Source organism: Pyxicephalus adspersus, chromosome 6 (assembly GCF_032062135.1).
Source record: "Pyxicephalus adspersus chromosome 6, UCB_Pads_2.0, whole genome shotgun sequence".
Taxonomy (NCBI): Eukaryota; Metazoa; Chordata; class Amphibia; order Anura; family Pyxicephalidae; genus Pyxicephalus; species Pyxicephalus adspersus.
In genome coordinates, this window is record NC_092863.1 from 44,019,553 (window position 1) to 44,159,586 (window position 140,034).

Genomic DNA, 140,034 nt, shown 5'->3' on the forward strand with positions numbered 1-140,034 from the left:
ACCGGCTGGAAAAATACCAAGAGATTTGGTCCATATGGGACCAACATCACCCGTTATAAAATAGAGCATAGAGGTTAGACTTTTTTTCAACACATCATACATTCTTTACCTCTATGTTATGTTTCTATGCAACCCTTCACCTCTTCACTACCAGGCTTCTTTTCTTTCTCTTTCTAGGTCTTCTGTATATCTTTGTTATACTTCTGTTGTTAAGATACTTGGACCTTCTACTTAAAGGCCTTGAATCCATACAGTATATCTCCTCTAAAAGTTGGTGGGGCTGGAGTAATATTGGGAGCACTTACATTACTGATGTTTGAATCCAAAAAAGTTCTTTGAATATGGGTTTGGTTGTTTATCCTGACATAGGAGTTTACATACTGCATCTTATAGTACATTCATATATATGATATAGGGGTTCATTGGACCAGTGCCAATGGGTAACCTGCTAGACTTATGGTCTAAATGCTAAAAACTATGTGATGTAGGTGATATAATATACAACATCCCAACAATCACTCGAAAATTTGGTGGACCTCGGAACATTTTCAGCCATGCTCCTAATTGGTGTACATAATGAGTGGTTGGATGTCTATTGTTTTTTATGTTTCTTATTTCCTTCTTTGTAACTATCTTCTGTTTTACATTTGTATTTTGTAAAATAATTGACAAATCTTCAATAAAAAATTACATTCAAAAATCATAATCAATTGAAGACCAGCCTGCAGAGATGCTTTGGCAGACTGATCACCTCAAACTCAACCAACAACCAGAAAGATCTCAATAGTTTGATGTAGGGTGAGGATTTCTAGTGTTAGCCCATCCACCCAAAAAGCTAGGCAACTTTAGCATTTTCAAAAGAAAAGCTCGGGAATAATTTATCAGAAGACATTTTCTTTAAGGGTGACATCATCTGGATGTTTTTAAATCCATGTTTAACATTAAAAAATACATACAGGGAAAAGTTTTCACAAACATCAGAAATACCTTAAACAAACATTTTCAGGGACAGATTTCATAGCCTTGCAATGTCACGGGAGATCAGTGAAAGATAACTATTATTTTGTTGTCTTTGTGTTTACTTATTAATAATATTAATATTAATAATATTATTATTATTGTTAATAATAATAATATACAGGATTTATATAGCGCCAACATATTACACAGCGCTGTACAATAAATTGGGGCTGCAAAAAGTGTTGGTGTTTGAATTAGGATTCTCCTTATATTCGACCCGAATATGGCTGTTCGAATTCAGATAGATCCGACCCGTAATTTATTGAATGTGTGTGATTTGTGTAACTAACTTTTATTTTTTTTACAGGTTATCCCACGATGACAGGATGATTCCCACGGCTGCACAGTGTGGGATTCCCGGGCACTTGAGGTTAAATGGGGACAAGTCTCCCCATTCATCACTTCTAGTGCTCTGTGATTGGCTGAGGAAAGGTAAACCCTGATGACAGCTCAAGCGTCAGAGGACTAGAAGTAAATGAATGGGGAGACTTGTCCCCATTTAGCCTATAGTGCCCGGGAATCTTCTAAATGAATGCGGCCACGGTTAATTAACCTCTAGTACCAGGGATCTTTCAATGAATGCGGCCGCGGTCGCATTCAATGAGAACAGTGTGCAATCTCGGCACTAGAGGTTAAAGCTTTCCTCAGCCAATCAGGGTGCACTATCCCTCCTGTGTTCTTGGATAGAGACATTCTATCCAAGAACACATACAACTAGTAAAGGGCTGCAAGAGCAATCAGTGGAGTGGAGTTGTCAGCTCTGCTCCCCTGATTGCTCTTGCAGTTCTTAACAGTCCCAAAAAAAACCTGAATTTTCCCACCCTTGACTTTAATAGTGTTTGAATTCAGCATTCGATTATCCGAACAATATCTCAATAGCTGTCAAATCAAATAGTGAGATATTCGACCAACACTAGTTGCAAATGACAAACAAATACAGATAGTGACACAGGAGGAGGAAGGGACCCTGCCCAGAAGAGCTTACTTAGAATAAATAAATGTCTAGGGCACAAATATAGAAATGTATTAGGACATTTTATTGGATAAGTATATTATCCATACTACATTATGTGATATTTACACATAATACCAAACTGCTGCAGATATTCCAACGTGACTTGCTGCTAAAGAGGAATGCGGGAATATATTTGTGTAATACATGCTGAAATAAATCTGTCACCACAAGATGTCAGTAAATTACTATTTGCTTGAAGGGAATCTGACACTAAGACAGTAAACACTTTAAGGCCATGTATTTGCAGAACAGCGTCATGTATTAATGTAGATGTTTTTGTTTTTTTTTACAACACACTAAGGGCCATGTCAGACAGGAGATTTATTCACACCAAATCTGTTTTTTTTTATCATAGTTAGTTCTGTGGAATCATTAGCCCACTAACTTGTCAGCGATTTGTATTTCAGTCGTTCAGTGATTGACTTTGTGCAGCTTTTTATGTCAGTGACAAGCTCACAAGCGACAATCACTCTGCGTTCACCTCTGTAGTTTGGCCACAAATCACTTTGTAACCTAAGGGTATAACACTAGTTTAGCTTTCTTATTGACAAATCACTAGCAACTGCAGTGATTAACTTGCTAGCTACAAATTGCTGTTAATCACTGGCATTAGGGATTTGTGGCAGCAATTAATTGCTGCTTCAAAATCACCCATCTAACATGGCCCTAAGTGAACCTAGATTTTCTTAACTACAACACTAGGGCTCTCTCAGAAGAGCTGAGCAAAGTCCGTACTTTCAAAATAGTAGCCCGTTTCTCTCCCTCTGACCATACAATGCCTAAGGTAAACTATAGGTTCCATACACTGCAGATATTGCAATAGGGGATAGCAAGGAATGTCATAGTTTATGCTGACAACCCCATGCCACTGTTTTTGGTAATTGTGTCTTTTTATTTGCTTACTAACTTGATTTAGAAGTAAAAAAAAAAAAATCTTTATTGCTGGAAACTTGGATATTTCCCTGGCAGCGAAGTCCATGCCAACAACCAAACTTCAAGGTCACCCCTGGCCTGTGCATTGATTCCTAACCTAGGCAGATAAATCTGATCTAAGTTCGAGATCAGGAAATGTGAAGATACCATCAGCTGGGCTCCCACTGCCAAAAACCCCAGGAGGGTGGAACAAACTCCCTTCCACTTTCTGGGCTGCACATTGTAATATACCTATGGAACTCAATGGTGTAAAAGTAGCCATAGTAGCCCAAGCAGCTGTTAAGTGGCCTGGGGGTGAAAGCAGCCCCATAAGGAAGGCTGTTGAGGCTTTTTAAACATACAAAATCAGTGCATGTGAAGATGACACAGATCTCCATGTTGTTAGTCATGTATGTATTAAGTGCCTTCAGAGCTTCTGGTTATCTTGGCCTCCACTGAAATAAACCTTGTATGCCTAAAATAATCTTTCTTAGGCTGTAAATACTAGTGTTCCCTCTGACAGCTTTATATTGTTCAAGTAAAATCAGAATTTAAGGAGGTGTGTAATAAATTTATATAGTAAATGTGTGCATCAGTTCTAACAAATATGTTATATAAAATATTGTGATGGTCATTTTTAATTTTACTACAACTCTTGCTATTTGCCTACTACATCCCGTCTTTCAGTAATTGCTATCTCAGTGAGAGGAATGTGAGGACTTGGAATAAGAGCCTGGGATCTGAGATGTTGAAAAACACTGGTGAGTTACTTAGGTCGTTGTGGTTGGCTAGAAAGTTCTCCTTCCACATATCCTTGATTCAGACCAGAATTCCAGAATAAAATTTATGTAGAATATGCACATTCAGTATGGCTGGACATTGGAGAGTACTGTAAAGGAAGTATTAGGAAAGACTCATATCTGTCCTGCACAGCAAAAATTAAATGTTGTTTTAGTCTAAGGGAAGCTTAAAGACTATTTATTCCTCTCTCCTCTTGCACGAGGCACGACTGTCTAAATGTGTGCAGACCCCCAACTCTCAGGTACACAAAAGGACTGGTACCCCCACATTGTACATGATGATATTGGAGAGGCCATGACCACCAAAACTATGTGTGAATATATGTTTATTAAATTGCAAGGAACTAGGGTCACAGCGTGTGCAGTCATACATTGGTACATTTTCTAAACACTGAACTGAGCAGCTAAAATTCTCAAAAAAAACTCTGACCCAGAAGCAATAAATAATGATGAAGCTTGGTTTACTTTTGAAGTTAAAGCACACAAACCACCAAGGTGTTTAAAAGGGAACTATGATAGTCAGAGACAGTATTACAGATAGAAGCCCCTACAACTATCTAAGATGGAAGGTAAGGTAGGAGTTCAGCTTTAATAGTTCAACAACCAAAGCAAGTTTACAATTTGCCCATGGTTCCACCTAGCATTTGGTGACGTTTGATTCTCTAGTTGTTTTTTGGAACCGTACGTACAAACATGCAATCCATCACCTGCTTGCAAATGGACCACTGTGTTAAATATTAAAGTGCTGCAGTATCAGATATCCACAAATGTTACTATGACTTCACTAGTTTTATTTATAATTGCAGTATTAAAAAAGTATTTCCAGATCACCAGGGAAGTACCCCATATTGAAGCTAGATAAACAGCAGTAGCTCTGTCCTGGATGGGACTGGCCTGCACCAGGCATCAAATAGCAATACCAGCTTTTAAGACACAACACTCCACTTAGGAGATCTGCATTTCATATTAGAGGACTATATGCAATTCTTTGTGTCTGCCTTCCACTAGCACCCTGGCTGCTGATCCTTTGCTGATCAGGCATCAGCCGAGATGAGATCACTTCTTCCCTGAATCCCAACTTGGGTTTCATAGCCGCCCCTCAGCCTCAAAGAAGACAGCTGAACTTTTCTGGATAGACCCCTTTCTGTGCACTGAATTTTCCATGTCTCAAACTCCATCCAGTCCAGAAATCAAAAGGGCTTTAGAAGAGAGCCCAGAGACAAACATTGACAATGAATCTGAGCAACCTCCCATGCCCAGCAATTACTTGATCTTATCGATATTTGCCTGTTTCTGCCCAGCATATCCTGTAAATATTGTTGCATTTGTTTTCTCCATAATGGTAAGTACTAAACATTTCATTTTCTGATAATAGATGCAGTAGCAAATAATTGTGTAGGCCTATTTCATTAAGCATAGAGAAGTGATAATGTGCCAAGTACAACAACTCCTACCAACAGTAGATTTAACCTATAAGCTTAGGGCTATCGTTAAAAAATTCCATCTGGTAATATGAGTCCTGTACTATGTATATAAATTTAAATAAATATATATATATATATATATATATATATATTTATAACATTATAGGGTGTATGTATATGGTTTTATTTGGACAGTTGTATAACCTATAAGTCAAACAGATAAAAAAAAAGTTTAGATTTTATTTTTTTTCAAAGGTAATCTGTTTATTTATTGTCAGTTGACTCATTTTACAAATATAGAAGGTCCGGTGTGTTACAAGTCCTTGTCAAACTTGCAATACCACAGTGGAGAAATCAGCATGCAGAAATCCTTGACTGTTATCCCTGTTTATTACCTGCTGTACATTTTGTAGCTGCAAAATTTATGTATATGTGATAACGGCTTTCATGTAGCCTTAATATAGTGAAATAATGCTAATATGATAATGCTTCGCTAATGACTTTCATATCCAATTTATGTGAATGGGAGTTAAAGCGATTCTCAGTATGCTTTATACTGATTGTAAAAATATTAAGTAGCGGCCATAAAATAAAAGCAAAGTGTCCTTGATATTAAAGTTATTAAGGCCATAAATCTCCAGAAGGACGTTTGTCCATTAGACAGGACATGAGTCTTGGTTGTAAAATAATGGGCAATCTTGAAGCAATTTACAATTCCACAAATGGTCGTATATTATCTCTTCTCTGAAATAGCAATTATACGTTAGAAGTACATCATCATGTGAGCAGCGGCTGTCATTAAGAAAACGGCTGACCTGCAGCGACAACTGCTGGGTTCATTTATGAAAACTGAAGCGAAGGAAACTTAAGATGATCACTGATGTCAACTAGACTTACCATTAATTTATCTTGCTACTTGCAACACTTTCAGTTTCTTTTGCACTACTTTTTATTACTTTTCTATCTGTTGTACTATCACTAAAACATTTGTTGAAGATGTGCACAAATATGTTCATGTAGGACACTTTATTAGGTTACTAGGATTCACTTTCTTATTGTTGTATGCATTGAAGGTTGTGCATATCAATGTAGAAACATGACAGACATAGAAAAGGAAGCTGTTGAAATTTAATGGCCATTATTATAAACCAGTCAAAGTTTATAAATTGAGTGATATTTGTATCAGTTTGACTATAAGATGTCATGTATTTACCAGTGCAGAGGTGTGGGTAAGAATGCAGTTCCACTAGTACTGGGATATTGTTTTTGTATGTTTAGGTGTTCATCTATATCACTACATGTCCAGATGTACAGTTCTTGAATGTAAACTTGGAAACACTCATCTACATTTATGAACTTGACCACAAGACCGTCAAAAAGGAAATATTTATAAAATGCAATATAAAAATATATTTTAGGCTGGGTCCACATGGACGTTTTTAAAAAACGTGTGTAAATGTTCCTATTGCGTTTATATGCGTTTTTTTAGGCAGAGTTTAACCTATGTATACACTTTAACTAGTGATACTGTGAAAACAGTTCAAGCTGTTTTTCATCCTAGGATCAGTCCAGGCTTGTAACCAGCAAATATAAAAAAAACTAAAACAATGCAGATGTAATTTCATAAACATGAAATTTATCCTTTTTATATATACAAGCAGTGCATGTACCTGAATTTGACCTCATGTCAGTCTACTGCATTTCCTGTTCAGCAAAGCCCAGACCGGAAGGTGGTGGGGGTACAAGAAGACAATCATTTGTGTTGTATGTTGTTGGAGGTGAGAGCAGAATGACAACAAGATGGTCAGAATGGTGTAAACCATCACCTCTAACTCAGAATGAACAATGTTTGATTGTGGCTAGCACTGAGAAGTTTATACACTATAGTCAATGTAAAGAACCACTAAGTAAGATCATTAGGCTACTGGGTAATTAAAAAGTAGCTGCATGGTAGGTCAGTAAGTTTTCTTTTAGAAGAATAATCTCCTAATAAACTGCAATTAAAACTCATCCTTATTACCTATCTATTGGTGGTTATGTACTGACATTCTATTAATATTGTAACAAATGATCCATCCATCAAATTAATAATAATTTAGCCAATGGACAAAAGCTATTTTGTTCAGAGGATAGTTCCTTGTGCTGGAAGAAATGTACTGTACACACATTTATTACTTAGTTTACCTTGTTACATAACATTGTGTACTTGGATGTCCCGTTTAACCAGAAAACAAGCTCCATTATCACTAATATCCATTTAGCCAGGATCCTCTCTTACAACGTTTTATTGAACCACTTACTGTTCAGTTTACTAGAGAGCTTGTTTCTGAAATGCATTTTACTAAATTACCTTATTATTGCAAGACTCAATAGAAATGATACCTTGTTAAACAGTCCTTGTTGGTATTATTATTATTTTTATTATTGATAATAATAACATGAAATATAGTGGCCTGAGTCACCTGCTGAAATATTGTATCTTTTGAGGCCTTTAGCATGTCTGTTAATTTATTTTTCCTCCAGTAATTCATTATAATTTAAAATGTTTTTATGCAGAGTTCACATAGATTTAACTAAGAATTAGCTTATTTATTTATGTATTAAATCTGTGATACTGGTATGTAATTATTTAGAAGCAGACCTTTAAGCATTCCTACTTCTGCTACTGTATAATTCATTATATAGAATCCAACAGGAAAGGTCCCCTATTCAATGGCATGTATGCAGGCTTTTGTACTCAGCTTAGATATAACAACATTCACTCTGATAGACATTGGTTGGGGATTTAAAACTCTAGAGTGCACCAAAGCCGAAGTTTCAATTTAGGTTGGACTTGGGAATTAGTGTAAATGATGGGGATGTTAGAGGACCAGAGTTAATAATTTAGTACAGGTTACAATGGCAGGCATAGGGTTTTGTAGACCATGCAGAAGAGAGCCCTTGCACTTTTTGGGGGTCATTGTCAGTGGATGAGCTACATTGCAGCACTGCATACATACCAAGTTCTGGGAAAAGGAAGACTTTTTTAGCTCATGGTATATAGGTATATGACACACAGCAGCCATGTCTCCATTTTGCAGAAAATAAAAAAACAAAGGGCAAAAAAGCTGTTTTCACAATACTTGTATTTCATAGCTATAAACCAATGCAGACTAAGCCAGACTAAAAATTAATGTAAATGGCATGTAAGTGCTGGAAGAATCCTAAGAGAACTGCCTTACTGTTTCGTGTACTGTTACCCATATGCTACCTTTATATTAGCTTTTCAAAATAATAGACTGAATAATTTGAAGGCTGGGTGAAACATGTTTAAACCAAGGATTTGCTAATTTAATTTACATTAAAAAAATGTGTGATACTTGTATGAATTTGCTTAGAATTAGACCCTAAAGTATTCCCATTTCTGCTACATGAATTATTAGGCTTGCTTAGACCACATTAGTTTATGTGTATGCCACACAAAGGTTATCTTATACAAGTCCCACAGCTAACTGTGCCCATTGGGCTACATTTATCTTAGCAAAATAGGACTCAGAGACAAGAAGAAGAGTCGATGGAAGTGTTAGGAAGAAGAAAGTGGCAAATGGGGGTTAGATTATTTGGTGAAAAACAATGCAAAATATACTTTTGTTTTGAGATCTTTAAGGTTCTCTTTAAACCTTTTTTTGGATTTAACCTGTGCCCCATAACAACTACAAGGACTGTTGAAGCTATTGTTACACTTTAGTGCTTCCACTGTGAAATTTAAGGATTTATTGCTCCATGGTGTCTGTAGCTACAGACTTCAATCTGGCTTGTTTTAAAGCCCATTTACTGAACATTAAGAATAAATAAATAGAATGGAGAGGGCCAATATCTAAAGTGGTTTAAAGCATCCTGTACTCTATGTAAACGTTATACATTTTTAGATGAGGTGCCTGATTTGTTTTCCTTTTTCCAGATTTTACCTTCTATTTTTACCTTGTTTTTACCTTACATTCTGCAAATAAAAAACTTCTACATGCCTTGAATTCCACCTAGGCTGGGCTTCACACACATCCATCACATGGGGGGAGGGATGAGGACATTAGTGGTTTAAAAAAAGAAGACAACACTTCCAGGTCAGATAACAGAAAGTAACAAAGATATTGTATTTCTGTCCAGAGGAACAGGTACTTCCCGTATTGGTAAAAAATGTACTAATGCAGCCACCACATCTGAGCACTTGCAAAATTCAATATATTACATTTTGGTTTTGGGATTAGTTATCTGTTAATGCTTTAAAGATGTGTATGTAAGGGCCACTCCTATTTTCTATTATACTTTTTTAAATAATATTCTCAAATATAAACTAATCTAATCTTGTAAGGTTTATTTCATTCTATCAACTTGGAACAATCATTCTACTAGGCATTTTCCTCTACTGCACATCTATCTCTGCCACTAGCTCTGATTTTTTTCATCTGGTATATCAGCTTCTCATTATCGGTCAGTATGAATACCTCCCATGCCTGTGTTCTAGGTTTCATGCTTCACTTTGACCTCTTCTTCCAGCTTCATATTCAATTGCTATCTGTAGCTTGTAGCCTTTACTCTACTAAAACATAATCTTTTTTCCTAAACATCCAATCGGGGCCATATTAAGACCCTTAGAGGCCCTAAGCACTTTAAAGATTTTAGTGCCCCCATATACCGGTATATATATATATATATATATATATATATATATAATTTAAAATATAAACAATATTAAACCATAAAATAATATTTTATTTATCAAAATTAAACAAAACTTATAGTAAGATGGAAAATAATGTTCATTTTTGTATACTTCCACTTTATTTACATTTAAAAAGTTTTCTCCTACTTTTTTTAATTGTAAAGTCTTTGATCAGATCCTCAAAACTAATCTTATGTAACACATTTGTTTCTATACTTATTAGACATAAGACATCCAACCTGCCTTGTTGCATAGTTGCTCTGATAGGATTTTTAATTCACTTCATCTGAGAAAATAAACACTCAGCTGAGCAATTTGTGACCATTACAGTTAAAAATATACGAAAGCCAATGTCTACATTTGGAAAGGCACACTTAATATTGTTTTCGATGATTATTTTTCTTCATTCCCTGAGTGCTCTTTTTTTTTTTTTCATGTGGGGGCCCCTTTTGCAGTATTGCACCATATGGCCCATGGTCTATGGTAAATTCGCCTATGGAAAATTTCTGTGGTGCCCCCTTCCCTTGATGCCTTAAGAACGTGCTTATTTTGCTTAATGGGTAATCCGCCCCTGCATCCAATTCCTTAACTATGCACACTATTCTTACTAAAGCTGGCAGGATGAATGCAACTTTGTCACAAGTATAAAACCTGCAAAATAAGGTCTGCCTGTAAAGAAAAGCCTTAATGCTCACATGTCCCATCACTGATCTTCAGTCTCTTGATGGTCCACTACTGCAGAAGGATCTTAAGCACCTTAAGAAGACAAGATGTCAGCTATTAGCGTCCTAGACTGTAAGCTCCTCTGGGCAGGGTCCTCTTCTCCTCCTGTGTGACTCTCTGTATCTGTCTGTCATTTGCAACCCCTATTTAATGTACAGCACTGCCTAATATGTTGGGGCTATATAAATCGTGGTTAATATTGATATTAGCGTTACTAGAAAGAAAAATATTTTCTGTGCACTTTTAGGTTTAGATTTTTCTGGATCCTGGCTTTTTCTGACGAAAGCCAATGGAAAGTGATCTATGGGTGCATTGTAACTTATAAATATTGTTTTTTTTGGCACACATGTTTAAACACAAGCAAATGATTTTATTGCACCTAGCTCCATAGTTTTTTTAAATATTTTCCTGCAGCTTAAGCAGCTCAAAATAAACCCAAGAACAAAAATGATCTATGTTTAGATATACCAGTAACACATTTCCTGTCCTCACTACTGTAAAGCCCTGGTCCAGCACCACTGCTCACCAGGCACCAATCCCCCAATCTAACGCCACACTCTTCACCTATATTAAGTTAGTTATGCTGCCCCAGCACCCAGTTGCCCCTAAGACTTCAGTGTGCAAAGAATGGCATTTGGGGTCTGCTTAGAGAGGATCAGGATCCCACAAAGCATGTCAGAGAACACAATGTTAGGTCAGTCCAGGTTGTCACAGATATGCAGTAGAGGGGAGCCATCAGAGGAAAGTCCAGAAACAGAGCCAAGGGCCATACTCAAGTAACAGTCACCCAAACAAGCACATAACAAGGAACTAATACACTCATTGGCAGCAGCACATCCCGTACAGCTGCACAAAATCCCCTACAGCTGCACACAGTCTCAGAGCAGGGGATGCTAAGTGAACATTCACAGCTAAAGGGAAACTGGGGATGCTGCAGAGCAGAGGATGGACAGCTAATTGCTTGATCTCCTTGCTACTGTAAGCAAAATTGCCGGAGGGGATAAACAGGGTGCACTGAACTAAGGTGGCTTACTGCACAGGATCGCCAGCCAGAAAATTATTTCTCAAGAACTACATAACACCCCCTTTACTTTTCTCTTTACCATAAGCGGGTGTTTTGTAATAAACAAGCCAAAGACTAAATGCTAGCCTTGGGCATAAAAGATAAGCCAGACATACAAATGCTAAAATCTCTCTAGTACTGAACAGAGATTAAAACAATGACCACAAGAAGTAAGGGATTTTCAAGCACTCAGGGTGCTACATTGATTAAGACCACTCAAATAGGTAAAGTGTTCACTTCAAAACAGAATCACAGTTGGAATTATCCCACTTCTCTTACAGATGTACACAACTATTACAAATAGATTCCTTTCCAAAAATAAATGCCTAAAATGGTTAATTTAGTGAAAAATAGAGAAAATTAGGAAAATAAGATGAACTAATTCTGTATATTTTACTACTACAGGCTTTAAACAGCTATAATGATGGGGATATCGAAGGATCCAGAAGGTTGGGACGTAACGCTATGTATGTCGCAATTGCGTCAATTATCATTGGTCTAGCGGTTATTGCAACATATTGTGTTGTTCATTTTACAACGGTATGTAATTTTTTTTATAGGTGTATAAAATAACATGCATTTTTCTTACTTATATGTTAATATGTGAAAATTGAATAAATTAGTTTGTGGATACTGCGTGTGTGGGAACCCTAGAATGCAGAATGCACTGTATGTGCACCGGTAGGCAGAACATAAATGAAATTACTGATGAAAACACCATTGGTATGTTTGATTAAGGATTTATTAACATTTATTGAACATTTCTAACTTGACCTTTCTTTTGGGAAACAGTTAAATTGGTTTAGTTCCACTTAACAAGGCCATGCTAAATGAGTTATATCCTTAGGGTCAGTTTTCTCAAAAATTAGTTGTTCTTGGTTGATTACTGCACCAGATTATAGCACACTATGAGCAAAGTATACATTTATAAAAGTTATTGGTAAATGTGTTATGTAAATTGTCACTAGTAATATTTTCTGGTCTGTTAAATATTTTTAGTATATGTTTGTATTTTATGTATAATCAGTTAGATTTTTAGCCTTGAGTTACAAAATACAATTTCTATGAGCACACTGATGCCAGAAGTGTGTAGTCAAGCACAAGAGCTATCACAAACCTTGATGGGTTGTTCTCTTGCTACAATACAGACATTAGAGAAGAACATATACAGTAATTACTAAAAAGCCATTAGAAGATTAAGCAAATAAAAAAAATACATCTGTAGCTATTAGAAAAGTTAACTAGAATCCAACTGGCTGCCGTTGGAAAACAGAATTAAAACAGAATTTAATGTATATTATTTAAATCAGTGGGTAGATTAACCCTGTATATTTGACCTAGTGAAAACTGACAATCTGATAATAAAACATTTCCTGGTAAAGAATCATTTTCTGGTAAAGAATCATCCGGGTCCCTGTGTTTCAGTGGCAGTAATTAATTCTCCACCAGAAAATGTTTCGGTAAATGTCAGATTCACTGCTTTATTAATGGACCCCTTTGAGTTGTTCCCTTGGAAATATCTGTGAAGACTTATGTTTTGGTGACAGCTTTTTAAAAGTATAATTTCCCTGTCCCTGTTGTGTCTATAGGACATGAAGTAAGAAAGGCACAGATGGCAAAAAAAAGAGATTTTACCCCTTCCCTGCTTTATCCATATTGATTAAAAATTGCTTTGGATATACTGATATGTGTACTTAAGGTTCAATTCTAGACAAAAGGCCACCATTTAAAGAAAAAACAATACCAAAAGTGATAGTTAAATACTTCCTAAGTCACATACCTAAAACAAGTGTAAAAAGTGAGCAGGTAGTTGACCAGGCTATGGTACTTTTTAATAACTTTGGCTAGTGGTTGAAAAAATGTACCATTTTTTTATAATTTTACCAACTCACATATACATATTTCAGCTCTGGGTCCAGCCCTATTTTGGCTGACAGCTGTGACCTACCACTGGTGCTGCATGACTTGTGCACTAATGTCCATAAGACTTAATTACAAATAGCCCAGTACAAGATTTTACCAGTCAATGGGTGAGGTTAGTACAGACTTGTGAATGCTGGTGGAGAGACGCATAGGGTGAGATTCAATTTTATTGGTGAACATGTATTTTACTAGATTCTTATGAATGCAAGTGGCTTTGTTGGTGAGATATTACATTTGAGTTGCAGGTCTGCTTACCTGTCTCATATTTTATGACGGGATCTTATTCATTTTTTATTTATTTGCAGGCATTTTATATTATAAACAATGGAGCTGGTAACACTCAAAAATGTGGGCTAGGAAATACAAAACAAAGATCTCACTGCTGGAGTCCCCAGGAAATAATAACATAGACGAACAATATTTGAGTGTTGACTGACTACAACTTTATATCAATTTTATTATATAATATCAGATGTAAATCCTAAGGCAACCAGTGAATTATGAGCCACATATTGATATCAGTTCCCATGGATGTTGTATTTGACAGCTACTCATTAAATGTATAGAATACTATTTCCCTGTGGGAAGAAATTTGTTTTATTAAATACTTTCTATTAGCATTTACTGGGAGAATTGTATTTTCCATTCAACATGTTTGAAAAGCTGTTTTCAAACATGATTAAAATTAGGCTAATGAAGAGCCTTATCAGCACCATTATAGGCATCAATTCAAAATTTCTGTCCACTTAGATCTACTGAATGGATCTTACACTTTTGGAAGAATACAAATCCCTCTTAGCTTCCTGGGTGCTATTATTAACTGCAGCTAAGTGGACAGCTATGTCTTGATCTTCATTTTGATTTTTTTTCTGTTTCTTCTTCTCACCACTCTTTTTCTTTAATATTTGACTATCTTAAGTGGGTATTCCTCATGGCGACCCATCTTCCGCCCCACCTTCCCCTTTTTCATTTTTATAATTTCCCTGTTTCTCTGCTACTTTCTTTACTTCTACTACACATCTATAAAATAGATCTCACTAGTGCACAAAAAAATAGTATTATTAAGAGTATTATTGTCTGATAGAAGCATCTAGTCCCCTTTGTTTAAGGGCCTTGTTGTGGGGTCCGTTTTCAATATGGTAAATATTATCTTGTTTGTTAGCGTTACAGATAAAGCTCCCAAAATAGGTGACATTCTTTTTTTTTCTCTGCGACATCAGGGTCCTTTTAGATTTAAAAGTATTTTTAACCAGTTTTTTCCTTTTTTTCAAATACTTTTTTCATACAGCAAACAAATTCTATATAAAAAGAAGGAATGATTGTACAATTTTCTCTCTCAATATTCTTCCTGGCTGATACTTTATGAGTCTTGAATTTTGCTAGTGTCCTTGTTAGTGTTAGAACTGCATGATATCTGCAGCCCACTCATATTACACCGGTAGTTAAGATCCTACAGGAAGTAAAATCCATATATTTGCTTCATCTACCAGCACAGTTTTAGTAGTATGGACAAGATACCAGGAGCCTTTACACAAGGAGAACTGGACAGGACCATAGAAGGGCAACAACCCAACAGAAGGACTAGTACCTGCATCTTTGTGCATGAAGGGAAAGGAAGGGCACTGCCAGAGCCCTACAAGATGAACACTGGTGTACTGGCTACTCTTGTCCAGATTTCTGACCTGTTAAACCAATTTCCATAAGGGTAGCATGTTGACTCAACATATTCTAGTTTTATATGCTTTCACCACCCCAAACCATGCAGCTCAATATACATTTGCAAGAGGACACCAGAATTGTCAGGTTCACCACTGGCACCTTGTTTCCATCTGGAGATCTGGAGATAATGTAATGAACATTGTGCTGCCTACAAAATCATCCAGGATGACTGGTTTGGCAGTGGCTCAGTGATTGTCTGGGGGAGGCATATTTCTGGAGGGCCACATGGACATTTCATTTGTTCAGTTGGGCCTGGGTACCTCCCAGTGCAGTGAGTGCTTTGTGGTCAAAGCATGTAGGCAATTCCTGGATTGCATTGCATTGATGCAAATTCAAATTTGATGCAAGTTCAGTCATTCTCTGATTTAAGTTTTTTACATTGATTTTGTTCTCAATGAAATACACAATGTTTATCAAAAAAGATTTTTTTTGGGCATAAATAGGTTGACTATAATATATGTAATCGTATTTACTATTTTTGGCTACTCAGAAATTAGGTTAAAAAGTAAATTATATAATAACAACACGATAGCAGTAATAAGGAAGTGTTTCTGTTCAAAAGTCTTTTTTTCAACCTGTGTGTGCGCAGCTAATTAATACAAGAACATATACAGAACATGACATCACAACTGTTACCATGTTCTGTTAAAAGTTATGGGACTCAAAATAGATGTTCCACATCTAGACACAGGCTCATTGGATTACACTGCTTGCTTAAACAGGAACAGAGCCATAAATAAAAACCATTATATGACTGCTCAATATGCCAGATTGTGTATCTTAGTTGGAAAATATGTGAGAATGGTGAAAATAATAATATGAACGATATATTGTGGTAGAGGTCATGAAGTGTTGAATTTTCTATGTTAACTGTAACTTATTTTGGGATTATATATATTGTATATTAAGTTATATAATATGTATATCAGATGCTTGGTTACTTTTAAACATTTTCTGATTTGTTGCAAGCTTTGCAACTTGCCTAACTGATCAGACAAAAAGACAATTACATTTAGGAACTAAGTTAACAATGTTTGTGGCTTTGTAGTCCAAGCCTAATACATGTCTGTTACCCATCCCCAAATAAATAACAATGGGTAATTATTTTCTTACTTCAATGCACCTAGTACACAATAGCAAGATGATTTCTTTTACATTTTAATCAATACTATTCAGCTGTAATAAAGACTTTTAAAATGTATTCTTCCTGCAATGTTTAAAATAATGAAAGGTCTCATAACAGGGCATCCAATGGACATACATATACATGTTTCAAATGCTTGTTAGAAAAAGCATGAGCTTGTATTTCAGATATGTTTATGAATATTCTCATTTATTTAGGTCATGTCATAGCTAATATTAGTTAGTCCCTTTTAACTGGACTTCGGTAATGTTGAAGATCTGTCATCACTCATCCAAGCAAGTTCCTTGGTTCTAATGAGTGTGCAAACGTACCATAGCATTCATAACCACACAAGTATTTCAGTCACCTTATTCCAATCACCATGATGTTATCAAATGTGTCAAGGCAGATGTTAATTGTTTAGGAACATATCACGTGTGTGATAGCACTTAGTTCTTATATAATTGAATAAACTCTGTGCCATATAGTCTGGAATCATGTGGTAATACTTTACATGTCACATGAGCCACATGAGTAGTGGTATAAATTGTTTTAAATAATCAACTAGGTATAGAAGCTAAAATAGCATTATATGTGGTGGTGTTGAATTCCTCTTTAATGCCCGTTTTGTCCTTTCTGTTTAAAATGTACACCTTGTTGTTTTTAAATGACCCTCTTCCTTAAGGTGGACCTTAACCATGAATTGAAAATGTTGTATGAAAACTTTAGAAATGTTAACTGTGCCCAATCAGTACCTTAAAAGATTAAATTTTTCCACCTGAAACTGCACTTTCTGTATGTAAGGGTGCCTAAAGCCATATACCTGCAGTGTGAGATTTAAGGCATTGCTGCCACTGACTGCTAGTCCTTAGGAAATTTAGCATGGGACAATGCTATGCTGCTCACTGGTATTGTTGAAGGTATGCAAACCCTTCATTCCCGACATGAACTGAAAGGTTATAAATGTGAGGAAATTGTGGATTTTAAACTAATATTGGCCTCATTTTTCATTATTTTAAATTTACTTTTCCCATTTGTTTGTTTAAGTTTTTGGTATTTTTGTGTTGTTTAGATTATATTGTGTGTAGTTATATAGCATTTTTTTAAACATCATTAAAGATTTTCCAGCAAATAATACAACCAGATTCAGTTTACAATTCTAAAAGAACAAAACAATTAAACAAACAAGGTCTCAAATAACAAACAAAAGAAAAAAACAAAAAACAAGAAAAAAACTATAGCTTTTATTAGAGACATGTATTTAAAAATGTTAATGTCATCAGATTGGTGGCTTTTTCTAAAATGTTTCTATTTATGTTGAATGCCTTAATGATGTTGCTACTAAAACATTCTATCCCAGGAGGTGGCTTTAAAGAATAGAAGTAACCTAGTATATTGGCAAGAATGTATTTTGTTCCTCCTTTGCCTCTTCAACAATCAGTTTATGATGGTTCAGACTATTTAGGAGCACTGACCTGGGGCCCAGACTCTTGTACCCATGCTTCTTGTGACCCTAGCCGCCCTGTGAAGTTTAAAACTTGAGTCTATGGAGCAGTATCAAAGTAAAAGCTTACTTTGGGCACAACCCAAAGAATTGGTGTGTGGTGCCACTCATGATAGTGGTTATGTAAGCATAGGGGAAGGACTTATTGGTAGGTTTGATGGGGGCATTCAGGAGATCAGATTTGATTGTTATGATCTTTGGTTTAATATTTACATTGTGTAGCTATCAATACATTCATGCTGTTACATCTTGTAATTTTTTTTATTTTTTTTTATGTTTTGTTTCAGCATACAGTCTGAAGGCCAAACAAGAGATCATATTTGTATTAGTCGTGTATTAGGCTGTTCAGATCTGCACATGGAAAGAAGCAAGTTCTTACATTTGAGAGTCTTCAAAGCAGCCACAATGGATGCAGATAAATTGTATACATCTATAAATGTGTGTGCACGCATATATACTATACATATATGTGGCCTTAGACATAACAGTTGACATTTTCCACAACCAAAATGTTTTCCTTTTTCTATCAGTGCTCCCCTTACAAGCGTAGCCATGCAAGTTCAGAAAACACAAGTGCTAAACAATGTCAGATCAAGTTATATTAACATATCTTCTGATTTCCGCCAATGGAAATATGACACTCGCAGTAATCCATGGCCAGATTTGCAAAGTGTTCTCTGAACTTCCTGTACTATAAAAATATTTGTTGCATTGTTACCTACTGGCTTCCTGAAACCTAGACTGGTGCTATAATTAAAGCCAAGCAAATAATATGTTTTTGTTTTGTATAACAAAAACATTTACTGGTCTATTATTATTTTAGATGATTTGTTCAACCAAAAGAGCTTTTTTTTCATTAGGTGCAAAATTTAGATGGGGGAAAGTTTTTTTATAAAAAATAGAGACAAACAAATATAATTTAATAAACTTGAATAGTGTTAAGTAGACATGGGTAAATGTATTCATAAATTACAATGACAGACATTCGCCATTTCTACATAATATCATTCAAGTTTATTAAAGAGCATTCATCCATCTTTAGTTTTTTCTTTTAGATTTGAGGTACATTCACCTTTGTTAATTTACACAAAACAAGTTAATTTGCACTTTTCATTAAACCAGTGGCTAATGTTTTTATTGTTTAAAAACGAACTCCCTTACGTTTACCTGTGACATCGATCTAGAATATCGAACTATATCATTTCTTTTTCATATTATTATTCTTCATTATATGAAAAAAATCTCTGTAGACAAAACAACAGCTTGTTTATTATTTTTCCTGCTAACAAGAATATTATTATTATTACAAGAATCTAATATTCATGTACCATAAATGAAATATGTCATGAAAGCAAATTTTCTGTGTATATGTGTTACCCTGAACATTGTATTCATTTTGATAAATATGCTATATTTATAATTGTTGGTTTGTAGATTTTCTTAACTTTGTACTTGAGTAAATTAAAGGTTTATTCTTTACTTTGTGACATTTGAGCTATGCATTATTTAATAGAAAGTAGGGACTATAGTATCCTTTATGGATATGAATGAATTTAGTCATTTATTAAATGTACATTTTTCCAAAATTAAAACATTCTCAGTATATACTGTGCAGATGTCTGGTAATATAAAATATGTGCCACAGCTTCAGCCAGACCTATTTTAAATGTAATATTTATTCAAAGTAACATCACTTTTATAGCTGAACTCTGGGGAAACACCTGTATACACAGGCAAAATACAGGTGTGATAGCTCTTTTACCTGCCAAGCTGTTTATTTCTTTTAGATTTTCATAGGTCTGTCACACCATATAGCCCTTTCTAGCTGAGTAGGGGACATGATTCCCTCTGTTGCAGTTTTATTTTCCTTTTTTCCCGACCTTGTGCCTAGAGTTACAGAACAAGCAGCAAACCAATGTTCTTGTCTCTGTGTCAATCTACTCTCTCTTTCTATCACCAGGATCCATGTTGTGTAGCACATCTAATTGGCTTCTTGTGCTACTTCTTCCTCTCTCAGTTTCCATTCTGCTGTGTAAAGACTGGCTATTATCTGGCTGTTATCAAGTCGGATTCAGTACTTTTAGTGCTTGTATTTAAAGCAAATACATTTATTCATGGTTAATGATTACAGAACTGTATTAGCATGTGTTTTATCTACCTGTTGTTCAGCTTTAGGAATCATACCAACCCTATAAAGAGGATAGATCAGTGTTTTTAACATGGGGGAAACCTTGATATAACTTTCAGGTCTAAAGGAACCCTTACTATAGTTACAAAATCCACAGCTCACTGTATAATAGTGTATTGGTCAGTTTTACATTACTGGCCAGTGAGCAGAATGTCTCCCTTTAGATAGCCAAAGAAATCGTTGTTTGTTACACTGACCTGGGAGGCACAAATTGCTCACTGCTCAAGGAACCCCTAGGAACCTCTGGAGGAACCCTGGTTGAGAAACACCGATCTCGACAAATCTTAGACCCATCTGTAAATGCAGTATGGTGTGTTCACTGTAGTTGCCATTGGCAATAGAATATATAAATACAGTGATGCCTCGGCTAACAAGTTGCCCTGCTAACAAATTTTCCGGCTAACAATATTTTTTCGCTGTTTAAAAGACTAAGTTAACAAATACGGAGTTGGCTAACAAATATATAAAAAAACAGGAAGTAAGACACCTGATAACATACTGCATGACAAATGTACAGTACTCCCTGTATATTGGCACTGATTTTTTAAAGCTCTCCAAGGCTGGAGAGAATACACTTTGATCAGTGAAGCTGGGTGATCCATCAAACCTGTAATGGATCTGGTCCAGAATTTTAAACAATTGCTAGCAAATAGTAAATGATTTTAGGAAATCCATTCCAGGTTTTCTGGATTACCCAGCTTCACTAAAGAAAGTGTATTCTCTCCAGCCTTGGAGAGCTTTAGTAGATCAGGGCCACTGTATCAGAGTGTGAGAGAGAGAGACATCGCTTTACATACAAACGGGGCTTCCCTGCTGCTTGTGTGCAGGATGGGTGCTTGATGGGGGGAGGGGGCAGTTTGCATAACTTCTGCAACCTCTTGTAACTCCTTAATGACCAAGACAAATTCTGCAGTTGTTTCTTTTTGCATATCAAAGAACAGTTTGCTCCAGAAGTTAATGAATGTCTAGACTCCATAAAGTCTTTTTTTTGCTTTGCTTTTCTGGCTTTGTTTGTGATTAACTCACAGTGAGGATTTTATACAGTAACTGACACCACACTGCCTAATAGTATGTTGAGACTGTTTCAATTGGGAAGCTGTTCTCCTCAGCCTTTGGTGAGTTTATGACCATTTATAATGTGGTTATTACTATTTTTCATAAAACTTATCTTTAAATTGTGGGCAGCATCCAGAACTAATTAAATGATTTTCAATAAAAACCTCGGAAAATCGGAAATCATGTTTCAGCTAACAAAGATTTGGGCTAACAAATCTGATTCTGGAACAAATTATCTTTGGTAGTCAAGGTTTCACTGTATACATTTATCCATTTGTATATACACAAATTTACATATATATTTATATACATTTATTAGTGTATTTACCATGCAGCTGGTTATGAGGTGCCACAATAGTCCACAGTTCTGTGCAGTGATTAATGTAGGAATCATTTAACCAAGCTCCTATCAATTTTATTATTAATGAAATTTCATCATCAGTCTCTGACCATGGATGAAACTGGGGCCCACAACTAACAATGGGCCATGCACCTATCATAAATCTCTCAGGACACAGATCATATGATCTATGCTGACCCCCTGGTCAGCTATATCAACTATACAAAATGTCAAAAGTCCTTAAAACATGAGGATCAACATTACAGCCAAAAAGCTAGTCTTATCCAAAAGAGAGTTCAACAACAGCTGACTCCATATTTCTCTTCTTACATGTATTACTGATCCTCATATCAGTAAAAAAAGATGTGATTTTTGTAGGAATTCTAAATTTGTATGTCAGTGCTCTGTCTGGTTAACCCAAAGCTCATTGCTCTATTGTGCCTATGGACAAAAGTAAAGTCAAATATTACAAAGAACATTGAGTTTCTTATTTAGAGCTAATGGGTTCTAATTTCTCATAGTAGTTGAATATTGACATATAATAGTAAAATGCAATATCTTGTTGTAAGATTATATCATTGGCCACACAAAGGGGACTCTCCAGAACCAGATCTGCAACTGCTACTTGGCAAGAATCCCTGTGGATGGCTTTAATAAATACCACAATTTAATTGTAGCAGAATCAGCAGACATATTCTTTGCTCCTACAAAAAAAGTAATATGACAAAATTTAATAAGGAGCTATTGGCTATTATTAAAAATACACTTTATTCCAATTGTGTATTTTAACTAATGCCTAAACAAATTTTTTCCATATTTTCTAATATTAAATCACTATAATCCCCTGAAATCAGTGCTATTTCCTGGGATATTTAGCACCTGGCAAAGAGAGTGAAGGCTCCACATGCTTTCCAGATTATGTCGATGTCCCTTTACAAACTGTGGGCAGTAAAAGGACCTGTGTATGAGGGCATTTGTTTTCTTCCAAATTATTTTTCTTCTTCCTAAAAATCAAATGTAAATCAAAGCATTTCACAAACAGCCACTGACAGACAATAAGATAAACCATTAGCACCCCAGAATTTAAAATCAAGTAGTAATAAAATCAGATAGTATTAACGTCAAGTAAAGTGTTAAAGTATCTTATCCCCTTGATAGACCTAGATTACTTTTGTAAACCCACATGAAAAATCCCTCTTGCCAGAAGAACAATAATTATTCCTGCAGAAAAGAACTAGGAAAGAACAAATATGTATATTCTTAGATCCCAGTCCCCATATCACACATAAATGTGTCATTGATTGATCATCAAGTTAACTGATACATATTGATGAAGCAAAAATTGGTCTGGACATCTAAGCTTCAAACAAAACTTTGGCCAGGAAAGGGCTAAATTATTGTTTAACTGCCTGACTGCAGTCCTGCTTTAAAACAATAAAAAAATAATATTGGTGAATCCCTGAGTATCATATCTCTGGTCTCAGGGTAAATTATGACATCTACATACTATTGCTCATGCATTTTAATGACCAGGCTAAATCTAGACGGTTTACCATTTTTGCATGTATAGTAAACTGAAATTATTTTGTGTTGATTTTAAGTAAGTTATATTTTCCACAGGCTTTATTTGCATTTGGAAACATCCTTAATAATTAATGCATTTTTTATAATTCTTTCTATGGGCATTTTGAGGTTTTAGTGAGGATGAGTTGTATGCTTTATTTTTATTGCAAATGGAAACCCCAGCAATATAACTTAATGATGGCAGATAACAAAAACCCTTATGTGTATTACTGCAGACTACAAATGAATGTTACAAAGGTACTGCTAATATGCAGTTTTCAGACAGTTAGGCCACTGATGTTGCACAGCAAAATCAATAAGCCATACAAGCACTAGTGAATTTATTATTGATTTGTAATATTTTATATCAGTTTATGTAAAATGGTAATGGAGTAAAACATACGTAAACCATTAGTCATAGGATGTGCCAAATCAGACTTCTTCACTTGTATCCTATGCAATGGTCAGTCTCTGAGAAATTGGGCCAATGCATTGTTTTTTGGGGTAAAGCTCTGAGTTTTAGAAATTATAATTTTAATATGTATTTTAAAGTGGCTACAGATAAAAATTTGCTATGTACTTCAGATGGCTCCAAGGAATTTTTGATGGACCAACAATAAAAGGTGAGATGACAAGGTGCTTCACAGATTTTACTCATTTACTTTTTTCCATACAGGCACACTTGCCTTATTTCAGCTTCCATACATGTCCAATCAGGCTGAGAAGGAATTAACATTCTTGGTCTACAAACAATGGTGGTCTCACAAATAGATACAATGCTTTAATTCATCATCTACACAAACCATCGCTCCTTTTTAAGTAAATTATCGGAAAAGCTGCTGCCATCAAGTATGACTTGACTTTATCAGCTTTCTCAAGTTCTAGATAAGATGAGTAGTAGCTACCAGTAGTAGCTGGAAGCTAACTGACCCACTTGCACACTTGAGAACACTGGAGTCTCACTTAAGGTTGGAGTTACATGAAGTTTGAGAATGTCATATTGATCCCTTTAAAAAATGTAATCGACATCTTTCCTGTCTCAAAAGGAACTTCAGCTGTGGATGTGCTGTTGATGACCACATGGCAGTTCACAGTTTAAGAACATCAAATTCTTCACAGCAGGAAATATCCTAGTGACAAAAACCCCCCACCAAGGTAGAACACGTATTCCCAAGAATATTTATCAGTTTTTCATTCTCTAAATATGTTTTAAACATTTTTGTGTTGTTTTGTTATTGTTTTGTGGGTGTTCATCAGAGACCTGCTAAACCTAAATTCATATCAGTATAAATTGTAATGAATATATTAATAAAGTATAGCTGCAGTTTCACTAAACTTTAGACATTTTACATGTAAAAGAAAACTCTGAAAAATACCAATGTAATGTTTACTTAAGTCGTGTTTCCAGTAATACTGTTGGCAGATTCATGCAGCTGAGAACTTCCTATTCTGCACTGAATCACAAAACATAGATTGCTATGGTATATATGTTGATATGTAGGACTCCTGAGTCCAGTACTAGCTTTTATCAGTGACCAGGAATTACATGTTTACATCAAGGTGAAAGCAAACACTGGACATGACTATGGTATAGAAACAAGATTAATGCCTATTAAATGTTCCCCATCGTACTGGCATTTTTAATTGGCGGCAATTGCGAATACTAAAGAATAATGCTTAATAAAACTGCACCTAGCCCAACCCTAGAGATTTCACAATGTAGTCTTTTCTGACTGTGAAGCAGTAAATTATTGTTAAAGGTGAGGCTGCCTGCAATGCCCTTTGATTGGATTACTCAACACCAGGAATTCTGCTATATGTAGCACATTGTCACCTATGATGATAACATAACCTTTACTTCTGTTATTGACACACATTTTTACATATGTTTTATAGCTAGCCAACATGCATCTTCTGTTTACTGGTCATTTAAACTGTAGATCATCATACACTAAACAGAAAGGAACAGATTTGTGCTAATAAAAGAGCCAGTAATGTTAGATTCTTAATTGATTATATAAAAGATTAAATCATTAAACATACTTTGCTGAAAATGTATAAAATAACTAAAGACAATTAGATAACAATGATTTTATGGAATTATAAGTCTAAAGGCACTGCCATGTTGCTCAGGTATATTTACAGTTTGTGCACATAGACAAACACCCACCCTATTCATGCATACCTACTCACCTATGTGAGGGTAGTTTCTGACCATTTTGGAGCTCTAAATAAGATACTTTTGGTGGTGCCCCCACATGAGCCATTAATACTAAAGGCTTGTTTGAAAATGACTTTGTTGTTTTTTTGTTTAGAATGTATATAAAACAACTACTGTCTAAAATACATTTGTGTGCATATTCTGGGAACAGGTTCACTGCATCATGCATGTGCTCCAACTAAAAAAAGAAAAAATAGAACAAAAAGCCTCTGCACGGCTGGAGAACTTAGGGTATGTTCAGACTAGCAGCATTTTATCATGGCATTTAACTCTCCTAGATGCCTACTGTCAAACACTAGATGCCAAGGAGCAGCAACTCCTGGGCTTTTTCAATTGTTTGCAAATGAGTAAAGCTGCGTACACACTTCCAATTTTTGTCGTTGGAAAGGATCTTTCACGATCCTTTCCAACGACAAGGGAGTGCACGATGCATGAACGGTGCTGTACATACAGCACTGTTCATGCTCTATGGAGAGGGGAGGGGGAGAGCGACGGAGCGGCACCCTGCTGCGCGCTCTCCCCTTCCCTTTCATTAGGATCAGCTGTCATCCATCGTCCGTGGATCCGGCAGGTCGGTCGTCCGGACGATGGACGACACCGACTGTACACACGGCAGATTTTCGCCCGATAATTGGCCGATGCCGATTATCGGGCGATAAAAATCTGACGTGTGTACGTAGCTTAAGTGGCTCAAAAGACTAGCAGAGCAGCATTCTTTTTTTTTCTTTTTTTTTTTGCACATGGAAACACTTCCACTATTCACCACCTGTCAAATAAAATTTGCTTTATTGGTTTTTTTTTATGCAAATATTTTTGTTGTCTAAATGGCTTAAAACCATTTGCAAATACTGCTAGTCTGAATGTATCCAAAGAATCTTAAGTTCTCAATTGAAGTTTGTTGGCTGCAGCTTATTGTTCAAAATTTTGTTATTTTGGTGAAAGTACATTTAGTGAACCTGTGCCCAGAATATACCTCCAAAAGATTTTACACATCCATTTTTTGTGCTTATCTTGCATACCTGTTTTACGTCCACCAAGGGTCGAACAAGGTCATGTAGCATGGACCATCATTTTCTCCCATTAGACAACCTCCAACACCAATCACCACTCGATCATAGACATGCTGCAGTAGGAAGGCAATGACGGAGAGTGTTCTTGTGACAGTGACTCCTTTCATTTCACCCACAAAACTTAGGTTAACTGTTCATTTAAGAAATAATTACACACTATAGAGATATGTGCATTTGTAAAACAAATTAAGTAGAAAAGTGATTACAAAAAAAACAAAGCGTAGGGGTGACTAATCACTCTTGGTGAATTGAGACTATTGTCGAATATTTCCTTTTCCATATTTGTGTAGTAATTTTACATAAACCGGACTTCAGCATAATTTAGGGTTGCAAACCTCTAATTAAAGAGAAGTATGGTAATCGCTAGGGTATAAATTACACCCATTTACCATGAAAAGATTTTATCCATCGAATGGTTCAGATTTTAGTTTTCATACAAGGTACTAGTAAAGGCTTTAGAGAAACAAGCTCTTGTCTGCTCTTCTGCTTGTTATAAACGTGGACAGATGGTCAGGTTAAAGTGCTGGCCTCAGCTCCTGTACTTAGATTAGCACCTGCCACTTGGTGTAGGACAGCTGCATTTTGCAAGACTGCAGTGTATCTGTATTCTGATATGTAACTCTAGAGCGCTGACTTCTAAATATATTTTTTTCAATTTTCAGTTGTAAAAATGTTTTCATATGAATATGTATATAGTTCATGGAGAACTCTTCAATATGTGCAAGCAGAGACCACCTTATATTTCCCATTGGAGGTAATTAGCAATGGGTTGTTAGCAGCGGAGTGTGGAATACTTTACAATAGGAGGAGATACTGGTACAGATCTGACTATACTCTCCTACACAGCCTAGATTTGCATTGCCAATGTTTGTAATTATCATATAAATATTTGTGCAAATAAATATAAAGGTGGTAAAAAGCTAGGTAAAAATAATCAGTATAAAAAACACTGCTCTATCGTCTGCACTAACAGCCTGATGGTTTAATCTCTATCAATAACCAAAACTTATTCTATGTTTTGGATACAATTGTAAGGAGATAGTACTCAATTTAGATTTATTACCTATTTATCACCTATGTTTCTGTCGGGGGAAATATTTTTACTTGTTTGTCATAGCAATCACCATATATGTGATTGAAAGCAAGGTGAAATCCTACCATGAAGACATTTGTTCCAGATACAGCTATCTATATAATTATCTACAGAATTTACCTCATCCATCACCTTTAGAAAGAAAGCGACAAGTCTGCAAGCAAGCATGGTACTCACTTTAAAAATCAATTGGTGAACCCTTTAATGACAATTGCTAATTGTAAAACCCTTAAACTTTTGACTTTCCCCCTATGTGATAGTGCTTTGGCAATTTGCTATTTAGTTGCCAAGTGCTGCTGTGGAAGGGAAGAAGGTAACATTGCCCTATCCTCTAAATACCTGTTTTTTATTAGGGCTCCAGATGGAGAACTTTGTTACTTAGCCCTGAATGGGCTTCTTGATAAGTTGTAGGGCTAAATCTAAACGTGTTAGGTTACAGGTTAGCAACAAAAGCTGCAATTAGTGGAACAGAATGCAAGTAAGCTATATTTTACATATCTTTGTTTCTGGATGACCGTAAATTCTAAGGGAGGGCGAGAAGGAAGTGAAAAAGATGGAATATAGAAGACAGGGATATTCATATACATGTTAATATGCCCCACCTGCTCACTGTCAGCCAGACACATATACATATATATACAGTTCTGCTCATACATACCCTGGCAACATATGTAAGATGTGTACTATTACTTTTAAAAAGCATGAGCAATCAAGCAAACCAACATTAAATTTACTTTTAATTGGTTTCATATAAATGATAAGGCATTACGGAACAGAACAACCATTAAACAAAATCAAACAATAAGGATAATAATTGGATGGTCTCTGTTCAAAAGAATGCATACCCACAGTTCCTAATACTGTGTATTGTCCATTTTAACAATATTGAGGACATGTTTTGTTTTGTGATACTTGTAGATGGGTCCCTTGGATTTCTCAGCTGCTAAAGTTTTTTTTTTGGGGGGGGGGGTCATTTAAATTCTTGGGTTGCCCTGTATGAACTGCACATTTAAGTTCTGCACAAAGTGATTTATTAACATTAGGGTCAGGAGACTGTGGAAGGGTCAACTTGGTTTTGGACCATTGTCATGTTGGATGATTCAAGTGCACCCTGCCTTCAGCTTCCCAACTTATGGATGCAAGTTATTCTCCAAATTCTCTGGAAGCCATATTCTCTTCTTGCCATACATTTTCACCACATTTCCTGTGCCCCTGTAGCCCACACATCCATGCTTCACAGTAGGCACGGTGTACTTTCATCATAGACCTTGTTCCTCTCCAAAGGTGGTTTTTTGTTCATCCATTCTAGGAAGTGCAGTGCAGTAATGGGCACACCTGCCCACATAAGGAAAACTACTTTTTAAAAAGGCATGAGGAGCTATGTACTGCCATTGGGAATGTGTACCAATGCAATGAAAATACTGCCCAACAGGGGGAGGATCTTTTGAGGGACAACACTAAAAACAGATACATTCTTGAAATAACAGGCTTGCAGTTTGTTTTGTTTTTTTGTGGGATTCACCCAAGACCACCCCAATGGCAAGCAAAAGTTCATCTTCTGAGTTATAATTAGGATTGAACAAACAGGAAAACACAGAACACATGGTGGGCAAATTCTAGATTACAATATTTTTGCATGGGTAAACTTTGGGGCCATAAAAACTGGAAATCACTTTTTGGGGAGGGAATGTTGAAAATATAATCTAGGTCAAAGACAGACAAATGGTCGGTAAAAGATTTATAAACATCCCACAAACTTTGCTAAAGCATAAACAACTGCTGTTTTTGTTTTTTTGTTGTTTTTTTTTTTTACATTTTAGTGCTGCTGAACCGTTTCCAGCTACTTCCGAGTCTACACATACTTGTTCTAGCATCAGCTACCTATCATTACTCTGAACCAGCTAACAGTTGAACATGGTTGCCCAAAGCAGCTTTATATCTACTTTACATTCCATCTTTTGCTCAGAATAAATTACCTAAATTACCAAATAAAAAAAAAAGTAAATGAAAAAAAGAAAACCTGGGTCTGATTTGCATTATTCATAATGACTAAATCATACTGACAGCATAACTAAACGCTCTTAGGAACTAATATAATATCATTAAAGCAAAAAGAACATTTTACTTTTATTTTATTTGGATAATTACCTCCAAACCCAAATCTTTTTAATAGTTGCATATGTTTTACATTAATAATATAAGCCTAAATATATATAATTTATACGCACTATATAATTTACTGCTGTTGTGCTACTCTAGGATAATGACCAGAGGTTACAAATAAACTATGTGTAGTATGACAAGACCGCCGCTCTTGATTAGAGATGCCAAGTCTGCACTTCAGGGGAAGTGACATAGTGTCATTCACATGCTACACTGACTTAAATCACCACTACAGCAAAGCAGTGCCAGTATAATTTGATACTGATCTGATTATTTGTAATGCAATGTAATGACAAATTGGTGGTGTAATATGGATTTTACACAATAATGATTTTTCCCATTTGGATTGTATACCTCATACCAACACAACATCATTACTTTATTCATTGTAATTTAACATAAAGTGGATCTATAACTAAAAGTTTTAAACAATAAAAAAAAAATGTTTTGAGGTATTTTTTTTTTCTTTTTAATACTTTTCTTTAATTTTTTTAGGGAGGACCCCTCCCTCTGCTTTCATTTTTACCACTCCGTTACGTATCCCAGGAGGCTGCGGGCTGCCTTTTCTGTGCAGAAAGGACTTTATTGGAATGTCAAAAAAATGTAACTCCCAAACAATGGGGAATTTATCTTTATTTGCAGCCCTAACGTCATCTGTTCTTCTTAAATACAAAAGTGAGAATATACACTCTTCTTCATCTATATCAACATGACAAAGGACACCATCAACTTTAGAGATCAATTCTGACACCTTGTTCATTCCTTACTACACAGCTACTATCAACTCACAATAAGTCTCCATAGAGAGAAGTCCCCTGAAGAAGCTGTTGGGTGAAACGCGTCAGGATATTGAGACAAATTGTTCTGTGTTTTTTGTTTTGGGTTTACTCCTGCTTTAAATGTATAGAGCAGGGCTGAGCAGGCACCTTATTCTGCTAAAACCTGGTAACTGGGGATTACTGGGAATTACTCTCATCCACTAGGAGGGCAAAATGCAATAAAAAAGCTAATGCATTTCTGCTGGTGGTACACAAAAACTATCTAAGAGTGCCAAATTATACTTTAATAAATATGTTTGTTCCATTTTGTTATTAATAGATACTATACCCATACACTTTCAGTCACCAGCTCACCCGGTAATCAGTATAAAGAATAACTAGCATGGGTGCCAGCAGCCAATTTATAGGGAGGCGATGTGGGCGGGGCGTCACACGCCCGGTCAAAATCGATATCGAGGCGTGGGACGCACCGTGCGCCTCACCGCTACCGGAAACAGGAGGCGGAAGTAGAGGAGTGATAAATAAAGTCCTTTAGGTTCTACGCTAGTCGGTTGTCCGGATCCGAAGATGGGGAATACTAGCAGTGAGAGGCCCGGGCCCCTAAAGGGGCGAAGGGATAGCGGCGGTAGCGCCTCTAAAGGGGAAGACAGAGCTAAGATATTGATGGACAGCCCGGAGGACGCCGATATGTACCCTGCTGAGGAGAGCAAGGTGAGGCGGGCTGCGGGTCAGTGGACCTCCCTGTCATGCTGGCGGAGGAGGAGGAGGCCGCACTGACATTTGTGACTTGTGGGGTGATGACAGCTTGGTGGTGGCTGCAGTGACAGACATGCCATGGGGTGTGCAGGGACAAGCTCTGAATCTTCGTGTTTACAGCTGCAGCCTGAGCCCTCCATGGCCCCGCAACCTCCGTGGCCCCGCGCACTATGGGCCCTGCAACCTCCGTGGCCCCGCGCACTATGGGCCCTGCAACCTCCGTGGCCCCGCGCACTATGGGCCCACCTCCGTGGCCCCGCGCACTATGGGCCCTGCAACCTCCGTGGCCCCGCGCACTATGGGCCCTGCAACCTCCGTGGCCCCGCGCACTATGGGCCCCGCAACCTCCGTGGCCCCCGCACTATGAGCTCCGTGGCCCCCGCACTATGGGCCCCATGCCCCTTGTTTACAGCAGCAGCCTGAGCCCTCCATGGGCCCGCACCCTCCATGGCACCGCACGATGGGTCCCGCACTCTCCGTGGCCCCGCAACCTCTGTGGCCCCACACTATGGGCCCCGTGGCCCCGCACTGTGGGGCCCCTGCGCCCGGCTCGGTGTACTCTGTTGGGAGAGGTATAACCTGGTCTGGGCAGCCTTAGGATACAATGATATCTAATATTACCTTTCCTAACAGGTGGGCAGAACAAGATCCAACCATGCTGCCACATAACCTGTTGCAGCTCTCTGGGGTTAAGGGGAACTAGGAAGGGTAAAGGATTTATCTGCAGGGTCCTGGTAAGAAAACTAAAGAAGACATTAGAAACAAATGCTTTTTCTTTTTAAGTTTTAAGATGATTGGTCTGCTTCTAAACACAAATAAACAAATTGCAAAGCAACTACTGGATTCACCTGGTCTAGGCCTCTTTTAGGCCTTCATGCCAATGTGCTGACATTGAACATGCCAATAGGAAGGAAAAAACAATTACTTCATCAGTTTCCTGCTGCTTCTTCACTGATCAATCACCAGGCTGGGGACGAAGAGGGGTCACCAATATATTCCTTCTACACATGCATGGCCGTAATTATTATTGCACAGTATTTACCGTATTTTTCGGACTATAAGACGCTCCGGCCTATAAGACGCACCCAATTTTAAAGGAGAAAAACCTAGAAAAAAAAGATTCTGAACAAAATACTAAAAAATCACTCTGTGTCAATGTATCGCCTTCTAATCACTCTGTGTCAATGTATGAAGCACGCAGCATCGCGGTATCGGATGAGTATGATTTTTTTTAATTATATTTAACATGTATTCGGTGTATAAGACGCACCCACTTTTCCCCCCCAGTTTTGGGGAAGAAAAAGTGCGTCTTATAGTCCGAAAAATACGGTATATAGCGCCATCATATTACGCAGCGCTGTACAAAGTCCATAGTGTTCTCACAAGCTGTTCTTCCAAGGGGCTCACAATCTAATGTCCCTACCATTGTCATATGTCATTACTACAGTCTAAGGTCAATTTTGGGGGGAAGCCAATTACTCTCACTGCATGTTTTTGGGATGCAGGGGGGAGAAACTGCAAACTCCATGCAGATAGTGTCCTGGCTGAGATTCAAACCTGGAGCCCAGTGCTGCAAAGGCCGGAGTGCTAACCTCTGAGCTACTGTGCTGTAATGTAGAAAGAAGTGTCAAACAACTTTGGTTGTGAACTGTGGCATGACTTTGTGAATCTCAGAACTAGATAAACTTAAAAATGAATCTCAAAACACTTCCTTAATATGTACTTGAACTTTGTTTTTGAATTGTTTTCTGGAGTTCAAAAAGTGTAAGTTTGTTTGATGGGGGAAAAATAATGACCTCAGATTGAAACTATTTTTTTCTGCAAAGATGTAGTTTTCCATGTAGTAGTTAATAATAATAATACACAGTATTTAAATGGCGCCAACATATTACGCAGCGCTGTACATTAAGGTTGCAAATGTCAGACGAGGACTGGCAGTGACACAGGAGGAGGAGAGGACCCTGCACAGAAGAGCTTACAATCTAAGTGACAGGGGTATAGACTAAAACAAAAATGCTTCATAACCTTTTTTGACATCCTGTGAAGAAAATTAAAACTTCTTGGAGGTAAAATGAAAAACATTTAATGGGTTCCCTGCATGTTTTAGTCAGGAATCCAGAGGCCGTTTAGATTATTCTTCCAATGTATGGCGTCTCTTCTCTGTATATCACATATGAATAAGCTGGAAGTTGGTGATCAAGTTTATACCTGTAGGGAATGGTGCAAATTGAAAGTAAAGATCAATGTAATGTAACTGAATGAGTAAGCATTCTATTTCCTAATTGTTGCTTTGGGTGATATTGGCTATTTTGTCTCTTTAGGCTTCGATGGAAAAAGATGAATTCTTGGCATGGCAGCACGACTTAGAAGTAAATGATAAAGCTCCCACTCAGGCTCGACCAACAGTGTTTAGGTGGACTGGAGGAGGGAAAGAAATTTACCTAGCCGGGTCATTTAACAACTGGGGGAAAATCCCCCTTATAAGAAGGTACGCCTCATTTTCTTTATGTGTATTCATATATGTGAATGTGAAACCCCTCCCCATGTTCTTTATGAAATAAAATCTCGTGTCATCATTCGTTCTATACAATGAATACATTTTCTTTGTGTTACAGCCACAACAACTTTGTAGCAATACTAGATCTTCCGGAGGGGGAACACCAGTATAAGTTTTTTGTTGATGGCCAGTGGACTCATGATCCTTCTGAGGTAATCTCACTGTGTGTAAACAATGGTTGCTTTTTTCCTGTTTAATGTGCTTCTTAAAGGCAGGAAACTTTTACATTGTTCACGATAACCACCAGGCTAATGACTGCTTTATCATTTTATGTCTTTGTACAGCCAGTAGTAACCAGCCAACTTGGGACAATAAACAATGTAATCAATGTGAAGAAAACAGATTTTGAAGTCTTTGATGCCCTAATGGTTGACTCGCAGAAAGGCTCTGACGTTTCAGGTATGAACAGTACATCCATAAATGCTTTAAATTGCAGCACAGAGTGAGACATTGATAACTAATTCTTAACAATTAACACTGTAAATGAGTGGATTTTAAATAGTGCAGTGTGTTGGTGCTGTATTATTGGTGTAATATTTAGTTCACCTTTAAACAAAGAAGACATTGCCGGCATACCTAGGAATGTTTTTTTTATTTACCACTGCATTTGTTGTTTGTACATAAATTACAGATTTATGTAAAAGAGATATGTTAAATAAAACTAAAAAAAAAAAACACCTTACAAGTGTAGGCAAAGGCAGAACTTTTCTTCCCCTCTAATCATTCAACGTGTCATTTAGTTTCTTGATTCTCGTTTAATGGGTTCATAACCAAAATCTTTTTGAATGCTTGCTTGTGAACATTTATTGAAACCTCAGTCATTGAGGTGACACAATATATTTTTTGATGTTTGGTTATTGCCTTTTTCTGCGCAGTCTGATCACTGTCTCATGGGGTGTCCTACAGGGTTGGAGGATCGTCTCCAAAAACAATGCTGCAAGTATCACAAGTTCAGTGCACTTCACATTTACTCCCACAAAAATTTGATCAGCTTACTGTGCTATTTTTAAATGGTGATGTAAGAGAGATTTTGATGACTTTGCGGCAACTGTAATGCAAAGCAATATTGTTTCTCACCTCTGCGTAGGACTCGTATAAGCCAGCTTGGAAGGTTTTGACCTAAACTAATATATTTGTCTTTTTATAGAATAGTTTTGTTTGGTTCAGAATTTTTTCTCTAAACTGTAGATCACAGTTAATGGTGATTGAATCTATTATATTTGAAATAACTACACCTGGACTGGAACATGAAACACACTGTCTGTTTTGTGTAAACAGAACTTTCCAGCTCACCTCCTGGTCCTTACCAGCAAGAACCTTATAACTGTAAGCAGGAAGAACGATACAAATCTCCTCCTATCCTCCCGCCACATCTGCTTCAAGTCATCCTTAATAAAGACACAGGAATTTCAGTAAGTATACAGTATTTATTCAGCTGATGCTATCAAATCCATCTAGTTCAGACTGCAGTCATTCTGACTGTGTGACCTTCATGAATACTGGTAATGTATTAATCTCTTTCTAAAGCAAACACCAGCTTCCAACATATTTGTAAACATGGCAGAAAAAATGGGAAGTAATAAGTAAGCATGGCAAAGGTAGTGTTCACACTGCACTTCACATGGTGATTGATACACATCAGACATTGCTGAAAAAGTAATATCTGACATTCCTAATAAAAATGATGCAGTTTCTTGCTACAATGCACTTTCTGATTCAGTGTAGTGAATGGGGCCTGCATCACAAAAGACTGCAACAAATGTCAATATACTTCACTTTTAGGACATGGTTTTTGCCAAATGCTCCTAGCAATAGTTCAGTACTAATAAACTAAAAATTCCTATTTTTTTTTCAGTGTGATCCAGCTTTGCTCCCAGAGCCCAATCATGTCATGCTAAATCACCTCTATGCACTCTCCATCAAGGTATGTATACTTATACTGTTTGTCTTCTTGTTATTCAATCTGTAGCTTCAACACTTATTACATCTTTGTATTCTTCTTTTAGGATGGTGTGATGGTGTTAAGTGCTACTCATCGTTACAAGAAGAAGTATGTCACTACACTGCTGTACAAACCCATATGAGCTGCCTCCATAGACTCTTCTCATTAAAATTTATGCCTTTTTCACTTTTTTATATATTAAATGCATTAAATATTTGCGAAATAAGCTATAGCTGTCAGTAATGCGTTCAGCATTATGTTGGTTCACGAATCACCGTTGGCTATATTGACAGTGCTGACATCTGTCTGAATTGCACATTTTTTTGGCTAAAGTAGGGATAGTAACTATTTAAATTATATTTGCATTTTCCCAGCCTATAGGAGTGCCCTGCTGGGTTGGGCAAGGGACAGCATTAACAAATAGAACAGATTCTTCTGCAGCTACTTTTTCAGCAATATTAAATTGTTAGATGACTGGAGCCAGAGAACATTCATAGGCTGTAACACAGACCCCCTGCTTTTGTGTTCTGCAGTGAGCTGAGTGTGGACATCACAGCTGTACTGTTAGTTTATTACTTTGGGTTTAAGGCAACCCTACCAGACTATTTATTCTGTTTCTTGGTAACATCTTTTCTCTCAACTGAAATAAATGAGTTCTATAAGGTATATCTAGGAGAATGTTAAGTCATTGGCATGTGTTTCTTGACCAAAAAGCCACTCCTGCATAGGATAAACTATTGTAACATATTTAAGTAGTGTGCAAATGAAAGCCTGTGTAACCATATTTATGAATATTGGGGGCTGAAAGGATAGAATGTAATCCTTTGAGGTTTCACAAGCTCTCTACATCATACATGTGTATCTTAATGTACATTGAGTTCTGGGTGTGCTAAGCTTTCTGCTTTGTTGAGGTTTACTGGGGTGATGGAATTATATCTGAAGGAAAAAAATATTCCACCTCTTTTGATATCCAAGTCAGAACATAAAAGCAAAGTAAAATCTGGTATGCTGGTTTAAAAATGCTCTATCTGTGAATGCCGCTTTTCTGTAGTTCCTATAGCGTTCTTGTAAGTAAAAAAAAAAATTTCAGGGCCCTCAATCCTGAGCAAAAGTTCTGAACAGGTGAAATATTGCATGATAGGAATGCTTTCACGAACATAAATTATAGTTCGTTATTCTTATAAACTTGCAAAATCCAAAGTGAGATACTGGAAGAAAAATCTAAATGAAATTAGTATTTGGTGTGACCATCTTTTTGCCTTCAAACCAGCATCGGCTCTTATACATACATTTGCACACAGTTTTTGAAGGAACTCGACAGGTATGTTTTTCCATATATTTTAGAGAACTAACCACAGATCTTGTGTAGATGTATCCCAGAGTGGCTCTATGCAGGCCATACCAAACTTCCAAGACTCCCAGTTCTTTACGCTGAAACTGGTTCTTATACATTACATTGACTGTATGTTTGGAATTGTTGTCCTTCTGCAGAATAAGTTTTGGGCCAGTCAGATGCCACTCTGGTGGTATTGCATGATGGATAAGTTTCTACTTGTATTACACAGCATTGAGAACACCATTAATTCTAATCAAATCACCAATGTCAATTTCAGAAATGTAGCCCCAAACGTGCAAAGAACCCCCACCATGCTTCACTGTTACCTGCAGAGACAGTTATTATTGTATCGCTTTGACTTACTTGATTGTAGACCTGGCCATACTTCTCCAGAAGTATCCACAGGTTTCTGCAAGTTCTGAGCTGATGGCTCTTCTGGACATCTTCTGATGTGGAAGGGAGTGTTAAAGCATGATGTATTTTTTATCTGCACAAAGTTTCCGTGGCTGACCACTGTGTCCACATTGCCCTTCAAAGAACTTTATGGCACATCTTGAAACTCAGTCTGCTTTGAAATCTGTGATGTGCTGCTGTTGTATATCTCCTTGTGTCCTGTGCTCTCTCACTTCCGCCATGATGTATTACCCATGACCTGAATCTCTTTCACAGCCTCACCTTGGTTGCAGAGCGAGGGTGTCCTCACCCACTGTTCAGGGCTTCTACACAACTGTTTCAGTTAATGGCTGCATGACAACCTAAATCTGACTGTAATCCTACAAAAGCCCTGATTTTATAAGAAATGATGCCAGTTTTAAGGCAAAGGGACCTCACACCAAACTTTGTTTTAGTTTTTTGTCTCAATTTCTAAATTGATAAGAATAAACATTTGGAATTTGTGAGAGCATTCTTACTTTACAGCATTTTTTTTTTTACACCTGCCTAAAACATTTACACAGGTTTATGTAAAACACTTATGAACCAGGAATGGCAGCCTTTGTTATAAAAATGTTCTGATGACTGTTGCGGTGTAATTTACTCTAACGTCCATGCACTGAAAAATGTGCAACACTGGTTTAGAGATGTCATTTTTATTGCATAAAGTTATGTCTTTAAAGTCAAGCCAACTGGTACTAGATAAGACTTAGACAGACTGTGAAATGAAAAACAAAAAAGTTTACTGTTTCAATGCATTGGCTAGTATTATTTGGGCACCTGGACTTGTAATGTTAAGGACATTTTATATCCTGTTCAGTCCACTTCTGCAGCTTCAGGGGGTGTCCTACACATTGTTTTCACTGTACTTTATTGCCAATAATTACTTAATAATGAAGAACCTAATTTAGGATTTTGATGAAATTTGTAGAAATACACCTGTGTTATGGGGCACCACAACGTTTGTGTGGGTCTTTCTTGTTATCTGGTGCCATATATTTGTTTAGAGAATAAATTATTACACTATGGGTTTATTAAATTATCAAATAAGTATGTTGTCTCAATTCAGAACAGTGTTTAAACTAATTGTTTCTAGATCTTGGAAGCCTAACCAACCCAAAATAAATGTAATGCAGAAATGAAGGCTGACATCTAATTTTCTCCTTCACCATCTGATAAGCTGTCCACTGGCTGAATGCAAAGACAAAGGAATTCAAGCATCCAAGCTTATTTGGCCTAGTAGATTGATGTTCCTACATTCTCCACACTGATGGTATATAAACAGTGCACTCTGACACATTCTTCAGAAAGTGTGGGACAAGCTAGTTGTTATAAAGCATTTAGACCTTAGATCTTACTGGCTGTTTAAAAATATGAGGTAGGTGTAGTTATAAAGTTTTATACTTGGTTGGTTGCAAAACTGTCCGGCCTTGGGGAGGAGGAGTGACAGAGGTGCTCACCAACCTCCCAACAAACATCTGCATGCAGGCTGCCACAAGTTAGCACAAGGCCTTCATTTAGGCTTTCTGCAGTTTCTTGTATGCTTAGACTATGTAAATATCCTTGAAATCAGAAGCAACTGTGGGTTGTTGTCAATGTAAAAACAGACACCTATGAGGCTAAAATGGAAGGAGTATGCCTAGGCATTTAGCCTAAATCATCCAGCTCCCCTTCTCTTCAGCACTATAACATCTTGGTGTCACTGACATCTTAACACCTCTTGAATGTTGGATGTTTGTGTCTTTTGACATTGCACTGTGTGGAAGCATCCAATGCTTCTGGAGGTATGGATAGACTAAAGCTACATACACACTTCCAATTATTATCGTTGGAAAACGAACGACGAACGTTCATGCACGATATATATGAACGATCGTATAGCACCGATCCTGCACATAGAGTTAACGACACGATCGTTCGTAGATATTGTACACACAATAGATACGATCGTTTGAGCGATGGAGGAACTATGTGCACGACAGGAAAGTGAACGGACGTTCGTTCATCACGCATGCTCTGAACATGGACGATCAACAAACGACCGTACACACGAACGATGTTCAACGATCGTCGTCCAATCCGATCCGCCGGTCCGGTCGTTCGTTTCCAGCGACTTTCCTCGTTCGTCGGTGTCGTTGGTTACTTTTTTACGAACGATTTTTTGCCCAATCGATCGTTCGTCGTTCGATTGGAACGATAAAAATTGGAAGTGTGTACGCACCTTAATGGAGACTACAGCAACAGGATGGAGGGGAGCTGACATCCTCTTTAATTATGGAGGGGGTGGGGGGGTTAGCATTTACAGCCCTGGAGAAGTAAGTGTATTTTACCTGTAATGAGAAGGGTCTGATCCTTGAGCCCATAAGCCTTAATTGTGATATTTCTGTGCCACCTAACAAAAAATAATCTATGAACATGAACCTGACAATGTCTATGTACAGCTGGCAGAGCAGATAATACCGTCTTGGAGATTTCCAAGATGGTATTATCCCTATTTATTTTCACAACAATATTTTTTTTTATTCCTCCTCAATGATTGATGTACTGTGACACAGATGTGACATTTTACAACTGAGCAACATTTCAGAACAACTAAATTGTTCTGAAATGTTGCTCAGAATTCCTCCCTATTCTTTTGATGACCAAGTCTCCCACTAAGCCTGAAATGCTGTGGTTCAGGTAGGGATCTTCTGAAACAAGAAAAGAAACACCTTTCATGATGTGACAGACAGATTTTGAAGCCTTCAATACAGCCTGGTACTGATGTTAAACGGATAAGTTTACTAGTGACCAGAGAAATTTGTCCCTAAATGACAAAATGCCACATTGCAGAATCCTTGGAGGGAACTGTAAATGAAATCCTAAAAGGGGCTACAAATAGCCAAAGGCTCTTGTACAATAGCTGAACACTTGGAAGGCTCTTGGAACACTTGGAAATGAAGTCTTTTTTCTGGGGAATAAAATATCTGCTCTGGTAAGTGTCCAGGACCAGACCGTGATTCTACAAGTGATTAGCATCATGGGCTCTATAAAACAGAGAATCAGGCCTAAAACATTTCCTGGTGGGAATCTTCCAGGTCTATGTGTTTTAATCCCAGTAATTGATTCCCATAAGGGATTGTTCGAGGGTTATACTTACATATACGTATTACTGCACACTTACGTATACTGCACAGAGTGCCTCAACTAATTTTTATAGTTTACAGTACCTCACACCTGTGTAGGACACAATACTTCATCCCTTTCTATTACATGTATTGCCTAAAACTCCAAACTACCTGGTGCAGAGAACTGTCCCACCCAGATTTCACACTGAGATCTTTTTCTATTTTACCCTTCCAACTTCACCTGGAGGATGTTCTCTACTATCTTTTTTGCAAAATTTATAAGCTTAATTCCCTGTTATAAGTATAACCCCTCTTCACAACTCCGATGCCTCCTTCTTATCTTTCGAGATTTGCACAATTTCTTCTAATTTATATGAGTTGTGGTCTGCCAAGACACCTAAATAATGTTGGGGATGACATCTGGTAAAGGAGAGTTCCTGAAGGCTTTCTATTTATTTTCATTCTAACCTTCCCTTCTTCATTACTATAATGTAGTGCTAGATCCCAAAAAATGAGCTGAATCTCTGTTACCCTCACAAGTGACATTCAAACTATAGTTATTGTTTATTTACTCCAGTCTAAGGATTTCACATCTTGGGCAGCAACGAATATCCAATCATATATTTACCGATATTATTATGAACAAGGGACTTACGATGGTACTTATATTTAAAGACATGACACACTTTCTGCTACCCCTTGTAAAGGTTTGCGTATTTGCAAACTTTGGACCCTTCAAAGCAATTTTTATATATATGTATATATAAATATAAAAAGAAGCCCTATCTGGTACATCCATAGTGGTCCATATAGGCTCACTGAATAAAGGGCTACAAGACCTATTAGACCAGGTCTTTCTACTACTTGTGACAAGTATCCCTTTATAACTAAGGGATACAAAACATCTAAAGGATATATTGGAAAGTCTGATTTGGGACTGTCGCCAGGTAAAGTGGATGACATATAATGTTTGGACTAGGGGTTGGAGAAATTTTCATTTTTTTTTTTTTTTTGGTCTTGTGAAATATCTTCAAATACTTCAATGGGTGCCAAGTCTGCACCCATTTATGCAAACTTTTATAAAGGAAAAAGGGAGAGTACCAACTCTTTTGATCAAAAACTTAAAGCTTCAGGATAGCCAGATTATATAATCTATAACAACTTCAACTTGAGTTTCACTTAACAGATAACAGGTAACAGATAAAATGTTCTTCATTGAACGCTCCATGGTGATAAAGAGAAGGGATCCAGAATAGTAGAATTCTATCCCTAGGAACACCAGCATACGATGCCCATAACCAGAGGTTTATATCCAGTGCAGGATTAGTGAGGGGACAGTCCCCACCATGCACAGTTGTTACAAGGTTAAAAGTATAGTAGAGATATTTGCAGATTTTTAGCAGTGCTAACTTATTCTGAGTATTCCTTAGTACAGTCTGAATGCAGAAAGCACCTACATTAAGGAGTTTGTCTTGGAGTCTGTTCAATATTAAATGGAAAACTTCCACTATACTTAAGACCACTGGAATGTGCAATAGCACATCTAAGAGTTACTGTTACCATTTTGTTTGTGATCCTCCTGACATTAGGTGTTTGTGTAACCAACAAAACAGGAACTCAAACAGCTGGTGAACTGAGACATGAAATGAGTTTGTCAAAATTTGTATGAAATGTCATATACAACATGCGTGAAGTCTTTGTGATCGGCTTAGTGATCATTTATATAATATTAAATCTAAAAAAAGCACAAAAAAAGTACAAATCATTTCATTTTAGACATGACTGCAATGTGAAACCACTAAAAGTACAGATTGTGAATTGCCCGGTTAAAGGGATCATTTCTCCTTTGTTAGTTGGAAAGTTATTTTTTTTTTTTTTATTTTCACATGAAACTATTGCATAACTTGGGGAATGTATCAGATTATTATAAGAAAAATAATTGAATGCAAGGTGTTCCACTCCAATGGAAGGCCATCTAACCTATGGTATACTATATACTCACGTATTCTGCAGAAATAAGCATACTAATGGATTTTTTATATTTGCACTGATTTTCAGTTTTGTGCTTTTACACTCCTGCCACAGCTTTTGCCTGAATTTATAGACAGTGCCTGCTTGCACAAAAATGAGAAGATGTTGCTGTGGGCAGAGCTATTAACATTGTTGCTGCAGTTTAATAAATCTGTAGTGTTTCAATCAGTGGCTGGCCACACCGAGTGTTACCTAATACTTTGTCGATTGGCAGAACTGACTGCTGAAACCTTCCCACTGTGAGCTGCAGTATCTGCAAAGGAGTAGGGTTTGAAACAAAAAGGGTAAAATACTTCCCAAAAATAGACTCATACACAATATTGGGACACATTAAATGTCAAAAAAGGATTGGCACAAAAACACCAATTCGAAGACTTCATTCAATAAGCAATATTGGATGTGTTATTTGCAGGTGACATTGCTAAAAATAATGGCCACTCTTATAGCCTACTGAGCATTCAAACAGTTGTCCACCACCATGTATATTTCTCTAAATAATGAACACAACAACAGTAGGACAGCACTAAAAACAATTATAATTGTTATTCAAGAAAATCTGTAGTAGAGTGGGTGTGGGTCACAAACTGAAATTTTACACAGGGTGGTAAGCTACGTAAGCATGGTCCTGTTGGACTACTGAGCAGTTGTTGAGTGCACCAGGGCAAAATCTACCACTGAAATTCTTAGTAGTGTTCAGTCATACAGATCATTGAGAATAAAGAGATAAGACAGGGATTTCTTGGCACATAAAAGGCCTGAATATATTCTTCACGTTGACAATTTATACAATTTTCACGACAAATAGTCAAAATCACAAAGAAAACAAAGGTTGCTGAAAATACAATCAAAAGGAAGGTATCCCTTAATGTCACATAAGTAGGGATATGCCTTGCTTACTAGACAGTCAGTTGTCTGACTATATGTTGCAACAGATGTAAAAAGCTCAAAAATCTTTTCCTAACGCGTTTCGCCAATGGGTTTCATCAGGGGATGCATAGAGAGCAGTCAGAGCAACTGTGCGACAAGATATAACAATGAATATCTGAGGTAAAATGAAGGTAACATCACAATATTTCCAAAGGCATAATTGGTAGAAAATGTTTATGTTGCATCAATGATACTTGATGTGAATGTGTACAATATGGATAAATGTGAATAATGTATCAAAATGGTATAAGAACGATTAGGTTTGAAATGATAAAGATATGTGGATTGTGTGCATTAGTGAGTTATGACCTGTATTATAGGCTAGATAGTAAAATCAAGAGGGTAGTGAAATGTTACAAGCCCGTTTTTGTCTTATTCTGACCCATATGTAGGAGAACCTTTCAGGTAGAAAGGGTAAAAATGATAAAGACTTACTATGTAAGACTAAATGACTTACCAATGTAAATGGGTGAAAGAATCATTATGTTTCCAACTTTCTAACGGAAAGATACATTGTCCTAATACCTACACAGACTGCACAACACACTTTGTAATATACCTCATTTTCTGAGATGTGGATCATTTTACATCGGTAAAACCAAGTTCAAGAAAAGAATCTACAAGCATGTGAATTCTTTACCTCAGGCAGAATCACAACAACCCTAAGCTATCATGTTGGCACGAAGCACAACTACAACCCGAATTTTTACGATTTAGAACACCTCCCCATACCCAAGAGGGGGCGACGCAGACAACAAAGTGCTGTGATGTGAAACCAGATGGATCTTTGACCTTCAAGCGACCAAAAAAACAGGTCTAAACGATGTTATAAGCTTCAAACCATTCCTTTTTTAATAGTTAGACTTTCATTATATGCACACCTACTCTTGACACCCTTTTATCTTAAATAATCCAAAACGACTATCATATCTTGGTTTCAGCATCTATCGCATCTAACTACCTTTGAACCTAAACATACATTACCAACCTCTGTGCATTTAACATCAGCATTACACCAGAACCCATTTTATGACCGTTCTGTGGGCTGTTCATTTGATTTTCTCCTTTTGAGCTACACCAATACAGTATCACAGCTATTGTCTATAGTGTCATCCCCATTTTACTCTATCAGCAATGCTCAAAGCAGTGAGAGTAATGTATCTTATCACCATATCTCCACTGTAACTCTCATCTCCTTTTTCTGCATTGCCCATATACTACTGTAATTCTCTGTAACCTAGACCTCTTATGGAAATAGACTTTCTAGTTATACCTTGATAATACCCATAAACAAGAAGTTTATGTTTTTTATAAAATGTGTGTTTTATATAAAAAAAAGTTGTTTTTTGTGTGTATAACTCTTTTATGTTATTTACCGTTATTAGAATTGGTATTTTAGCATTGCTATTCCTTGCTGATGTAACACTGTCATTGTGTAATTGTTGAAAAGTATGTATTTGCATCATTCTATCATATGATTACTTATGTATGATATAATAGAGTTTCTCATGACTGGTAATTCATTCTTTTTCTGGCTTTCATTTTATATGGTGATTCTAATTTTTAAGCCTCAACATTAATTTGGCATTCATTCATATGGTGACACTAGTCTTTAAGCCTTAACGTTGTCACTGTTTTCTTCATCTGTTTATTGACATACACACCCACTTATACGTCTCTTTACATTCACACACAAAAAACTAATTATCATGTTCCCACCCAGCTCCTCCCCCCTCGCAACTAGCGGGGGGACCCGGAGTCCTGTTACTCAGGACATCCGTGGGCCATTGCCAACGCTGCAGAACCAGTGGGTGTATGGCAAACTCTTCCTCTGTGGATTGTCAATCCGCTGACTCCTATTCAGCGGCTTGACTAGATGCAAGGTAATGGCACAAGAGGAAGGGCGGAAGTGGCTCATATCATTCCTATGCACTTGCGCGGTGACGTCTTTAATATTCCTCTATAGGTAGCATTTACCATATTTGAACTTTGTCCTTCTGCCTAATTGGATAGTATTTATTTATCTATTTATCACTTTATTCCTGGACAATATCAACAGGTATCCAGCCTTAGAATAGGCCATCCTGGAGCCATTTAGTTTTTCAAATTTCCAATCCAAGCTTGGCTGTTTTCTTCAGCAGTTGCTTTTTGCAACAGCAATGCATTCTTCTTCTCCAACAGTAGTTCACGCATTCTTAGGCGTCTTTTCAACTGCTGAGTAAGTTTTTATTTATCAATATTACCCTTTCTACCCTCATGATTTTACTATCTAGCTTATAATACAGGTCATAACTCACTAATGCACACAATCCACATATCGTTATCATTTCAAACTTAATGGTTAATATACCATTTTGATCTTTGACACTTTATTCTATACAGATTCATCCATATTGTACACATTCACATCACGTATCATTGATGCAACATAGACATTTTCTACCAGTTATGCCTTTAGAAATATTGTGATGTTACCCTCATTGTACCTCAAATTATATGTTCATTGTTATATCTTGTCGCACAGTTGCTCTGACTTTCTCTACACATCCCCTGATGGGCGAAATGCATCTGGAAGAGATTTTTAAATACGTTGCAACATATAGTCAGACAACTGACTGTCTAGTAAGCAAGGCATATTCCTACCTATGTAACACTTAGGGATGCCTTCTTTTTGATTGTATTTTCAGCAACCTTTGTTTTCTTTGTGATTTTGACTATTTGTCGTGAAAATTGTATATATATTGTCAGCGTGAAAAATATATTAAGCCTTTTATGTGCCAAGAAACCCCTGTCTCTTCTCATTATTCTCAATACTTTGAATTACAATAGGGTTGGCGGACCTTTCATTGATTCATTCATTATAGGTAGGACCCCTTTCTCGGTTTATGCTTATCAGTCATACAGATTATATTAAAATTGAGCAAGTCTGCCATGTTTTTAACTAACAGCTTTGTGTAGGTAGGCAGGCAGGACCCAGGCCAGAATTCAGGGAATTCAGTTTTTTGTAACATCTGTCCTGAAGCTGTTCAATCCACTTTTAAGGCGCCTCCCAGCTCCCACATACATGTTCAAACCTTCACATATGACTGTAAAATATGATAGCAGAAAATGTCTTACACTGCACATTCACCCTTTGACAGCCAGTATATTATATATCAGGTCATGTGTTTAAGTAGTTTGTAAGTGCATTTATTTTGTTTTCTACAATATTAGCAAAGAGCAGCAAAGCATATTAAATCAAGCATTCCACACTGAACAAGTACCTCCTAAGTTCATACACGAATGATCTAGGAGTAGTACACTTGTCTGCTTGTGCCCTCCACACATTTCACAAAAGGCAAAATTCAAAAATGCACAGTTTACCTTAAAAAAGTAGAAACATATTCAATTTTATGAATATAAACTTTCTGATAAAGTATGTACAATCCTTATGTATTAATAAGGAAGCATTGGAAGGACATTAAACATACATCTCCAGTAGACTGGGACTGGGCATAGTTAGTTAGCATTAACCAATTAAACAGATTAGATGTGACATTTATGTAGATCAGGAATGTTCTGAGGCTTCCTGTGTAACAGATCCTTCATGCATTATGCATAACAGAGCAACAGAAATATATACTTTTATATATAGATTTATATTTACATAGTCAAAGTCCAGCTTACCACATATACACATTTTTATCAGAATTGAGGGAGACTACAAACATTCTCAAATTGAAAATTGAAAAATGAGGATCCAATATTAGTTCTTACTCATTGAACCTATAAAAGATTTAGCACCTTTTCAGACATATTACTCCTGGCACATAAACGTGATGGTTTATAAAGCAAAAATCTTGACTTCAAGTGAGGTAGCAGAAGCAGTAAGAAGAAATTCAGCGGAGCGTAGAGAATAGATATATGAACGGTCACATAACGTTTTGCACTGTATAGTGTAGTGTGCTCGGTATTGTGAAAGCTCTCAGACATCTGTGCCTTTACCAGTGATTTACCACTTAATGCAAAGCTATAGAAATTATACTCAGCATCATGTAAAGCAAAATTTATGTTGTGTTTAAGATTCCATATATTAGTAATGATTAGTAACTATAACCAGAACCTAGTAATTGGTTATATACCTTTGAGTGATGTTATTGACCTGTTATTGTAACAGAAGTTGAAAAAAAGGAGTAAGATCCTTCAGGCTATGAAAGAAAGAAAAAACATTTAAAATAATATAGAAGACACAGTCTGGAATATGAGATACAGAGCTGGTTGGCTTGTGATCTTAACATAGCACAAAAAGTGGTTAAGGTGGTCCGCTACAATCTGAATATAAAAAGCATTTGCCTGTATAAATCAGACATTAAAACATTCCTCCATGTTGGCTTCAGTTGTTTGTAGACAATGCATTTTTACAGTTATACTGAAGACTGGTCCCAGACCTAAAAACAAAAAATAGATCAAATGAGTATTTAAATATACTTTATAAAATTAATAAGAGCAAGGTTTAATCTCATATTTAACATAACAATTTTTTATCATGTAAATCTAATTACAGCTTCCTGCAGCCTCCACCAAGCTAAATTGCATAAAAGTAGGGCAATCTCTTCTTCCAGCTGCTGCTACTGAAAGTGAAAGCATACTGCTGCATATATCTCTTTTTTTCACTGCTCTCTGAGCCATGACTATACTGTACAATATTTAGGGATCATAGAGCAGGCATGGTAGAAGAATGCCGTGGCAAAAAAATTGTGGGGATGGCTCTGCACTCTACATGCAGCTTAGATATGTGGGGGTAGTGGTGAACTGGGGACAGGCAGAGAAGGTAATGGGTGCTGAGGAAATGAAGCTGCATTGGGTAGAGGCCTAAAGCTGCAATGGGTACAGAGAGAAGGTGGGTGGAAGCTTGATGGGTTATGAGATAAGGGTGCTGGCAGGCAGTCTGAATGCAGAGTAAAGTGGGGCTGCCTCAGCACCCATTATGTCTGAAGCTCCAAGTTGTCTACAGACCTTTTATACCAGTACCCACAATGCCTGCAGCCCTTCTTCTCTCTCTGGCCACCATGCCCATACCCCACCTTCTCTCCCCACCTATGGTGTGTGCACTTTGCTTTTTACTACTGAATCTGTACCCTGTCTCTTATTTTACCTGTGTATGCTTCCCCCCAAACTTACCAACACCAGCACTAGACCACTTTCTTATCACTACATGTGTGCAGGCTTTGGCACTTGTATTCCACATCCCTAGGTCTTACCAATGCACCATCAACACCAATGCAACAGAACCTGCATCGCAGCCAATGCCTACAGAAGCCAAATTCAAAACTTGGTGGGTCAAGTCCAAAGAAACAAAATCTCAATGCCTTGTCCTTTTTTTCCTACCATTTTTTATTATACTGTATGTCTGTGTATAACCAGAAAACTTATGTAGATTGATCTTACTTTATTGACTTGTGAAAGCGGAGTTCTCACTCCTCCTGTAGGTACCCGGCCTCTACCACTGTCCTCAAACAATCGTCCAGGTGACCTTTCCCTTCTGGTGCTCAGAAGTCGTCCTGGAGACTTCTCCCTTTCCAAAGGCCTTCCAGGAGACTTGTCCCTGCGCATTTCTGTTCTTCCTTCTCTGTAGCGGTGTGGTGTACTGGGCTCTCGTACCAGGCCCTGGACCTCACCTGGCACAGGGCTAGCTGCTATTCTCTTTGTTATGTGGTCATTATACGAAGGTGGACCTCTCTTGTTTGGACTGCAATACAGAAAAATGCAAAGTCAATTTTCAGGTATGCCACAGAGCACAAGGTCATATTTTCTATTTAAGTAAAAGTAAAATTTAATTCTAGAATTTATCCTACTATGGATAAATACAGCTGTATTCTTACTGGTTACTGCAGGCAACATACAAATTTATTTTTTCTCTGTTATTTTATTTAGTCCCTCTGTGTCTCAAAAGGCACTGCAAAGCTCATGAAATGCCTGGTTGACCTACAGCTTAAAAAAATTATTATCTTGTGTATTTTCTTACAGGTAATTGTGTTTATGGATAGTAAATTTTCTCAAATGAAATTGTCAACGATATCAGCTGGTCATTCAATAAATCAGTAAAAGGTTTTATTAGTTAGATACCCTCAGATCAGTTATTTTCTATGTTTACACATTAGAACCTTGGCTGATTAGAATACTGGACCAAGAATTGTTGATTCATTAATGTGACCACCAGTTATGCATTATGAAAATTCATGATAATCTGAAGATTGAATTCAAACATATTTTCCATAAGTACGTCTGATATTAAACTCACATTTCTAAAGTTTTGTAGCAAAAATAAGCTTTTGCTACAGAACTCTTCCTCCTTTCATTTCTTATCTGCTATTGTGCCCCTTTTAGGTTAAATGATGGCCAGAATCAATCAGCCTGCTTCTTGTGTGCCCAAGTTGTCATGTACACAGTTCCTGGGGGCCAATGGCACAATACTGAAGACAGTGATGCCACAGCAGAATTGAAGGGAGTTCAGAAGATTACACAATGGGCCATAACATTTTTAAATTGAAGGATTAAGGATAAGGGTAAGACAAGGGAAGGCGTTTTTAGAAAACTGGAGATATGTCCAAACATGCTAATTTAGAAAATAGGGAGTAGATATAGGAATGTGACAGCCTTGCAATGATCAGAGTGGTTACTATTTTAAAATCCTCAGAAAAAAATTATATATATATATGTATGTATACATACCTCCTTGTTGTTGAAGGTGCACGATGAAGATCATTTGCATTGTCTTTTACCAGGTTACCCTTGCAACAGATTACTCTCAGTTTATCCTGGTAAACAGATGCCAAGTAAATGGCACCAGAGGAGATTGCTGGTCCAAGATAGCGAGGATTTGGAATATCCAAATGGGCCCTGGCTGGAGCACTGCAAAGATAAACTGGTTTAGTCTCAAATTTCCAAATATTATGTTTATTGGTTTAATTTTTAAGTTTTAACAAAAAACTTACCCTAAAGCAGCACGTCCCTGAATCTCAATCACTTCCAAAGAGTTAAAGTGTGTAACAAACAGATATGGTTCTCTGTAAGCTAAATAACAAAGAAAAATAAAGGTTTAAAAATAGAGAAAAAAACTTCTTCAGTTTTTGTGTACTAAATCTCTAAAAAAAAAAAAATCAATTTCATAAGCATATTTTGTGTCCTGCTACTGGTTTGGGGTTTACTGTGCTGTTTTCTGTTAGCTTTCTAGTTTATGATAATCTTTAAATTATACAGCAATGTTGCTGACAATAAATGTGGAAAAAAGGACTATCAATCTCAATGCATCACCTGCATCTGCAGATGTAATACAGCTGCAATTCAATGAAACCCCACTTTTAGACATGAGTTTTTTGTTTTTTTTCTCACAATTCATTGTTTGTATACAAATTTAGAGCTAGAAGTGACTGACTCATCAACTTATATATACACCTTGTTCATCCACCCCTGGACAGGTATCATATAGGTAAATCTGCTAATTGACACAGCAGGAAAGCCTTCCTATGTTGCCAAAGCTTCCATAGCTTACATAGTCAGGGAGGCATTTCATTGATGTGGTTGTTAGTCTTAACAGTACAAAGGGGCCTATTTATAGAAAGAGGATATCACTTTTTACTCTTTATTACGTATTGTTGTGCCACCCACGCACACTGCAGCCACTCCAATTTATTAAAAAAAAAAGAAAGGCCATGATATTTAGCTTCTGAATCTTCATGATTCAGGGGGCTCTTCTTAAGCTATTTTTAAAATTAAAGCTTAATAATATTTTGTTTTATATTTTTTATGATTTATTTATTTTCATTGTGCTGCACTAGCTTTACTTACCAAATGCAAGTGGCAGCCGACTCCATTTCAAATCATCTGTACGGCTTCGCCTTCCATAAGAATCAACAAAAACACCAAACTCTGTGGTACAAAAATTGGGAAAATCATTACCAAAACTAGTAATAAAATGCGAAAGCATAAAAAAATTGTTTAAAATATTCAAATAGTGTTACCATGGAAACAAAGGAGGTATTCTTCCCTCTGCCCTGTGCTGTTCACCTGCATTATAGCAATGGGGAAGCTATTGGATGAAGAAGCAAACACAGCAGAGGCCAAGGAGTGATCATTTTTATCCAGGAATTCTAGAAAAAACAAGGATGGGTTCATTGTGTTAAAATCAAACTTTATTATATAATAATATAGGTATATATTATGTGTAATATTATGTGTGATCTCATCTGTGATTCACGCTACCATGCTAACGCTGGCCACACACCAGTTAGATGGCTCTGGTCTGATAATGTTAGATCAGCAAAATGTCTTAACACTGTCGATTTAGTATATAGGTCCCAACTTTCCTGTTAGATTATTTGGTCCCACTTTTGCCTCCTAAACCTTAATATAGGTCAGAGAGAGCACCAACACAAGACAAGGATGGGTCAATTACCTAGACATTTCTCTAAAAAAAAAAAAAAAAAACAAGTTTGTTCTAACCATCTTTATTTACTGCCCTATTGTAAGAGAAAAGACACAAAACTTTGTTTACCATTAATGTTTGTCCATGTAATAAATTAATGTCACCTGTTCTGTCTTTGCATAGGTCTAAGTTACCTCTATAAAACATTCACATTTAGTATCTCACCCTCAAGTGTGTATTGCTTCATCTCAATCTCATAGAATTTATTAGTTCCAATGATGATGCTGTAGCCAGTAAAATAAATACAGCTGCATGGCTCAGATGTCTCAATTTCCTTAAAAAAAAATATGTATCAATTAACAGCTTAGAGTGTAAATATTCAAGCAACAACCCATTATAAAAATGTTAAAATTGTGTAAATAAAAGCATTTGTACTAATTTCTGTGCTCTTCTACAGCATGTCGTGAGAAAAGAAAATGATAACCATTATTCCTATGCATGCACTCTGCACACATTAGGAAAAAAAAAACAGCTATAGACAAGTTTGGTACCAGAAGAGACCTACCACCAGGCATTCCTACACAAAGAGTAGGAAAGAGCCAGTTATCTATAATTAGCATCACTGTACACAGTGTGATACGTGTAGTATAAAAATGTATCTAGATCAACATGTCTCTAGAGGTTATATCTGTATCCAAATACTTTTTAGGACCTCCAACCAGTCCTCTGAAGACAGCAAGGAAGAATCTAACTTCCGTCTGACCCAAATCTTGATTGTGCTGGTTGATTTAGTTTCAATGAATAAAAGTTTACATGAAAGTCATTAGGTATTTGTGTTAACTAACGCCTTTTTTAATAGATACATTTGTTAAAATAGCTTTCTAAAGCAAAAACTGATAAAATGCAGTCTCTCGTGTCTGCATACTATACTGAGAAAAGCATGTATATTCACAACATACACAAACAGCTTTTTACCGATGTAAAATAGGTAGATCCACATTAAGTGGGGCCAGTGAAGCCATCTTTTAAACAAATAGGACATTTGAACATAAACTGTGAAACCAATAATAGAAGGTGGATATTACATTTATTCATCAACTAGTAACGAACTTTGAGATTGATGACGGGTTTTCTATATAGAAAATGAGCATACATACCTTTCTAATGCAGAACTTGTTAAGGCTTTCATTATATCTCAGTATGACAACTTTATTTACCATAGCTGCACAAATGCATAAGCCATTCTCAATCTATACAAACCAACAAAAAATACTTTATTACAATTGCAATATCCATAACATATTAGACAGTCATTTTAATCTGTATGTAAATGCGCGACAATTGTGATCAATTGTACATGTACATGGGCCCTATTTTGTTGTTTAGTTTATGTGAGCGTTTGTGTTCCATGCAATGAAAAATTAATCAACTAACTGGAAAATCACACCAAGAATGTAAACATACATCATAATGTATACACACATCAACAATGTGATAGATTTCAGGCTTTGTTTACAGCAAATTTGTAAGTTTACTTTGAAATCTATTTCATTCAACAAAGATTATAGCATAGCATAACATAGCATAGCATGCAGAGTTCTTTGTACCCTCTGAGCCAATGCCGAACAAGAGTTTGTGCAAAGAAATGAAAGCAAAGAGACTGCATTTAATGTCACAAGAAGTATAAGAAATTTTATAAAGAAATTTTTTAATAAGAAATAAGAAAGTATCACATTTACACATTACTTGCATGCAGGCATGTAGCAATAAAAAAAAATAAAAAGAGAGAGAGAGAGAGAGAGAGAGAGAGAGAGAGAGAGAGAGAGTGTGTCTCTCTACTAATACTAGGTCCATATAACAATTTACTGTAAAGCAATTTCCACATGAAACCTATGTGCAGGTCAGCCTGCACACCATTCACCGTGCAAGTGATGTAAACAGTCATTGGAATGCATATGTCTCATGAAGAAATGGCTTCAAATTTATTCTCAGACATCATATTACTTTTGTACGAATAAAACATTTAATTTTTTTTAATACAATGGAACACTAACCTTTCCTGCTGCAAATAGATGACATCCTTTAACAGCCTCAAATACTGTGAGTGATATTTCGGGTTGAGCTGGCAGATGTGCTTGTGCCAAGGACTGCTTCACCTTCTTCACATCGATCAGACACAAAGCACGTTCCTCTCCTTAAATCACACATAACAGGATGCAACATTTGTAATACATTGGAAAATATGACAGATTTTATGTTGTGATCTCAAGGGACTATTTTACTGCACCTCATTATCCATAACACACATTTTCAGATTCAGCTGTAGAACAATGATCTGTGAAATCTGATGGGTAGCTATTGGTAGAAATCCAATTGTGTCCTATTTTCATGCATTATTTGCTTCAAATTACAAAAGCATAACATACAAAAAAATCAACAGAATATATATTGTAGAACACGCCAATTTGTTACTTTAGTATTTCTTCAGTTAAAGTACATGTACAACAGCATTTGTTTGTATCAAAATTGTTTTTGTCCTTGTATAAGTCATTGGAAATGCAGCTTGACACAGTTTGGCAGGAGGCCAAAATTACCTCCAAAGGATCAGCAGCATCTTAAACTGATCTTAGCAATGAATAGTTACCTGCTATAAGTAGGAGTTTATCTAGCTCTTTAACAATATGAATCTGAAACACGGCTCCAACTCCAGGGATATGAGTGAGAGAATTCTTCAGTACATTCAGAGCATACAAGCCCTCTTCTGCGCCAACTAGAACAATCTGGTAAAAAAAAAAAAAATTTGTACTTCTGAATGCCCCAATCAAGCCATATGTCCATGTAATTATTTTATCTAAATTTAAGATGATTTTTAAGATATGATATAGCTGTTCGTGGGCTAATAAAGGTTTGTATGTGAGCAAAAGTTATTTTGGTTAACCTACTTTAGTTACCCCTTGGAAACCTCAATGGACTCCTTGAAAATGTCAATTTTAAAGTAATGGGCGATACTTTTCCAGACATACAATAAAACATGTATACCTGCTCAAAGTGTCACACAAGTATTTTGTTCAGTGGTGTAAACAGTAAGACCATTTACAAACATTATGAAATATGAAGAAAGAAATTACACATTAGGTTTTGACAGGTGAATAATGGATTACATGCAAAAGTAGACAACCAACATTTATCATAATTATACAAAAATATTTGGAAAATTTTCAATGATATTTGTGTTCTAGTAAAATATTAACACCACATACAAGGCAGATGGTGCATTGCAACTCCTTACCTGCTCTGTCAGAGGTATAGTGCAATTTATGTCTAGACGGTCTTCTCCTTCTAGTTTCAAAAGAGAATTTCCAAGCAGTTTCTATAAAAATAAAAAAGGACAAAAAAAAAAATCACAAAAATGTCACAGTGCAGAAACTGTTGTGAGTGAGGTTCATTTCCAGTCTTATGGCAACATCAGCTGCTTCTAGCAAAAGCTATAATTTTACAATTTTATATAAACCTCTGAGGCTCTTTAGAAGAGAAGACAGGGGTTTCTGAAGTAAATGATTGTATTACAATGGGGATCACCTCACCCCTCCCATTAAGATTGTTAACAAAAGTTGTGCTTTAAATGCTCATCTTTTCATATATTCTTTCAAAACTTTTTGTCTTTTGCTCCTGCCCAGCGCCCTGATTTCACTACCCTTTTACAAACCTGAAAATAAAAATATACAAAATATTAGGGTGTACTATTTACACATTCACATTCTATCTACAGGGAAGGCACAACGTGACAGTGACACACAAGGAGGGTGTGTAGAACACCAGTCAGTGTAACAAGAACAGTACACAATAATCACAACACTTGTGTCAGAAGTGTACATAGGAATATTTACCTTTTCTACCACCTCCAATACACTCATCCTGATATCATGAAAAGAGCAACATACAGTTACATACTAATCCTGTACCAAAAAGTTATGCAGTCATGTATATTATTATGCATTTACATGGTCTAATTGGTTTCTTGGGCTGACAGTCCTTTCCTTGTCTGAGCACTATTATACAGGGAATTATAGGAGGCTAATGTAAAGCCAGTTATGGTGCTCACACTAGCATGTAAAGTAACATTCAGTGGGTTGATAGATGCATTACTGCATTATCTATCCTATTGTGCTTCTAAATATATGCAGTATTTAAAATATGTACTGTCCAATAGTATCTAACTGGCTTTGGGAAGCACTTTTTTGTTTTTTAGCAAAGATAATGCTTAAGGTCAAATGAATCAAGCAGTTGTTTTGTTTGGATCCATCATAAAGGTTCACCTGTAAAATCAACACTTTCGTGGATATTGGTGGCTATACTAAGACTGCCCAGGACTTTAGCATAACGTCATCACACTGTACAACTAGGCCTCACTAGCTGTCCTATTTGCTTAAAATGCTTCTGTCATGTGAGAAGTATAAAGGTGAGTCCTAATGCTGGCTGTGTCTGATTTTACCATTATTCAGTCACAGTTCGGGAACATGCATGCTATAATGCCAGAACTACATAAATCCAAAATTATTAACTGACTCAGACAGCCCTAAAGCCAAAGTATCAGACGGATAGCAATGGAACTAATTTATTAACTAAAGCATTAATTATTCTCTTATGACAGTGTTTCACTCTGCAGAGAATTCCCCCATAACCTTTGCAAATGGTTGTAATGGCTTAGCTGTAAAGTAATGTTACTGGCTAGTTTATTACTGCTACTATTTGTTCCAAAACAGAGCATATATTGTTATGACCACTTTTTTATTGAAACAGTTCTTGTAACTGTGTGTCCAAATGACAAGGACATAATAAAGGGAATATCTGTTCATCAAAATAATTACAAAAGGGAAAAGTTAGTCGCTAACATGTCAAACAAAACAAGGTTACAAAACAAACACAGGGAAAGACTTAGGTTAGTACTAAGTAATGTAAATTATGTATGTCCAGCCTTCCATTAAATGTGCCATGTGTATTTTGTTATATACCTTATAACAATTAAGTTAAAGATTTGATATCCAAAAAACAGACGAAAATATGGTGTGTACAGCGCTCATCTGACACCGTTCATGGATCCATGAACAACGACCGAGCATAATACATGTGAAGGGGAGAGAGCGGGGTGCTGCTCCGTCGTTCTCCCCCCACCCCGTTTCATAGAGCAGAATGCCGCTGTATGTACAGCACTCGTTTTAGTCTTTTGTCGTTGGAAGGGATTGTTAAAGACCTTTCCAACAATCATTGAACATGTGTACATTGACTAAGACTATTGCAAAAATACAAAAATCTACTTACATTTTATTCTAGCTTTTAGCCTTTTTATATAATGTCAGTTTAAAAAAACATATTACTTTCCTAGTGTCTACAAATTTTACTGGGCACTAAAATGTAAATGTTTTGTTTCAGTGAGCCTAAACCAATATTATCTTACTTTATAGAACCTGTATGTCTACACTTAAAAGATAGGGTTAAAAAAAACACTGAATTTGCACCACCACAAATGTGTACTACCTATCACCAGCTGTATTTTATTATGGTCTATGTCTCTGCATTTGCAGGATGGATCAAGCATAAAAAGGACAAAATTGATGACTATTCCGAGGAATATGCTTGTGTAAATAGACTTAAAGAATTTAAATTTTAAGATTGGTGTGGAACTTGATCACTTTAAAGCCTTTGGGATCTCATGTCCTGATAATATACATATGTCATGTAGAGCAAAATATTTAGCATCCATTTACAGCTTGCCAGTTACAATGGATTGCTACTATTGAGGAACAGGACCAGGACTTGTCTATACATATGATGAACTATCTTGTGTCTCAGAACTATATATTTCAACTTTATACTATCCATGAACATACCATATTTATTTTTACTACATTTATTGTAGAGAAAATTGAGTTTACGCAACCCCTACCACTCACCGCATCAGCTTCTGCTTTTTCCCTGGAAACTCTCCCACCAGCAACCACAGACTCCAAAGCATTGACCCAACGTTGCTTGTCAGGAAAACTTGGTGCTAACAAATACAGTGTGCGTCCAGGCCAGCATGTAGTGTGTGGATGAGACTCTACCTTCATTACATACGGCACATCTATTCAAGAGGAAAATAAAGAAGTGCATTAAGAAATGGTCATTTGGCATGCATTTAAAAAAAATCCTATGCAGAAAGAGACCAGCAAATACACAAATAACTATTCATAGTTCTCCCCAGAGCTTTTTAGCCGGTTGCTCCGCCCGGCTGATTTGAATACCCCGCCCAGCTCTCGGCAGCTCTCATCCTCGGATGCACGGATCTCAGGCTGCTCTGTGTCCTGTGCAGCCTTCATGTGAAGGAAACATAGGCAGCCCCGCCCCCATCTCATAGCACGAGCTCAGATTTCTGCCTTTGAAATGTATCCACTGCTAGGAAAAAATAAAAGGTTACTGATTACCCATGGCATAAACAACTGGAAGCACTAAATTTGCCGTGTTTTGCCACACCCCCTTTTTTACCACCCGGCTACAGCTTCCTACCACCCGGCTGAAAAAAATGTCTGGGGAGAACACTGACTATTGCTGCATTTATAGTTACTCACCTGATTTAGCAGTATTTACGAGTTCTGTAGACCCTACTGCTCCGTGAACTGTTACATCACCATCAGGAAGGCAAAGTTCAAACTCTTCAGATGGTCTCTGGCCACCTATGTGCAGTAAAAAAAATTAATAAACAGTATTTACATAGTGCCAACATATTACACACCGCTGTACAATAAATAGGGGTTGCAAATGACAGATACAAACAATGACACAGGAGGAGGGGAGATCCCTGCCCAGAAGAACTTACAATCTAAGGGAATGCAAATAGACAAAAGCTACATTATTTACTATACCTTAAAAATTTACATAAAACGTTAGCAAAATTACCATTAGTAAGAACTAACTGCATTGCATCTCTTGAAACTATATTGTCATGCAGATAAAGAATAAGTAAGGCACTTTGGTCTCAGATATAAAGAATGTAACATGTACCTGTTTAAAAATTGGTTACTGGTTATATACCAGAAAAGTTTATATCAAACTCTACATTCAAGAAAGAAAAAAAGTAATAAAACATACCTTCTTTCACTTCAGATTCAAATATTAAAATCTTTGTTGCCTCCAGCACAACATATTTTCTGTCCCAGCCTTGCTGACCACGTTTATTGTTTCTAGAAAGAAATACAGACAAAATAAATTGTTTGCATTTCTACCATTTAAACATTTCCATGAAGTGAGGCCTACTCCTTTACTGCAACCAGCTTTCTGTCACACACAGGCAAAAGTTTGTGCTTATCTGGGGTTGGCTGCCTCCTTTATCTTACCTAGAGCTAGTCAATGTTAAGTTGTGTTTTTTGTTAGGGAGGTAAGTAGTGCTTATAAGTAGTCTCTTCACTGTACAATGGTAAGTCATCTGATTTCATGAGTAGGCTAAAAAAAATGAGGTTCTTCGGTAAAACAAAAACCAAACCCACTTAGGAGGCAAATAATCCTATAAATTATAGACACTAAAATAAAGAAAACACATACTTACCTAAACCTTTTATGGGGTCACAAGGCTTCTTCCCAACCTTCTTCTGTGCCAGTGCCGAATGAGTGATGAGAATCAGGATCGATGAGCATCTGCTCCCACACACTATCTACAGAGGGGAATGTTCTTGATCCCAATGACTTTAAAGATAATAGAAAAACTCACACGATATCTGGAGGATCTGGAGAAGGACCCCGCTGGGGGCACGCACTGGCCAGAGTGATGGAACACGTCCCCGTACAAGTCCCAGGCGAAAGGAAGTGGGCAGGCTGTGTCCCTGGACACAACTCGCCCACTCTCCCATCGCAGGCTGAGATCTGCGATGGGAAAGTGGCCGGGGGATTATGTATGCATGGCGTCACTATGAGGGAGGTTTCTCCCCCTTTAAGTCACACCCGGATCCCCGCGCATGTGTGGTCAGGAGCTGGTAGTTTTAGTGGTCCGTGGAACCTGAAAAGGTTGGCGACCACTGGACTAGACCATTGAAATGATTAGGGATTTCAAGCACGGGTAATTAAACGCTCAGGTTAAAAGCTGGGGTAACAGCTAATGTAGACTTACCCTTATGCGGATAAAAAAGCTGAACACACTTGTGCTAGTCTATGTACAATAGAAAACATTGGTCACCAGAACAAGACTTAAAGGGAAATCTTCTAACGAGGATAAATGTTCTAGTAGCAACTGGCTAAGATGGAAATTCCCCAACTTTTATGAGATTTCCTATAATTTACTATTTGGTGTCCAGAACAGGAAGTAAAGTCTCCCCACAAGACAAAAATGGCATGGCAAAACCTAAATTTACTGGGATTTTATACCTACTCTACTCCTAAAAAAAAAAAACTCTAATTCTGTGTTGTTAAAACATTTCTATGGACAAGCTATAGGCAGTTAATATAATTCTTCACAGTAAAAAAAAAATTTAAAAAAAATGTTTCCGTTTTTAGTAACCCAAACAGATTTTTTTACATTCTCAGCCAAAAGGTTATTTGTTATAACTGAATGACCTAGATTGGAATAACTATAAAATTGGTGGTGTTCTAAAACCACTAACCAGTTTTGTGTGTGTACACATATACACAGACCGACATACACAGATATACAATTAGAAAAAAAACATTTACATTTACCAGAAAAAGTCAGAAATGTTTGTCTCCTTTGGGAGAGGATGTGTATGACTAAAACCTTGGATGGAGCAGAATTAGTGGGAGGGGATGAGTAACAGCTTTAACACAACCCCTTATGTATGTAGGTGACAGCACATGAGTCGCTAAGCTCTTCAAAAAGGCTTTTTAAAATAGAAGGTAAGGAATTCTAAAAACAAACGTGATACAGCGAAAAAAGGTTCTAAATTTCTTTAAAATATATTATTCTGGTTTTTCCCTGTTATCCTTTCGGTTTATTAAAGACCCTGATACTTCATAATCCTTGCTTATTCTTAGATGGAATATAAACTCTAAATATGTTCAGTATGTACGCAGTGCATTTTCTACCTTGGGATCTTCATCCAGCCTTCCAATCGTACAGAACCGTTCACATCCTTCATCTGCATCCCTGGGGAGTTCATTTTCTCTCTGCAGAAGGCCTCGTTGAAATGTGAAGCATATTCTGCAGGGAGGCCACACGTAGCTGGGAGGCAGGAGGAACACTTTGGGTGACACATGACCTGACATTCTTACAGAAAAACAAACAGAAATGCAGGTTAACAATCTGCTCCGCAAAAACCTAGAAGGGTCTACACACCGAGACAGCTGCCCTTCTTAGCATGGCATATGACACAATAATTACAAATTGAGATTGACTTACCTAAACATTTTGCACCTTGCCGACCAAAGTGAATGGTGTCTAAACACACAGAACATTTGGCTGCTCGCATCGTGAGACCAACATTAAATCTGTGAGGGATATTATGGTGCATTCGCTCCTTGAGACGTCGGCTAAATTCTAAAGAAACCAAGAAAATATAGCATAAAAGTAAAGTAATACAAATCTGCATATTTATATGTAGTTGCATAATTTAGGTATATTTTATGATGAGTTGAAAATATTATCATGGGTCAGTTTATTTCACTGTTTTGGGTTTAAACAGTCTATAGGAATCCATCTCATTCTGTTCAAAATTCTTTCAAAAAAAAAAAACTCTTGGCATTAACACTCGATGGCCCAATACTGTGGATTTTATCTAAGCTTTTTCTTTGACCTTATAGTCTAAAGCTTGTAAAAGACATATCCATTTCTCTTTTTTTTCAGAAACTGAATGCTCTGCAACCCATTTTACTCACCAGTCTGAACCCAGTGGGCCAGTCCTAAACACACCCATCACACCCTTACCTATAAAAAAAATAGGTGATACAGAGAACTGACTTTAGGCAGCAAGCAGACCCATGCATATGTAGTTTTCTAAAATATAGAAGTAGATCACACAGAACATAAGGTTAAGTTGAAGTCTTATTCAGGTAATCTCCTGATGGCATGTTGCAGGGAATTACACCTAAACACTGCACCCTTGTCCCTCAAGAAAACTTCCATGCGTTATACCAACTCCATTTTATGCATTACCAGTTCATGTCTGTTTTTTCAGCACAAACAAATAGTAACATATGTTGAGCTGCAGCCTAATTTCTTACCTTCAGGTGCTGAAGATTCTTTCCTTCTGCTGGATGGAGGAGCTAACAAGCTGACAGCATTTGGTTGATGCTCAGGAGATCTAACAAGAGCAGACATGATAATCTGCTGCCTTGCTGTACCCGGTGTGGATGGAACAGGATGCTCAGCCACCTTTAGATGTGCAGCTGCAAAAAAAAGTAACTGTTCATAAGATTTGAAAGAGGCTTTTAACTATAAGTCCTAAAAAAAACTTAGGTATGTAAATCTTAATAGTGATTTTAAAGCTCGACCCCTGGCTCTGAAATCTATGCAAACAAAATTAGGGCACTTGCCATAGATATTAAGGTGCTGTCTTCTCTGTTTTAGGTGTAATCCTACTACCAAGATCTGTGTCATTCTAACATTAATAAATCTACAGTTTATCTCCCATAGCAAAATCACACTACAAAGACAATAGGTGTATTTAAAATGATGCTTTGACCACTATTTACCCACAAAATATTGAGCTCTACAGCATGAACGTATGTCTGGCTTTAGGAAAGCCTTTACATGTCAGAGAAAACACGTCCCCCAGAACCGTAAGAATAAGAATAAAGAAATTAATATTACGTATTATCTACTGTATTCAATGAAATGGACAATTTCTGCCTGAAATATGTTGCTTCAGGGTATATTCAGCTTCCTTTGAAAAGTGACTTGTTCTCTTAAGCCAAAGAGATTTGCTGGCTAAATTTCCCACAGTGGCAATTGTTCCTCCTAAGATTTCCTATAGTTGTTATGAGCACATATTAAAATACACTACCCTAGAGGTGTATGGATGGAGTTTATAACAGACAATACTCAACATGTAGAGCTCTAACCAGAAGATGACTTATAAACATAGGTACCTTCCTCCCTGGCTGATCGGAGTTCAATTCTTGTTTTTTGGAGAGCTTCCTCAAGTTCTGCAGTCCGTGCCTTCTCTTTTTCTAGAGCTACCTTTAGTTCATTGTACTGCAATGGAATCTGTGATGTTTGATTAGGGTCATCTCGGCGTCTACCAAACAAACCCTGCAATGCAAGTTAGATCAAAACAAATCATGCTTTTCAACGCCTGCTTATCAACTCACAAAATGAAAACATTGCTTTCAGTAGTTTAGTAATATTTATTGGCCTTAAATCCATATAACAGGTTTTTTTTTTTTGTTTGTTTGTTCTTTTTAAGATAATTCCTTTTTCCAGCAGTATGACCTATTTCTGTGATTTGAGGGAAAATAGAGATGTGCTCTAGGTAAAGAAGTGAAAGATGTCTTTCAGGAGCTGAGTACTCTACAGGAACTACATAGATTCAGAAGCCTGCAGACAGTTTTTCTAAAGATAGACTTTAGTAAACTTAATACATCACATAAAGCGTTTTAATTAGCTAGGACAAGTACAAATGTACACTTTTTAATGAAAGTGTTGGTATATCCTTTATATTGATTGCATAAAGCTGCGTACACACTTCCAATTTTTATCGTTGGTAAACGAACGACGAACGATCCTGCACGATATCTGCGAACGATCGTATGGCACCGATCCTGTACGTATAGATAACGACACGATCGTTCAAAGATATTGTACACACGATAGATGCGATCGTTTGAACGATACAGGAAGTGACGTGCACCACAGGAAGTGAGCGAACGTTCGTTCACCGCGCATGCTCAGACCATGGACGATCACTGAACGACCGTACACACGATAGATGGTCAACGATCGTCGTCCAATCCGATCCGCCGGTCCGGTCGTTCATTTCCAACGACTATCCTCGTTCGTCGGTGTTGGTTACTTTTTTTAAGAACGTTTTTTGGCCAATCGGTCGTTCGTTCGTCGTTCATTTCCAACGATAAAAATTGGAAGTGTGTACGCAGCTTAACAAGAGAAATGTTCACCTTTTTCTTCTTAGATGGCTGATCCATTTTAGCTTGTAAGAAATCAATGAGTTTGGTCTGTTGAGAAATTGTTCCTTCCATCTTCACTTTTTCATGAGAATAAAGAACCTAACACAAGCAAATAAATATGAATGCTGTTAGTGTGTGTATAAATGGAGGTAGATGACCTATTAGGTATAAGTGGAACAATATTTAAATATTACCCAAAGACATTAAAATATTACCCAGATTTTCTCCCTATACATGTTAACCAAATGGTCCACAATTGTTATTTTTGTTATTAACTGCAGGCCATATGATCTTTAATTATGACAACAGTGAAGTACAGTGGTGTTATTAGTTATAAAGTAGGTTTGGTACATCATATGCAGTGAAAAGGTTGACTAGATACTATTATCTTCCTCTTCCATATACTGTTTTCAAATACTGGTCAAATTGAGGAGAAGATGATAGTGGATACCAGTCCCTGTGCCAGCCACCATGACACAGGTCTTCAACCCACCTCCCTCTTATTGTAAAATGTCTGTACCTTCTAACCAATCCAAACAGCAGATGTATAGCTATCCTTGAATATCCACACACAATCCTTACTTTTGTTGCCATTATTGTTACAATGTATTTTAATTTGGTCACACTCTTAAAACACTATAAATCCAGATGCAATGGAAATTAGGCATCAAGCTATTGTGTACTAAAGGTGTTCATTTTTTATTTATGTATCTGTGGCTTAATTGTGCATTTGCCACCTCAACACCATCATCAGAAATATATGTGCCTTCTATGAATAATCCTGGATCCGCAGGGCTCTGCCTATTCTAATGTGGATCTGAAATCTTACCTGCATATTTTCTAATTGATATTCTAAGTCACTTCTTTCCGTTTTCAGCAAGTCTGCACGATCCAGGGCTTCCTGAAGTCCTTGAGTCAAACGGAAGATGTGATTCTTCTGAAGATCCATTTGCTGTTGTAACTTGGCTTGCTACTCTCCACAAAACAGGACATTTTATTAGAAGGCAAAGTCATTTGAATGTTATTACCAAAACCTTTTAAATAAGTCTCGCCCAACAAAAAAAATCACAATCTAATATAATACAAAATAACACATGTAAAAGTTTGTACTCATGGCCCAAATGAAAACCAGACATTGGTGTTGTGAACAATAGTAGTGATTTATCTACCATGCTACCCTCATCATTAACTAGCAGTGAAGTACAATAAAATGATGTCACCTAAAAAAGCAAATATTTGCTCAAACTGCCATTTCAAAGGGGTATGGCTTCACCTTGTCGTTCATACTCAAATGAAAGGCATTGAAGGTACAGTTTCCATTATCCTTTTGATAACATTTCCACTTACAGAAAAGGAGTAACATACCTCTTCTAGTAGTCTCTGCTTAAGTTCTCGCTCAGTCTCCAATTTTTGTTGTAAACTTCGCGCATTCATTTCCAGCATTGTATGCTTCTTCTCCAAATCATTAAGCTATATGAATAAAACACACAAACAAAAATAAAATGAGTGCTAAGCCAAAGAACCAATATTCGCTACCAAAAATAATAACAATAAAACAAATAAATGACCAACCTTATCAGACAAACTTTCTGTCTTGAGTTTTTGATCCTTCAATGCTTGCTGAAGGGCCAAAATTTCTGCTTTGTGTTCCTTGACTGCCAGCTCTACCATCTGGCGAGATTCAGTACTACGTTGGTCAGCACGTACTCTAGATGAAAAACTATGATATATTAACAATATCATAGATTTCTGCATATAAACAATGAAATCCAATAACATAATACTTTTGCCCAATAATACATTTTATCAAGGACAGTTTACCTTTTATGCAACAGTTTGAGCAACTCTAACAGTGACAAGCCTAAAATATTTCACAGAATTGCTTTTTCCTTTTACTGAGAACAAAAATGGTCAGTGTTTTTTTAAAGCTTAGGTTTACTACCAGCAGTACTTATATATGGGGTCTTTAGTGGACTTAAAATATGGACAGAGGGACAGAGCTTATAAATATTGGACTCAGCCCACAAGAGGACCGTTCTGATAATCAAGATAAAAATATGAACGTTGCAATGGTGAATCACAGGCTTGGAACATGCATGTGCATTATAGCTTGCACTGTATGTAACGAATTACCAAGATAACTGTTCTATAGCGCCCGCACCTTTAAATATATACCAGCAACAATAGCTTCTTTTCTATACAAACAAGTTTGTTTTAACCACTTTCTAATCCCCCACTGTCAGCAGCGGACCACTTGTAAAAGAATCCTGAACTGTAAAGGGAAATCAATACACTTTTTTCTCCAACAGCTCAAGTATTTGAATGCTGCTACTTTAGTATTCCCCAGCCAAGTTTCAAGTAGTGTGGATACCTATTCCTGCTGTGGTATGCTGCATTTCCTGTTGCTGTCTCATATATTGTGTAGTGGCAAATGTGGGGGTGGGGGGGTGAGAAAGTGTGTAGTGGGGGGAAATGAAGGTTCACCACACTCTAGGGAATTCTCAGAGGTTGTCTGAAGTATGCTCGGGTAGACTTGAGGTCTTCAATCTGTATCCCCACTGAGTGGTTACTGTTCAAACAAGAGGCATGATTTACAGCCACTGCTATAGATGTGCTATGGAAAAGCAGTACAACGATGCAAATAAACCTGCAGTTAGGGGTTTGTTTTGGGCTACTGCTGCCCCTGAAGAGATGCATGTGGAAGTGATCCATTAGGCTGTATAAAGCCTGGGCTAACAGAGGAGTTCAAGATAAAGAATCAATGGAGTGGAAGGAGCATTCTACAATCAAGAGTGTTAGCAGCTCCAGTGAGCACCTTTCAGAATTCAGAGTTGTCAAATTCCTGACACAGTACTGCATAAACAGCCATTCCCCGATCTGCTTGACCTACAGATACAAGCGATACCAGGGTTCTTTTATAGACCACTAATGCCTTCATATAGACACCCTGTTCCTTATTAATCCCCTTGTTTTAGTGGTAACAAGAAAACAAGTTACAATTAATAATATACAGTATTTATATAGCGCCATCATATTATGCAGCGCTGTACAAAGTCCATAGTCATATCACTAACTGTCCCTCAAAGGAGCTCACAATCTAATTTCCCTACCAAAGTCATATGTGATTAATGTAGTCTAAGGTCAATTGTTAGGGAGAAGCCAATTAACCTAACTGCATGTTTTTGGGATGTGGGAGGAAACCGGAGTACCCGGAGGAAACCCACGCAGACACGGGGAGAACCTGCAAACTCCATGCAGATAATGTCCTAGCTGGGAATTGAACCTGGGACCTAGTGCTGCAAAGGCCGGAGTGCTAACCCCTGAGCCACCGTGCTGCCCAATGCTTTACAATGTAAAACAATAATACAATAAAATAAATATATAGTTAAAAGACCTTCCCTCTTACCACACATTCAGTCAGGCTGCAATAAATGTGTATTATACATTAGTTTAACTCTGAATTGATATGTTGTAATTGCTTTTAATGCCCATTTACAATTTTTAGTAACGTCAGTAATCCCCATTAGGCAAAAGCATGCACTTTTTACCTTTTAAGTTTTTTTTCTTAACACCATCCCAACATCCTTTTTTTATCTAATTTCAGTGGCTCTTGATGTACACAGAGATCACCACCACATGTGAAATTACAGCTATAGTATTCAAAAAAATCTAACATTTACAAATCTAACCATATAGCACTAACATATGTAATAAAACTTACATATTCTTGAGTTAACTGTACAAAAAATGAATAGGGGAAAAAACATTTAGTGAAAATAAGTGCAACAGTAATAATAATACAAAATATAAATTACATACAATTTCCTGCATTTTCTCACTTTCCCTGTTTCTTATAAATATACATTCAATGTATTGTATAAATCATTTTTTGCACGCAACGCAGTTAAACAGATCTATTTAAGTAAACAGGTACATACTAAAACTTTAACATTTGGTTTTAAATTGCCATGAACAAGAGAGGACTAAAAATCCACTAGAGGCTAACCCAAAATACACCCAATAAACTTGTATAGTGCCTAAGGCTAAGTACACACGTTCAATAATTGTTCTCGGAAAGGATCTTTTGTGATACTTTCAAACAACAAAAGTCTGAACAAGTGCTATATACAACACTGTTCCGCACTATGTAGAAGAGGGGAGGGGGGAGGGGGGGGGGGACAGAGCAGCACCCCACTGCTCTCTCTCCCTTTCCACTTCCATTACGAATACTTTATTCGTGGATCCTCCAGGACGGATCCATGAATGACATCGGATGAGCGTTCTACACACGACAGATTCTCGTCCGATACTAGCCCTGGGGCCATTAACAGACAAGAATCATCTGACATGTATGTAGCCTAAAGATGTAAACAAATATTGTTGTAATAAAAATGTTAAATGTAAAATTATTGTCTGCAAATATATTTCATTTTCCAACAAAGAAAGTGACAATTTTCACCGCTAAATACAAAGCTTTTTCCCCCCAGAAAAGAAAAGCCTTTATTACCCTTTATTTATTCACTTCAGAGTATAACATTAACATTTGAGAAAAGACTTGATTTCACTTTATCAAAAATTCAAAATTATTACTTTTACATAAAGCAAATATGCATTATTTGAAATTCTCACCTGCCCTGTTTTTCATTATCTAGAAGTCTTTGCACCTCACGAAGTCTGCATTCAAACTGAGTCTTCTCATCCTCTAATGAACTTCTCCAGCTCTCCCACTGGCGCTCCTTTTCCAGCAGCTCATCATTTAATGCTTCTAGATCCATTACCTGTTCCTCCAACATAGTGCAAGTAGTTTTCAGAGCTTCCATTGTCTGCAGTTAAAAGAAATTCCAAATTATGCCAACTTTCTCAACAAGAATTCCAATAGTTAATAAAGATAGTGTGTTTATGGAGTCTTGAAGCCAAGGTTTCCTCTACATCATCAATTATGACAAAAATTTTCACTGTAAACTATTTCTGTTTGGTCGAATGTGTTTGATAACATTTATGAGAGAAGATACAATGCACATTAAAAGTGTCAGATCTTTGAACAAGCAGACAAATATCTTGTGCTAAAGGAGAAAACACCATACCTGTTTCTGACTAGTGAGCTGCATCTCCCTCTCTGTAATTTCACGTCTCAGGTGATCCACTTCACTTCGGAGTTGTACAATTTCCTCTGCAGCTCCTGAAACGTCATTCAGCTGTTTGGTCAGGAAGAAGTTTTGATTGTTTAGTTCTGCATTTTCTTCACTCATCCGGTTGAGTTGATCTTCAAGGTCTGTAAGGACCTAACATACAACAGAAAAATATATGCATCTCTTATGGACTATAAAATGAAACAGAGACCTTTTCTAAGATATCATCCTATAAGTAGATATGCTGTTTCCCTATGGCTAATGTCAGACTAGTGTTATAAAGCAATGTCCAGTTTGACAGGAACCCATTATGCACCTTCCATTGCTCATCTGCATCATGCTTTTGCAGGCAGGCAATCTATACATCAACATAGTTTACTGAAATTTCCAGTTCTCATATTTTTTTTTTTTTAAATGTAAATCTCCCCATGTACATCACTGATGACATAACTGGTTGCCCTGAATGCATTCTCCTTTTCTTTTTTAAAAAGGAAATGTATATGTTTTTCAGCTATGAATATTCAAAATCTTACCTACATAGGGCCAAGTATACCCAAGTAAAGAAATGAACAACAAAGCTCTTTCATGTCACAAATTGATTATTTGTTATTTCTGTATATGTGTACAGAAATGTATGTATGAGAAATCAAAAGAGAGACCGGGACCTAATTTACTTTTAGGGTAAGTACCTCTAAATAAATAAGCTGAGAATTACTTTTGAGACATTCTGTTCTCTCAAGACAGCAATCATCTAATATGTGGTAGTTTTACCCAAAAGACCCTGAAGATTTTTGTATTCCATTTTCAGAGTCTGAATCTCCTAAGGAGCTGATTAATTCCTATATGTACCTTCTTCCTATTTTGATGCCAACAAGCATATACAATTCTAACCATCAAGAGAACATTTTAAAAAGTCACGAAAGAACATAAAATGACAAACTGTTATTTGATTTCTCGGTTAAGGATTGACCATAGTATGGTATTTATAATAAACAATGTACAGCAATTTTTTCAGTAACTCAGAAATATTATTATTGATTTTTTGAAACACAAGAAAACTGGTATTTTTTCCCCTGTGTGGAGACTACAGCAAATGCCCAACTATATGTTCTCTTTTCTACAATAAAAACTTTTGAAACTAAATAGAGTACAAAAAACATCACTCGTCAACAGGGCTGCTGTCCTTAATTTACATAGTGTGGAATTATATGCACATATACAAGTACTTGAGCACAAATTGAAAAGAGTTCAAATGTTGCTCCCTATAGGTTTGTTTTGTTCTCTTCACCAATATTATTTTTGTACTAGTACACTATTCACCAATAACCTTAAATGTGTTTTCTATATTATTAAAGCTTGTGGTGTTACTTAGAAATTCTTAGAGGTTCTGCAGCCCAACACTTAAAGTGTCCTTTGTATATGTATATACAGGATACCTTGTGCAATATGAAAGAGGAAGACTCTAGCAGACCATCACAGTCACTTGCTCCAAATGGTCTGTAGTTATGAAATACATTGCAACACTTGTAGAATGGTCACTGCCAAAACCGGGTGAAGAGAAGGGCTTGCCAACAGGAATAAAACTCTAGAAATGGCCTTTAACATTCGGGTTCTGATAGACAGATGCATTCCCTTCTGATTTGGTTATCTCCCTGTGTGTTTTTTGTTTTTTTTACAAAATCCTTCTTAAAAATGTACAAGGCTAATAAGCACTTGGCAAGAGTCAACAGCTTCCCAAGGTGTATCCAATCACCAGGAAAACTAAAAACAACAGGTGCATAGCTAAATTATTTGCAGTTTAAGGGGCCCTTAGGGACCCAAAAGTTATTATTGGCACTGATTAAACAGGAAGATATTTTGAATTTAATATGGTAAGAACAGCATCATTAAATATGGAAACAGTCTTTCTTTATTTGTGGGTAAAAAAAAGACCAGGATGCCCCAAGGATACATTTATTAGACCAACTGCAAATTATATAGAGAACCAGTAGGGGAAGCTGCACGATCTTGCTTGTGATCTCAGAGTCAGTAAACAACTTAGTGATCTTAGCCATAATGTCTTGAATAACTGTAGTAAAGACCTTGGTAGATGAACAAGCCGGGTCTAATGCAGCTTAAAAGACTCCAATTACAGGAAACTCCAGTATACAGCTATATAATTCCAAACTGAATCATTAAGCTTTCCACTGCCCCCTTATACTTTGTTTCAAGTTTCTAATGCCCATCTTAGTCTGTCCCATTTTTCTATTGTATTTGTATTATTCCAAACTGTCAAGTGCCTGTGTATTGTTACCCACCCTCCAAGTTTCACAATAGTGGGCTTTATTTCCACTTTAAAGAACTCAAAGCAGTATGCAGCATTCAGTTGAAAGCATAAATAATATTGAATACATTTTTTGTTCTACAGTTTTTTTTCGCCTATAGGAGAAAATTAAACCGGTCTTAGGCATCCCACTTCTTGGTATTACTGACAACATATTGGTCATTACAGTGCAAATCTATTTAACAGTAAACACAGTAATTAGCAATTAATTACTGTCAACTGCTAACAGGAATTAAGATGTAAACTTACTTTTCATGAATAGGAAATCAGTTCTCCTTTCAAAGACAGCCCCGAGATACAATCATAACATCAGCTTTTAAAGAAATTGGAGACATCTCACATCCTAATACAGTGAAATTATTTCCAACATTCAAAGTATGAGTGCATTACACTGAACTAGAGCTACATTATTATTGCTCACATTGACATTCAATGCGATTGTACATATGTGATAAATATGAGCAGGTTACTATGCAAGAATTGATCAGCAAACCACCTATAAAACAACATCATATTTATAAGTAATGGTTCTTTTAAATTCTGAAGGTAAATATACACTCCTACACTCCTTACTGCTTTATTATTTTCATTATTTATCAATTGTTTTATATGAAACATTGCATATGAATAATATGCAGTCTTCGATCTAGCCACCAAATAGAGGCCCTTGCTCTTTTTCAAAAGCTTTTCAGTTTCAGGTAACCATGGTGCTGCAAAAAGCTTGTTCGTTAAGATCAATAGATCAAGCTAAATTAAGGAGTCAAGTGAACTTGATGAGTCAGGGAGATAACTCACATGGTCAAAACACAGACTGTCCAGATACAATTCTATTTATGGAAAAATTCTCTCCAAGGCTATTTTTGCGTAGTATTAAATATAAAACAAAGCGCCACCATGGGCAGTTTAATTTATAAAGGCCAGTATTTGCTCTAGCAGTCCCTTAGAACATCTACCAATGTGAGCATAAAAACTCACTTGGAAATCTACATTAGGGTAGCATTACCCTAATTACCCTAAAAGCATTAGGGTACTTAGCATTAGGTAATAATGACATCACAGTATAAAATATTCAGTTATTGTGATATATTACTCACTGTACAACTGTCCCGCAATGTATCAAACTTGCGTTGAATCTCATCTCGATGAGACTAAAAATAAAAATAGCTGTTAGGTATTCCTTATTGTAAAATATTATTACTGTTCTGTGATGGACAGACAGACTTTTACCCTTAAGGCTTGGATTTCCTCTTCAGCCTCAGCAGTGGTGTCTTCCAGCTCAGATTTTGCTTGGTGTAACTGACTTTCTAGAGCAGAACGTGTAGACTGTAAAGAGGTGATCTGTGATTCCCTTTCCTGTAATGTCAGCTGCAGCTCACTCAATTGCCTCTTTAGCTCCAGCTTTTGCTCCTCATGTTCCAGACCAATCTGTATCAAAGAAAAAAGGAAGACTAATTAGTAACGTAAATATAAACATTCTTTCTTTTACTGTAGTCAAACATCATTTTTCTGTACTCACAGGGTTGAGTATGCATTATTATATTATCTACATATTAATCCATGGCACACGCAAGGGAAACTGGGATTACTGGGCTGCCATGGCAAGCCAATGCTGTTCATGCACAGAAAAACCTGGAGCAATCAGGCAGGTAAGACACATTTTTTGGAATGACCTGCCTGATCATGGAAACTTTAGTTTCATTTTAAACTGTGTTTTTTACTAATTTTAGTAGTAATATCCTACAAACATTTACGACAGCTAAAAATGTAAATTTGTAAAGAATTATCAAAAATCTAGCTAAAAAGTCCTTTTTCTGGGCCTTGTGGCCTGTTACTAATGAATATTTTCAGAAACAAAGATACATTTCTTAATCATGTTGCAGAAAAACATACCTCTCGAAGTCTTGTCTCAAGCTCCAGAAGTCTTGCTTTGTCACTATGTTCCTGGCTGTTAATTCTCTCTAGCTGTTCTTCCAGTTTCTGATTCTGAGCCTCAATTTTCCCAGCTTGGGTCTCCAAATAGAATTTTTGTTGCCTAAGTTCTGAAATCATTTCTTCCTGAGCTTTCCTAAAACCACAACACAAATGTCCATAAAATAGCTTTTGCGTATATATCTTTACTGTTTTGTAAATGAGGTTAAATAACGATGTCCTTGCATATTAAGGGAAAAATATGACATACATCTGTAAAACCTGATAAATGAATCATTCACGAAAAGCTGTGATTTGCAATTATTTACGTGCTCTGTGTCTACAGGGAAGAAATTGTCATAAGCAAGTCTGACACTCAAACATTTGTTTTTATCTCTACAAAATAAAAATGATGCAAAGCATTACTCAAATGTGTTGTACTTTTGCAAACATTTCCCAGTGCATAGGCGCCCTAAATTTGAAAAGTAAGAACACAGTGTTAATCCAAACTCTTTCTGTGAGCATCTGTATCTGCTCTTGTCATCAAGGAAAGTAGCTGGCATGAAATATAGTTACGTGCCAATATAAACTATATAACACTGTGTTAGCTTTAGATACATTACACATTATATTTGATACTCACATGTTCCTTTGTGTAAAAAGACTGCTATTTGCTGCCAATTTGTTGGCTTCTGATAGTTCTGCTAATCTTTGTTCCAGTGATTTGATCTTTGATTCCAAGGCATTGATCATCTGAAAGATTTAAAGTATCTTAAATTATCGCCTTTGAATTTGAGGTAAATATGTCTTTGGGAATATTTTTTCTGAAAACAGTCAGTAACTGTTTCTCAAATAATATTTTCTTACATCTCAAGTTACACAACACCTTTTTAAGTTTAACTTACTGCCTTTTGTTCACTGAGTAACCTATTCTTTTCGCAAACTTCCTCTTCATTTTTAAAACGCAGTTGTTCAAGAGAATCTTTGTCTGCAGTGTCCTTTTTAATTTGTGCTTCAAGATTCTAATGGGGGAAGAGATACGCAGTTTTTATTTGTTGGACCTAAAAATTCAAATAGTTTAAAAAAAACAGAAAATATTTACTCTGACTTTCTCTTCATAGACTTGTTCATTCTGCTTTATATGAATATCCAAATACTGTGCTTTCACTTGGGCTTCTCTGTACTTTTCTTCCAGTTCCTAAACATAAATTGGAATATTTGTAGATATTGATAAAGACAATATTGGTACAGATTTGACACAAACCAACCAAAAAGGCATTTACAGAAAATAATTAAAAAGCTTAATACGTGGCTAATAATGATCAAGTCATATAAATTCCAAACAACTTAATCAGCATCATACTAATGAGGCACTTCTACAATTGAGAAAAATGGGAAAAAGCGCAGTAGAGTCAGATCACAAAATATGCAAGCAGCAGGTAATACAGACATATACCGTATTTTCCGGCGTACAAGACGACTTTTTAACCCCGAAAAATCTATGACAAAGTCAGGGGTCGTCTTGTACGCCGGGTACCAGTTCTTACCTGCAGCGTCCGGTGTCCCCGCGAGTCCCCTCTCTGGTCTGGCGTCCCTGCGAGTCCTCCTGTGCCTCCTTCTGTCTTCCTGCTTTTCAGCTTACACGAGTCCTCCTGGGCAGGCTCGCGTTGCTTCACAGCAGGACTCGTGTAAGCTGAAAAGCAGGACGTGAGCCTGGATTGGCTCTCCAGTGGAGAGCCTGGATTGGCTCTTCACTGGAACATGCCCATTCATTAAAGGAACGTGCCCATTCATTACTTAGAACTAGTAGTGCACAGTTCTTTCTGCCTCTCAGTTCTCTCACAATAGTGAGATCTGACAGGCAGAAGGAACAGTACAATACTGGGCATATAACACGACCCCCAAATGATTGGTTAGAGTGGGGGGTCGTCTTATACGCCCAGTCGCCTTATACACCGGAAAATACGGTAGTTTATTTAGCCAACTATTTATGTTTAGTTGTGTCTGTTTCTACTGATCCACATTTCAGGGTCATTTTAAATACGGAAATGTATTGATTTTTAATGCATTTATATAGTACTGGCATCTAGTAGTGTTTTACAAAGAGCATAGTCATGTTATCATCTTTCAAAAGATGTGGGGAGAGAGCATATGAACTTCATGCAGATAGATTTGAACCTTAAATGCTGGTGCTACAAGGCCAAAGTAGAGACTTAGTGAGCTTGGCTCACATAGAGGGCAGTAGGTTGGGATAGAAATAAAAAGAATGCAAGTAGGTGTATGTAATAGCATCCAGAAAAAGCAATGCAGACGGGTAGCCTACTAAGATTAAAAAAGGATTACATTTTTGCCATTTTGAGAAAGAAAAAAAAAAGAGGATACCAGGCATGTAAACACAGTATTTAGTAAAAGAGTTTTCACACATGTTGATGAATGAACGAAAAAGAAATTCTAGACATATAAACCGGTACAAAGGATCTCACAGTAATTATATTCTTCAATGATGATTTATTATTGGCGTGTAATTGGATGACACTGTGGATATATCAGTATTAAGTCACAGAGGAAAAAAATCTGTTCAATGTGATAAAGCTATAGGGGAAGAAGCAGATGAAAAGCATTCATGGGCCTGCTAAAAGGTCTATAGATATAACTATAATTGGAAAAGGAGTGTAGACGAATGGCAGAAAACTAGAGAAATAGATGAAATGGTGAAGAATGAAACAGCAGTCTGAGGGTAGGGCGGACAGAAAGGTAAGTTAAGTATAGTGAAACATTGGCAGGTGAAAAGGTGTATAAGTGTAACATGTTCACCTGAAAGGAAGGAACTTTATTTAAAATGAAATTAGGGCTGTAAGTGTCACAATATAGTACTGTATGGGCACAACACTTTAAATTAGGAGCATAAATGTTTGATGTACTAATATATTGCCAACATAAGCGGTGCTTTAGAGAAAGCACATATAACAATTCACATCAGTAAGTTTACAATCTAAACTCGCAAATATATACAAACTAGGGCTAATTCAGTAAGAAGCCAATCAACATACTAATAGTATGTTTTTGGGTTATGGGAGGAAATGCAGATCACCCAGAACTCCACACAAACATAAAGAAAAACATTTATGCTACATACAAAAAAATATAAAAAAAATGTAAAAAGAAACTCAATATCACACAAGTATTGAAAACACATTTTAATAACAACATAATAACTAAATAACTATTTAGAACAGTAAATTGTTTCCTTGATGAAAATGTAAAACCTACCATTATTTTTTCAGCCATCTGCTGAATTTGCTGAGATTTAGTTTGAATATCTTCCTTCAACTTGTTCTCTCTGCGTTCCACATTCTCCAGTCTCCTGACTTGGTTTTCCAGGGAAAGGCGCCTCTCCTATACAAAATATCAATAATAATTGTTATCCATCTGTCATCCTAATAGCAAATGGCACCTAACTGGTATATTTAATCTTCCGGAAAACATGTCAGAGAATTGCCAAAGAAATATGCTAAACTATGAATACACACACAGACATATAATAAACACACAGTAACAACGCCATAAAATCAGTGAGGATAAATATATCACCATGTGATACATGTATAGTAAGTTAATGAAACTGTAATAATCACTACTATTCTAGGAAATTATGCAGTATAAATTTAACCAGAAGCATATGGGATAGTATCCATATGGGAGTATAAAGATTCAATAGCAAGTCATATTTGTATATCTGTGTGGGTTAAGGTCTTCCAGAGGCTGTATCATACAGATGCACAGTATCCTTAACTGCAACTGTGTGGGTGGGAAACACTGTAGATACATTATAGGCATGATAAACATCTCATATCCAGGTAACAAATATCTCCCTAGTAATAAATTAAGAAAAGGGTCACTAAGACAGGTCTGTCCCAACTAATTACTAGCATTACTGTGCTTTTAGAACATGGTTAGGCTATAACATACAAAGCCTTGAAATTTGTTAAACAAGGAGTAAAGGCTTGTAAATAAGCTAGTAGAAATAAAGGTTTTAACAATAAATTACAATGATAAAAATTAGCACAAATATTGAAAGTCTAGAAAACTGGGGGACAGGTGGTGAGAGGGGACCCTTATGCTTTTATGTTACTGCCTAGTATTTGTTTGGTCCTAAATTAGAGTGCCTTGAAAACAAAATATAAAGATAAAAACTAATTATTATCATATAACATACAAACATTCTAAAATAACCAGAGGGACAGACCCTCAATGATGTCCTCAGTTACCAGTTCCCCCCGTGACCGAGGTCCATGAGAAGACCTCACTTGGCTGATCCCCCAGTGACAGATCACTGATATATAGCTACTGCAGCCTCTTGTTTGCTCTCCTGTGCTTGTCCAACCCTGACCCACATCCACCGAAAACGCTTTTTACATCCTCAGTGATTGGCTTGTTTGTAGGGAGGGGAGGCACTGCAGAGAGAGTGAGACAGTGGCAAAAAAAATTGTAGGCCAGCTTAGAATAACTCCTCCTCGTACCACCATGCTAAAGTTTTGCAACAAGCATAATCAAGTGAATTATCGTAAACACAGGAGGAAAGGTGGGACATCAACGGACTAAAAAAATGGATCTCAAAATACAAAAATCCTTTTTTAATATTTTGTTTTATTTTTTAGGAGACAGAGGACGTTTTTCACAGGATGTCCAAAAACTGTCCAACTGAAGTGTAGGCAAAAAAAAAAAAGCAAAAACCTGCTAAGAGACTATTAAGAATGACAGATTTCGGCAGCTCAAAGAGCTACCTGAAAAATGTCAGTCTGAAGCTGGCATTGGAGACCACAACTTCCATCTTGTAGAATCTTGCACAAAACGCAAGGTTGCAAATCTGTGAAACACATACATAAATAGAGAAAACCCTAAAAGCCATTCACAGATTTAGTGAAGTGTGCCTTGATAGAAAAGGGTGGCTCATGATGTTTGAGATCATAAGCTTTGATGATAGTTTGCTTGAGCTACCTACAAATGGTGGAATAAGAAGCCAGAACACCTTTATGAGTCCACCCAGAATTATGAAAAGAGAATCAATCTTCCTGAAAGAAGTACTGGCTTAGAGACAGAGTCTCACAGCTAAATTCAAATAAAGGGAATAATATTTTGGGTGAACTGGGACAGGGGGAAGGCAAAATTACCTGGTTGAAATGAAAACCAGAAACTACCTTAGTCAAAAAGAAGATCCTTGGCCTTAACACCACCTTTTCACCATTTAGGACCAGAAAGAGAAAGATTTCCTACAGAAAAGAGCCAACAGTTCGGACACTCACCTTACACAGGTAAGGGCAAAAGTAATACCACTTTCTGTGCGATAATAGAGAAGGTAATGTCTATATTAGATAAAAAGAACTGTTTCTGAAGCAAAGAGAACATCAGATTTGGATCCCACAGAGTCACAGGTGAATGGACAGGCAAAGCTAAAAAATGTTGTAATTATGGAGTTATAGACCAGCAGTGTCTGAAGTACAAAAAAAGGCAGGGATCTAGCATTTGATAGTAGTAGGACCCAAACTGTAGTTCAGACCTACCTACCAACTAAAATATGATTTCCATGTTTCATAATGGGAAGCAGCCTCCCTAATCTTGAACATCATAGGGATTAACAATTTAGAGATGCCCTATTACTTGAAACATGAGCTTTGACAGTCATGTTTATAAGTCGAGGCCTGTGAAGAAAGATTGCAAATGGTACTTGAGAAAGAACCTCTCAATTATCTAGAAAAACCTTTGAGGCATCAGCCTTACTGGGTGGGTGTACCACATTCATCTGGGACAGTCTGGAGCATTAAGTATCATCTAAATGCCCATCTCAATCCTGTGAAGCAGGAGAGAAAGTAGTTTTGGTGGAAGAAGTTAATAGGTCAGTGTGCAGGTCTCAAACAGCCACTAGAGCACCAACTACCTATGACAGAAGATTCTTGTCTTTAGAGACAAAATTGACCAGTTTGTTGTTGAATATGTAGACCAAAAGACAACAACTGGTGTCTTCCACCTGTGACCCTGGAACACATCTGTAGCAATTACTCTCCGGGGTCCGGAGGCTGTTGGCTGAGGATGTCTGCAGCTAGAGAGAATCTGATCTGCCAATCTTGATATACCTTGGTTTCTTGTTCTTCCCTGATGGTTAATATACTCCATTACTGTGGCTATGTCTACAGAGAAAGCTAAAGTACCACACCAAAGCTAAAGTACCCCCCCTCCACCAAAGACACTGTAGGTAGGCAGCAGAATGGAATGATTAAAGTTCAACATGTTTTTTTACAAGCACAATCAGTCAAACTGAGATGCTTTCTTAACATTGTACATGGAAAGTGAGCACAACAAGCAAGCACACACAAAATTCCATCTATAAAATTTAAACCATTACTCAGTCCCACAGCCTTAACCTTTCTGCAATGGAGACCAATAAATGTGAAGTCCAATATACTAAGCCAATGACGTAGCTTTCAGTGCTCAGCCTAAATGGCTTACTTAATAAATTCGTTTTCAGAGACACCTACTTTGAAACTAGAGAGTGCTCCATGACTAATTTATTACTGGAATGGGATTTGGAAAGTGCTATCAATGGAACCTAATGCCAGAAGGTCAGTTCCAGGCTATTCCTGCAACATCAAATCCAGTAGAGTCCAGATACAGTGCTCAGACAGCTGATGTGGAGATCCGCTTTCACAGAAATGTAATAAAAAATCTTCATAAAACAATGGATTCAATAAAAATAAGTAAGTCCTTATATAGCAGATATGGAGTGAAGATATCCATACTGCTAGGGTACTTTTCTTTTTAATGGATAAGGAAAATTGTTTATTAGTTAAAATGTTTTTCTCACATACTGATTTTATATACACAGGGACAGATTGTCATAAAAAAATGAGAAAACTATGGGCTCACTTCAGCTTCAGACAGTTTCTTCTTTATGCAATCATTTGAGTCTTCTCTATTCCTTAGTTTCTCCAGCTCTTTTTCTGCTCTCTCCTTTGCTTGGCGAATGTTCTGAAGTAATTCTGTAGCTTCAGAACTGGCTTTTACTGCCTAAACAACAAAAAAAAAAGTTAGACAACGCTTTCATACATGATGGCAAGATTAATAGACTGTTATTCTATTCCTTCAATTGTCTTGTTCACATTCCTTGTTTTTAAGAAATAGTTGAAATTACATATGTATATTAGCACTGTAACACTTGTTCACCACATAGGTATACATTGCTTCCTGATGATACTCTTATCTCTCTAAAAAAAAGATCTGTCCAACTGAAATCAATAGACCCTGTACCATCTTCCACTCCACACCTATGATGCACCACGCAGCCAGAGACCATTGTCCCGGCTGTAAGTCTGAAAGTCACGGGAACTTGTATTTTTTATGGAAAGAAAGACTTTCATTTATTTCAGAAAAATATAATTTGGAAATAGGTACTTCATAGTAACTTCATCAGTTAGTCATAGTGATTCCAAGGTCAAATTCTGAAGGCTGATGCTCATTTACTGCCTTACATTAGATACTGATCCCATGGGTAAAAAAACAATATCAAATAATAGAGGCCTGTATTCATTATTTAAAGTTGGCCTAACTATAAAAAGCCTGTTCTCTGCCAGCAGGATGCAAAAAAAGAGCCATTGCTTTCTAGTGGAAGCAGTAGTCTGTCTGCAGAGGTCCATCATGTACCTATTGAGTCAGTGCTAGGAGGTTTGAGCATTGCAGAGCTATAGGTCTAATACAGCAAGGAGTGTGTGACCTCTGCAAAGAGACCACTACTTCTACACAGATGGCAAAATCATTCTTTTCAGCTTCTGGAAGGGGCAGTTTTTCTTACAAATGCCTTATTTCAATAAAAGTTAATTTGGGGTTTAAAGTAGAACTAAACTCAAAAAATTTAAAATAGCAACCAGAGAGGTCATTTTTTGCAGATGGGACAATGTCCCTTCAGCAATAAAAATAAAAAAAACCTGTCCTCTTCCTGGTTACGTTGCATTGGCTATCTTGATTGGCTGTGCCCAGATGGTCCACACATGTGAAGCTCAGCCAATAATTAGGCAGGCAATAATGTTTTACTAAAGAAAGGGACAGGTGATGCCTGAAGACATACCTGATTGTAAATTTTCAATGCAGAACTTTGGTTTATTACACATATGCACTCAGAGTAGTCAGTTAGTCAGAGCAGCAACTTTAAAATTTCAGGTGTCCTCTGACCACGAGTCATAGGTGAAATAAATATACTGTTAGCAAAATTAGGGGCAAATATAAGTTTTTATTAGGAAAATTAACATAGGACACTTTCCAGTGGTGATTACAAACTGAATATTCAAATTCTTGCAGAAGCCTATGCATGATTGGTTCTATTTAAAAGTTTGTTGGCTGTAGCCCAGTTACCACTAATGAGCTGAAAACCCAAATTGGCCCAAAGGCTTTCAGTGCACTCTTTAAAATGCCTTCTCAGTCTCAGTGGGGAAGGCACAAAAAACTGCTGCATGCTAAAATGGGATTGGGGTCACATCAATTTGTGTGAAGGAAATTATGAAGTGATGCTCTACAAGGGCACAAAAACTACATCAAATAAATAATTATTTGAACAGTTACATCCTTTGAGCATATCTCTTTTATTTTATACCTGTTATACTAAACTGGAAACAAATTAGACTGATGATTGGATTACAGTTATGTTGCTATACTATTACCCCTTATGTGTGTTACCTACCTTTGTAAGTTTTTCTTGCAGTTCCTGAATCTTATTTTGTTGTTCCGCGTTGATCTAGAAAACAGAATAGTCATGTGAAGTACTGGATTATTTCAAACATTTATAAACAAGCCATTACACTGACTGTGCATTATTAGCTAGCAACATGCAGTCATGGCAGAAAGTTATTATTAATCCAGGAAAGGCCCAAAAAAAATTTGGACACTCTATAGATTCTTCAGGAGACAAAAGAAAGTTTGGGCATACAATCAACATTTGCCAAAGCCGACCTTCGTACATCGCTCCCCACTAATTGCTGAGTTAATTGAGGGAGGGGGAATATGCCCCAAATACTCAACTTTAACTGTGGTCACAAGATGCCTAATCACCACAAACTGGTTCATCAATGTTTTTTAAGGTGTCCATACTGTGGGTATCTGAATGCTTCCTATTTGCCAACAGACCTTTCAGTATCCAAAAAACTACAGTGGAGTGATGACATTACAAAGAGGTGATTGTGATGAGTGCACAAAATGCAGCACTGGATTCACTGGTTTTCACTCCTGGAAGTGGCACCAGCATGAGACATTATTAACCACCTGAGCGTTACACTGATTTCTAGATTTCTGTTCCAAAAGCGTCACAGGTTTTCATGAAATTTTTTTTTTAAATTGTAGACCTGTAACTTACAGAAATATGTCCGAATAGGGTCCGACGCTGGAACACGGAACCGACGCTGGATTAGCACAGCGGGACCAGGTAAGTGGAGATTTTAGTGTTGGCGAAAAAGTACGGGGTTATCCATTATAGCAAAAATTTTTATGGCGAGAAAGTACGGGCTTAGCGGTTGGGTATCATGTTTCATAATAAATAATGGAGGTGACAATAAAAAAAATCCTTACAAGATAATATTAATGTGAGAGGTGGTTGAAGAAAAACATGGGGGATGAAGGCTTTGTGAATCTATAGGCTTTAAATGAAAGACATTAAAATGTATTTTGGTCCATTCCCGGTTTAAAAAAAAAAAATTTTATTTGTAATAAGATAAAAGGAAACACAAACCTTCTCAAGTTTTGAATGCAGTTCACCGACTTCAGCTTTACCGTGATCTTTTGCCTGCATAGAAATAAATTAAACCACTAACAAATCAAGTCATACAATCCTGTACATTCTCATCATGCAATTCATTGTTTGTAATATTTTTGTATATTTTTTTTATAACATATATGGGAAACAACACACACACAAAAGGAGAGTGAAAATATAAACAAAGAGGTTGACAGAAAATATGTTTATTGGCCAAATAAGCATATACACTTGCACATCTCATCACACCCCAAAACTAGATACCAGACAACAGGGGTTGGAACACCTAGGGAAGGTTAGTAAATAGAGCACTTACCTGATCCGCCGGGGTCCCGCGTCGCCCAGCACCGCAATCTCCGTCTTCTTTCTTCTTCCTGCTTCTGCATCCGATAAATCACCGGGGGAGTTCCCGAGACGTCGGTAGGTGTATACGCCCCAGCCGGGCGGGGCGGGAAATTCAAAATCCATTTGTATTGCATTTAATACAAAATAACTGTATTGAATGCAATACATTGGATTTTTATGTGTAAAAGTAGTACATTGTTTTCAAGAACATTTATTTTACACTATATATAATAGTATGAGTATAAAGTGTATTTTTTTTCTTAATATATAGATTTTTTAATTTATTCAATTTATAGTTGCACTAACTTTTGAACCTGCTCTAAAAGATCTGCAGAGTAAACAAACCTAGCTTACTGCTTATTACTGCCTAAACTGACCCTGCATTGACTGCTATACAGCGCTGGAATCCACACCTTTGTGGACTTATGGTGTACAGTAGATAGTATTTTACTTTAAGGTTAGAGTTTAGGTAATATTTCCTATAGTATTAAAAATATTTTATAAATTATTATAAATACTTTACATACCATTTTAAACTTGCAATATTTTTGTCATAAGGATTAGATATCGGTTACCTTCAGAAGCTTTTGTTGGCATTCGTTTGCTTTACGTTTAAATTCATCTGCAGCAGCTCTACACTCTCTTAGCTCTGCTTCATACAGGTCACTACGTCTGCGAGCAGAAGCCAGGTCTTCCTCTAACTGGTGCATCATCAGCTTCATTTCTTCTAATTGGGCTTGAAATTCCTAGAAAGAAAACAGTTGATGGCGAAAGCTAAGTATAAATCCGAATAAAGAATGATACTATTGCATTATTATTATGAATAATGTACATTTTTTTACCTAGGTCTGGTCTGTATTTAAGTACCAAATAATATTCTCACATACCAACATACCTATCAATGATATAACTTACTGATCACATATTCAAAGTTGGTAATTCCCACCCACAAAAGCTTCTGTGTCATCATCTGTTTTCCCATTGAAAGCAGACTTGAGCCCAGTTTATTGTAACCAGTGCTACCCAAATCCTTTAGCTGTAAACACTTTCCCCAAAACACAGCCTCACTTTGCTTTGATAGGTTTAGGAGGCCAAACATGTTACATAGCAAAAAAAAACAAAAATAAGTCAAGTTGTGTGGACAACAGATTACTTCCTAATATTTAATGTCAATGGCATCCTGGCACTGTGGTTTTGATGTTGAGTAGAAGTGGAAGTGAAAGAATTAGCATGCCCAAAATGTCCTAAAGCTACGTACACACTTCCAATAATTATCGTTGGTAAACGAACGACGAACGATCCTGCACGATATCGGCGAACGATCGTATAGCACCGATCCTGTACATGCAGATAACGACACGATCGTTCGCAGATATTGTACACACAATAGATGCGATCGTTTGAGCGATACAGGAAGTGACGTGCACGACAGGAAGTGAACGAACGTTCGTTCATCACGCATGCTCAGACCATGGACGATCAATGAACGACCGTACACACGAACGATGTTCAACGATCGTCGTCCAATCCGATCCGCCGGTCCGGTCGTTCATTTCCAGCGACTATTCTCGTTCGTCGGCGTCGTTGGTTACTTTTTTTACGAACGATTTTTGACCAATCGATCGTTCGTCGTTCGTTCGTCGTTCATTTCCAACGATAAAAATTGGACGTGTGTACGCAGCTTAAGAGTCCCTAACTATCTCCAAGCCTTTTAGCACGCCACTACATTTAACCTTCTCACTTGCAAGCCCCTAAAGTAAATGTAAACCTCAAAGCTGCGTACACACGAGCAATAATTATTGTTGGAAACGAACGACTAACGACCGATCGTCCAATAATCGTTAAAAAAAAGTGCACAACGACTGACCAACGAAGCCGACGAACGAGGACTGACGCTGGAAATGAACGACCATCCCGGCGCATCTGATCGAGCGATCGTTCACTATCTATTGTATGTACGGTCGTTCAGTGATCGTGGATGTTTCTACAGTACACTTTCTCCTTTACATGTCACTTCCTGCATTGTTCAAAAGATCGTATCCAGCGTGTGTACATTATTGGTGGATTAGATTTGAACGATTAAAAATAACCGTGCATAATCGTTTGTTGTTCTTTATCTAACAATATTTATTGCAAGTGTGTACCTAGCTTTAGGCTATGTTCAGACTGGCCATGAGATAATGGTGCAAATACCACATTCCTCATGCCAGCTCCATAGAAAATGAAAAGGGGCAGGAGTGAGTGATACAGCTATGTGGGATCGCTTGACTGAACCTTAATCATGTTTCAATTGCTTAACCTCCCTGACTCGGGGTTATTTTCAGTGCCAAAAGCCGTAACCGAGTGTGGAATTTTAAATGGGATTGGAAAACTTACCTGGTCCCCACGGCGTCCTTCAGCGATGCCCGCACAGCATCGGCGTCCTCCAGTAATGCCTGCCCGGCATCTGCCTCCCTGGCTTGTGAACGCTGGAGACGTGAGTGAGGCCAGTGGACACAGATGCCGGGCGGCCATGGGACGCAGCATGCGGCTGGAGGACGGGATCGTGTGGCTGGGGGCTGGACCAGACGGGACATTTAAAATAATCGGTATTTTTAAATGTACCGCTTTGACATTTAAAAATACTTGAATATTCAGACCTCCAGGGAGGTTAAATAATAAGATAAACAATTTACATTTTATAAAAATGTATGTAAATTTATCGTTTTTATCTTATAATTGATTCTTTGCTGCAACTTGCTGCTGATATCCTGCAGTTTATTTACAGTCAAATCCTGCCTACGTGCATGCACTCCAGCAATGGCAGTATGAGCAGGTTTCCAGGTAGCGAAAGTGGACCATGCTTGTGAATTTGTGTTTACATGGCTATCTGCAATCTCAAAAACAAGTGTTTTGTTAATCTATAACTTAAAATGTCTTAACGAGAACCATTGGAACAGGCAGAACTAAATGAAATATTTATTATTTTACCAAATAGTCTTTGGTTTTACTTTAACCAATTGCCTTATTACCCCCAAAACACTCTCATATACCCTAAACCAGTGGTTGCCAACCTTTTTAGACCCACAGATCACTTAAATTACCGCCTCCGGACCGCTCATGCCTGGGGAGCTGGGTGTCACTCAAAGGCGAGGAAACTTCCCCCATAGTGATGCCATGATGCCTGAGCTTGCCCACTCTCCCATCGCAGATCTGACCCGCCACTTCCCTAAGTCTGCAATCCGTACTGGAGACGTGGTCCGTGGCTCTGGTCTGTGGCCTGCGGGGTCCTTCTCCTGACCCCGCTCGGGGGCGCACTGGCCAGAGCTGCAGACCACCAGCTGGTGACCACTGCCCTAAACCTCTGAGAATTTCCTCATGCATGATAATCCCCTCATTCTTTGCAGGAGGACTATAGGATGTAAGATAAAAGGTCCCCCACACTGTAACACAACAGTGCCAAGAGTGTAGCACTAGAAGCCTCAGACCTAGAAGTTTGGGAAGATCAATAAAGTGATATTTTAAACATATAAAATAAGAGAATTCATATACATTTGTTGTGAATTTTTAGGTTAAGCATTATTTAACAAAGTTAAAGTAATGTATATCAGACATCTTAAAACTTTATAACAGTGAGGTCCCTTCCGAAGAGATTTCTAAACTACGGTAATTAATGCAAGAGATGGATCATACCTGCTCCTTAATATCCTGCAGCTTTCTGCTCTGTTCCCGAATGTCATGTAGGAGCTGCAGAGCTTTGTCATCCTCCTGGGAAACCTCCATTCGGGCCTGCTCCAGGCTCCGCTTTAAACTCTGCAACATGGAAGATTTTAAATGCATAAAACACTCGATTAGACTTATTAACAAGAATAGAAGCAATGTTCAAAAACATGATACACAAGAACAAATCTGCCAAGTTGTTTCAAAACTCCTCCAAGTATTTAAACATTCTAACTTGAAATGGAGCATTCTGTGTTTTTCTAAATACATATTTTGACCATCAGTAACGATAGTAGACAAGGCTATGTTCAGACCAGCGGTTTATTACTCCAAACTTTTGCAACCACTGCAGGCTAGAGGGGATCTAGTTTTTGCCAAAAGGGAGGGGACTACATGCTCCCCGCCCCCTTTCTTTTTGCAAACCACATTCCAGAGGACCTTTCATGGCTAGAAGGAGGGGCACACACAGTCGCTGCATTTCCTAAAAAAAAAAAAAAAAAAAAAAAAAACCACCTGTACTTGCGAAAAGCTATGGACAATGGACACTCAAGAGTAGTAAAACCTTAAAAAACTGCTAGTCTGAACATATCCTAATAGTCATATGTTTGTAACCATCTGAGTGTCAAAGTTAAATATCGGGGAAAATGTCAAAACATAAACATAAACTAACTAGATGTTGCAGTAAGATTTTACCTACTGTAATAACTGCAGGCTACTATTTGCAATGTTGTATATGTAAATCCTGATTTATCAGGCCCTTTGGAAGTTCTTCAGAATAGTAAAGGGCTCCAACTTGGATTTATGGCTGCCTCTAAAATGCCAAGTCATGACTGGGGAGAACACTGTAATAGCTATATTAAAAAATATCCCCACACTGAGCTAGTAAGCAAAATACACAATCATTCTACATACATTCCTAATAAAAGCTTTCCAAAAATTACAGTTTACTCAGAATACCATCAGGTCAATGGGGCACATGGAGGTATAAAACAGAAAAATTCACAGTTCAAGTTTAGATTAAAGTGTACCTAAACTAAAGAATTTTTACTTTACATAAAAGGGTAGACAACCCTTTTATTTAAAGAAAACATTTTGTTTGTTTGTTTTTTAAGTGCAACATCCTTTGGGACCCGAATGAAGAAACCTCCCGACCTATCTGCAGGAATAAAGGTGTGGTTTTTTTTTTTGTTTTGGGTTTACTTGTTTGACAGGAAACCTTGGCCTGCTTCTAACCTTTAAAATCAATCATAGACAAATAAAAATATATACTAATGAATTCAACGTGATTTATCTGTAGGGTGTAGCAAACTAGTTTTCTTTAAGGTTCAATGGAGATGCAGCAGAAGTTTTAGGAAGTCCCATTTATAGGGCCATAGGGCATTAAACCAAAGCTGAAGCTTGCACTGTTCCAGATATCAAGTTTAGTTTTATAGCTTTTGACTACCAGCAGCCTTCCGTAATTTTTTTTTTTTTTGCATGGCTGGTTTTAGGTGTTCATGACAACAGGGATTATATTCAAACACTGCATCTTCCATTTAATTATATGCAGCTGTGTTAAAGCAATGCAGAGCATTTAACAAATATGGTCCATACAGTGTCCACAGAAAAGCGGAGCAACACAGAGCAACTTAAACAGTCATGTGTACTTCCCTAACAAAGTCAATTCAATTTTTCTGACCTGGGAGATGACACACAAGAAAAACACAAAAAACACAAGAAAAAAAAAACAGCCCTAAAACACACTAGGTGCACTAGGTTCACTGTGCAAAAGAACCCTGTCTTTTGTGAACAGCTATTTGATCAATTAAATAATGAAAAATAGTCCGTGTGACATGTTTCTTCCATTGAATGCTTCTTGGAAAAGTAAAAGAGTAAAGGTCTTGCTGGACATAAATACATGCAGTTCTGCAAGCCTCATGAAACCTGCATATTTATCATTTATATACTTTAAATATACACAAACACACAAACACACCAGTGTGTAAAAGGGGTGATTACACAGAAGGTTATAAACTAGTGCAGTGCTCTCCCCAGCCCCACCACTTTTCTGTAATCATCCAGCTGTTTTTGGGTGATTACTGAAAAGTTGGGTCACACTACAAGGGCATTGGACAGCTGAGGCATAATATAAAGATGATGGAAAAATGTAACAAACTAAGGGGGTGGGCATTTTAAAGTTGGAACAAAGTATAGCGGTAAGGGGTGGTAGAAAGTGGACACGATTATAGGGATTACTGGATTCCTATGGCAATGACTGGGAACACCAAATTTGTCATGTGTTTCCCTGCCTACTTTTCAAGCACCTGCTTACAGCTTCTCCACACCCAGCTGAAAAAAAAAAATTCTGTAGAGAACACTAAACTGATATATGTAAGGATGTGGTTTTCAGCAATAAAAAAATGTGGTGTTCTTAGTATTAAACACCTTTTTAACATTTAAAAATTTCATATTTTAAAGGTCATCAATACCATAGTTTTTTTAAGTCTGAAAACCATCTGTACATTTTGTATATTCCACCACTTCTTGACTAACCTTTTATTTCCTAAAGTATGTGTGTTTGTTATAAGCTGAACCCAGTACACACTCTCCAAATGCACTTCAACCACTAAATAAACCTTTTAAAATTAGGATTATGACTAAATCACCCATGTTGCAACACCAGCGCACATCCTTTTAGTTGACCTACAAAAAGATGATAAACCTACGGCTGATAGCAAACACTTCTGCTACCTGCAATGGCCAAAAAAAAAAAAAAACACCTGTGTGAATTTCGATACTCCACCCGTCTAAGTGCAGCAGCCTAAAAGAGTCCGTTTATGCAGAACACTGGATACTGTTGCTAAGATAACTCAGTGTTGAGGTGTAAAATAATCAGACAAATTTAAAGAACCTTAGAATAGGCAGTAAAGAGCAAATCTGTGGACAAGGTCTTGGTTAAGACTGCAAGAAAATTTCAGTACAGATACAGTAATTCTGCAGCAGTGTCTGTGATCATTATACAGGATAATATTTAAGTATTAAGTAGTTACATACAACACTGATCTTACAAAAACTTGTTAACTCTACTCAGGTTATGTATTACATCAAGGTATTTCACCCAGATTTTTTTTGATAAACTGCAGTCTAAATTCCATCTTACTACAAAGTGGGTTTACAAAAAGCTAGGAGCTACCAATGGAATGTCTACTGTCTACCTGGAGTCTATGTAAAGTAGTATAATCTACAATGTGCCTACAATTTGTCTATTTTCAGTCCACTTTTATAAGAGTCCCAGTAGCGTCCATGCTCACAAAAAAAGTAAAATATCAAACAAGTGTGAACACAACACAGACATAAATATTACCAACACTATATAATATTACCATATTACCAAAACCATTTTGTTGGTCAGGTGAAAAAATAGAAGTCAACATTTGACTAGCTGATACATACAACACAGATGCCTTTATGACTTTCAGACTAACAAGAATTTATAAATAGGCATATTCTAGACTCACATGCTAATTATCAATGTGCAATAACCCCAACAAGCTTAGTCGGTCTCTAAACACAGGATTTGGATTTAGGCTACACACGTGCAATAATTGTCATGGGAAAGGATGTTTCACAATCCATTCCAAAGACTAACGACTGCACAATGCATGAACCAGAGCTGTACATACAGCACGGTTCTGCTCTATGGAAAGGGGAGGGGGAAAACGACAGAGTGGCACCACGCTGCGCTCTCTCCCTCTTCACTCCCATTATGATCGTTAGTCATCCGTGGATCCGCCAGGGCGGTCGTATAAAACACACGCAAGATTCTTGTCCGATATTAGCCCTGAGCTGATTATATGACGGGAACCATTGCACATGTGTTCGTAGCCTAATTGTTGAAGGTTACTGCACATAACCTTCAAATGCTTCAGATGCTTTCAAATTGGTATTTATTAAAACCTTACTGGCTTTAATCCACCTTGAGACCCACTGTAAACAACCTACAGAGTATGTTGGAATTATATCCAGCAATAGTTATACTGTGATGCTCACGCTGCATTCTGTGATGTAAGTTGCCAGGTCTTGTTCCAGGAGAGACCTCTGTGTTTCAGATGCTTTTAATTCAACTTCTTTTTGGCTGAGAACAGCCTCCACTTCAGAAACCCGACGATGTAGTCGAGTCATTTCTTGCTCCATCTGCAACATACACAAAATAAAAAAAGAATTTAACTAGCTCACTGGGAGCCAAACATGGTGCCTAAAACTTAGAACATTATATTGTCAAAGAATTAGTGCACAGAACTGGTCGCAGCGAGCTCACTTCTTCTAATGGTGGGCTCACAAAGTCATCCACAGGGTTGCAGTTCACATATACACACAGTCCGTAGGAAATCCCCACAGCACACAGGATTTCAAAAAGATAGTCATTTTCACCTGCTTGTGTCCCTTCAGTATTATCCCAAATCCAGCTCTGATGAGAAGACGGTTTGCCTCATCATCACATAAATCAAGAATAAACCATATGAGTCCTTCATAAAGTCTCCAATATGTAGGGGTAATCAGATTCCAGCCAGTTTCTTTGCCCAAGATCATAAGTTATGTACAATGCGTAAAGTTTAAGGATTTATATGCACAAGGCCTTAAGGTCTATTTTTATTGGAGAAAACTTAAAGACCTCATAAAAACCAAATTATTGTTTCCACCGATGGAGAAAGTTGTCCTCCTCACCCAAACCAGAGGCTTCCTAAACCAGGTGGGAGATCCAGAGAAGTCACTTGAGACTTTAGTGAATAAAGAGGGCTTTCAAGCTGAGGGCATCTGTAAGCTGACACAGTGTTGCTGGAAAAGTGCTCTATGCCCCAAAAGAAAAAAAATATTTCTTGATCCCCAGGAACGCAATGGAAGGAAATTTCTGTGGCAAACAGGAAGGCCAAGCGCTGGTTTAAATACCTTGTGGCATTTGTCCTGTGTATCCTGTAGTTCTTTGCTCTTGACAATTAACTTCTTCTCCATGGAGCTCGTCTTGGCTGGAGAGTCCAAGCCAGACACAATAGACCTACAGTAGAGAACATAAACAAATACAAGTTTAATGCAAGAAAGGCAGATGATTAGCACTTCATTTATTTTGACATATTTGCTCTAACAGCAAAAAACAACACAATCCTAATTAATCACCATAAACAATACAGCAAAATCCAACCTCCAATCTAATAATTCCATGTAAATCTTTTGCCATTTATTACTGACAAACAAATGTCTCCCAGACAACACATATGCCACATGGCCTGCACCATTGTCCACCAAAAAAATGGAAGCCATATTCCTGGTATTTGTTTGTAAAAAAAATGATTTCAGTGAAGGAAAACATCTAATCAGATGACATCACATTCATCTGATACCAATTAAGCAACAAAAATCACAATAGAACGTTTACTATAAATGAAAAACAAAGCTTTCTGGACTTGGGTCCTTTTACCAAGACATTGTACACCTCTATGAATTGTATATTGCAAAAGAAAGGGACTTAAAGGGACTCCAAAGAGCTTGCATCTTTAATAACTTCATATTTAGTAAAGGGTATAACCCAAACTTCAAACATTAATCAATGACTAATATGCTAAAAGACTACTAAACTCAGGAAAAAATGTAATATATTTCAGTTGACAAGTTCATAGATGGGGTAGTTGCTTTATAGGGAAATAAACTTTCAGCAGAAAAGTACAGAAAAAAACTTGTTTATCCTTTCAGTAATATAACTGTCATGTAACTTCTTGAACACGGAACTGAAATATCAAGCACTGTTATCAGTTTTCTTAGTAATTTCTTAGTAAGGCAAATACCCTTTTTATTATGGACATAGAGAAAGTGGAGGGTGTTTGCAATCTAAAGGAGAGCTGCCTATGGTGACAGTGCTGCATCTGCATGGATAAAGAGCAGTGAGGAAGTGTTCACAATCTAGGTACCTAATGTGGGATTACTTACAGGATCACCAGTTAGAAGTATGGGACGGAAGCCTGAAAAAATTAAAGATAGTGCTCAGTTTTACATACATAGTTGTTTGCATGCCAAACCATGTGTGGAATCTGTTGGGAGCGGATTTGGAGGATTTAGGGTATATAATATATGTTGTTAATGGCTTTTAACAGTATTGATTATTTATGATGTTCAATATAACTTTCTTTTTGAATTATTTAGATTGCCATAGAGCAGTATTTTGGGTTATGTTTGATGTATCATTACATCAGTTATCAACGACTTCCTTCTATTTGCGAGATTTGATATTAATACCTAGGAATGATGCCAAATTGAATCACAGGTAGAGTTACTGGGCCATTAAATCCCCAGGGGAGATAAGTAGATTAATGAAAGGCTACCTTAAAATAACCTGCCTCAGCTTCATGAAAAGTTAAGTGAAGAAAGAGTAAAATCTTTAACAAATCCATAATGCCTTAATGTGAAATAATAATACTGATTTCACTTCTGGATGTGTTGAGCAAAAAATAAAAAATGTATTTATGTGAAGGGTATCAGGGAGCAATATTTGCACCACTTACATGTACATTTGATAAGGATGGTGTTAAATGAAACGTGTACGAAGAGAAATTGAGGACAGCATTACTATCTACTCTTAGTATCCTAGCTGCCTGGTTGTTTCTGGCTTCAATACTCTGACACTGACCACTAGGGAAATACTTCAATACCCTGACCACTAAAAAAATACTTCAATACCCTGACCACTAAAGAAATACTTCAATACCCTGACCACTAAAGAAATACTTCAATACCCTGACCACTAAAAAAAATACTTCAATACCCTGACACTGACCACTAAAGAAATGCTTCACTACTCTGAGGCTGATCACTAAGGAATACTTGAATACTGAGTGAGATGCACGACAGCCTGGTAAGGAGAGTTTCAGATCATATATGCACCTCTATTCACTGTTCAGTTTTCATAATACAAATCTACCTGTCAGAAGTAAATATATGGAAGCTGCAATTGCTGACTTTTTTTTTTTTAAGGGTGTGAGAACTGAAAATGAGATCCTCCACCGTCTTTTTAATCCTTAAAGTCACCGACCTACAACAAACGGGTATACATTTGGCCACCTGATCTGTATGTTCTTTTTCAAGATCAGTGGCTTACTTAACAACACTGGATGGATAAGGATGACAGCCTCATGTGTATATTTATATCCTGACAGGTCCTATTTATTGGTAAAGAAGGCATAATTACATGTGCATAGCACAAATCCACTCTAAATGCTCCCAGATGATGTTATCCTATTTTAACTCTCTAAAGGCAGGCAGAAAAGAGTTTATCAGGTTATTAAAATGCTGGGCATTCCAAGCAATCTAGGAAATGTTTATCAAGCAACATATCTTTGCTTACATTTTGAGCTTGTGATATAAAATTGAGCATTTTGTGTTGAGGTTTACTACTTCTTGCTCATTCACACCAGATAAGATTCCATGCTGTTTTCTGTGTTCTGAACCACAGGAAAACCACATGCCTACTTTAAAGATCCATTCATGCCACTAGGGCTGTTCTTCACAGAAAATATATTTTGAAAATACTCTGTAAGTTGCAGTTTGGTGTGTTTTAACCTATAATTTCCTACCCAAGTCAGATGAAAGAAAACATTCCTAATCACAATGCATCTGTAAACACATAGCAACGCATGACAAATTGTATATACTTGATGATTCTTAATTACATCTAATGTGTCAAACACGCAGCACTCATAAAGTGGGCACTTGACATTGTAGAGAACAAAAAAGGAAACAAAACAGGTATCTGTAAGCTAGATCACATAATATTAATAGAACCTCTCATGAACACATATTTTAGTAATTATTTAAAAAAAACTTTTTCAAAAGAAAAAAAACTATTAAATGTTACTGTTTAAACAGCAAACTAGAAGAGTTTCAGACTGGAAAAATGGAAAGAACCAAGAAGCATTTCTATAAAGAAATGACATTGGTGCTCATGGGCCACATATCATGGGTATATTCCACATAAAATGTTTAAGTATAATTTAAAAGTTTGAAAAACAATGAAAGGCAGAGCATAGAATACAAAAAAATGTTACGTAGCCTAAACTTTATGTTCATGTCTTCCTAATATCGAGTCAGAGTAAAAAAATATATATCTTTGCCACGCACATCCTAGACTAGTCTCAAAATAGAAAGGCAATTTAGAATGAAGCTCACGAATGCATAAACAGTGATTGCATAATAGCAGCCAGGTTATTAAAGTGCTTCTACACTTGATACAATGTAGATGTGTCACACTTGCAATGCTGCAGAAACTATGCAGATGAATTTGCTTGTACTGAATATCAAACACCTTATCAGAAAACCTTGATGTGCTGTCTTTTTTCAAAGCTGTCATAACCTTAATAAAAGAAGAGCTTATAATGTCATCAGCAACACAGCCCTAGAGCATGCTGTGCAATCTTAGCTTTAAGGTATGTTTATCTGTGTCAGGTGCTAAAACACAGAATCCACCCATCTTAAATAAAGTTTGCTCGGAGTAACCCCTGCCATAATTAAAAAACAAAAAAAAAACACAAAACAATATGATTTTTTTTAAGGTAGCTCAAAAATGTCTAGCAAGGAATGAGATGCAACATCCTCGTTTTAAGAGAGCAAAGAGGTCACAACCCACAAACTGATTGCAAGGCTTTTCAGATGTGTTCCATACACAAATATTGACACATACCAATGGCCTCATCGTTGTTTTATATTTTAGTAGTTTGCACTTGGTATTATTTTAGATTGTTTCAAAACCTCACTAAACGTACAACTAAGCCAAGATTTCCGCTTAATACTATAAAAAAAGGTTGTATGTCAGTTTTCAAGTAAAACTCAAAATGTTGTTGTACAGCAGCAACATAACGGGGAAAGGGAAGGATCCAGCTAGATGTATATGTATTCATGTCAGCAGGGGTAGTGTGATGCAGATAGCATACAAACATCACTGCAGGCCATATAAACCTGCAATCTCTAGCCAAGTCAGGACAGTCACTCATTCGTTTTACTTACTCAGATTTGGTGAATGCACCAAGAGCCTTTATGTACGAAAAGCCCACAAATGGCAAATCTTCGCCCGAGAAACCTGCAGCGTTCAGGTGGCGCGAAGAGGGTACAGCCCGTAAATTCTTCTCTGGCTCATCAAAATTTGAGGTGTCATCGTCAGACTTTAAGGTAGGAACGAATGGAGGAGGAGCTGGTCAGAATGAGAAAAATGAGGATTACAACCCAGGAACCTGCTTCATTAGCTGCACCAGCACTGCAGCTTGTGCTCTCTCAGGAACTGGCAGACTGAGTCACTGCTATGAAATCTATTACAGCAACAAGATATTAACCCCTCTATTACCTCTATGCAGAAACATACCCTCTGTAACATTACTTGTTTCCCACAATTTTTTTTTTCACCTGTCTAGGTAAGGTATCTATTTATTATAAATAAAGTACCTTGCTAATTTATAAGGATGTGCCCTGCTTTCATATTAGAGTAAATTTTGCTGCCGATGACAAGATGGTATCTAGGTATGAGATGTGAAATGTATAAAATGATTAGCAAATATACACATACTGAGAGATTACCAAATCCTTTCGCTTTCACAGCTGCCTGAGGTCTAAGGGAGTGTCGATCCATCTATTTCAAGGGCCATATAAATATACAATGTGTTGCCTGGAGAGGCCATGAAGCAGCTCCTGAGATAGCAGCCTGAGGAGGCATTGTGATACTGAAGATCCTCCCGGTTCTAATACGGTTACCATGGATCCAGAATAAATCTCCTCTGGGCCAATAGGATATGGGGGAAAAAAAGGAAATATCCCACTCCACACAGACTGTCATCTAGATTTTACCCACCGTGTTTCAAATCAAGAAAAAAAAAAAAAACATATGTGCAGTTATTGTGGCATGGCTCACACAAACAATTCAATGCTGCCATTATTGTAAATTAATAAGTAAAACATATCAGATAATTACTGCCAGCTGACAGCTCAGGATTTTGCATAGTGAAAAAAAATAGCCTTGTTTGCTGTTTTTCTAGGGTCACTTAGGCCATGGAATGCAGCATCTCATTTCTGCACAGTGAGCAGGAACAATGAGTCAGAAGCAGCACAGGCAGCCCTGTGCAGGTCAATTTAAATTTCAATGAGACCACTGGTTGCAAAGCAGTGTTCATTACAGCCATCTATACGGATCACACAGTACACACACAAGGGCACAGAACTGAAGAAATCAGTAAAATTAGCTGTTAAAAAAATGACAGCAATAAACGTGTGCATGTTATAAAAAAAAACATTAGTAAATGGGGCTGCATGCACCAATCCTCCAATGAGAACACAGGAATCCATCCAGTTATATATTTATTTACACCTACGCACCGAAGCTGGCCTTGATATTTTCCAGTTGTCAAACTAAACATAGACATGTGACTTTACTGTGCATGAGCACATATTCTGTAGCGAAATATTAGACTCAGCTCTGTTAAAAACATTATTGGAAAATTGTTTTACTTATAAATCTTAATATACGAAATAGGGATTTATTGTAAGAACTTTTTAGTATAAAATTGCTTTCAAAATTTAGGATTAGGCTGGGCTTTAATGCAGCAAAAGGGACAGGTGATGTCTCCTCTGCAATAAGAATTCTTACCTGTCTGATCTCTGCCAAAAAAAAAGTTAGATTATTTTTTTGCAGATAGGACCTTACCTGTTCCTGGTTACAATTTTTAGTTTTTGGGTTTAGTTCAGCTCAAGTAAACGGGGGTGGACAAAAATTCTTACACTGTTGAGTTATCATGCCAACACCTGAGGCATTTGACACTGGCAACCAAAAAAAGATACCATCTGTCATATCCCCTTCTACCCCCAGCATGTCTCAGTTAGTTGCAGTACAACAGACCATAGGCAGATGGTTGTGTCCCACAATGAACACAATGGAGAGGCAGGACAACAGCCATGCTACAATGCCCTGTGAACCACAGAAACACAATAAAAACCCAAGAGAGCAAGCCAGACTTACAGTTCAAACCCAGCAAACAGAAAGGGTCTAGTAAAGCCATTCTAAATTACAAGGTGATTGGATAAAAAGGAAGCTAATTAGAAAAATAAATCCACCGAGGATCCATAGGCATCTGGCAAATTTCAGAGGAGTAGAACTAAAGCAAAGACGTACTTGGAGGAATCAGGCACCAGGGAAAGGAATCTCCCACAAGGCAAACCGGGAGATCAAAATCCCAAACGCAGGAGCAGTTGCATTAGTCTGACAGAAGTCATAAAAAAGACCAAAGTGACCAAGACCCGTTACATTTTCCATGCAAAAATGACCTGAATGAGTGCGTTACATTCGGATCTGGAGGAGAAAACAGCAGATCAAGAGATTTGAATTGGCCTTGCAAAATGAGTACTGTATAAGCACAGCTTCAAAGATAAGGGAGATTTCAGCAAGGAAGCCCAGATGAGAGACTAGAAACAAACTAACAATATCAAAGCAAAAAAGACCTCATGTTTAGGGAACCAACCATGAAGTAATATGGAATTAATGGATCAATTAAGCAAGAGGACCCGCAGCAAAGTACATGGACCATTGTAAGGAGTTCCTGGTGGATTGATGAAAGCTTTAGTGGAGAAGACAGTAACCTTGGACGATGCCTTTTGATTCCAAGGGAGTTATAGTCAGTGATGAAAACCATAGGGAAGCAGATTTGAGTAACAGAACATGGGCCATAAAACCCTTAGGATCAAAGCAGTCCCATAAGAAGAATGAGTAACCCCTGGAAGTCATTGCTAGTTCACTGGGTTGGCCTATATAGCAAGAAACCCACCCCAGGGAAGGACCAAGTATGAAGTGACAACATGAAATCCCAGAATATAGAAAATTTATAAGAATATAGCGGTTTCACCAAATGGCAAAAACACAAATAGGGACGAGCAATCCAAATTAACAACTCCATGGGAAAGGTAACTTGTTTAAATGAAACAAAACTGACAAGCCATCAACAATAACAGGATCCCAATGGGCGACTACAAAACAAGGGCAATAAACTTGAGAAGCTAATGTATCTCAGATACCGGGTGCATAGGATTCCCCAAAGGGAGTTAAAGCTACTAAGTATTTGGAGAAAGATGCCACAAAGTCAACAAGGACCCCAAGAAGCCAGAGATCAGTGTGTGTAGCTAAAGTGCTTTTACTGTGACCCAGAAATCTGCAATGGGGGGGACAAAAAAATCCAAAGGTCCAAAGGATCAAGCAAAGAATTAAAAAAGGGAACCTCAAAAAGACTCTGGGCACCCAAATAAGGCTGATCTATTAGGTGTCAAGGAATAATTTCCAGCGTTGGTAACACTATTTGAAGAGAACGTGAAGAAACACTTCACAGAGAAAATGGCCCATGGGCTTTCAAGATAAGAAGTAAGATAGAATGTACTGCATCTCTCTCTCTCTCTTCATACACTGGTTAAACTATTAAACTATCACATTGTAACATCTATCCAGTGGGAATAAAGGGGGATGGGGGGATGCTTGTATGTGGAAGATTTTGCTGTGAACAGACAACATTGGGTCAAAGGAGCTCTCCATGCAGGTGAAACAAGCCATCCTTAAGCTGCAAAAACAGAAAAACATCTGAGAAATTGCTACAATATTAGGAGTGGCAAAATCTACAGTTTGGTACATCATGAGAAAGAAACAAAGCACTGGTGAACTCAGCAACCCAAAAGACCTGGACGTCCATGGAAGACAACAGTGGTGGATGATTGCAGAATCATTTCCATGGTGAAGAGAAACCCCTTCACAACAGCCAACCAAGTGAACAACACTCTCCAGGAAGTAGGCATATTGATATCCAAGTCTACTATAAAGAGAAGACTGCATAAAAGTAAATACAGAGGGTGCACTGCAAGGTGCAAGCCACTCATAAGCCTCAAAAATAGAAAGGCTAGATTGGACTTTGCTCAAAAACATCTAAAAAAGCCAGCACAGTTCTGGAAAAACATTCTTTGGACAGATGAAACCAAGATCAACCTTCACCAGAATGATGGCAAGAAAATACTATGGAGAAGGCGTTGAACAGCTCATGATCCAAAGTCAACCTATTGCATACTAAAGTATTCTAAGATTGTGAACAAGTAATAAAAGTTTTTGAAAACAAGTGCTTACTCATCTCCGTAGCCATTGGCATGTCGGAGAAACATTTCTGCAAGAGGCACTAAAATCTTAGATCTTTCCCTTTTACTTTCCTCTGCTCAAGTATATTGGTAGGCTGCCAGCTCATTACTGTAAACACACAGCAGGTGTTTCTAAGCTGTTAGAAACCAACTACGGTAAATTCTTGTGATCTTTTTTTTTTTTTAATTTCTTTACAATGCAAGCAATAAGATAGGTCTAAATCCTACTTAAAATATATAAATAACACAAAGTCCATAGCCTGGTGTGTTGTAAAAGTTTAAATGATTTAGGAGACATATTATTCTGAACATAACCAATATAGCACTAGCAAACCTTACAGTTTATGAGGTTCTGCCAGGTACAATGTTCAATTTCTGTCATCTACCGTCATCAACATAGAAGGACTAACTATATGAACAGTGTTTCTGAAAAACTTTCCCAATCGTGTGAATATATTTTTCAGAGTTATTTAAACAAAATAAAAGAGCACACACCCAATGCATAAAAATTTTAAAAAGAGGAATCATGAATGAACAATTATCATGGCAACATAACAATGGCAAGGAGGAAGAAAGGAATAGGCATGTCATACTGCATGGATATGATGTTCTTGCAAAATGTATTTTTAACTTTCAATCACTAGGCCAAGCACCAGTCGTAAGCTATAAAACAGATAAAATAGAAAAGAGAAAAATAGAAATGTATATACAATAGATGGATAGAGGTGATACAGTTTGTAAAAACAAATCTGTAACTTATATAAATCAAGATTTACAATACCCCATTTCAGGCCATGTTTCCTAAAGGTGAAGCATCCTTAGTGCACTGGTTGATAGATCTCATTAGACTTTAAATGAATAAAAACTCTGGAAAAGTCAATGCTCCTAATGCAGAGTCACCATAGGTTACCTTTGGGTCATGGAACAATGCCAGTGACCAATAATAACGTTTTCCCTCTTTTTTAAAAGAACAAGAGCAAATTAGAAACAGTCAGGTTTTATTAGTCTGCATATCTTACTTCAGTGAGCATGGCCACTTGGTGTTTGTATTGTCTCAATTTTCCAATTAAAGTTGTCAAGTGGTGAAAAACAAAATCATAGCAATGAATTACAGCACTGTGTTCTGTAAAAACATATGCAAGAGAAAGCAAGAGTCTCTGCCAAAAATCTCTGTGCCAAAATTCCTTTGTCTATACATGGCAGTGATCAGGCCTGTGAGAAATGGGAAATACCCAGCAATACCCGTTTTTTTTTTGTTTTTTTTTTTATTGAACGTTGGAAACAGACTAGGGCTGAAAAGAAGGGTGGAAAGCAAGTAGAAAATCCTTGTGACCGCTGCTAGCAAACTAACTTGTAAACATTTGCCTAGTCCAACCAAAGTACAGATGTTCTTTAAGAAAAAATGTTTAATTTTAAATATAAATTGTATAAATGCATTTGTCTTTGTATTAGTGTCCAATATTCACCTACACAGCAGCATTTGGACAGAAACAGGGTGAAAAGGCATTCTGGCAGTCTCTGTCTCCCATAGTTTCAGGGGAGTAAACAGGATGAAATGATTAGGATTGATGGAAATGATCGCGATTTTTGGCATAGAGTTCTGCTTTAATTACAAACTTACCCTAAAAAATCAGGAAACGATTTATTTGACAACAGTACAGCTACTGGTCAAAAAAGAAACACCAAATAAAAATACCTTGACACTGGTTATTTTATTCTAGTAAGCACTAAGAGAAGTAGGGCTGTCACTGCTCCAAACAGAATAAACATGGTGATAGGGGGCTACAAGACAGCAGCACATTGTGATGAGAAGTTTAAGAAAAGTAAGAAGTAAAGGTAATTTGGGAGGTCATGTCAGCATTACTATTAGAATGAAATAAATAACCAAAAAAGTTATTTAACCACCTGGCCGGTAAACCCGACCTTGGTTCGGGGTAATAACACTTGCAAAAAGCGTTAAACCCGAACTTTTGTAAGGTGGTTAAACAAACGTTGTATGACAATCAGAATACAATTGTAAGAATATACTCACCCGGTCCCCGCAGCTCCTCCGGACACGTCCTTGCTCTTCAGTCTTCTCCCGGCGAGTGCAGCGACGATGTCCGGGGTTTCTCGGTGACGTTGCTGCATGCGTCGGTGCGGGCAGGAGGCAGGGCGGGAAATTCAAATCACTTTGTATTGAACTCAATACAAAAAAGCTGTATTGAGTCCAATACAAAGAAATCTTTATATATTACCGTGTTTCCCCAATTTTAAAACATCCCCATTAAGTAAGCCACCCCCGATTTTTGAAAAAAAAATTAAAATAGGACACTTACCCGTTAATAAGACATCTGATCCTGCGTGTGTGTCCTTTATGCTGGCTGCAGCGTGTGTGTTCTTGATGCTGGCTGCAGCGTGTGTGTCCTCCAGAGAGCCTCCTCCTCCTTCAGTTTGGAAAGAATTATAATACCCGGCATTCGCGTATGCATCCCTCGGCGATTCCTGATGATGTCCGTGCGTGCGCCCGTCGATGGGGGTCGTAGCGGGAAATTCAAATATTTTGTATTGGATTCAATACAAAGTCCTGTATCCAATCCAATACAAAATAATACAAAATATATTTATGTGGTTTTGTCTAAAAGTATGTGATGTTGGACTCTGTTTTAAAATATACCACACTAGGGAGGTGTTTTAGAAAAATATAATACTATACAGTATACCAAATTATTGCATTTTCAGTATTTTTTATTTATGTATTCTTGTTTAGGCTGATTTTTGTGTTTTTTATTTAACTTATTAAAAGTACATTTTTTTTTTTTTTTACATGATTGTGTTTCAAACTTTTTTTTTATATTCATGATATCTACTAGACCCTTGTTCGGACATATTTCTGTAAGTTACAGGTCTACAATTTAAAAAAAAAATTTCATGAAAAACAGTGTACCGCTTTTGGTACAGAAATCTAGACATCAGTGTAACGCCCAGGTGGTTAAAATGGACATCTTCTTTAAAAATGAAAACATTATGCAGCAAATAAATGTATAACTAAATGTACAGCAAATGTGACAGCCCAGAACAGCTTCTTAAAACTGTAACAACAAATAAGTGACTAGATTCAGTAGATTCAAAAATGTGACTTGGCTTTCATGATGTCAAGGCTTTGCAATGCAACAATAAAACTTTATATTTAAAACTATGCTTTTCAGTACAATGTGACATGAAACATTGCATTCTATTTACTCACTGTTACGGATATTGTCCCAGTTAACATTAGCAAAAAATGGATGACAGCATAAATCTTCAAATTTCAGTCTTTCCTTTTGTCCACACAACAAACTTTGGATCAAGTCCAGAAAGTTTCTGCTGATTTTTGGTTCTTCTGGAAATTTCAGAAACCGCTGAAACAAAATTCAAATAAATATAAAATTCTGTTAAATAATTTCTTTAAAAACAGAAAAGGAAAAGAAAAAAAAAAGTTAGGAAACCTGAAAATTCATGATGTTATTAAAAGTTTTTGTTGAGGTTCCCTCTGTGAATGGAGATTTTCCATAAAACATTTCATAGGCAATGATGCCAACAGACCACCAATCACATTCAGGCCCATAAGTGGTTTTCCCATCACCGTTCATCACTGTGAGCACTTCAGGAGCCATGTAGTCTGGTGTACCTATAGGAAGGCTGGCATTCACCTAATTTAGAAGGAGAGAAGTTCATGAATGTGATATCATTCCTAGGTCATACAAGTGAATTTGAAGAAATCTTGCATACTTACAATTTTATTTGAAGTCATTCTTGCTGCTGAACCGAAATCTACAAGTTTAACATGACCAGTCCGATCAAGAAGAATGTTCTCTGGCTTAATATCCCTGTAAACACAATTACTTTTGTGTTTACACACATATATACATATATAACACAATATTAATAAAAGCAGATCCATTTTCTAGTATGGTGATAAAAGATACAATATAAACTTATGTCCCATCAGTTATTTTACCATAAAGCAGAGTTTGTGTGACACCACAGTGTTGCACTGTAACCAGATGAACTGGTAGAATTCGTAGAAAGTGATATAATTTGCTTTGTGCTTTGTCAAGACCAAGTGACTGGTTGCTATACAATGTCTAGACATCATAAAACCATCTTGGTCTTGTATATTATAATAATGTTATTATTTAATCAATTTACTTACCTATGTACATAACCCAGCTGATGAACACTATGAATAGCCAGAATTATTTCTGCCAAGTAAAACTGAGCCATACTTTCATCAAATTGTTCATCATAACGGTTTAACAAAGATAGCAGATCTCCTCCTGGCTGGTACTGCATGACCTGTGCAAAAGTTTTACACTTATTATGATGCTTTGGAAAACAATATTCAATGCTAAAGGAATGCAGTATAAAAACATAAAATATTATCCTAACATCATGACAGAGTTGGCAGATTCAAAATAGAGACTAGCTAATACAATAGGGGAACTAACAAGCACTCAAGGGGTGCATTGTGTTATAGTTTTATTAACAATGAGTGGCAACAGAACAAACATGAAAAGATGAATTGCAAAAATGTTCACATTTAGCTCATATTTCTGCAGTGCCTAAATGGAAATAGGCCATAAATGTTGTAAATATTTTTCTATAACCCATAGAATCTATTCTCTTATGTAAATGTTCCAACGTTCAGCCAAATTTATATTAATACAATAATAATCATAAATAATAACATACAGTGCCACCATCAATAAGCTTTTCCGTAACCTGACATGTTACTTACCAGATAAAGGTGCTCTTTATCTTGAAAGGCATAATGTAGTGGAGGTATCCAAGGACTTGCGTGATTACTTAAAATGCTTCGCTCTTCTTCAAAAAATGAAACCTAAAACAGGGGACAGTAATTTATTCTGTGATCCCTTTTGTGAAGTTTAATTGTAACAACCACTATAACCAAATCACATGAAACTGATTTACATTGAAAAAATATATAATTAATGGATAAATATGTAGAATATCAATAAGTCTAAAGTGGAAATAGTGGGATTGTTTTCTTTTGACTCCAGCATGAGCTAACATTTTATGCTGATAGCAAATCATATATGAATAAATGCCCCAGTGACAGATTATTAATATTATTATTATTATTATTAATAAACAGTATTAATAAACATTATTATTATTATAAAACAAAGAAAATGTTACTTAGTGAAGTAAACAATTGTGTTTTTTCATCCAAATTCACATATCCTTCAGTTAACATGTTTGGGAATTCTTTTACCACGGTGTACATTCTTGTACATGGTGTACATAGTGGTGAAAATATTCCCACTATGCCCACTGATTTTGCAATTAACTCCAACAGTCAGGAGCAGCTTTAAACTACTGGTTCCTCAGAAGCAATGTTCCCTCCCATCTCAACAAAATATGTTGGTGACAATACAATGTTTAAGGAATTTGCAATACCTAAAATAAACTTGCAAATATACATTTTTGCTATGGAGAAAGTTGACCTAATTTTCTGAATATTCCTCCCACTGTGGAAATACAATCTTTATAATAATAACAATTTTGCTAAAATAGCCTAATCATCCCCACTTAGAAATAATAAGTCACCCTCTGTATTTTTTTAATATATGTTTTTTCTGAAATGGTCATAAACCAACCGGTATGAATCTTTAGGACCTATTCACATCACATGTAGTGGGCAGGGTTGTTTAGTGCAGCTCAAGTGAAAAAGACAAGCTGACATTCATTGTTTCCCATATGCCCACCAATATAATGAATTTAAGTGCATTGGTGAAAAGAAACATACTGCATGTAAATGCTGAGCAATGTGGTGCAATGCATTACACCAAGTGTTATAAAATGTAGGGCAATGCAACTTTTTTTATATAAAGTATAAATGTATTTTTGCGTATTTTGGCTACAGCTGCAAACCAAGCAAAAATACACATCAATGCAATGCATTGTATGATAAACATACCTTTCAAACACATCATGTCAACTGAAATGCATTTTTTGCTCACCAATGCTCTTTAGAGACTAATTGGCTGATGACCATAGAGCTCATCATTAATGTCACTGCAGAAAGCATTACTATTGTTAATATTGTTACTTAACAAATGTTGGTCATGAAATATAAAGCACTCCATGCACCTGTTCTTGTGCTAGTATTGCTTTCTTCTTCATCACTTTCATTGCAAAGGTTTCTCCGGTCACTTTCTCTTTGACAACATGCACATCTGCAAAATGGCCCCGTCCAATAACATTCTTTACATCAAAATCCTTTACACTGGGCTGAAGCTCACGTAAATCTGCAACAGTGTCTGAATCTGGAAAGAAGAAGAATATTACAGAAAAAGGCAAAATATTACAGAACAAAAAAAAACAAACAAACAGATGCTTGATCAAATTATAATAAACAATATGGAAGAGTAAAAATAAGAGCTTAAATTTAAATAAAAAAATAATAATGCCAAATAAACACAAAAATAAATAAAGCAAACAAGCACATAAGTAAGAAAACTGTCCATTGTTATCTTCTTGGTTCACACCTGCTGTTTTTTCACGGACAAAGCGAAGAAAGTTTATTCCATAGGAGGGATACAATTAATATAAAACAATAAGCAAAAAATGTAGTTTGGTTGTTGTAGTTTTAATTACAGTGCAAAGTATAGCCTGTGGTAACAGTGAGGTACAGCAGGCATCTTGGAGTCCCTTCATGTAGATATTACAGTCTTCAGATACATCCTTTGATTCTTGTCCCAACCAATAAAAGGGTCTAAACTTTTCTTCAAGCTGATATAAACTCCAAAATCAACTGTATGTATGAATACTGTACACCTGAGAACCTAGTATATGATCTATGAAGGACATAGGCAGAGCTGGGAGGCGTGGCATTTTAAGTGAGGGTAGAGAGTAAGTCCAGACCTTAGGTTACATGAGGATCTACACGCACACCAGAACATCACGTTTTTAGTACTGTTGTTACTTTAGCAACTTTTGAAGGTCCAGTCCCCCTTTTTAAACATCAAGTCCTTTTTTACACCTTTCCAATTTATCATGCACATTGCAACACACTTCTAGACAAATGTACACTGCAGGTGATTTTATTTTTTTTTTTGCACAGGACATAGAACATACCCCGAATTTTATCCTGTGTCAGGGAATGACAACCAACCCGTTTCAAAGCTCAATATTACTCAACATTTTGATTTATGACAGCACCCAACAAAACTAGAGCGGAAAGAAAAGCACATCTATTACAAATGTCAATGCTATGATTTATTGTAAAAAATTAATTAGAACAGTGTTTCCCGCACTTTTTCTGGTGTTCCACTATGAGTGCCTAATTTGTTGACAGTAACACCAGAAGCTTAGTTGCCTGAGATGAGTTGACCGAGATGCTAATTACAGCACCGGAAAATATTTGATGTTGCCTGCAATGTATCCACAGTTGATAGGGCTTAAGAGAAGGTCTGGAAAACATTGCTCTGGATAAAGATAACCTTGATATTGAAACCCTGTCATCAGACCAATATTTTAATATTTCCCCTTTATTTTTTTTTTAATCTAATTACTTGTGAAGGTCTTCCTTGAGCAGACATGAAAAAGACCTTAAACCACTGTTGGTGCCTCTGTCTTGGGTGTGATATCAGCAACCCTCACCCAGGAATTACATTTTATAGTATTTTTCTTCAAGCTTTCACCAGCAGCAGCACAAAATGTTATGTAGGAAAGTGAGGAAGGGAAATGCTGGATCCGTACAAGAATAAGACTGAAACTCCCCAAATAATTTGGTGAATAAAAACCCATGCAGAAATGAAATTCAGCACCCACCCGACTACTATATTACTTTACTGACCTATATCTCAAATAAAGCCGAGCCAAGTTAATAGTAAAAACTTACATTTTTTGACAAAGTTTGCCACATGTTTTATTTTCATCAAGGCTGGACTGTTGCATTCTTCGAAGAGTACAAATAAGGAATCTAGAAGTCCTTCCCTGCTGAGGGCTGACAGTTGCTGTTGATGAAGTTGAGGCAGACATGACGATTTTCCCTAAAAACAAAAAGAGCAAAATGTACAACTACAAAACAACAATCCCTTTAAATAATTGTTTGGAAAAAAATACAGAGGCTGCCAGGGGTGATCTTCTGAAAATGCTGAATAGTTGTCTAGCTGTCACATGGATTTACTTGCTTCAAGTATTGACCCAGGTTAATGCCTTAGAATGACAGGCAGGTATCCAGATTACATAAAAGAAGCTAGCAATGACAACCTCTATATTTCTCATAATAGGTTCATTATGAGCCTTTATCCTGCCTCTTCCTAGCACAATTACACATTGGGCCTGATTTATTAAAACTCCCCAAGGCTGGAGAGGATACACTTTCATCAGTGAAGCTGAGTGATTCAAAATATTTGCTAACAAATAGCAAAGGACTTTGAAGAACTCTATTCCAGATTTTCTGGATTACCCAGCTTCACTCTTGAAAGTGTATTCTCTCCAGCCTTGGAGAGCTTTATTAAATCAGGCCCAATGGCATGACACAGATAACTCACAACACCACAAAAAGAAATCATAAACCAAAAACATAAAACATCAGTTTATAGGGCATCATATAACTTACAATCTGCCCGTACAATATCATTTAAACCTACCCACAAATATGTAATGTAAGGATCTGCCTGACTAGATACAAATGGTTTGGATAGTTTAAGTAAGTCCTCAATTTACATACAGTTCTGTAAGATCTGTGGAATGTTCAAGAACCCATATTCAGACAGAACACGTAAATTGGATCTACTAAACAAATGCCAACAATAATGCCTATTTATATAATGCTTATAGATATAGCACTTTAATGCATTTAAGGTTTGAAGCTAAACACAGTCAGATCTAATCAGTACTTAGATAGGAGACTGTCTGGAAATGCTGAGAACATTTTGTAGCAGATACATTTCCTGTTTATTTGTCTTTGAGGAGGTGCCATGACGTAATGAGTCTGTCAATTTTTTTTTTAGATAGTGGCCCATGAGTCAAAAAGTTTGCCCACCCCTGGTCTAGCCTTTCCTCGCTATACCCAAAACAAAATATTTAAGAGATTATTTTTCTAGCTTGAGAAAGGGTGCTAGAACATGTTAGTCATGTTCTGTGTATTTTTATACATTTTGTATTCAATTGCACTTATAATAAAGTTTTAATTAAACCTACAATCGGTGTTGGCTACTTTCCTGAACCTTAAGATGTTTTTATACAGTATTAGCAGCTGTTTCCTTGGTAATTACTGCATTAGGTTGGTTTAAAGCACATCTTTCAGTAAAATGCAAGGAACGCTTTCCTTTGCACAAATTGCCTACTATTTGTGGGAGTAAAAAAATACACATAAAGCTTAATATTAATTACATACAACAGCCTATCAGCTATGACATCTATATGAGGATTATATCAAACTTCTCCTTAGATCACAGTTTCTCAACCAGGGTCCCTAAGGTTTCTCTAGGGGTTGCTATGGGTTCCTCAAGCAATTAGCAATTTAGGGCTCTCAGGTGAACTTTTTGGCTATCTGTATGGTTGCCATTTCTTCCACATGTAAGATGTCTGACCACCACACTAATGTACTGTAAGCTGTTGATATAGTATATGTAGCAGGGGTTCCCTAAATACTTAAAAGTTAATTCAAGGTTTTCCCCATATTAAAAAGGTTGAGAAACCCTGATCAAGATCTTAGAGAATACAAAGCAACTAAAATCTTTGCGAGATGATGCTCTTGTAATGGACTGTAGTGTCCTGTGAAGATTTTGCTTGATGTGCAATCTTCCTGAATGAATGATGACATTATGCTAAGTGGTGCGGAAGAAGGTGGTAAGGCAAATATAAATATAACTTTTTTTTTTTTTTTTTTTTTTTTTTTTTTTTTTAATATCAGGTATTTTTAACAGCTACCAACAGCAATCTGATTTATAAAGATGGGACCCAGGCATTTTGAATAAACAGCTGTTTTGTTATAAGTGTGGAAGACAAACATCTCTGGGGACTGCGTTTCCCTCACTGTCACACAACTGCGGAGTGACCGCATAAAACCAGCAGAAAGGAGTAGACTAATTAAAAAGTATTGGTTTATTCCATAGTTTCATGGTTTACTGCCTGAAAGAATACATGCCACTCTTTCAGTAAAACAATAAATGTCTATTTACATAGTTGAGAACTATGAAATTCAATTCAGCTTGTTTTTAATTTACCATACCCCGCTCTGTTTACTCTACTGTGCATTATGTTCTGATTCTGGTGATTACCATTTAAAAAATATTTTCAATTTGATGTAAAATAGATGGGTGGATTTAAAGTGAATCTATCACCAAAATGTTTACTTTATATAAAAGTGTAGATAACCCCCTTTCTATAAAGCAAAGTTTTTTTTTTATTTTGTTCTAAGTCCTTTCTTTCTGTTTGCACATTTGTAAATAGCCAACACCTTTGCCAAAAGTGACTAGTCCCATTTCCCTGCACACTGTGACTTCCACACAACAAGAATGTGCTGATAAAGTGTGTGAGAGGAAATGCTGTGAGATTGAAGACTCCCTTGGTCCTTGCTGAAGTCTACTCCACTTCTGTCATGGTGCTTTCTTCACACATACATTTGCTGAGGTTTTTTGTGCTCTAATACCAAGCATGGTAACAAAATTTCACAAGTAATTATTTGTGGACGATTGGAGTTGCTGTGTATTTTATACTACAGATTTTCTACACATTATGGCGCTGTGAAGCTAAGTAACACTAACTATGAAACTGATTGCTATATGTTTGCCTGTATTGTTGCATTGTTTTTCATCAATGTATGCTTGCATCTTTCTGAATACATTTTACACTTTAAATTTTGCTGATTAAAAATGGTGTGCAGATTGTTGAGGGGGAGTAAGTATGCTGAACAATTAATTGGAGAGCAGGAAGTCTGTGACTTGCCTGCTTGGGCCACAAATAGCCCATGGACATCTGTAACAAGAGAACTGGCTAAATATGCTTCTCCTTTGAATAAAATTTTGGATGATTTGCTGAACTTTCCACGGACTGGATCTAAATGTTTTGGATCCAGTAAGGGAGAGATGCGGGCAGTAGCCATGTTTGGTCGGCAGTTTCTCCATGCTCTAAATTCAGAATCTAAAATGAGGAAAAAAGGAAGAGTTGGAAAGGTAGCTTTTGAGAGAGGAGTCTGCGGTGGCATCTGAGTGTTTACAGGATACCACTTGCAAGGCTTTTAAAAACAACAAATGCACTATTCCATAACTTACCATAAAAAAGGTGCATGCAGCATTTTCAGAAATGTAATGCAACACACATTAGTGCATTGGCACATGTTGAGCTACATTTTATTTTCCCTGAAAAGGTGCCTTGAGGTGCTATTTAGAATAAATAAATGGCACCCCATCACATTTAGGGCATGATTTATTAAACTTCTCCAAAGCTGGAGAAGATACACTTTCATCGGTGAAGCTGAGTGATCCAGAAAATCTGGAATGGATCTGGTCCATGACTGAAAACATTTGCTAATAAATAGCAAATGACTTTGAAGAAATCCATTCCAGGTTTGCTGGATCACTGCGCTTCACTGATGAAAGTCTATCCTCTCCAGCCTTGGAGAACTTTAATAAATCATGCCCTTACACTCAGGACACTGTGAAAGCAGGGTTGATTAAAAGCTCTTTTATGACTGAGAATATGCAAATTATTCAATGTATACTGTCTAGTGCAGCAGTTGCCAACTGGTGGTTCACGTGAAAATTTTGGTGGTCTGCGGCTCTGGCCGGTGCACCCCTGAGCGAGATCAGTACAAAAACCCCCGCTGGAAGGGTGCACCAGCCAGAGACGTGGACCATGTCACCCGTACTGATTGCAGGCGCAGGTCCAGAGACACAAACAGCCCACTCTCCCATCGCAGGCTTAGACCTGTGATGGGAGAGTGGGCGGGTTCTGGCAGCATGACGTCACTAAAGGGAAGTTCCTTCCCCTTTAAGTTAACACCTGGCTGTCCGCGCATCCGTGGTCCAGAGCCGGTAAGTTTAGCGGTTCATCGGTCTGAAGAGGTTGGCGACCACTGGTCTAGACACAGCTGCACTTAATGATTTACATATGGCCATATTTATTTACAGACTTATTCAGAAAAGACTGGACCACTCAACAATATTGTAATCACTGAACCGGTCTGCTTTATGCCAGAGGGGGAGATCCAACCTAAAGCTCCATTTATGAATAACATGCTCCTTTCTAACCCTACCACGGACACCATTCTGCACAGATGGGCTTCCTCAATCCTAATGTCCAACCACTAAAAGCTTTAGCATGTCAACATCATTTATCAAGTAATTTTCATTTTCTTAAATTTGCATCTTTTATTTAAATAATAGTTGGTTACCCTGACATGAAAGTCCTTGTGGTGATGCTTTTTCTATAGAATGTCAAGGACAGAATAACGCTCTATCCTCAGTTTCTTTCCTGAGATATAATTCTGTAATTTCAGCTTCTGATAAAGACTACAACTGGGCATGTTATTAGACATAACATAGGGTGATGTCACCCTAAGAAATGTCATGCAGCCATCACTTGGCAGGACAGTAAGTAGTTACAAGGAGGTAACAACTGATGAGCAAAACTGCTGGAAAAAAAGCAGAAATTAAGTTTTTTTATTACAAAATTGCAATTGTTTATCATATCATACTGTAATTCAGCAATGCCATTCAGCTACTTTAACTTTAACCAACTAAAATGGCGGGTATAGTACTCAATCGTTCTATGCATATAATCTCTAGTCATCACAAAGCTGATTGGTAGGGCGGCACTATGGTTGTGGAGTGGACTACTTTCAGAAAGAACTGTTGTGATGTGAAAATTGCGTGTTCAGTTTTAAATCACCAGTGGCAAGAACAAGCAAAGGTGTCAACAATCATCTGAGAACAGCTCCTTGGGACTGGTCAATGTTAAAATTTGAGGACAAAGCACTCTACAGATTGAAAAAAAATCCTGATTGCATGCGTTGAGAGATTTAAGCTTCAGATAGAAGCTGTTTCGGCTACCTGGGCTGAATGCCAATTGTGGCAGAATAATTTCATTTACAGTAAAGGTGAACAATCGGCAAATAAGAAGTCAGAACAAGGTCATATTTATTCACACAGGTATTTTGCATGGAAACAGAAAGTTCTAGACAGGAGTGGATCCTTAATATTGAAGCACCAATCAGCTGCACCTATCAGTATAGCCATCTGCAGCTTACTCATTATATTGATCAGTTCATGAAATATATTTCTTTTTAGTTTAAGCAGTAAAAAAGAACAAAATTAACAGAACTGCACAGCAGAACTCAAACTTAAATGATATATAAACAGACCTCCAAAGAGGAGTAAAATATTTTCAAATGCATGACAAAGTCTTTATAGATCCTTTCCTTCCAACCAGTGTATCCAAAAACAAAATGCAAATTGTGTGCTTTTTGTTTCTCGGATTCTCCTCATTTAAGCTTTTTGTAGTCTTATGTTGAAAGTCATTAAAATGTATTTGTGAAGGTGACGATTCAGTCTCACTGATAATTGTGCTGCATCTACTACTGCTACATTACTCATTACAACATCTGAACTATATTTATGTTTATAACATTTTAACTAATACCTGTTTAAATATATAAATATTTATATATAACCTAAAAATCTGTTAGATCATTCATGAGATTAAGCCTATGTACACACGTGCAAAAATTGTTGTTGGAAAGGATCTTTTACGATCCTTTACAACAAACAACCACACGATGCATGAAGGAGTGCTGTACATACAGCACTGTTCTGCTCTATGAAGAGGGGAGAAGAGAGGAGGGGGAAACGGACGGAGCGGCACCCCACGGCGCTCTCTCCCCTTCACTTTCATTACAATCATTCCTTGCCCATCGTCCGTGGATCCGCCAGGACGGTCTTTTGGATGATGGACGATGAGCGCTGTACACACGCAAGATTCTCGTCCAATGTCAGCCCTGAGCGGAATACCAGACGAGAACCATTGCACGTGTACATTTATTTGTTTTCTCCAACATTATAAAACACTACACATAGCATTAAAACCATTTTAGTAAAAAAAAAAAAAAAAATAGATGAGATTGGCACCTGGAAAAAGCCGTTGAGTCGTGCAGCCCTACTAGTAATGGGCTCAGAAGATATGGAATCAGTGGTCCCGCGTGGTCCAAACTTGAATTTTAACATTTCTGAAACAACAAATTGAAAAAATAAATTACTTCATGTTTTTTATAAAAAAGAAATGTGTTATTCTATTCAAACAGCAATGATAATGTCTATGACCCAAGCCCTGCCAAGAAACCCAACCTTAGTTTGTTTGAAGATCCACTCCCAGCATGTTGATTGGACAATGAAGGAGAAGAAGCACAGTGATGAGGCATTTTAATAGTGTAAGAAGAGAAAGGCTGAACTCACCTAGCCAAAGTAATCTTATCACAACACAAAGATGAAGGCTGCCACTGCCAACCTCTGCTTCTGAAAACCTGCCATCAGAGAAATATGGAGGCAGCAACTGCTGACCTTTCCAGTTGTCTGATTGGTATTTTGACATTCTTGTGTTAGATTTTGTGTGACTTAACTGGAATTTGTACATAGATAGGAACTGTTTTTTTATTATTTATTAAAGCTGCTTAGGGAACTGTAAAAACCTGTGTAACTGTATTCCTTAATGTGTATATGTAAAGCCAATGCTTTTTAAATGAAGTACACAAGGGTCAGAACCTCATCATTGTATTTCATTATAAATCTGTTTACCAGCTGGGTAGATTCACTCTTTATATTTTCCATATTTTCCTTGTTCCCTATTGCCTTAGTTAACAAAGTATTGGGATATCCAAAATGTCAACGTTCTCACAGGAACAGAAGGTGAGGGGAAATCTTCCAATAGAAGCCCTTTTACTAGAAATAAGTGTTTAGTCTATCTGCACATTGAGACAGCACATTCATCTTAATGAACAATATCTTGAGTTCCATGTAAATTTAAAATGAAAGGTATCTGCAATACACTAATGCAGGAAGGCAGATGATCACAACACCAACCAGAAAAACAGGTCAGAAATAGGTGAACAGTCCTCTTTAACCCCTCCCTGCATGTTTGTTTATCTAGTAAAAAAAAAAAAACTATGTCACCACTATGTCTTTTTTCAGGTCCCTTGCCAGCTCCATTTCTGTAAACAAGGGCCCATTAACTCACAGGTACAAATGTGCCCAAGTTGGCCAGTCCTCTGTTGTCCCTTTGTTCTAATGTCATGTGCTGTATACTTCTCCTCTGGATCCCACTGACCTCCCAAAATGTATTGCTACCACTGGCATCAACACACTTTATCTCAGACCTGGAACAAGCATGGCTGGCTCAGTGGTTAGCACTCTAGCCACTGTGGAGTTTGCAGGTTCTTCCTGTGTCTGTGTGGGTTTCCTTTTGGTACTCTGGTTTCCTCCCACATCCCAAAAACATACAGTTAGTTTTATTAGCTCCCCCCAAAAATTGACCTTAGAACGTATTAATGACATATGATTATGGTAGGGACATTACACTGCGAGTCTCTTCGAGGGACAGTTAGTAACATGACTATGTACTGCGCTGAGTAATATGTTTGCGCTATAACACTGGATAATATTATTATTAAATAATAAATATATGAGTGTCAGAATATTTTTCTGTACTTGTTACAAGCCAGTGACTGAGGAAATCATTTAGGCTAAGGCATCAACATAAAAGGCAGACAACTAGAGCTTTCACAAGAAATATTCAGCACTGGCAGCCACCTTGATTCTCTAATGACAGTGTCATTCTTAGGACTTGATGAAAAGAAATACAAGTAAAGCAGCTCCTTTGTGTGTATTTCATATTGGGTAGGCATGTCAGCCGTGTTTATAAAATGATTCACCTGTAGAAGAATTTATACACTGAATTTCTGTTAGTTGTGTATTATTATTATTATTGTGGTTGGTAAGTGGAACTGAAAGTACAAATCATGAGCAGTCAGGTTCCTTAATGCAATGTGGGCAGGCAATGTCTCTTCTGCAATAAAATAAAATAAATCCTGCCTGTTTGCAATTGTTTTTCAATAAACTCACCTCCCCTTGCTCCATCACCAGATTATTCTCCATGTTCAGGTTTGGAGGTTATATTGATTGGCCAGGCTGGAATGACATAAGTCGCACGCCTGCGCACTGCAGTTCATTCAATACCAGACAGGACAACAGTGCACATTATACTAGAGATTGCAAAAAGACAAGCACGATTGTTTTATTGCAGAAGAAACATAACCTGCCCCTTCTGCAATCAGGCAACCTGTCTGATCGCATTTTTGTTTTTATATTTGGGCTTAGTTCCACTTTAAAGCCACCCCCCATAACCTGCAGTGGTTTCTTCCATCAGTACCTACATACTATAGTGACTTACTAGCTGGCAGGAGAAACCACAATGGTTGCGGGGGAGGGGGGGGGGGTAAAATTTTGTTTTATTTTTTTCAGTCTTACAATACAATACATGTTATGCTAGACAGATAAATAAACAAAGTTATTTATTTTGTAGACATGACTGTGTGGTGGAAGGGTCACTTTAAGAACCCTATGTAAATCAGTTGTGTGTACTGTGCATTAGGTAGTGCAGGTGTGATATATACCGATTTGCATGAATTGAGCCCCTCATGGCTAACATAGAACAACCAATACCAGCTGACAGTTGTATGGTGACAGCCAGCTGTACCACCATAGCACCGCCCTTATAGCACTGCACAGCTCAGCAGCCTGTATAGCAGGCCATACACCGCGGGCTGGGCACCGCTGACCACACACCACAATGACCGCCAATATACAGAGACCGGGCGCAGCCTCTAATAACAAAACATATTCATTCACTCACCTGGCAGCGATCTTTACCGCCATTAAATTCAAATCCACAATGAACTTCGTGATGTCACTTCCGGGGCGTCGCGGGAAACTTGTCACACCTTCCTTTAGTTCGGTGTTGTGTTATGTGCTTGAAATGTAAGGAATCTTTCTACTCTCAAATACATAACTAACGTGACGCATTTTTAGATTATGTGAAGTGTGTCGTGTGTTTACAACATTTTATAATGCCAGACAGGGTTATTTTCAGTATGTTTCCCTTAAGGAAGATGTCGGATGCAGCATCATTCGGTCACTGCTTTAATCTGAGCTCTGTCCGCACTGCTGCCCTCTAGTGGAGAAGATATGGCATTGGTTGCTGTCAATTTATGGGATTGGGATTGTAAAGTGAATATGGAATGCTTATTTAGGTAAAAGTAAACACTTCAAAAATAACCTATTTTGCTTTGAGCAAGAAAGGATTGGAGCTTCTGCCATATTTCATTTGGAAACTTTTAAACTCCTGATTCATATTACAAACTGACTATATTCTCCGGTATAGAATAGTCAAAGGTAAGGTTTATGTATAAACTTTTATTTAAAAACTTTTAAAAAAAATTAGTTCCGTTATGAAAGTGCATCCATGAAGAGTGTGGGACAAGCTCCAACTCATTAATACTGAGGGACAAAAGTACCTCCATGATCCCTGGACCAGCTGTTTTGTACTGCACCTCCCTGGAGAGTGCTGTGCATTAAGAGATGTTCTTCTCCATACTTCTGTTGTAAGGAGTGTCTATTAAAGGTACCTTTCTATCAACTCTGGTCAATGTGACCTCTGACCTCTTCCATCCATAGGGCCTTTTTCATCTAGAGAACCGTTGCTGGTTGGATATTTTCCCTTTTCAGACAATAGAACAGAAGGGAACAAGAAGAAAGAGGGGTTTTTCAATGGCAAATGTAATTTATGTTCTAATTGTGCAATTCACATACATTTACAAAAGAACAAACATCATTACACCAAACAATTTTGTTGATAAAAGTCCATCCCCAAACATTCAGACTGCATTTGACCTTGTAAGCTATACAAAGTAAACTCTATATACTCTGGGTACTTGGTAGAGATCACCAAAGCCAATACCGAAAAAAAATGATAATAACATTATACGTCTCTTTACCGACACATTTCACCTTTTGGCTTCTTCAGGGGTAAAATCGAGGACGTTTATGTTGTGAATAGGTAGGTAAGTACAGATACAGAGACAATTACTATTTCAAAAATAGTAAAGACCAATTTTATACATTTGCAACATATTTTGGTACATTTCATATAAGTGAGATAGTTTTAGAAGTAGATTGATTTATAATAGTGCGTTAATAAATTATAGTGTGCTTGGTCTTATATATACAGTATAGGTGTGCTTAGTGTTATGTAAATACATAGTGTCAGACTATTTTATATATACGTGTAAATTGAGGTTGGATGGGAATGGAAATGCATATATAGGATTTACTTGAGCACTGAGGATTAAATTATGTAGAGGATCCAACAAATGAATAATTAGGGTACATATTACCCAAAGGAGGTATCACAGAAAAAATCAAATTAAAATCACATGTATTGGCTTCCATTTCAACTTAGAATCAAATTCAAACTCCTGTGCTTTGCCTTCAAATCCCTCCACAGTTTTGGTCCTACTTACCTACTGACCTGGTAAAAAAATACTCCCCCTGCCGCTCTCTCCGCACCTCCAATGACCTACTAATGACTTCCTCATTCATAACCTCATCACACACACAGATACAAGACTTTTGTAGAGCTGCTCAACTCTCTGGAATGGTCTTCCTCGTCCTATTCGGCTTGCTCCTACTTTCTGCTCATTTAAAAGAGCGCTCAAAACCTATTTTTTCAAACTTGCCTACCCATCTTCTTCTGTATTTTGAAACCGTCACTACTTCCCACCACTACATATCCCCCTCCTATTGTGTGTTACTTCCCCCACCTACTAGATTGTAAGCTCTTTGGGGCAGGGTCCTCCCCTCCTGGGTCACTGTCTATATTAGTCTGTCATTTGCACCCCCTATTTAATGTACAGCGCTGCGTAATTTGTTGGTGCCATATTAATCCTGTTTATTTTTTATTAATAATAATAACAATAATGTATAATAAATAATATATACCAATGTTTATGCTATAGGGATATAAAAACTTACATGTCCCAGGCTTTTACGATATCTCACAGGTTAAATAGTGAAAAAGTAAGTGCCAGTAGGGGATTCCTAAAGAGAAATACCTGCGGGATCAAAAATATATATATATATATACTGATGAAAGTGTTGAACATGATATCAATATCAATGGGCTTACAGAAAAGGAGAGAAAAATGGAGGAAAAGAATACCAGGAGCTGGGAGACAGCATTTTCAGACAATTCTTTCAGACAATGAACCCTTGAGATTATTGAGCGTATAAATCCCAACAGTTTCTGAAATACTGCAACCCATTTAGCATTAACAACCATGTCACATTTAAGGTCACTTAAATTACATATCTCCCCCATTTTGATGCTAGGTCATTGATGCGCCTGGTCCCCATTCCCTGCATGATGCATGAGAGTTGTTGATGTTATGATGTTAGCACTACACTTTGGGCCTGATTTATTAAAGCTCTCAAAGGCTGAAGAGAATACACTTTCATCAGTGAACCTGGGTGATCTGGCAAACCTGGAATGTATTTCTTAAAAGTCATTTGCTATTTGTAAGTAAATGTTTTCAGTCCTGGACCAGATTTGCTGGATCACTCAGCTTTACTGATTAAAGTGTATCCTCTCCAGCCTTGGAGAGCTTCAATAAATCAGGCCCAATGTATCAATATACTGATAGTGCAGGATGCTGTGCACAGGAGCAAGATATTGTTGTCTTGCACTCACAGTCATTCTTTAGTCTTCTTGGGTGAGTGATCTTTGGAGTCATTCCTTCTGGTCCAATAAAATTGGTAAAAAGAAGAATATTGTCAGCAAAAGGGACAGGCAAGGATTGGGAGAAGGGCACCATTGCAGCAGCAGATCAGAGGTTCCTTAGACAGGAAGCAGAACACTGCAGATTAGGTAAGTAGATTTTACTTCACAATTAGGAAATAGATTCTGTTGGATGGGTTTGGGGCTTTTTGCCTGGAGACAGACTTTAACATTTGAGAACATGTCTGCTTTAAAGTTGTTTTCACATTCACCCACATCATTGAGACACACATCTGTTCTTCTAAACAATGGAAAAGCAGATCAGGGACAGGGACGCAGATGTGCCAATAATTAGCTTTAGTTCGCATTGTTATGAATTATCATTTATTTATGTTTTTACAGATCTTTAAATGTAATAGATGGAGCAATGGTGCTTGGAGTAGAACTGTTTTTATGGCTTGACACTTTAGAACAAATTGTACAAGATACTTGTTATTACCTTTATTTGCTGGAGTCTTTTTCCCTTTCAGGTGTAGTTTTGTTTTAGCTTTTCTGGCCTGATTTTCCTTGGCTTCATGTTGCTGGTCCATCTTCTGCCTTACCTCCTTGTCATGAGATTGCCCTTACTGTCAGTGAAATGGCAGTTGCCTGAGCTTGACCGGAAAGTCAGATAACGTTGTGACCAAATTATACTTTAAAACAGAGGGGCTTACAGTGATTCTCTCCTACCTTGCCAGATAGATGTTGGTGTTGGCATTGTCTCCCTCAATGGAGCACCATGCTTCACATTTAGTGGGGATGTCCAGCCATTCATAGTTTATGGGATATAGGTAGTCCCTGGGTTAAGGACATCCAACATATGGACAACTCCTAGATACAAACGGTGCCTCCCAGCTCGCTTGTGTGCTGGACGGAGGCTTGATAGGAGGGGAGGGATAGGTTTGCATTATTTGCAGAAGAAATCTTTTGCTAAACACTGCTGAGACTGAGCTTCTGCAAGCTCTTGTAACTCTTTGGTGACCAAGACAAACTCAGCTTGCTCACCCATCACAGCTTGCTCCAAACATTTTTATTGAATTGAATGTCTAGGCTCCATAATTTTTTTTTTTTTTTGCTTTGTTTGTGATTAGCTCACAGTGAGAATTTTATACAGTAACTGACACCATGCTGCCTATTATTATGTTGAGACAAACATCTGTCCTAATTGCATTTGTTAAAATAATGTACCTGTTCCGACTTACATACAAATTCAACTTAAGAACAGACCTACAGTCCCTATAAGTTATGTAAGAATCCACTTGATTCCGAGCTGAGCTTATCTCTGCTAATTTATCATCTGCAGATCTTGGTTCTTAAAGCTTCATCTGTGTATTCTCCTTCTTCTTCTTCATTTCTTTTCCCTATCCCATCCTTTACCCTCTTCCTACCCCTCTCAAATTTCTCTTATTCCATTCTTTCTTTTTTTCCCCTGTATTGTGACTTGGGCTAGATTCCTGGTTTATGTGTTTTCTTCTCTTATCTTTTAGGTATGTTCTTTATGCATGTAGTCTATTTAGCCCCTTTAAATGGATGCTCATTAGCCCCAAACCCTCTTTACTCAGATGATATCTCATTTATATTGTGTGATAGACCCTTTGGGGGTTTTTGCTCAATTTTCTTTGATTATTCTTCTATTGGCTGGCCCTATGGGGTCCAGTGCCAGCGCTGTATTTTGTGGATGGTATTTTGGGGTAATTAATCTGTCATAATTAATATATTTTATTGATTCATGGTTTGTACTTCATCTTCATCTCAATGTGTAAAATTATTTGTTTTTTTTTGTTGCATGTTTTTGCCTTTATTGTTTGTTTGTTTCCCAGCTATGTATTGTTTCCCTATTTTCCTTTGTTCCTGTGTATATTTGCATTTTGTTTAAAACAAATAAAAAGAATAAAATAAAACAGAGCGGGGCACAGAATTTTCTATTATGGTTAAAAAAAGTCACTTACCATTTTGTATTTTCAGCTCTTAGGCAGTTTTTAGTAAAGTACTAGGTCATTTAAACTCCCAAATGGGGGTCCATGGGGGCATGCTTTGGTGGTGATGGGGTCAGACAGTGGCTTGAAGTGAACCTATTGCTTTGCTCTTCTGGAGCAAAGCCTAGGTTATTTTCCAGATTTTACATCAACAGCGGCAAATTTATATTTCGACAAGGTCCTTTTTGAAAAGGGAACTTACAGAGCAAAGACATGGTACACCAGCATTCATTGAGCCTAATTTATTAAACCTCTCCAAGGCTGGAAAAGATAAACTGTCATGGGAGAAACTGGGTGATCCAGCAAACCTGGAGCGGATTTCTTAAAAACTATTTGCTATTAGTTGTGAAATGTTTTTAATCCAGGGCCAGATCCATTCCAAGTTTGCTGGAACTGATGAACTGTTCATTGATGAGTCTTACAACCCAGCCAACAACTGTGGAGTGAGACACTTTTCAAGCCTGACTTAAGGTCTGATATGCCACCCTAAACTCACAGACTGTGTACTTGTTGGCCAGACCTTCAATATTTGGTGGTAGATATTGGGAAAATTGCTGATCTACATGCCAAGCCTGCTACCAAAATTAACAATCTCTGTTCAGAATAGTTCTCTGTTCAGGCTAGTTCAGAATTCTTCTTAGCAATAGGGCAGTTTTGATATACGATTATATTGTTTCTGCATTCTGTCTGGTCTCTCCCGTTTCTCTTATTGTCTTGCATATTTCAAAAGTAGGTACAAAGGTTCAAAGGTACAAAGGTAGGTACAAATAATTTTTTCAAATCAGTATTTTCTTTGCAATTCAGAGGGGACTGACTATACCTACCCAATAGAATGCCTACCCAATATTCCCTGTCAAATGACTTTACCAGTCAAGAACTTAACAAAATCAGTGTGAGATGAGTGTGCAAAGACCTCCAAGTCTTCCTCAGAGCCATCTTCTAGCTCAAAACTCTTAGGTTTTGGTGAAAGATTGCAATCCAAATCATAGGAACTCTGCAACAGCAAGACTTTTTAGCATGTAGCCTGTCACAAATCTCCTTTTCCTATGATAGATCACCGGACCAATATTCCTGGAGGAAGCCATAAAACATACCACAGTATTATTGGCCCCTAAAGCAAAATTAAACCCTCAGGACTCATCTATCCTCATTCCATGATAGGGTGCCACTATCTTCCTTCTTTTCTTCTTCCTAGAGACATTCTTTAACCATCTGGACTGGCTGTACGGGGATGATGTAACATGATGTCCATTTATTCCTGGTACAAGAAAGGGAAGCCAGGATTGCCGGGCATGTCTGAAGGCCACCACTTTTATGACAGGTCCTCACTGTGTCTCATGAACATTGTGGTATTTAAAAAAACATGGTGGGGGGGATTTGTACAATATTGGGGAGGGACATTTTATACATCTTGGACCACAACATTCGATGCAAATCCTTCATTTTTTGTCTTTTTAGGGTCCTGTTCATTTTTTTCTGCAATAGCAATGCAAAGGGAATCAGTGACACACTACAGACATAACAGATTTTTTGTTATGAAATGTGAAATGTGTTGAAATGTGCAAATACAAATAAGAGAACTTTGTTGTGTCATTTAATTTCCTTTTTTTTATAATGGTGACAGAATTAAGGAAATAACAGTTCCATTGACAGCAGAAAGTAATGCATTTCAACACAAGTCAGGGTGGAATCATACTATTATGTTCTTGATGCGTCATTCTAACCTCACCATCCTAATGCTGCAACATGAATGAAGACTAATCAGACCAGGCAATATTTTTCTAATTCTCTTTTGTCCAATTTAGGTAAACTTACGCAAATTGTAGCCTCTGGTGCCTGTTCTTAGCCAACAGGAGTGACATCTGGTGTAGTTTTCTGCTGCTTTTTCATACCTCAATTGTAATGAATCCGTCTTTTCATCAATCTTTTTTTCATACCTCAATTGTAATGAAAGATTATTTGAGTTACTGTTGCCTAATTATTAACTTAAACCAGTCTGGTTATTATCCTCTGACCTCTGCCATCATAGCAGCATTTTCACTCAGAAAGTTTGATGAAAACTCCAACAGATCAGCAGTTTCTGAAATACTCAAACCAGCGCATCTAGCACTAACGGCAATGTCATGCTCAAAGTCAGGTAAATCCCCTTTCTTTCCCATTCTGATGCTCAGTTTGAACTTAAGAAGGTCATCCCAACAATGTCTACATGTCTAAATGCATTCAATCACTGCCATGTGACTGGCTGATGAAATATTAGCATAACAAGAAGTTGAACAAGTGTACCCAATAAAGTGGCTGGCGGGCTGGCGTGTGTGTGTGTAAAATGTTAAAACAAGCCATCCGTAACCTTTCAGTAATTTGACCTTAAAGGTCACAACATTGAGAGTCAGTTTCTGGCTGCTTACAAGAAGCCTGGCAAACTGCAAAGTTTCAGCTGATCTAGGGGTATGCAAGGGATCTAGGAAAAGGCATGAATTCAGGTGCCTTGGCTGTGAACGTTAAAGGTCAAATTCTCCACAGTCTGATATCTACTGAGGTGAATGGGGGCTTACTGTACTGCTTGCTCAGAATAAGTTAAAACCTAAAGTGTTACTAAAGTTAACATAATCATATTTGTCTGTTACATTCCTTCCTCCTGATGTTTTGGAAATATTATTATTATTATTATTAATAATAATAATAAAAAACATGATTTATATAGCGCCAACATATTACGCAGTGCTGTACATTAAACAGGGGTTGCAAATGACAGACTAATACAGTGATACAGGAGGAGAGGACCCTGTCCTGAAGAGCTTACAGTAGGATGGGGATTTTACACACACTAGGAGGGGGATATGTAGTGGTGGGAAGTAGTGATGGTTTCACTGAGCAGAAAGTAGGAGCAAGCCGAATAGGACGTGGAAGACCATTCCAGAGAGTTGGGGCAGCTCTATAAATGAGGAAGTCAGTTGTAGGTCACCAGAGGAATGGAGAGAGCGGCTAGGGGAGTATTTTTTTACCAGGTCAGAAATGTAAGTGGGACAATAACTGTGTAGGGATTTGAAGGCAAAGCACAGGAGCTTGAATTTGATTCTAAGGTGAAATGGAAGCCAATAAAGTGAACTGCAAAGAGATGCAGCGGAAGAGGAGCGGTGGAAAGGATGGATGAGTCTGGCTGCAGCATTCATAATAGATTGTAGAGGAGAGAGACGGGTTAGTGGAATACCAGAGAGGAGGAGGTTATAGTAGTCGATGATAAGATCGTGTACAAGGAATTTGGTGGTCTCTGGGGACAGGTAGGGGCAGATTTTGGAGATGTTGCACAGGTGAAAGTGACAGGACCTGGAAATGTTCGGAATATGGGGGTAAATGAGAGGGCCGAGTCAAAGGTGACATCAAGACATCGTGCCTGAGGGGAGGGCCGAATAACAGTGTTGTTAACAGTTAGATATATGTCAGGGGGGGATTTGGAATTTGAGGGGGGGGGGGGGGGATGATGAGTTCTGTTTTATCCAGGTTGAGTTTCAGAAATCAGTCAGACATTCATGATGAGATGGCTGATATGGCAGAATGAGACCTTATCCAGGACTGAAGGAGACAAGTCAGGGGTGGACAGATAGATTTGAGTGTCATCAGCATACAGATGGTACTGTAAGCCAAAGGAGGAGATGGGACTACCGAGAGAGAAGGTGTACAGAGAAAAGAGAACCGGTCCAAGGACTGACCCTTGGGGACACCAACAGGGAGGAGAGTGGGAGAGGAGGAATTACCATTGAAAAAAACTTGAAAGGAGCGGTCAGACAGATAGGAAGCAAACCAAGAGAGAGCAGTGTCACTGATACCAATGGAGCGCATGATTTTTATTAGAAAGGTGTGATCAACAGTGTCAAAAACAGAGGAAAGATCAAGGAGAAGGAGCAGGGAAAAGTTTCCTTGGGACTTAGCTCTGATGAGGTCATTGGCCACTTTAGTAGGGGCTGTTTTATTGGAATGGGCAGCTTGAAAGCCAGACTGGAGGGGGTCGAGGAGAGATTTGTAGCTCAGGTAATGGGTGAGTCTTTTGTAGACAAGACACTCAAGAAGTTTGGAAACATATGGGGGAAGAGATACAGGACAGTGGCTAAAAGCTGGGGAGGGGTTCAGTGAGGGTTTCTTCAGGATTGAGAGAATTATGGCACGTTTGAAAGCGGAGGGGTATATACCAGTAAAAATGGAGAGGTGAATAATTCAGTTAGGGCAGGGGCCAGAGTGGAGCAATGGGCATGGAGTAGACCAGAGGTAATTGGGTCAAGCGGACAGGTAGTAGATGCAGATGATGAGAGGAGACTTCATTCTCAGTAACAGGGCTTAGGGAAGCCAGTGATGATTTACAGGTGGAAGGGGTGGATATGGTTGGAGTGGCCCGGTGAGCAGAGACATCGTGTCTGATATTGTCAATTTTCTCTCTAAAGTAGGTGGCAATGTCTTGGGCAGTGAAGGTTGTTGTGGGGGGAGCAGGAGTGGGGTTTAGGAGGGAGTCTATTGGTTGGGCGGTAGACAACAGCAACAATAAGGGGCTGAAAAGATTGACGGAGTGGCAATTAAAAGCGGGGAAAATGAGGGAGGGTGGGGTAGGAAGGTCTCTGTATGTACAGTTAGGTGAGAGAATGAGACCCACACCACCCCCTACTCTGTTCCCAGGTCTAGAGGTAGGTGTGAAGTGCAGGCCTCCATAGGAGAGAGCAGAGGCAGAAGAGGAGGAAAGCCAAGTTTCAGTGAGAGGCAGGAAGTTCAGAGATTTAGAAAGGAGAAGGTTGTGTATGGAGGTTAATTTATTGCCAACGGATTTGGCATTCCATAGACTGCCATGGAAAGGGGGTAAGAACCTATGGGTAGGGTGAATGGGGATGAGGTTGGGAGAAGGGAGTATCTTGCTGAAAGTGTATGGAAGAGAGAGGCTGGGGGTGTGGGGAGGTGTTAGGGGAGCTAGGGTTGGGTGAGATGTGAGTTTGTTCTTTAATAATGTAAGGATTGTGCTTTTATATGAATGTACATAGTCTGGTACCAAGCTTACTTCTAGGGTGTGATGCTCTTCCTCTAGCTGGCAGGTGCAGCATATAAATGTATGTGTAATCCTCAAAGTAAACCCTTTGCTCACCAGTTCCCCCCCAAGAGGTAAGATTTGCAGATTTACCAATCACAAGGTCTCAGAATGATATATATTTATTATACTTCTATGTGTGTCTGAGTACCTATACCAGGGTACCATGCCCCGGATCTCAGCGCTGGCCAACCTGGCAGCACCAGAGGAGTGCACACACAGCTGATCGCGCAACCATCTGCACCCAATCAGCTGCGCCCACCGAACAGGTGTTAGTGACGTCACAGGCTGCGCACGCACCGCCCGAGTCTTGCAGAGATGGGTGCGGGGGAGCGCGGCGCTGAGGGGCAAGGAGAGCGCAGCGCAGCCCGAGGCCTGCGGGGCCCAACACGTCCGCATTAGCTTCAGGGGGAAAAAAAGCGGGGCCGGGGGGAGGGGGCCGGGGGCACCGAATTACAGCCGGGGGAGGGGTGGTATTAGTACCCATAGAATTCCTTGAATGCCTCCGGGCCCCATATGGGGTGCATGAGCCGGTGAGGGAGCCCCCCCTCTATTTAACCCTCGTTATCCCGCACACACCGAGCCCACCCCCTCCTTCTAGGCTGGAAGTTGCCCGGAAGGGTCGGGGCTATACCGAGCTTCAGCACCAGCTGCCCCGGACAGCGCCCTATGGAGCTCAGCAGGCGCTCCGCATCCTCCCCGGAGCCGGCAGAGCCGGGGCTGCTGGAGCTGGGCGAGGAGCTGGACGAGGAGCTGGTACTAATGGCCGCGGAAGAGGAGCCGGGGGAGCCCGGGGAGGAGCCGCCTTTACTCTCCGTCATCCGGCAGAAGGAGAAGGACCTGGTGCTGGCGGCCAGGCTGGGCAAAGCTCTGCTGGAGAGGAACCAGGACATGAGCCGGAGATACGAGGACATGCAGCGGGAGCTCACCGAACGCCTGGAGGTCAGAGCAACATTTCATCAATGCTTTCACACAACTTTCACCCCAGATCATATGGGTGAATCCTGGGTCAATCTCATCTATCAGTAGACTCTTGCATTAGGCTCTCCCCTATAGAATGTGGTATACATACTAATATTTATATGATAGAAATATCACAAATCACAGACCAGGATTATAAAACGCATCAATAAGGTGATCTATAGCTGCCATGATGCCCATGTGTTCCGTCAGCAGAGGCCCATGTGCCTCCATACGCTGCCCAGAGGAACCACCAGATGGAGAGCGTTCAATACGGTTTAATAGATAAAGATAAATCGTCCAGGATAAAGGGACATGACAAAATACTGCAGTCCCTGTTCATCAATCAGTAATAGTATATTGATGAACACCTGATCAGGAAGGAGCACTGTGTACTCTAATGGAGAAGTGCTGCTCACTCATCCTCCCCCTCCCCAATCCATAGAACAGAGCTGTGTGTACAGCGCTCATTCATTCACCTAATCAATCATTTCCAGCGACAAACCTATGACATCCATCGGATATCTGTACAAGACGTAATGATGGTGTGTTTGTCAGATCTAACGAGAATCAGCATATTTTCCATTATAATATGCAGAGATATTGCACATTGGCAGAGGTTTGGTAAAAAAAATTCTGTATGTCCTTCCTAAGATTTAGTATAGAGCAGGGAGGGATAAAACACCAATATCAGGCATTGTTTCTTGTCAATATTAATAAATATCCCTTCCCAATTTTATCCAGAAACAAAAAACATCACTTTTCTATCCACTTAGCCTATCATAATAAATTCTGCATGATTTAATATCTATGGCTTTATTTATTCGTAAGGCAATGACATTGTATGAGTGATTCATCTGATGGGAAGCTTCATATCTGTCGGATCCTCTGTCAGCACTTGTTGCTCCTCTGCTGTGGGTGACATATGAATACAGCGAAATGAGATAACCTTAGATGACTATTATACTATAATGATAAGTGGATTCTATTTAAAGACACAATAATTGTACAAATAAACCCATCCATGCCATGGCACAGGATTCTTCGTCCTGTATAGGAAGCGTTCTTTTTGATGTCTATGCATTGTCATGTATACAAAGCCCTGGGATCTTTTGTGTTATGAACAGAAGACAACAATACCATGAAGAAAATCCCTAAAGGATGACGGGTAGCTCACTAACTATTCCTAATTGTAGTGCCGGCCTCCCCCCAGTGAACATTCACTTATCAGAATGGCTATCTTGCCTTGCCAATGCTAGCCACAAACAATCCTGCCCTGGGAAATGATATTTTAAGGTTTCTCCCTAGCTACCATGGTAAGCATTTGTTTGATATTATAGAAGAAAATATCAGACGGGCTGTACAGTTTAGATCCGGGGTGCCCAACAGGTGGATTGCGAACTACCGGTAGATGGCAAAGGCAATGTGAGTAGATCGCGGAGCTCTGCTTTTCAAAATAAACTCTCGCGCACAGGAGTTATTAAGTCCAAGTTTGCGTTGTTGGTAGATCATTTAGACTTGGTCAATTTAAAAGTAGCTTGCAAGCTAAAAAAGTCTGGGCACCCCTGGTTTAGAGTAACCTAAATCTGAATTGAAATGACTAATGACCATTGCAGTGACCCGACCCCCACTAACTTTTGCCTGGAGTTCCTTTACAAAGCTCTTCTCTAATCCTTCCCCCAGCATCTGGCGCTTTCCTTTTCCCACCAGTTCTCTAGTTTGTAGACAGTCCTTCAATTCACCACTTAAAATGCAGGACTGCTGGTCCTGTGTAGGGTCACACCCTGGATACCATCATAAGCATGTGTTTGATATAATGAGCCTGATTTATTAAAGCTCCCCAAGGCTGGAGAGGATACACTTTTATCAGTGAAGCTGGGTGATCCAGCAAACCTGGAATGGATTTCTTAAAAGCCATTTGCTATTTGTTAGCAAATAATTTCAATCCTGGACAGATTTATTCCAGGTTTGCTGGATCACCCAGCTTCACTGATAAAAGTGTTTTCTCTCCAGGCTTGGGGAGCTTTAATAAATCAGGCCCAATGGAAAGAAAATATCAGACATGTGCTGGAATTAATATGACCTTTTGGATGGGACTTCCCCTCTACTGTAAAGGTTAAATGCTCATTTTTGCCTAGAGAACAAAGCACCTGCCTGAACCCTCACATTCCCAGCAGCCAGGGCTCTCGCTAAAGACAAAGGATAAGGTAAGTAAAATTAGCTTTTACTGGTACCTTAGGCAAAAAAAACAAGCATATAAGCCTTGCAGTGCTCGTGTAACCCCAGTGCATTAGTCATTTCCCATTCAGTTTTAAGGAGATGGTGTGCAGATTGTAAAAGAGGTTGGTGCTGTACAAATGCTATGGAAAGGAAGCATTACTTTCTGAGCAAAAAGTAGAGTTTTTGACCATACCAAGCCCTCTGATTTCTTTGGTATTGTCCCTGTGCTGAATTGACCGTTCAGGCTAAAATTACTTTCACCAAGTTATAAAAACATGGACGGAATTTAGGTAAACGGACATTTGCTTTATAGTAATTTATATGGACAATACCAGTTACGTTGAGTAGTTTTGCCCTGATCTGCAAATACAAGTAATCAATAAGTATTACTATTATTACTATAAATGAAACAATAAACTCAATTCTGATGTAATTTTTATAGCATCTGGAGCAGGAGAAGCATGAATTGAAGAGACGATTTGAGAATCGGGAAGGAGAATGGGAAGGGCGAGTGTCTGAGCTGGAGAGTGATGTGAAGCAGCTGCAGGAAGAACTGGAGAAGCAGCAGGTGCATTTGAGGGAGGCCGATCGGGAGAAATCCACAGCAGTCCAGGAACTGTCAGATCAAAACCAAAGACTCTTGGAACAGCTCAATAGGGTGAGTGTCTCTGGCAGTCATACCTGATCTCTTTATTGTCAAGGTCAGAAATATCCATAGAGCAAATTTCATTTTGGATAACTTTAATTTTAGTGTAATGAACTCATAGAATTTAGGTTTTATAATGGAATGGAAATTCTCAAAGAAAAACTAATAATGGGGGTCAATACAAGTTGGAAATTGGTTATTTACATCTGTAATCACTGCACACAATTTTGCTGACATTTGAATTTGTCTCGAAGGTTTTCTAACCTTTTAAAAAATCTCAGTGGGCAATTTGTACTTCCAGTATTTGTATATGTTCATTATTGTCCGGGCGTTGACAATTACACTATCTAAATACCACAATCTGACAAGAGTTTGCTCTGGTCATATCTCTTGTGATTAGCAGGGTGTATATGGGCGTCCTCATCTATCTGACTTTGTATTTCTGACAATATGCTGTCAAAAATTTTGATTGGAGTTCAAAGTATATTCTACAGCCCTCTTGTTTGTTTTCATCAAATGTATTTTCTTTTTTTTTTCTGAACAAATAAATAAAACTGAATATGTTAGTGCCCTTTTTCAGTTCAACCATGTAGTTACATGGAGGTTATATTGTGCTCACATAAGATATACTGTTGACTACAGTATAAAATACACACGTAAAAAAAAAGCTATTTTATATTTTATTAGAGTTGCTACTCAGCGGGCATAATCAGCAGGACGGGAGTCCCCATGTGTGCACATACATCCTACGACATTATAGAGGGCGTAAGCTGTGCGGGATCCGCATGGACCAGGCCCACTCTGATTCCGCTGACACGGGACTCCGTGCACAGGGAATCCCTCACGACCTGGTGAGCCTGTGCTGTGCGGGACCCGAGTACATGCTAAATGGTCGGCCCCCACATATTTTCACCTCACCAAATCTGGCCCTCTTTGCAAAATGTTTGGACACCCCTGGTGTACAGTAACAATTAGCAGTATGAATCTCACATTAAGGGGTCTTTTTTATTTACTAACACCACTACCACCCTTCCCGTCTAATCAGGTGTCCGATCAGAAACCACATATAATAATAATAGCTTTTACTGGATTTCAATGCTAGGGACAAGGAGATTCACAAGCAGTTAGCATACAAAATGCAGTACGAAAATTCAATAGGATACTTTGATACTTTGTAAAAAAATATTTCTCCTTATGCTGCTTTATTGAATTAGCTTATTAGCATTCCAACAAAGTGTTTTGTGTATGTACAACTTCAACAAAGAGAAGGAATACCTGCAGGTGAATGTGGAAATACATACTAATTTCTCATTAGTTATTCATTATGTGAATTACACATCTATGTGTCGTCTGACAATTTCAAATTGTCAGTCAGGAAACTTGACTGCATTTGTATTACTCCAGCACTGTGTTTATAGGATTATCATAAAGTCACAAACTCTTTTCATTGGATGGTGGTGTAGAGAAATACAAGTTACACCTGTGCACCCCCTTTTTCTGTTGGTAATTAATGAATCCTGAAGATCCCCCAACTTTTTTCTCCTCTTCCTGTCTGTATTGTAAATAGGAGATGCTTGGTTCAACAACCTCAAGTTTTCATCATGTGTATTTACAATGGGACATTTTGGAATCATAGGTATTGGAATTGATAAATGTTACATTTCTGCCATCCCCACACCCTCTCTGGTGATCAGGATTACTTAGGACTATATTGGAAACATTTGTCTTCTATTACAGGAGTTGGACAGAAGATCATGATAACGAAACATTTGGGTAAATCATCAAAGCAGATAATATCAATGTTTGTTTTTAGTTTTAAAATCATGCAAAATGTTTCCTTAATATGACTCCAACTTTACCTAAATTTTAGACAATGTGTGGTGCTTATCCTAGTTTTCAAGTCAGTTCCTGTGCTCCTGTGATGTCTCCTGGGATCCTGGGCCCGGGGTGTACTCCTGTCCAGGTCAAGGATAAGCACTGCCCCTTCCTGGTGCCTATTGTTTCTTCCTGTCATTTGAATGGCAAATACAAGAATTATTACAGTACATGCTCAGACACAGCTAAATAAGTGGTATTTAGAATGAGGCCAAAGGTATCAAAGCCCACTTAGTAAAATCAGGAGAACCCTGTACAGTTAGGTCTAGGATACAATTCTACACAGGAACACCATTTGATTTGAAGAATATTACAGGTTGTGGTACCTGTAAATTGTGGCACTTCCTTATATTTAGAGTATTCCCAGTATTATATTTATATATAAATTATAAGCTCAAACAAATTTTGCAATATGGTACAGGTTTCAATAAAGGTGCTTATGTGTGTATACCATTAAATCTGCTTTGTTACTAGATTAAAAAGTGTGAATAAAAATGACTCACTGAAAAAAAGGGTTGAAACCTCCCTTGCAGCTGCTGTGCTGCTGATTTTCATTATCTTAAAGAGCCACAGTAGTAGGAAGAATCTTTATCATCTGATAATTTTCCAGGATTCAGGTGCCAGGTCCCTCCTATACTCTGTGGCTCCACATACCTACTCCTATGTCACTGCTGTGTCAGAAGGAAATAAAGCAATATAAAATGGAATAAAAACTTCTGTATCTTGAGCCCTATGACACACTAGTATGGTTATCTTTAAAGGATGAGACATTGGAGTCCTTATCTACTAATGTGGTCAATTTATATTGACTGTTCACTTCATATGCCTACTCAGGCTAAAATATGTTTCTCCAGACCCTTTTAGTATATTTTAGGTAAACATATGCTGAAAATGACTTAGCAATACTTTTGTAAATAAGCCCCTGCCTGTCTACAGTCAATTTACAGCCTCTACAAGGCCAGTGAGCTGATGGGTTTCTAGTTGACGATGACAAAGTGATTCCATCATCTGTGACAACCTCCAAGACATTGACATACTGTACATATAGCTATGTAATGATATTTCTATAAATCTGTAAATGATGCGCAATAAACTGGAGTGTTGAATATAATGTTATTCAGAGATGCAGGACTCGTTGTACACATTGTAAACGAAAAACGTAAAAAAACACATGCAAGAAATAGAATAGTAAGAGTATTTTCTGCCTGGCATTTTTTCTTTGAGGAGCAGTTATTTAGAAAACAGATTCTTTGGCAGACGCATTTGGCAGGTCTTAAAATATCATAGTGTTATCATTCACACTGAGAAAGGCTTGTTTACAGTCATTTTCTGTTTTTTAATAGTGCATTTGTGTATTAATACTGCCTAGGGGCCACACTGACGATTCTTTCATGTTCTTGATATTTTAACCTTGAAAATAGCTGAACAAATATGTAATCTTAGCAGTGTTTCAATTTGCCATTCGGAATCATTCAGCACCCTGTGGGTATATATATATATATACAGTGTTTCAATTTGCCATTCGGAATCATTCAGCACCCTGTGGGTATATATATATATATATATATATATATATATATATATATATATATATATATTTATATATATATGCTTGGTTCTTATATATATGTTGGGTACTTGGAAGCATATACCGCAATTTCACCTGGGGAAAAGATTAAAGGGCCTGGATAAGGCTTTGCGTAATTGTTGTGCTGCAGATTTTCAGCTCTTTCTTCGTGATTCAGGCCCAGAGTGTATTGGCAGGAATAGGTGGACCAAACACTTCATTCCCCCAAGTCTGAAATTGAAGTTGACTAAAATGCACATGGCTGATGAAAATAAAGGGAGCATGTTTTTTAGACTCAGACAAAAAGGCTGTATAAAGTCTGTGAGCTGGGGAGAGCCAAGGAGGTCTTCCAAAGTTAGGTCAGCAGGACCAGTAGCTTTGAAGAGAACAGAATTGGATACGAGAATACCTCTATGCAAGGAGTGATAATCTCAAAATATATATATATATATATATATATATATATATATATGTATGTGTGTATATATATATATATATATATTTATATAATCAAATATATATGAAATCAAAATTCTACTAAGATATTTGAGTAGTCCTAAACCCTCCATATCTTTCTTTTGACTTTTGATCTATTTCTTGGTAGACTTGCTAGTGTGTGTTCTTCAGTTCGTTATCCATCACCATGCTTTAAAGCTGACATAGGATTCTTAAAATGCTGTCTTTGGCTTGCATAGTTATTGTGAAATCAGGCCCATTATGTTGTGGACATTATTGTCCACAACATAATGGGCCAGATTTATTAAAGCTCTCCAAGACTGGAGAGGATACACTTTCATCAGTGAAGCTGGGTGATCCAGCACATCTGAAATAGATTTCTTCAAAGTCATTTTATATTTGTTACCAAATGTTTTCAATCGTGGACCAAAACTTTTCCTGGTTTGCTGGTTCACCCAGCTTCTCTGATGAAGGTGTAACTTCTCCTTGGAGAGCTTTAGTAAATCAGACCCTGTTCTTTTCCCCTATGTTTTAACACCAACTGTTGCAAAATGTACATTCAGATCCTCTAATCTAATTTTTATATTGTTTTAGCATCCAACAGTCAGCTCCTATTGTGAATTTGCTGAGTTGGCCAGTTTTGGACAAATTCACAGTCATTTTAAATCTATGCCACTTTACATAATTTTCCAATAAAATGATTAAGTTGAGATATTTGGTGAACTTTTAAATCCCTTAGTAGACAGATAGCATTTTAATGCTGACATGGTGACTCCACACACATAGACAGCAAAGACTATACCTGATCCTCAATACCAGAGTTCAAAAGTTTCACCAGCGTACTCCATAAGGAATATTCCCTGATTCCTGGTTTTTAGGCACTTTAAGCAGTGGTGAATGTTGTGATGTACCTACGTTTTCCATATGACAAATATGCAGTTTTGTTGTTGGATTAGTTGGTTTAGTTACCTGGAGGAGTATTACCCCTGGGAGAGGAACTCCACGTATCTTTGTCAAGGCATTTGTAAAGTAGTTTGCTGTTGCTGTTTGCTGTTCCACACCAAGAACTGAAATATAGAGTTGTGAATGGTAAAAAATTTTTTACCATTTTCAATGCCCCCCACAAACCTGATAGAAAATTAAAGTTAAGACCTTAAAGTTTTAAATATTTAATAGATTTGGGGAAAAAAACTCTATCAAACCTAAATTTCGTTTACCCAAATATACAGTATATTTATACACCTTCAGCTGGGCGCTTACTTGGCGTACCTTCTTCTTAAGGAGCATTGCAGAAATCAGAATACATAGATAGACAGAGGTGTAATTTCTGGCTGTGTATAGAACATGGGTTGTAAAAATCTTCTTTCTACATTGCTAAAGTGATCGTCCTAGACAAAGTGAAGTTATACAAACAGACAATGTGGTATACAAATGAAAAAAAAAAAAGCTTTTTGCCAAGCACAGCAGAGAGTTATGAAATGGCTATGCGGAGGTGGGGGAGTTACAAGCAGGTGAAACTGATGTAGGGCATGGCCTGGATTTGGTATATCCCTAGGGTGCATGTAAACAAATTCTGTAATTTTGAAAATTTAAAAGCAGCATCATTTATATAACTAAAGTGCTATTTGGTATCATATAGATCACATGTTTGCTTTAAAAACACCACAGGACCTATGATAATATTTTTACCAAATATAACTGCAATATTGGGAAGAGGACATGTTGGAAATCAATATGTGTAATACATGAAAATCTTTTTATTCACATGTTCATACCAGTTAGCTTTATACCCTGTACACTTCAGTTGTATCAAGCAGGCCTTGATATAAAATAAACTAACTTGGCACTTTGTGTCGCAAGGTAATGGTTGTAAATGCTTAGCTATCTATTTGATTTTTAGAAAACTAACAGTATACTGGGTCACACAGTTTTTGGTAAAATACATAGATTACACAGGTCAACATGTCATTTTCATCAGATATAATTGTATGTGGGCTTTGTAGTATTTGTGATGCGGATTTCAAATCTAGTTTTTCTCTAGTACGTCTAGTTTTTGCGATGCAGCTTATTATATATTGTGTGAAATTTGTTATAAATAGCCTTAACATATTACAACATTTAACAACAGTTTTCTTTTTTTAAGGTTAGAGACTGCACTAACTGTGATTGATTTCATTTGTCATCATGCCTAGAAATTGCCTTAATGATCCAGGCAGTGTATGTTACGTGTGTGGTTCATTCACGACGAAAGCACGTCGCCAAATTACCACAGAAGTTAAAAAGATATACAAATTATACTTCGGCTTTCTACATGGTGACCGAGATAAATCTTGGCTCCACATGTCATCTGTACCAGTTCAAAAGGACTGACTGGCTAAATCGGCGTGAAGCAGCAATGCATTTGCAATCCCGATGGTGTGTAGAGAATCGCGAGACCATCTAATCGACTGCTATTTTTGCCACATCAACAAAAGTGGATTCTCAGGTAAAACTAAACACAAAATTGTATATCCCTGCCTCGATTCTGCAATTAGGCCTGTTCCCTATGATGAATCATTGCCAGTTCCAGTTCTGCCACATGATGAACTTGCTTCTGTGGAAGGTGATGAGGAATGTGCTGGAGTTGCAGCCAGTTACAACCCCGAATCATCTGATCCTGACTACTTGGTCGATGAAGATTCAGAACCAGGGACCTTTACACAGGCAGAGCTGAATGATCTCATTTGTGATCTAAATCTCTCCAAAACAAAGCAGAACTTCTTGCTTTAAGGCTTAAACAGAAGCACGTGATCGCAAAGGGTGTAACTGTAACTCACTACAGAAAAAGAAATCATAACTTGACAACGTTCTTCACTAGTGATGGCTCACTGTGCTACTGTCATGATATAAATGAACTCTTTAACAGTTTGTCACAAGAGCATGTTCCATCTGAATGGCGTATCTTCATTGATTCCTCTAAAAGAAGCTTGAAAGCAGGCTTACTGCACATTGGTAATTCAAAACTGTGTTTACCGGTTGCCCATTCCGTTACCCTAAAGGAGTCCTATGACAACATAAAGTTACTACTTGAAGCAATCCAGTATAAATCACACCAGTGGAACATCTATGGGGATCTAAAGGTCATTGGCTTGCTGATGGGAATGCAAGGAGGATTCACAAAATATTGCTGTTTCCTATGATTGTGGGACAGCTGATCTACGGGAGACCATTATATCAACGTGATTGGCTACCAAGAGATAAGCCCGGAATAAGCAGTGTCAAGTTTATGCCTCCGGTTGATCCACATAAAATATTTTTGCCACCTCTTCATTTTAAGTTAGGCTTGATGAAGAACCTTTTAAAGACCATGGGTAAATCAAATTCCATGGTTTTTCAGTACCTTGTTGAGAAGTTTCCAAACATAAGCACTGCAAAAATGAAGGAAGGGATATTTATAGGGCCACAGATCAAGTCTGTTTTGCAGGATGACAAACAATCTCTCTCAGAAGCTGAGCTAGAAGCTTGGGATGCATTCAAGTGGCTGTGTGAAAATTTCCTGGGCAATTATAAGTCTCCTGCACACAAAGAAGGAGTTCAGAATCTGCTTGATTCATACTAGAAACTGGGATGTCGCATGTCAATAATAATGCATTTCTTGCACTCACATATTGAATTCTTCCCGGAAAATCTTGGTACGTTTTCACCAAGACATTCAGTTATTGGAGCACCGCTTCCAAGGATTCCAGAAAAAAAATATGATGGCTGACTACTGCTGGATGCTGTACCGCAACAATCCAGACAAAGAGTACACAAGAAAATCACACACTAAGCATTTCTGAATGGTACCTGACTGACACTGTTCAGTAGATCTTTACCACAGTGTGCATTATTTTACTTCACACTGAAGATGTATTAACATTTACTTCAATGGTGCTTACGTTTTAGTACAAAATACATGCACGTACAATGTTAACTATATTAGTCCTCATAACTCAGGAACTGTACGTGTTAGGGAAAAACTGAAAACAGATCTGCTAAAATCTGCTCAAAAAAATGATTTAGAAAGGTTTGCTGTGCTTTCTGATGATTATCAAAACTAATTTTTTGTTAACCTGTGTTATATGAGGTTAATTAACAGCAGATTGTTACATATGAAGGGTTTGGTAATTTATAATATCTGCTGCTATTAACCAGATTTTACAGAACCATTCTAAAACATACAAACAAAAGAATGAACCATGACTTGCTCTATTTTCCTCCCTAATTAAATTTCCACAGATTGCTGAAAAACAGGCATAATGGATAACAAAACTAAAGGTGAACGAACGCAAACCATTGGGATTTTCCATTCTACCTTAAAAAGGTTGCTTCCTAAATTTTATTTAAGAACTGGAGTACACTATTTTTATTTCTGTTTTCTTTTTTATACTCCTCTCCCCTTTCTAATTTTGCTTATGGACCAGAGGATACCAAAAAAAGAATTGGTGTTGGTTACTATAGCAAGAGTTTGTTTTTGCTTGAGCTAATCGCAGTTTGACAGATTGCAGGGCACACAGAACTAGGGGCACATTACATTCACACACAGAGTAGAAAGAAGCCAGCTTCTACCATCACTAGATAAAAAATTCCAAGAAATTTCTTTAGCTGGGATTAAAGGTGTTCAGAGAAATGAGTGGTCAGTGAAATTTCAAATGCAGCTTCGGCTATAGTTAAAGGTACAAAATCATTACTGTTTTAGCTTTAAGGCAAAAGTCAAGATGAGAAGCCATTATATTCAGTTTTTTTCAGTTTTTCCTTCTGGAAATGTTTGTATTGATATATATTCTTTTATTCTAATCTATGTTTTTGTTCTAATAGCAAAAGAGACCATGACATGAATGGGATGCTTAGGGCAGAAAACCAGATTACAGTCTTGAGTTTTAGGATAAACTGGTAGCTGCAGGCATTGTGGAGAATTCTTTTTTAACCACCTGGGCGTTACACTGATTTCTAGATTTCTGTACCAAAAACCGTTACAGGTTTTAATGAATTTTTTTTTTTAAATTGTAGACCTGTAACTTACAGAAATATGTCCGAACAGGGTTCT

The 140,034-nt window shown here is 37.6% G+C and overlaps 4 protein-coding genes across 9 annotated transcripts in view; 3 read left to right on the forward strand and 1 right to left on the reverse strand.

Annotated features, from left to right (window-relative positions):
* The first annotated feature begins 4,671 nt into the window (after positions 1-4,671).
* On the forward strand, positions 4,672-19,409 carry TMEM233 (transmembrane protein 233). Its single transcript, XM_072413769.1, has 3 exons — positions 4,672-5,089; positions 12,062-12,196; positions 18,213-19,409. Exons 1-3 carry the CDS (start codon positions 4,910-4,912, stop codon positions 18,222-18,224), a joined length of 327 nt encoding a protein of 108 aa, XP_072269870.1. The 5' UTR covers positions 4,672-4,909; the 3' UTR covers positions 18,225-19,409.
* An 11,479-nt stretch (positions 19,410-30,888) lies between these two features.
* PRKAB1 (protein kinase AMP-activated non-catalytic subunit beta 1) lies at positions 30,889-38,472 on the forward strand. Its single transcript, XM_072415475.1, has 7 exons — positions 30,889-31,109; positions 33,476-33,642; positions 33,770-33,863; positions 33,996-34,110; positions 34,990-35,123; positions 35,567-35,635; positions 35,718-38,472. Exons 1-7 carry the CDS (start codon positions 30,966-30,968, stop codon positions 35,793-35,795), a joined length of 801 nt encoding a protein of 266 aa, XP_072271576.1. The 5' UTR covers positions 30,889-30,965; the 3' UTR covers positions 35,796-38,472.
* An 8,181-nt stretch (positions 38,473-46,653) lies between these two features.
* Positions 46,654-117,379, reverse strand: CIT (citron rho-interacting serine/threonine kinase). Of its 4 annotated transcripts, none has more exons than XM_072415477.1 (48): positions 117,250-117,379; positions 114,474-114,571; positions 108,239-108,389; positions 106,486-106,661; positions 105,110-105,211; positions 104,525-104,667; positions 104,105-104,198; positions 103,818-104,021; positions 103,577-103,730; positions 96,211-96,394; positions 92,113-92,218; positions 91,216-91,359; positions 87,160-87,279; positions 84,063-84,233; positions 83,119-83,172; positions 82,078-82,131; positions 80,274-80,414; positions 76,623-76,748; positions 74,455-74,550; positions 74,258-74,374; positions 73,996-74,105; positions 73,335-73,509; positions 72,672-72,869; positions 72,539-72,592; positions 69,077-69,274; positions 68,622-68,815; positions 65,565-65,700; positions 65,358-65,462; positions 64,822-64,962; positions 63,984-64,091; positions 62,958-63,120; positions 62,091-62,255; positions 61,270-61,407; positions 60,957-61,137; positions 59,016-59,107; positions 58,496-58,600; positions 57,842-58,011; positions 55,180-55,260; positions 54,535-54,670; positions 53,945-54,084; positions 53,048-53,140; positions 52,116-52,224; positions 51,487-51,615; positions 51,314-51,394; positions 50,461-50,539; positions 50,198-50,377; positions 48,914-49,214; positions 46,654-47,913 (listed from the first exon to the last, which is right to left on the reverse strand). In XM_072415477.1, the coding sequence occupies exons 2-48, from the start codon at positions 114,567-114,569 to the stop codon at positions 47,890-47,892; spliced, it is 6,219 nt and encodes a 2,072-aa protein (XP_072271578.1). In that variant the 5' UTR covers positions 114,570-114,571; positions 117,250-117,379; the 3' UTR covers positions 46,654-47,889. The 4 variants fall into 4 exon arrangements, with proteins under 4 accessions (XP_072271578.1, XP_072271577.1, XP_072271579.1 ...); XM_072415476.1 differs by having other exon boundaries at positions 65,565-65,712; XM_072415478.1 differs by lacking the exons at positions 103,577-103,730; positions 103,818-104,021; positions 104,105-104,198; ... (4 more) ...; positions 114,474-114,571; positions 117,250-117,379 and adding an exon at positions 96,775-96,944 and having other exon boundaries at positions 65,565-65,712.
* A 10,336-nt stretch (positions 117,380-127,715) lies between these two features.
* The window catches only part of BICDL1 (BICD family like cargo adaptor 1), a 41,297-nt gene continuing 28,978 nt past the window's right edge, over positions 127,716-140,034 (forward strand). For 2 of the 3 annotated variants that reach the window (XM_072415480.1, XM_072415481.1), the window contains exons 1-2: positions 127,718-128,187; positions 130,868-131,083. In XM_072415480.1, coding sequence (XP_072271581.1) covers positions 127,915-128,187; positions 130,868-131,083 — 489 coding nt within the window. In that variant the 5' untranslated portion in view covers positions 127,718-127,914. Of the gene's footprint in view, positions 128,188-130,867; positions 131,084-140,034 lie in introns of all 3 variants that reach the window. The other variant, XR_011921408.1, reaches the window with a different exon arrangement.

What these genes read in the sequence shown, in the direction of transcription:
- TMEM233 (XM_072413769.1), top strand. Translation starts at nt 4,910, where the DNA reads ATGTCTCAAACTCCATCCAGTCCAGAAATCAAAAGGGCTTTAGAAGAG. An exon ending in CATTTGTTTTCTCCATAATG is followed by an intron (nt 5,090 to 12,061) that starts GTAAGTACTAAA and finishes TTACTACTACAG; the next exon opens with GCTTTAAACAGCTATAATGA.
- PRKAB1 (XM_072415475.1), top strand. Translation starts at nt 30,966, where the DNA reads ATGGGGAATACTAGCAGTGAGAGGCCCGGGCCCCTAAAGGGGCGAAGG. An exon ending in GGACTCATGATCCTTCTGAG is followed by an intron (nt 33,864 to 33,995) that starts GTAATCTCACTG and finishes GTCTTTGTACAG; the next exon opens with CCAGTAGTAACCAGCCAACT. An exon ending in TCTATGCACTCTCCATCAAG is followed by an intron (nt 35,636 to 35,717) that starts GTATGTATACTT and finishes TTCTTCTTTTAG; the next exon opens with GATGGTGTGATGGTGTTAAG.
- CIT (XM_072415476.1), bottom strand. Translation starts at nt 114,569, where the DNA reads ATGTTAAAATTCAAGTTTGGACCACGCGGGACCACTGATTCCATATCT. An exon ending in TCTATGAAGAGAAAGTCAGA is followed by an intron (nt 74,375 to 74,454) that starts GTAAATATTTTC and finishes TTCCCCCATTAG; the next exon opens with AATCTTGAAGCACAAATTAA. An exon ending in CGTAAATACTGCTAAATCAG is followed by an intron (nt 58,012 to 58,495) that starts GTGAGTAACTAT and finishes CCTCTTGAATAG; the next exon opens with ATGTGCCGTATGTAATGAAG.